This window comes from Nycticebus coucang, chromosome 3 (assembly GCF_027406575.1).
Source record: "Nycticebus coucang isolate mNycCou1 chromosome 3, mNycCou1.pri, whole genome shotgun sequence".
Taxonomy (NCBI): Eukaryota; Metazoa; Chordata; class Mammalia; order Primates; family Lorisidae; genus Nycticebus; species Nycticebus coucang.
In genome coordinates this window covers 62544014-62688192 of record NC_069782.1, presented here as the reverse complement: position 1 = coordinate 62688192, position 144179 = coordinate 62544014, and the positions used below count along the sequence as shown (strand labels likewise).

Below are 144179 nucleotides of genomic sequence, written 5' to 3'. Positions count from 1 at the left end.
CTTCTTTTTCCAATTCCGTAAGATCTCTTGTGAGATTGTTGATGTGCTCTCTTTCTGTTTTTTGAATGTAGGCATCTAAAGCAATGAGTTTTCCTCTCAAAACTGCTTTTGCAGTATCCCACAGGTTTTGGTAGCTTGTGTCTTCATTGTTGTTATGCTCAAGGAAGTTAATGATTTCCTGTTTTATTTCTTCCTACACCCATCTGTTATTCAACAGAAGATTGTTTAATTTCCATGCCTTTGGGTGGGGTCGAGCATTTTTGTTAGAGTTGAGTTCCACCTTTAGTGCCTTATGGTCTGAGAAGATACAAGGTAAAATTTCAATTCTTTTGATTCTGTTGATATTTGTTTTGTGTCCCAGGATATGATCAATTTTGGAGAATGTTCCATGGGGTGATGAGAAGAATGTATATTCTTTATCTTTGGGGTGGAGTGTTCTATATGCGTCTATCAAGCATAGTTGTTCTAGGGTCTCATTTAAATCTCTTACATCTTCGTTTAATTTCTGTTTAGAGGATCTGTCCAGCTCTGTAAGAGGATTGTTAATGTCCCCTGTTATTATGGTATTATCAGGTATCATATTGCTCAGACTGAGTAAGGTCTGTTTCAAGAATCTGGGAGCATTTAAATTGGGTGCATAAATATTTAGAATTGAAATGTCTTCTTGTTGTATTTTTCCCTTGACCAATATAAAGTGACCATCTTTGTCTTTTTTGACTTTAGTTGCTTTAAATCCACATGTATCTGAAAATAAGATTGCAACTCCTCTTTTCTTCTGAATTCCATTTGCCTGAAAAATTGTCTTCCAACCCTTGACTCGGAGCTTTAATTTGTCTTTTGAAGCCAGGTGTGTTTCTTGCAGACAGCAAATGGATTGCTTCTGTGTTTTAATCCAGTCAGCCAATCTATGTCTCTTCAGTGGGGAATTCAAGCCATTAACATTTATTGAGATAATTGATAAGTGTGGTTGTATTCTATTCGTCTTATTTTGTGAGAGTCCATTGCTTAGTTTTACCTTTTGCATCAGTGTGGAGGTTAGGTTCTGTCCTTTAATTTTTGAGTTCTTAGTTTGCTGCTGATCCATTGTGGTGGTCAGTGTGCAGGACAGGTTTAAGTATTTCCTGTAGAGCTGGTCTTGTTGTGGCGAATTTCCTCAATGTTTGTATATCCGTAAATGATTTGATTTCTCCATCAATTTTGAAGCTTAGCTTAGCAGGTTACAGAATTCTGGGCTGGAAATTGTTGTGTTTAAGTACATTAAAGGTAGATGACTATTGTCCTGTTGCTTGGAAAGTATCAATAGAGATGTCTGTGGTCACTCTGATGGATTTCCCCCTGTAGGTCAACTGGCGCTTACTCCTGGCAGCTTGCAGAATCTTTTCTTTTGTCTTGACTTTGGACAGGTTCATCACAATGTGTCTTGGAGAAGCTCGGTTAGAGTTGAGGGGACCTGGGGTCCGATATCCCTCTGAAAGCAGTGTGTTAGAATCTTTGGTGATATTTGGCAAATTTTCTTTTATAATATTCTCTAGTATGGCTTCCATTCCTCTGGGGCATTCTTCTTCCCCTTCTGGGATTCCTATAACTCGTATGTTGGAATGCTTCATAAAGTCCCATAATTCTGACAGTGAACGTTCTGCTTTCTCTCTCTTCTTTTCTGCCTCTTTTACTATCTAAGTTATCTCAAGAACTTTGTCTTCTACCTCTGAAATTCTTTCTTCTGCATGGTCTAACCTGTTGCTGATACTTTCCATTGCATCTTTAAGTTCCCTAATTGACTATTTCAGTTCCTTCATCTCTGCTATATCCTTTTTATATGCTTCATATCATTCATCTCTTATTTGATTCTGTTTTTGGATTTCCTTTTGGTTATTTTCTACTTTATTAGCTGTTTTCTTTATTGTTTCCATCATGTCTTTCATTGTTTTCAACATGTGTATTCTAAATTCCCTTTCTGTCATTCCTAACATTTCTTTATAGGTGGAATCATCTGCAGTAACTACCTCATGTTCCCTTGGCGGGGTTGTTCTGGACTGGTTCTTCATGTTGCCTGGAGTTTTCTGCTGATTCTTCCTCATGAGTGATTTCTTTTATCTGTTTCCTTGACCTAATTTTCCTTTCACTTCCTCTTGCTTTTTAAGTTCTCGTGCCTGTGCAAGTTGCGGGCGTGTTTAGACAGATTGAACACACACAACCACTTGCCATTTTTCTACTGTTTTAGTCCTCCTCTTGGGGTCCAGAAGTCTCTCGCTGACTCCCTGTATCCTCACAGGGGTGATGATAGGCAGATCCCACCAGCCAGAGATGCCTGGAGTCCTATCTCCCCAGACTCACGGTGCCCAGATGCAAGGAAGCTGTTACTCGGCCAACATCTTGCTCTGCCTCAGGAAGAGGCCAGGGCGCTGGCGCCCAGGGAGACCTGCAGCACCGCCCGGACACTTCCACTGTCAGTGCCACCGCCGAAGGCTACTGTGCTGTGCCAAGCTTCCGAAACGCGGGCACCGGGCACCGCCACCGACACCGCCTGCGCCGCTCGTGCTCCCTGCGCCGCGCTCCGGTCGCTGCACCCAGACTCGGCTGCCCGGTGACTGCCACTGTCCTTTCCCACACTCTTTACACTGATAGTTTCTCATCTACATGCCTTCTTTCATGATTTCGAAAGGAACTTGAAGAACTGAAGGCTTTCCCACACTCCTTACATTCCTAAGGTTTCTCCCCAGTGTGAGTCCTTTCATGCAATTGAAATGAATTGGAATAACTGAAGGATTTCCCACATTGCTTGCATTCATAGGGTTTTTCTCCAGTGTGGATTCGCATAAAGGTTAACACATGTGGGAAACTTGAAGGCTTTGCCACATTCCATACATGTGTGTGGCTTTTTAGCCCTGTGAGTCTGCATGTGATTATTAAGACTGGAGGAATGTGTAAATGCTTTCCCACTTTCTAGGCACTCAAAGGGGTTCTCTCCAGTGTGAATTCTCAAATGTCCACTAAGATTCGAGGAAACTGCAAATGCTTTCCCACATTTGACACATTCAAAAAGCTTCTCTCCAGTATGAGTTCTTATATGTTCACTAAGGCGAGAGGATATAGCAAAGGCTTTCCCACATTCCTTACATTCATAAGGCTTCTCTCCATTGTGAGTTAGTACATGTTTAGTAAGGTCTGAGTTCTGAGTGAAAGCTTTCCCACAGTCCTTACACTTACAGGGTTTTATTCCAGTGTGAATTCGATAGTGATCATTAAGGCATGAGAAATTTCTAAAGGATTTCCCACACACTTTACATTCAAAGGGATTCTCTGCAATATGAGTTTTTATATGTTCTGAAAGTTGAGAAGACTTAGTGAAAACTGTCCCACACTCCTTACATTCATATGGATTCTCCCACATGTGAATTATCATATGTTGACTTAAGCATGAGGAAACAGTGAAAGCTTTCCCACATTCCTCACATTTATAAGGCTTCTCTCCAGTGTGAGATTTTCTATGCTGAGTAAGTTGACAAGTCTTAGTGAAGGCTTTCCCACATTCCTCACATTCGTAGGAGTTGTCTCCAGTGTGAGCTCCCAGGTGAATACTAAGATATGCAAAATATCTAAAGCCTTTTCCACATTCCATACATTTGTAAGGTTTTTCTGAATTGTGATTTTGCATATGCACAGCAAAGTTTGTGGAGTAAATTCCACATTCCTTCCATTCATGAAATTTTTCTCCATTGTTAGTTCCCTTCTTTGCCTGAAGGTATGACTGATTAATAAAGGATTTCCCATAGTCACTGCATGCAAAAGATTTGTCTTGTGTGAAGACATTTGGGGTAAGGCTGAAGGCTTTTTCACTTTGATTCAACACAGAAAGTTTCTCTCCAGTAGAGGTTTTCTTATGCAGAGTAATTAAGTCTAATCCATACTTATTACATTCAGATGTATTTTCATTATTTTGAGTTCTTGTTTGTGTTTCAAGGCATGAGTGTTCACTGAAGATGTCTCTACATTGCTTAGAGTTGCTGAGCTCACCTCCATTGTGGCTTCCTGCCTATTGACAAAAGGATAAATAATAATTAAGGGTTGCTCAGATTCATGAACAGATTCTATTCATCTAAAGATAGAAACATTATAGTAATTATTTTCATTTTAACCAATTTCACTTTGTGCATATAATGATTTCTTTCCAATGGAATGATCAAAGGCTTCTGCCCAATGCTATACCATCTACTCTATCTTACAACCATTTCTATAGACATTCATGAAATTGTTTTAAAAACTCACTTTTAGGGGGCGGTACCTGTGGCTCAAGGGAATAGGGCGCTGGCCCCATATGCCGGAGGCGGCGGGTTCAAACCCAGCCCCAGCCAAAAACTGCAAATAAATAAATTAATTAATTAATTTAATTTTTTAAAAAACCTCACTTTTAGTTACAATTATGAAATGTATACTTGTGAGAACTCTGAAACAAGTGTCAAGCTAGGTTTCAAGCACTGCCAAATCATCATATTCTGACTATCTCTTCAGAGCCCTTATTCCTTCTTGGGTCAATGCTACTTTTCTTATTCTGTTCATTTTCTGTAACAGAATTTCCAATCATCCCTGAATGTAAAAACTAAGAAATACATCTTTATCTTACCACTAGTATCCCACTGGAGGCTGGTCCCCACAAAAAATCCTGCTGAGGTGCCAACTCTTTAGCTTTAAGTTGCCCTTTCCATTCTGAAGTTAAAAAGAAAAAAATGTAAGTTTGGAGACAGAAGTGGTTGACAGAGGCATTAAAAATGATAGAGATCATTTGTATTTGTTTTCAAATTAAACAGTAACAAAAAAAGAAAGCAAAGATCGATCTGAGGATTCTGAACATGTCAAGAATTTGGCAACAATATAGATATGGTGTCAAAAAATTTTTATATAGCTTATTACAGACTTATTTGATGAAAATCAAAAACTATTGGTGAACACAAAGATTATTATCAAAGGAAAGCAGAAGTATAGGACAAGAAGCATACATCAAATCAGTTAACATGAAGAAGACACATGTTTTATTGTTAGACCACAGGAAAGACCAAGTAGTCAGAGGGTAATACCCTGTTTCCCCAAAAATAAGACAGTGTTGAAAATAAGACAGTGTCTTATTTTAAGGTGTGCTCCCAAAGATGTGCTAGGTCTTATTTTCAGGGGACGTCTTATCTTTCCTGTAAGTAGGTCTTATTTTCGGAGGATGTCTTATTTTCGGGAAATAGGGTAATAGTGTGGAAAGTTGAAGATTTTGTAACTTCTGAGAAAAAAATGGTCTCAACCTTCAGAGATAAAGTGTAGATCTTTAAGGGTTTCCTCATTAAAAAAATAAATAAATAAAAATGTTTTCATTACACACCCAAACATACTGGACTCCACATTAAACAGGGTTATTCTTCACGAACACTCACCATGAAGAACTCTCTGTGCAGTCCTCAATTCTGCTTTTTCCAACCAAGAGATCAGACTGGGTTTGAAGAGCTGACATCTGTCTTTCTATGTACATTACCGTTCATCTATGTACATTACTGCATTTATCTGCAGAGTTTTTGCATCTCATGGGCAGCATTACATGTCCTTTGGATGCTAATATTCCCCTTTAACCTGGCACAGAGCCTGACTAAAGGCACCCAGTGACTTCTGTCAGACAACAAAGATCCTTCCAGGTAACACCTAAGAGTATACGTAAGTCCCTGTTTGTAACATAATATAAATCAGAATTTTCCAGAAATGTGCTAAATTACTCAAAGAATGCCTGGGCGAAAGGAACACTGTCTCCTTCCGAGCACTTGCCCCCACCAAAGCCTGTCTGCACATTGCAGACGGGTATCCTGTGGCCTCCTGAGGTGGACACTCAGTGCTCTCAGTCTTGTACCCTTACTAGGCCCCCCAATTCTCCCTGGTCATAAGCCCAATATCCAGGGCCTGTCTGCACCCCAAAGTGTTGCTCCCTGCTTTCCCAAAAACTAACTCTGACCCAGGCAACCCACTAGCTAGTGGGGTTGCAATTACACCATCTGAGCCCCAGTCTTGGGAACAGGGCCCCTCTATAAGGTTGGGGGTACTCTGTCAACTCTAGGATGTATGCTGGAGTTCACTTTACATCTGTGTATTACACTCATGTTAAATCAAGGTGAGATTTCTATCTTCTTTCTAGACCCAGCTTTATACAGAATTGAGAATGGACGGTGTTCTCTGGAGATGAACACACAAAGATCAGAATTTAGACCCAGTTTGCTCAAACTTCAGGGCCTAAGCATAGAGCTGAGATTCTTACCAACAGAAAAAACATTCAGCAGTGTAACAGTAATCTAGCTGGTATCTATGGCTGATTATGATGAAGGGCCTGTTTCAAAAGGGACCATGAGAATCTTACTTATACTACAGTTGGCATTTGCTGCAATATAAGCCTCTCAAGCATTTAATCCAAATGATCTAGCAGAAACAATGAAGTGATATCCAAAGTATCCATGGTAAATAAGATTCTGTCAGAAGCCTCTGGCAAGCACCATTAAGAGACTCACAGTATAGACCTCTAGTAGTTTGGAGCAAATCTACACCCTCTTCTGCAGGAAACTTCTGCAGTTAACATTTTGAGAAACTGTTTACCACTAGGTACGTGGTAGAGACAAGACAACCAACCACGGGACATCAATACACCAAGTGGCCTGAGCTTCCCATCATGAACTGGATATTGTCTGACCCAAATAATCTAAATTTTGGCATACACAGCTGTAAACAACCATCACTGGAGATGGCACATAAGACATTGAGCTCTGGTGAGTGTAAGTAAATTGTGTGAGCAAGGCTCAACACTGACTTTAGATGCACTACCTCCTCTCTTTCAATCCATGCTTATGGTTTCCTTCCACCCAGTGGACTAAGACAAAACCTTGTTTACGGGTGGACCTGCATGATATGTAAGTACTACCTAAAAGTGGAGAACTGCAGCCCCACTGTACACTGACCATAAAGGACAGAACTAATAAAAAGTCTTCCCAGTGGCAGAAAGAACTTCATGCTGTGTTATTTTGCTGTCCCTGGGGTGAAGGTTGGCCAGAACAATGCCACACATTCATCAATGTTGCCCATGGTTTGACTAGAGAGTCAAGGATGTGGGAGAAATGAGACTAATGACAAGGAAGTCTGGGAAAAGTTACACATACAGACCTCTCTGAAAGGACAGAGAAAGTACTATAAGAATGCCCACAAAAGGTGATCCCCTAGAAACAAGGTGGACAAAAACATGCACTCTGAAGATTACTTCCCCAACCACTTTAGGACTTGCACAATGGGCCCATGAACAAAATGGCTATCATGCCAGAGACAAAGGTTATGCATGGCTCAACAATACGAACTTCCCCTTAGCAAGGCTGAGCCCAGCAAACATTACTGCCATACCTAACCGTGTGAAAGCAGAAATCAACACCCAAGTACCCAACATGGCACCATTCCCTCCTTAGAGGTTACCAGCCAGCCACCAGGTAATAGGTCCTCCTCTATCAGAAGAGGTGATAAAGATTTATTTTCACTGAAATGTACTCATGCTCTGGATGTGGATTGGCCTTTTTACTATTACGTTACTGCTGGCAATGTCATCCATAGAACCCCAAAATTCTGTATCAGTGGTCATAGCCTTCACACACTTTGTTTCTAAACAAGGAATCTATTTTACTATAAAGAAAATACAACAATAGCACTATATCTGGGCAAACAACTGGTCTGATCACACAACTCATCCCTCTAAAGTAGCTAATCTAATAAATGAAGGGTAAAACAGTATATTGAAAACTCAGTCACAGGGCCAAATGGAAGACAATCCTCTGACTAAAAGGTATTCTGGACTGAGATGGTGGTTCCAATCTTAATCTCAGTGCTTTGGGAGACTGAGGCAGGAGGACCATTTGAGGCCAGGAGTTTGAGACCAGCCTGGACAACACAGCAAGACCCCATCCCTATAAAAAAATTTTAAAAATTAGCTGGGCATCATGGCACACAACTGTGGTCCCAGCTACTTAGGAAACCAAAGAAGTAATAGGATCACTTGAGCCCAGGAATTTGAGATTGCAATGAACTATGATAGTGCCACTGCACTCTAAGCCCAGGCAACAAAGCAAGACTCAGTCTCAAAAAAAAGGTAATTCTGTCTCTCATATAAGACAAGCATCTGTGGCAGCACAGGTGGGCAGCACCTTTGGCTCAGTGGGTAGGGTGCCGCCCCACATACAGAGGGTAGGGGGTTCAAACCCGGCCCCAGCCAAACTGCAACAAAAAAATAGCCAGGCATTGTGGTGAGCACCTGTAGTCCCAGCTACTCAGGAGGCTGAGGCAAGAGAATCGCCTAAGCCCAGGAGTTGGAGGTTACTGTGAGCTGCGATGCCATAGCACTTGACCAAGGGTGATAAAGTGAGACTCTTGTCTCTTAAGAAAAAAAAAAGACAAGATACATGCTTTGAAGCCAGAATATACACCTCTAGGAATAGATGGGTGAAGACAGAGTTAGCTCCACTGAGAGAATTTTTACTTCCATTCCCAACAATTTCAGAGTTTTAGAGATCTTCATCCTCAAAGGGGAAGATTTTCCCCACATATGGTCCCCAAAACATTGAAAGAAGGGACTGCAACCTGGCCATATGGGGCTTCATGTACCACTAAACCAAGAGGAAAAAAAAAAAAACTTACAAAAACCAGGGAGGTTAATCTACTGGCTGAGAGTAATCAATCCTAATTACCAAAGGAAAACTGGGGTACTGCTATAGAATTGAGGCAAGCAGGATGACATGTAGCACCTCCAAGTAGCTCTATGCTGCATAGAAAAGGTTAATGGACAATTACAACTGAAAAAAAAAGTACAATGGAGGACTTAGACATTTGTGGAATGAAGATTGGATCACTGCACCAGGTACAGAATCCAGAGCATCTGAGGTTCTGGTTAAAAGCCAGGAAAACATGAAAATGGTCATTGAAAAGGCCATGGATATCAACTCCAAGCTCAGACCAATGACAGAAACAAGAAATGTAGTAGTTTTACATACTTCTATTTGCTTGTTATAGATACATGTTTGTTTATATGCATGAGTTTATTAATATAAACTAATCATTCCTCACTTCTTATCTCCTTCCTGCTTTTATTTTATATGCTACTAGAGGTTAAATATGTAATTTAGTCATTAGACAACAGAATATCCGATGAGAATGTGACTACATCTGAGGAGTAATTAAGATGGCCTTGATGGGAAAGCAATGACTCTTGTCCCATTGTGGGGAAGAGTGAGAATTTCTTCCCTTATATGTTTAATTGTTATTAAGGAAACTCCCATGTGTCTATAAGGGTACATATGGATGGTGAGATGCCAAAGAGACTATGCCAGTTGAAAATTTATTTGTCTCATTCTAATTTTATCTTCAATACCTGCTATGGAATATAAGACTGTATTCTTTATCAATATTACACATATATTAACTATTAAGCTTTATAGGTAAAAATATGTCATATATTTAGTATAGGTACTACCTTAGCATCCATTTTTAGGCCTGACATACCTATCTGAAACCCACTTGTACTCTGTCACCTTTGGCCTAGTTAAAACTTCCCTCCCAGAGGACTGAAGCCAACATGGCCAACTGGAGCCAGCTTTCTACAGAGGCTCCTGTCCAGAAGCTGAGTTAAAGGACAGAAGTTTAGCAAGTAAGCTAATGGTCTGGAGCTGAGGCAAGAGAAGAGGTTGAAGAATGTACATCAACCATACTGAGGTGAGCTGTGACACCAAGGAAACAAACAATAGTTCTGTGCTGATTCTGTTACATGGGGGTAAAGAGAGGACTGTGGACCGACATGGAGAGGGAGAAGCGGTGCCCAATGGCACAGAGCAGCAGCAGCAGCGGTGGAAACAATAGGGTTCACACCCCTGGGGATATGTTGGCAACCCCTCCTCTTGGCAACCGGTGGCATCCACTGGCAGAACAGATCTGGGACAGAAACGCAGGCACCCTGAGATTTCAACCCAGAGTTACTGATTGACTAGGATTGGACACAGACCAGCTGAAAACAACACAGAGCCACTTAGCCCCACCACTCCAAGCAGGTCCCCAGTGTCTCAGACCATAGCACTGTACAAGTCCTTTGCAAAGCTCTAGGGGAAAATGTACAGATACCAGTCCCAGCTCTTGGGTAAAGGGCTGGTTAATCCCTACCAAGAGCCCCCAACACTTCACTTTATCTGCTCATCTAGGTAATGGTGTAAAATAATCATGGGGTGGAATCATCAGAAAAACTCTGGCAACATGAATAACCAGAGTAGATAAACTCCCCCAAGGAACAACATGATGGACACAATTGAAGATCACATTCATAAACAAATGGCTGATATGTCAGAAATTGAATTCAGAATTTGGATTGCAAATGAGATTAATAGAATGGAGGTAAATTTGGAATCAGAAATTCAGGGAGCATTTCAAAGTTGTCTTAAGAATTCAACGAAGTCTAAGACGAAAATCACCAAAGATTTTGACACATTGAGACAAGAACTTGCTGCCCTCAAAGATCTAGGAAATACAATAGAATCCCTCAGTAACAGAATGGAGCAGGCAGAAGAAAGGATTTCTGAAACTGAAAACAAAGCTTTTGAACACTCCCAAACACTCAAAGAGAAAGAGAAGGGGAGACCAAAAATGGATCATTCTCTCAGAGAGCTCGGGGATAATTCGAGGAAAACTAATATTCACCTTATAGGAATTCCTGAAGGCGACAAGGTGGCTTCAAATAGCAGATTCTCTAATTCATGAGATAATGAAGGAGAACTTCCCAGACATGCCAAGAGATTCTGAAATTCAGATACACAGTTTCAGAACCCGAGCACAACTCAACCTGAATGAGACGTCTCCTAGACACATTATAATTAACTTTGCCAAAGTTAATATGAAGAAGAAAATTGTGCAAGCTGCCAGATGTAAGAGAACCATAACCTACAAGGAGAAGAATATTAGAATCACTGCATATCTCTCTGCTGAAACCTTTCAAGGTAGAAAAGGGTGGTCATCGACTTTTAAACTCCTAAAACAAATTAACTTTCAACCCAAGATCCTGTATCCAGATAAACTGAGTTTCAGTTATGATGGAGAAATTAAATACTTTAATGACATACACATGCTGAAGAAATTTGCCATAACTAAGCCAGCTCCCCAGGATATTCTCAGACCTATCCTCCATAATGACCAGTGTAATCCTCTACTCCCAAAGTAAACACACTCAGAAACTTTTGATCAAATTCCAACCTCCACAGTGGCAAAAAATTTAAAAATATGTTCACTGGACTTTCAAAAAACTCGATACCCAAAATACTACCAGGTTTATCAATATTCTCAATTAATGTGAATGGCTTAAATTGTCCTCCAAAGAGGCACAGGTTGGCCAACTGCATACAAAAACTCAGGCCATATATCTGCTGCATACAAGAATCTCATCTTACATGAAAAGATAAATACAGCCTCAGGGTGAAGGGATGGTCATCTATATTTCAGGCAAATAGAAATCAGAAAGAAGCAGGTGTGGCAATTTTATTCACAGATACAATAGGCCATAAATTTTTAAAAATATGAAAAGATAAAGATGGTCACTTGATATTTCTTAAGGATAACACTCAAGATGATGAGGTTTCAATTATTAACATTTATGCACTCAACCAGAATGTGCCTCAATTTATAAGAGAGACTCTAACAGATAGGAGCAACTTGATTTCCTCCACCACCATAACAGTCAGAAATTTTAACACCCCTTTGGCAGTGTTGAATAGATCCTCCAATAAGAAACTCACCAAAGAAATTTTAGATTAAACTTAACCATTCAACAATTGGATTTAACAAAAATCTACAGAACGTTTCATCCTAACAAAACTGAATACACATTCTTCTCATCAGCCCATGGAACATCCTCCAAAATTGATCACATCTTAGGTCACAAGTCTATCCTCAGCAAATTTAAAAGAATACAAATTATTCCTTGTATCTTCCCAGATTATCATGGAATAAAAGTTGAACTCAGTAACAACAGTAATTTGCATACTCATACAAAAACATGGAAACTAAATAACCTTATGCTGAATGATAGCTGGGTCATAGACAAGATTAAGAAGGAAATTATCAAATTTTTGGAACAAAATGATAATGAAGACACGAATTACCAGAACCTCTGGGATACCACAAAGGCAGTCCTAAGAGGGAAATTTATAACACTGTAAGACTTACTCAAGAGAATAGAAAGAGAGGAGGTTAACAACTTAATGGGACATCTCAAGCAATTGGAAAAGGAAGAAAATTCCAATCCAAAATCCAGCAGAAGAAAAGAAATAACCAAAATTAAAGCAGAATTAAATGAAATTGAAAACAAAAGGATTATACAACAGATTAATAAATCTAAAAGTTGGTTTTTTGAAAAGGTCAATAAAATAGATAAAACTTTGGCTAACCTAACCAGGAAAAAAAGGGTAAAATATCTAATTTCATCAATCAGAAATGGCAGAGATGAAATAACAACAGAATCCTCAGAAATTCAAAAAATCCTTAATGAATATTACAAAATAATCTATTCTCAGAAATACGAAAATCTGAAGGAAATAGACCAATACTTGGAAGCACGCCACCTTCCTAGACTTAGCCAGAATGAAGTGGAAATGTTGAACAGTCCTATCATGTTCTGAAATAGCATCAACTATACAAAATCTCCCTAAAAAGAAAAGCCCAGGAGCAGATGGCTTCATAACATAATTCTACCAAAGTTTCAAAGAGGAAGTAGTACCTATATTACTTAACCTTTTCCAAAATACAGAAAAAGAAGGAATACTACGCAACACATTCTGTGAAGCAAAGATCACCTTGATCCCCAAACCAGGAAAAGACCCAACAATAAAGAAAATTATAGACCAATATCACTAATGAATATTGATTCAAAAATATTCAACAAGATCCTAGCAAACAGAATCTAGCAATATATCAAACAAATTATACACCATGACTGAGTGGGTTTTATCCCAGGGTCTCAAGGCTGGTTCAATATATGTAAATCTATAAATATAATTCATAACATAAACAAATTTAACAATAAAGACCATATGATTCTCTCAATTGATGCTGAAAAAGATTCTGACAATATCCAGCATTCTTTCATGATCAGAACACTTAAGAAAATTGGTATAGAAGGGACATTTCTTAAACTGATAGAGGCCATCTACAGCAAACCTACAGCAAATATTATATTGAATAGAGTAAAACTGAAAACATTTACACTCAGATCAGGGACCAGGCAAGGTTGCCTACTATCTCCACTGCTTTTTAACATGGTAATGAAAGTCTTAGCCATCACAATTAGGCAAGAAAAGGTGATTAAGGGTATCCATATAGGGTCAGAAGAGATCAAACTTTCAACTCTTCACAGATGATATGATTGTATATCTGGAAAACACCTGGGACTCTACTACAAAACTCTTAGAAGTGATCAAGGAATACAGCATCATCTCAGGTTACAAAATCAACACTGATAAATCTGAAGCCTTTATATATACCAACAATAGTCAACCTGAAAAAACAGTCAAGGACACTATTCCTTTGACACTAGTGCCAAAGAAGATGAACTATTTGGGAGTTTACTTAACAAAGGACATGAAAGATCTCTATAAAGAGAACTGTGAAACACTAAGAAAAGAAATAGCTGAAGATGTTAACAAATGGAAAAACATACCATGCTCATGACTGGGAAGAATCAACATTGTTAAAATGTCCATATTACCCAAAGCTACATATAACTTTAATGCAATCCCTATTAACGCTGCTGTCATACTTTAAAGATCTCGAAAAAATAATACTTCGTTTTAAATGGAATCAGAAAAAAACCTTCAATGGCCAAGACATTACTCAGAAATAAAAACAAAGCAGGAGGAATCATGCTACCAGAACCTCAGATTATACTATAAATCGATAGTGATCAAAATAGCATGGTACTGGCACAAAAACAGAGAGTTAGATGTATGGAACAGAATAGAGAACCAAGAGATGAGCCCAGCTACTTACCATTACTTGATCTTTGACAAGAATTAAAAACATTCATTGAGGAAAATGTTCCCTATTTAACAAATGGTGCTTGGGTGAACTGGCTGGTGACCTGTAGAAGATTGAAACTGGACCCACACCTTTCACCATTAACTAAGATAGACTCTCACTGGATTAAGATTTAAACTTAAGACATAAAAGGGAAACACTAGAAAAATCATCCTGGGCGAATATTTTATGAGGAAGCCCCCCCGGGCAATTAAAGCAACACCAAAAATACATTACCGGGACCTGATCAAACTAAAAAGCCTCTGCACAGCCAAAACACAGTAAGTAAAGCAAGCAGTCAGCCTCCAGACTGGGAGAAGACATTTGGAGGTTATGTCTCCAACAAAGGTTTAAAAACCAGAATCCACAGAGAACTCAAACATATTACCATGAAAAGAACAAGTGATCCCATCTCAGGGTGGGCAAGGGACTTGAAGAGAAACTTCTCTGAAGAAGACAGGCGCATGGCCTACAGACACATGAAAAAAATGCTCATCATCCTTAATCATCAGAGAAATGCAAATCAAAACTACTTTGAGATATCATCTAACCCCAGTAAGATTAGCCCACATCACAAAATCCCAAAACCAGAGATGTTGGAGTGGATGTGGAGAAAAGAGAACTGTTGTGCACTGCTGGTGGGAATGCAAACTAATACATTCCTTTTGGAAAGATGTTTGGAGATCACTTAGGGATCTAAAAATAGACCTGCCATTTGATCCTGCAATTCCTCTACTAGGTATATATCCAGAAGACCAAAAATCACTTTATAACAAAGATATTTGCACCAGAATGTTTATTGCAGCCCAATTCATAATTGCTAAGTCATGGAAGACCAAGTGCCCATCAACCCATGAATGGATTAATAAATTGTGGTATATGTACACTATGGAATATTATGCAGCCTTAAAAAAAGATGGAGACTTTACCTCTTTCGTATTTACATGGATGGAGCTGGAACATATTCTTCTTAGCAAAGTATCTCAAGAATGGAAGAAAAAGTATTCAATGTACTCAGCCCTATTATGAAACCAATTTATAGCTTTCATATGAAAGCTATAACCCAACTATAGCCCAGAAAGAAGGGGAAAGAGGAGAGGGAGGGGAAGAGAGGGGGGAGAACGGGTGGAGGGAGGGTGATTGGTAAGACTACACCTATGGTGCATTTTACAAGGGCACATGGTAAATTTACTAAATGTAGAGTATAAATGTCTGAACACAATAACTAAGAAAATGCCATGAAGGGTTATGTTAACCAGTTTGATGAAAATATTTCAAATGATATATAAAACCAGCACATTGTACCCCATGATTGCATTAATAACTTCCCTCCCCATGTAGTTGTTTGTCAGACAACCACTCACTCCTCCTGTCAGTGACCCCAAACTCAATAGGTCCCATAGCTGCTGACCACAATAAAACCTAATGGCCAATACCAAAGTCTTGTCAATAAGCTCCCCTCTCCATGTGTTTTTAACCTAGCCAATTCACAACCCCCATGGGAGAGCGGGGGGTGGGGGTGGGGGGTGTGACACCTGTGTACTTTCAATAAAGGCAGAGTCCCACAGGCCCCCCCACTCTCTCTTATTTCCTAGCCACAGGTGAGCCCCTGCTGTCTCTGGCCTCTTGTGGATTTATAAAAAAAAAAATGCTTTTGTTACATCCTGTGTTTTGTTGTGCTGCCTCCTCCATGTCTCACCGACCTACACACCAGAATGTCCTCTCCTCCAGGGCTGGATAGAAATAGAATGTATAGCCACTACTCAGAAAGAGCCCTCTAGACCAAAATAGAAGAAAATACAATTGGTGTAGGGAGCAGGGTATGTGGTCACAACTATGAAGGTCACCCCAAAATGCCTCAGAGTGCTTCAGCCCTCCCATGTGGGTAACACCATTTGGAAAGGCTCCATAGCTTGCTGGGTATGTCTGTGCTGTTGGGCATTGCTGCTTGTTTTCTTTATTGAGTGCTGCCAAAACTCCCTAAACTGGATGGGCTCTAGAAAGTCTAAGTGCTCCCTGGGACCCGCCAATTGTAAGCCTTAATAGGGCATGCAGGGCAACCACAGTGGCTATCCAGGCTGCTGTCATCCCTGAATGGGAACTACCAGGCTGGGTGAAACTGACTACATTTCAAAGGCCTGACTTGGGAGGCTTGTTGATGAGAAGCAGAAGTGGGTAAGGCAGACACTGGGCCAATATGAGGGTTAGCTGAGCGTGAGAGAGAGACTAGTAATATGACTGCCCTTTGAATTGGGGAGAGAGTCACAGACTTCTCAATCTGACATTTAACTGAGGAGATAATGGCTCCCCACCGGCAAGGGTGCCACTGACGTCAGCTATCCCTACATTGCTGCCTTCCATTGCATCTGTTTCTCTATGCCTCCCTGAACAAGTTTGACTGGGACCCCCTAAAAATGGAGGCAGTAAGAAGGGACTAACAGGAACCACAAATGGAGGCCAGACCTCCAACTAGGGCCATTTGGGACCACCAGGAGCTTGTCAGGTAAACATCTGAAGAAGGCGAAAGGGCCTCATTATCTTGCAGTCTGGCCATTCCAGTTCTTTAGTGTTGGAGGCTCCCAGCCCCTTAACATTCCCTCATCTGTTTTCTTTTTTTGCAGTTTTTGACCGGGACTGGGCTTGAACCCGCTACCTCCGGCATATGGGGCCAGCACCCCACTCCTTTGAGCCGCAGGCGCCACCCTTCCCTCTTTTCTTTTTAATCAATTAGAAACAGAACTAAGAAGTCTTCAGGCAGCTAAAAGCCTCAGACTACCAAAGGAAAAATAAAAGTAAAATAGTCTTGGACTTTAGATAGCTATAACTCAAAGGGGAAAAAAGGAACTTTAAATTTTTTAAACTTTATGTACTGAGCAAACAGAAAGTTTAAAAAACAATGCTACTACCCCCAGATTACTTAGTGATTTAAAAACAAACCATGATACCAAAGGAGAATAAATATAAGGTAATTAGATTTTAACTAATATTTGCTAAAATGTATTGATTAACAAAACCGAATAGGCTTATTCTGGGCTCAAATTAACTTACACCTGGGGATCCCACTAAATTGAAACATTGTGCCCTCTAAAATCTTAAACGGTAACTAAATACAGAAGAAAAAATAGGTGTGCCTTACTTTAATTGCAGCCTTGCTTAAATTTCCCATAGTTTTAGTACTCACTGTCCTAAACTATTCCATGAGGCATAAACACCCACGCATAGTAAATAATAAATTAAAATTGAAGTTAAGACTTTGACACTTACAAATTGGACTGACAAAACAGGACTCCATGGATTCTCAGTTAAAATAGTTAACATAGCCCAATGTAAATAGGGCCTCAAGGCTTAAAAACTTCTATAAAACCTAATCAAGCAATGGGTGATTACCTCTACTCCTCCACTGGACAGATCAATTTTGCCTATTCTTTTTTTTTTTGGGGGGGGGGGTCAGAGTCTCAAGCTCTCACCCTGGGTAGAGTGCCATGGCATCATAGCTCACAGCAACCTCAAACTCTCAGGCTTAAGCAATTCTCTTGCCTCAGCCTCTCAACTAACTGGGACTACAGGCGCCCGCCATAACGCCCGGCTATTTTTTGGTTGTAGCTGTCATTGTTGTTTGGCAGGCCCAGGCTGGATTCGAACCTGCCAGCTCTGGTGTATGTGGCTGGCACCCTAGCCACTGAGCTATAGGCACCGAGCCAATTTTGCCTATTCTTAAATATGAAAATAAACATACAAAATTAAAGGCACCTCATTATGAGCCCACATCCATCAAGGTACAGGGCCAATATTAGTAAAATTCTTGATTCTATTAAATAAACCACCAGTATTTCAATAGCCTCTCTGCTGAGTTTGTTCCACCTCAGACAAGACATGAAATACTTTTTCCAGGCTACCAACAGATCTGTCATCACACTCAATCTTTACAAACAAGATCTTAGACATCAGGCAGGGCACAGTGGCTCACACCTGTAATCCTAGCACTCCAGGAAACTAAGAAAGGTGAATTTCTTGAGCTCAGGAGTTCAAGACCAGCCTGAGCAATAGCAAGACCCTGTCTCAAACAAACAAACAAACAAACAAACAAAAGAATCTTGGTCATCTACCTCTCCCTAGGAACATAGGTATGACATTATACCGATAACATCCTTCTCCAAGGAGACTTGGTTGACACACTCACCAATGACAAACACAACCTTTTAGTACTCTGGGGGTTCTGGTGGCAACATATTCCTCATTCACAAATTTTACTTATCAACAGACACTGCTATTAGTGACTTAAATAAAAACACCCAGCCTAAGAAAGTGAGACCCCTGTCTCTACTTTAAAAAACAGAAAAACTAGCTGGTCACTGTGGTGGGTGTGTGTAGTCCTAGCTACTCAGGAGACTGAGGCAAGAGGATTACTTCAGCCCAAGAGTTTGCAATTGCTGTGAACTATGATGATGCCATGGCACTCTACCTGGGGTGACAGAGTGAGACTCTGTCTCAAAAAAAGAAAAAAACACGAAAAAAAAAGAAAAAACTCCTATATGACAGAGATTCTGACAACTTTTTAAATACCTCCTAGAGTCTCTGGATCACTTATGGTGACCTAAATTAGTTGCTCCAGGGCTTCTGATGCAAGAAATTGCCTTCTATTCACCATTAAAACAACACCACCTCCTACAGGACTTTCACTGACCCTGACCTGTTGTCTCTCCATCCCCAACCGCCCATTATACCTTTCATGTCATGGAAATATGGAAACAACCCCCCACAAGCTCCACACAGCTACCAAGGCCTCCTTAAGACAGGATGAAGCCTGGCCTTGTGGAATATTCCACTTGCAGGAGATGGTAGGCTTCAAGGGACAGATACCAAAGTGTTGGAGGAGGTCACTTTTCCCCCATGCCTCCAGACTACCTGCAAAGTCCTGTGGGATTAACTAAGCGAACAGAAGTGGGAGTTCGTGGATTCCTAAAGGCCACTGCTGACCATTATATGTGATGGAACTCAGCAGAATGTTGCTGCTTTCCATCCCTTTAGCTAGGATGTCCCTAACAAAGGACCGGACATAGCACACCTGGCTAAATTTTTCAGGCAGTCATCTTAGCACTGAATGCCTTTGCCAACAAATGGTCCCATCTTCACATCTTGGCCCATTCATTACCCAAAAGTTGTTGTCTTCAAGGTAGGGGAAAAAAAAAAAAACGAAACCAAAAAACTCCTCTGGAAGTTGCTTGCTGACAGACACTGAAAATATAAAGCAAAATTATACATCCAGCCACGCACAGGGGCTCACACCTGTAACCCTAGCACTCTGGGATATCAAGGACAATAGACTACTTGAGCTCAGGAGTTTGAGACCAGCCTGACCAAGAGACCCCATCTCTAAAAATAGCCAGGTGTTGTGGCAGGTGCTTGTAGTCTCAGCTACTCAGGAGGATGAGGCATGAAGATCACTTGAGCCCAAGAGTTTGAAGTTGCTGGGAGCTATGACACCACAGCACTCTACCAAGGGTGACAAAGTGAGACTCTGTCTCAAAAAAAAAAAATTACACATCTCCACATATACTAAGATCATAACAGAAGGCCTTCCCAGGACATTCCTTGTTCTCATCAGAGTTACGGACCTTATTAGTAGTAATTACACATCCCCACACATACTAAGATCATAACAGAAGGCCTTGCCAGGACACTCCTTGTTCTCATCAGAGTTAAGGACCTTATTAGTAGTAATTAAGACACATTTCAGTTCTTAAAATACACAATACTAGACTCTTGACAAAGGCATTCAATAGAACTTTTATTTCCCTACAACTCCCAAATGACTGGTTTCACTGAAAAACAAAATAGGGTCCTTAAATAACTATTTCTCAAATTCCTGTCCAATATATAAACCCCTAAATTTCTCTATCATGCCCTAGTACTTTATTTTCAATCTTGCCCCTAGCCTACAAAGGGTGAAGGCCAAATCAAGGATGCACACTGTTCTGGGACTCATAAACCAGAGAATGTTCCACAGGCAAGGCAGTTATTCACCTGATAGGGTACCCATTTGAACCTAAATTTCTATTAAAAATAAAAAACAAAAAAGTCCCTGTTAGGTGCAGATATACATCATTCTATTAACTATTAGTCTTATTGCCACTGACTTGGGTGCTTTCTTGGTTTACAACCTGGAAGGCCAACATTATCTCCAGTAGATATCCACTTAAAAAGGATACCCTAGTCCCACATTCTAGACGACTTTGCCCTGGCCCTAAAATCACCACTGGGATCACACTGCCTCAGACAACATACCCTCAATGCAAGACCTTGATGTTGGAGATGACATCACCCATTACACTAGGCCAAGGGTCCTCAAACTTTTTAAACAGGGTGCCAGTTCACTGTCCTTCAGATGGTTGGAGGGCTGGACTATAGTTAAAAAAAAAAAACAAAAAACTATGAACAAATTCCTATGCACACTGCACATATCTTATTTTGAATTAAAAAAAAAAAAAAAAACAGGAACAAATACAATCACACCGCTGCATGTGGCCCATGGGCTGTAGTTTGAGGACCCCTGCACTAGGCAATGCCCTCTGACTGCCTCTCCTAAGGCACTAGCAGGCAAAGAATATTTCTTGCTTTTCTTCCTGAATCCACTGCTTAGCTTGTGATCCTAACACAGTACTTGCTCACCACTCAAATATGCATCTCCACACATCCATACCTAAAGGAAAATCTGTTTCAGTCTTCTACAGGTTGCCAGCCAGTTCACCCAGCACCACTTGTTAAATAGGGAATCTTTTCCCCACTGAATGTTTTTAATTGGCTTGTCAAATGTCCAATAACAGTAAGTAGCTGGGTTCATCTCTTGGTTCTCTATTCTGTTCCAGACATCTACTTCTCTGTTTTTGTGCCAGTACCATGCTATTTTGATCACTATCGATTTATAGTATAGTCTGAGGTCTGATAGCGTGATTCCTCCTGCTTTGTTTTTATTTCTGAGTAATGTCTTGGCTATTCGAGGTTTTTTCTGATTCCATATAAAATGAAGTATTATTTTTTCAAGATCTTTAAAGTATGACAGTGGAGCTTTAATAGGGATTACATTAAAATTGTATATTGCTGTGGGTAGTATGGACATTTTAACAATGTTGATTCTTCCCAGCCATGAGCATGGTATGTTTTTCCATTTATAAACATTTTCAGCTATTTCTTTTCTTACATTTTCAGCTATTTCTTTTCTTAGAGTTTCATAGTTCTCTTTATAGAGCTCTTACACGACCTTTGTTAAACTCCCAAACTGGACCCACACCTTTCACCATTAACTAAGATAGACTCTTACTGGATTAAAGATTTAAACTTAAGACATGAAACTATAAAAATACTAGAAGAGAGTGCAGGGAAAACTCTTGAAGAAATCGGTCTGGGTGAGTATTTTATGAGGAGGACCCCCCAGGCAATTGAAGCAACTTCAAAAATACACTACTGGGACCTGATCAAACTAAAAATCTTCTGCACAGCCAAGAACACAGTAAGTAAAGCAAGCAAACAGCCATCAGAATGGGAGAAGATATTTGCAAGTTATGTCTCCGACAAAGGTTTAATAACCAGAATTCACAGAGAACTCAAACATATTAGCAAGAAAAGAACAAGTGATCCCATCACAGGCTGGGCAAGGGACTTGAAGAGAAACTTCTCTGAAGAAGACAGGCACACGGCCTATAGACATATGAAAAAATGCTCATCATCTTTAATCATCAGAGAAATGCAAATCAAAACTACTTTGAGATATCATCTAACTCCAGTAAGATTAGCCATATCACTCACCCGTGGATATGGAGAAAAGGGAATACTTCTACACTGCTGGTGGGAATGCAAATTAATACATTCCTTTTGGAAAGATGTTTGGAGAACACTTAGAGATCTAAAAATAGATCTGCCATTCAATCCTATAATTCCTCTACTAGGCCTATACCCAGAAGACCAAAAATCACATCATAACAAAGATATTTGTACCAATATGTTTATTGCAGCCCAATTCATAATTGCTAAGTCAATGAAAAAAGCCCAAGTGCCCATCGATCCACAAATGGATTAATAAATTGTGGTATATGTACACCATGGAATATTATGCGGCCTTAAAGGAAGACGGAGACTTTACCTCTTTCATGTTTACATGGATGGAGCTGGAACATATTCTTCTTAGCAAAGTATCTCAAGAATGGAAGAAAAGGTATCCAATGTACTCAGCCCTACTATGAAACTAATTTATGACTTTCACATGAAAGCTATAACCCAGTTATAATCTAAGAATAGGGGGAATGGAGAAAGGGAGGGGAGGGAGGGGGGAGGTGGGCAGAGGGAGGGTAATTTGTGGGATTACACCTGCGGTGCCTCTTACAAGGGTATATGTGAAACTTAGTAAATGTAGAATGTAAATGTCTTAACACAATGACTAAGAAAATGCCAGGAAGGCTATGTTAACCAATGTGATGAAAATGTGTCAAACAGTCTATAAAACCAGTGTACGGTGCCCCATGATCGCATTAATGTACACAGCTATGATTTAATAAAATAAATAAATAAAGGAAAATCTGGTATAGGACATAAAATTAATGGAGATTTCTGTTTACCACAAAAAGTACCTGCCTCGTATTAGTAAAACCTTAACTCCCTGGGTAGAGGACCACCTACTCTGTGGTGCCTCCTCCTTCTACTGTCCTCCCGCTTTCTACCCTTGACCTCCTGCCTCACTTTCCCAACCACAACCACTCCCTCCCCCTCGTCACTTGCAACACCACTAACCTTCATATGCCTACTACTAAATCATCACTTAACATCCTTCAACATAACTGCCCCTGCAGTGTCTCCAGCATTTCAAATTACAACTGTCTTACAGTTAATACTGAGGCACTAAGCGATGTATTGCTATAAATCTGTTCAATCTAGTTGCTACCCTGGAAATCATTTTTAGGCCTGACATACATTGTTAGAAATCTTTCATAACCCACCACTTTGACCTAGTTAAAACTTTTTCTCCCTGTGTGGTGGTTGGGATATAACCTGCTTGTTTCACATGTCATGTCCCCAAATCCAACACATCCCAGAGCTTCTGAGCATGATGAAACCTAACGGCCAACACCATCCCCTCTCTATATGGAAGCCTGAGGGATGATACCAAGAGAACTCAGTAAAGGCAGAATTACACAGGTCCTCTCTCTCTCATTCCCCAGCCACTGGTAAACATCCCATCTGTGGACTTCTGGCTGGCCCTTGAGGGCAGTTCTCAGTCTTGAGGATCTATGAGTAATAAGATGCTTCTGTTACTTCGTGTGTTTCATTGTGCTGCCTCCTCTGTGACTCACCTGACTAACGCACCAGAACATAAACCCTCCTCCTGGTCAGGTCAGAGTTAGAATGCATAGCCACTCTCCAGAGAGGTCTATGACCTAAGACCAAATTAAAGGAAAATACTAAAGGGAGGCATGAGATGGGATGGACTGCAAAAGGAAGGCAACCCTCACCTGCCAGATACAATTGCCACATGGTAGTCAGTGGTGTGGGTGTGAAGCGCACCTCATTTGCCTTTAGACTTTGCCTAAGCCACATCCCAGGACACAGTCCCCAGGCAATTAAGGAACTCTGGCCTAGTCACCACCATCCTGTGGCCCTTCTAACAACAACACCACCAATATCAATTCGTGATAATATACTTGTTTTTGGTTAGATGACAGCCTCCTCCACAAGTTCCCTAAGAAAAGGCCTAGCTTGAATTTCTTCACTGTGTCAGGCTTTCATCACATTAAAGAAATACAAGAAATGGAGAAACATTTAAACACATCACAAGAACACAACCAGAAATACCAAAAGGGGTGATTCTCTGAAAGAATGAGTGACTAGCAACAGCAATAGGTTCAAAGAGACTCAAACTGAAATATATAAAACTTTAATAGATAATAGACCCAAAGACAATCAAAAGCATATTTTGGAATAATGGAGAATTTTACATTCTTAAATAGGGTAGATATTATTTTTAATTTTCTTGGTTCACATACTAGTACTGAAGTTTTAATAGGACAATGTCTTTAGCTACAGAATATGTATTAACAACCATTTAAACCTAAGTGTTATTCCTGTAGTTTTCAACTTCAAGGCCTCTATCCTTCCTTCATATAAGCCCGTTTTAGGCTCTGTAAGGGAAGTATAAGCCTAAGAAGTTCATACGGAAAAAAAAAAAAAAGCTGAGTATGCTAGTTCTCTTCTCCTTCCTCCCTTCCTTCTCTCTCTCTCTTCTTTCTTTCCTTTCTTTCTTTCTCTCTATCTTTTTCTTTCTTATATTTCTTTAGCAAAAAGACTTTCGGGTCTACAAAAGTTTATATTTACATATAAAAATAAGCACTCCCCCGACACCTAAAACACTAAAGTAGCTTTCTACCTGACTGCAATGTATCAAAAGTAAAAACAGACTCGGAGCCCATAGTTCAGTGGTTAGGGCGCTGGCCACATACACCAGGGGAGGTGGTTCGAACCCCACCTGGGCCTGCTAAACAACAACTGCAACAAAAAAATAGCTGGGCTTTGTGGCAGGCGCCTGTAGTCCCAGCTACTTGGAAGGCTGAGGCAAGAGTTAGAGGTTGCTGTGAGCTTTGACACCACAGTACTCTACCGACGGCGACATAGTGAGACGTCTCAAAAATATATATATAAGTAAATACAGACCAGTCAAAAAGAATGCGAAATTGGCAGATGAAACGTTTGTTCGCAAAAACCGGAGGAAGCGATCCCTTGAACTAACTTTTACCCCGTGCTCACCAGGACTAGCCGGATTCGCTAGGTCCGTGAGGGGGGAAGACACAGAGCCACCATCAACCTGACTCTAACGGTGGTTATTCCTTGCCTGTTAAACAAAAAAATATTCACACAGACTGCTTTGGAGAATTTTGAAGAGGTAATCAGTGTGTTTGAAAAAAACCTCAGTTAAAGTCCAAAGGACTTACTTCAAAACCGCTCCTGGCCGGGCCGCTGGAACAACCACCCCAGCGGCCTCTCAGCCCTAAGCTGCGTTGGAAGGATTTGTGGGCCTGGCGGAAGTGATCACAGTGGGCCAAGCCTCCCTAAGTAGTCCCTTCAGCGACCTCAGGCAAAGCCGCGTTCCTTCCCTTTACCTGTCCTCACTGAAAGACGTGTTAAAGTCAACAACCGCAAAATAAAAACATAATTTACCCTCGCTGACAAGCGCCGGAAAAGACAGCGGCCCGCTGAACGTCACTTCCGCTTCCAGCCTCAGCCAGAAGACTGATGCTACACTATTCCTGGCCCAGCTACGCTGAACCCGCTCGGGACCCAGTCGAGCAGAGAAATTCTAGATTTGCCCCGCATCTGTGCGGATGGGCCTTGCATTCGGCTTCTCGCGGGGGCTGGAGAAAGAAACAGGCCCAGGACAAGGTTGAGGTTAGTGAGGGGAGCGGGCCCACATTCTGCGACGGTGAGACCAGGTCCAGGGCCCAGTTTCAATGATCAAATACGGCCCAAAGGCGAAACTAGAAGTGGACTTCCCCACACAATGCTCACAAAAGCTTTTCTACCTCCCTCTCTCTAGGTTTGCAGCGATTCTTCCATGGATAAACTTGCCAGTCCCTGGAAAGTTCTGTCTCCTAACAGTCAATCCAATCTTTAAGCTTGTATTTCCCCATTTTAATCTGTATGAACATGCTAAACTCTAATAATTGAGTGCCTTTTCAACGTATTGATACTTTTTGTATATACTGAATTTTTTTTCTTCTTCAAATAATTATTTCTAGTTTTATTTCTGGGATCTTACTACAAAGTTCCAAAGCCACGCATACTAGGTTGAAAATATCACTGATAACAGGCATGCTTCACTTACGCAGGAATGGTTCTAAAGTTTCTCCAGAAGTCAATTTTGTTGTGGCTTTTAGTGGACGGCCTTCATGCAATTAATAGTTATTTTGAACACTGACTTTTTGTTGTTGTTGTTTGAGACAGTCTCTGTTGCCCAGGCTACCGTGCTGTCATGTCAGTCTAATCTCACTACAACTCTTACTCCTGGGTTCAAGCAATCCTCCTGCCTCAGCCACCGAAGTAGCTGGGTCCAAAGGCGCCTGCTACAATGCCAGGCTAATTTTTTCCATTTTTTAGTAGAGATGGGTCTTGCTGGCTCTTGCTCCGGCTGGTCTCGAGTTCCTTAGCTCAAGGGATCCTCCCACCTCCGCCTCTTTAAGTGTTAGGATTGCACACATCCGACACTGCACCTAGCCTGAACACTGAGTTACTAACATTTTATCAAGATTTATTCATGCTCATTACCAAATGTTTTATGAATCTATTGACTTGTTAACTCTTGTTACTGATTTTTCATCTTTTCCTGCAGAAAATTTTTATGTAGCCAAAGGAGTTAATTATAAAAAATAATTTCTAGGTTTCCTGCTTTGCATTAAAGTCTCCATAAACTCTAGATCACATACAGATTTCCTGATGTTCTTCTGCAGTTTATTACTTTTCAATCTTTCACGCTCATTTTGGCATATGATGTGGGATAGTGGATCCATTCCCCCACCCATGGAAAAATGGCCAGTTATCGTAATAGCATGTATTAGTAAACTCTCCTTGACTTACTGGTTTGACATTCCATGTTTATTAAACAATAAATTCCTGGGTGTGTGATACATACATACCCTATATCTGATTCTAGATTCTGTATCAGTAATGTTTACTTATGCCAATATAATAATTTCATTCCAAAGATTTTTATTCTTCTTAGACATCTATATGAATCCAATAGCTTTATATCAATTTGTAATATTTAGTGGTAAGAAAGTAATGATAGCTGTTTGTTGTTTCTTCCCTTCCTGCTTCAGACATTAAATTTTTATTCTTAATCACTTGAGTCCAAGAGTTCATGGGTGTAGTTAATTATGGATCATGCCACTGCATTCTAGCCTGGATGAGACAGAGTGAGACCTTGTCTCAAAAAATTAATTTTTATGCTTCCAGTGATGTAGCTACTGCCATGATTTACAGTTTTAGTATGTGGATCAGCTTTATTTAGATGTAGTTCACATATGACAAATCATTTATTTAAAAGTATACAATTAAATGTTTTGAGTACATTCACAGTGTTGTGCAACCATCATAATCTTAGGACCTTTTCATTACCCTGAAAGAACTCTGTGGATGTCAAAACCCATTTACTTTCTCCTGAAGCTCCAGGTAACCACAAACTTAGTCTCTGCAGACTTTTGGGGACATTTTGTATGAATAAAATCATGCAACTTTTTGTGAATAGTTTTTTTCACTTAGTATGCTTTTTGTTTGTTCATCTGTGTTGTAATATAGATCAATTTTATTACTGAGTACTATTCCATTCCATTTACTAAATATCATATTTTGTTCATCAGTTAATGGACATTTGGGTCATTTCCACTTTGGGGGTATTAGGAATAATGCTACCAGGAAAATTCACATGTATTTTTTGTGCACGTACATTTTTCTCTTGGAATTGCTGGGTTCTACAGTAACTATAAATTTAAGAATTTGAAGAACTACCAGAAAGTGTGTAAGGGTTCCAATTTTTCCACATCCTTGTTAACATTTGCTATAGTTTTTCTCAATTTAACCATCCTGGTAAAGTGATACCTCATTATGATTTTCACTTATTATTTCCCTAAGACTAGTTAAACATGTTTTCATGTGCTTTTTAGCCATTTGTATTCTTTGGAGAAATGTTCACATCTTTTATCCCTTTTGCAATTGATTGTCTTTTCATTATTGAGTTGTAAGAGTTCTTTGTTCTGTATTGAAATTCACTATCACAGATAAGATTTGCTAATATTTTCTCCCATTCATTGGGTTGTCTTTCATTTTCTTGCTGGAACATTTTAGAACACAAAAGCATGTAATATTGATGGGTGTCCTCTGAAATACAAGAGTTTAATGTTGATAAATTTATTTTTTCTTTGTTTCTAATGTGCTTTGGGATCATACCTAAGAGAACATTGCTAAAGCCAATGTCATGACACTTTTCCTCTATACTTTTTTCTTCTAGGAATTTTACATTTGTAGGTCTTATACATTTATGTCACTGATCAATTTTGAGTTAACTTTTGTGAATAATAAGGACCCAAATTCATTCAGTTGCGGTATTCATTTGTGGTATACATTTCTCTCAGAACCATTTGTTGAGAACGTTTTCATTCTCCATTGAATTACACAGGCACCCTGGGAGATCGGTTGACCACATAAGTGTGAGCCTATTTCTGGACTTTCAATTCTATTCCCCTAATTTATAACTTTATCCTTAAACCAATACCACACTGTTTTCCACACTACAAAATTTTGTAGCACTTTTTAAAATCTGAAAGTGTAAGTCATTCAACTCTTTGGTATTTAGTGTTCTATTTCTATGTAAAGTTTAGGATTCGCTTGTCAATTTCTGTAAGAAGGCAGTCCTAAAGAAAAAAAATTCATCAATGGCACTATTAAAGCATGCTAATGCAGACTTTATTCGGTATCATTGTTTTAGATATAGGAACCACTGCAATGGGCTTTTATAGTAGAGAAGAGAGATTGGGCTAAACTCTGAATATAAGATTAGCAAGTGGGAGGGAGGGGAGACAAGATGGCGGACCGAAGCCAGCTTTCAACAAAGGCTCCTGTCCAGAAGGAGAGTTAAGGGACAGGAATTTAGTAAGTATCCTGGTGGACTTGAGCCTCACCAAGAGAGAAGGCTGAAGAACGCACATCAACACCGCTGAGGCAAGTTGTGATCACAAGGACGCAAACAAAAGGTACAAAATCCACCACCAAGCGGACGGGAGTCCCCCTCCCCCATGAGACCGGCTCTAGAGCCCCACAATTGAACAAGCGGGCAGAAATTAAAGGCCCTCCCACTACACTCCATGGGAGAGACCTTCTAAAAACTGGACCTACCTCCCCTACTGGGGTGCCGTGGCGTTCTCCTGCCGGACATAGGGCTGAATAAAACTTTGGGAATCCTTTGCCGGCAACCCTGAATCCCCTGCGCTCCCCTCCCGCCCACTGAGGTCTGGAGGCCTGTCCCCCAGGACTTCGGATCCTTGGGTGATTTCTCAAGGGGAGTGGACAGTCCCCGAGTTGCGACTGGTCAGCATTGACTCTGAGGCGCGCCGAGTGAGGAGAGGGCACCGGGCTCAGGGGGAGTCACGCCTCGCGGCACTTCCCTGCGGTGCAGTGCAGCAACCATCCCCAGGCACACGGGGCCCAAGACTGAATCAGACTCTGGCCTCCCCACTGAGAGCTGAGAACCCCTACTCTCACTCGGGGTCTGAGGGCCTATCCCCCAGGAGTTCGGCTCCTTGGGTGATTTCTCGAGGGGAGTGCACAGTGCCTGAGCTGCGTCAGGTCAGCGCTGACTCTGGGACACATGAGCAAGGAGAGGGCACTCTGCTGAGGGGAAATCAAGCCTTGGCGGCACTTCCCTGCGGTGCAGTGCAGGAGCCCTCCCCGGACCGTAGCATTGCGTGAAACTGAATGAAACTCTAGCTTCCCCCCACCCCACTCCCAATCGGGGTCTGGGGGCCCATACCCCAAGAGTTTTAATTCTTGGGGGATCTCTTAAGGGGTGTGGACCCAGCACAAACTGCGGCCGCTCAGTGCTGACTCTGGGGCGCGGGACAGAGGAGAAAAGGGTCGCCTGAGTGCCCACACCAGAGCAGCAGTTCGCTGGAGGTAGATCAACAGCCGTTTTTTCTTTAACGGCAGAACGCTCACTTCTGGATATTCTGAGGCCACACCCCCTGTCTCCCTGGGCAACCAGAGGAGGCCACCGGTGACACAGCTCACAAACCCGGAAGCCTCCAGGGCGGGGCCGACCCAGAGAGGTGTTCAGACGCAATTCTCCAGCAGCAAAGACGTTTGAACTCAAAACAGCCCGTCTCCTGTAGGCGACGACAGGAACAGAGACAAAACCTCACAAAGTTGTCTGTTCTGTTCGGTTCTGTTAGCAGCATCCATCAGGGACGGGGCTAAGCCTGAGTGAACACCTCCTTCCCATGACCTGCATCAAACACTCAAAGATGTCAGGCCCCATCTCCTCCTGCTAGATAGCGGCAGTCTGCGGGGGCCTGGCAGACTTCCTTGCGATTCAGGCAGGTGCAAACCCCTGGAGTGTCTGTTCACTGCAGGCAACTGGGTTAGCCATCTGCAGAGATACCAGTGACTGGGTCCGACGGAGGGGCAAAGTGGGGAAGGAGACGTCAACCTTCCCAGCCTGCTCTGTTTGCTGGGTGGCTCCTCCTGACTCCACGCTGCACTGGGGTGAGCTGTGTCAGAGGAGTCACCAGGCCCCTGTGATCCAGTTCCCAGAGACCTCTTGAACCCTTCCACCCGAGACAAGTGCCGATTGAGACAGTTGATTCGGACCTTTTGAACTGGGCTAATAGACTGAGGACTCTTCAGGCGGTGCCCTGGGTGTGCGATTGTAGGAAGGTTTGATTCTCCTTTTCCAACTGGGGCCAGAGGTGGGCAGGCGGGGTGACTTAATTGCTGATTTTTCCACACAGCTGAGACTTCAAGCCAGAGTAGAAGTTGCAATAGGATCGAACAGAAACCAGCTGAAAACAAGACAGAACCACTTTGCTCCACCACACCAGACAGGGCCCCAGTTTCTCAGGCCACAACACTGTACGGGCCCTCGATAAAACCCCAGGGGAAAAACCAAAGGGAGTAAACCATGGGGCGGAATCAGCGGAAAAACTCTGGTAACATGAATAACCAGAATAGATCAACCCCCCCAAGAAAAGATACGGCAGATGTGATTGAAGATCCCATTCATAAACAACTGGCTGAGATGTCAGAAGTCGAATTCAGAATTTGGTTTGCAGACAAGATTAATAAAATGGAATTAGGAATTCGAGGAGAAATTCAAAAATTGTCTCAAGAATTTAACGAATTGAAAGACAAAACCACCAAAGACTTAGACACACTGAAACAAGAACTTACAGCCCTCAAAGATATGAAAAATACAGTAGAATCCCTCAGTAACAGAATGGAGCAAGCAGAAGAAAGGATTTCTGACATTGAAGATAAAGTCTTCGAACGCTCCCAATCTCTCAAAGAGGAAGAGAAATGGAGAGCAAAAACGGATCACTCACTCAGAGAGCTCTCAGATAATTCGAAAAAAAACAACTTAAGGGTTATAGGAATTTCAGAGAATGATGAAGTGGCTGCCAAGGACACAGAGGCCCTTCTACAGGAAATTATGAAAGAAAATTTTCCAGACATGCCTAGAGAATCTAAAATTCAGATAGCAGACAGCTACAGAACCCCAGCACGATTCAACCCCAATAAGCCATCTCCCAGACATATCATAATTAGCTTCACTAAAGTTAACATGAAAGAGAAGATTCTCAAAGCAGCCCGGCGAAAGAAAACTATAACGTACAAAGGTAAGAATATTAGAATAACTGCAGATCTCTCTGCTGAAACTTTTCAAGCAAGAAGAGGCTGGTCATCAACTTTTAATCTCCTAAAGCAAAAAAACTTTCAACCCAGGATCTTCTATCCAGCTAAACTGAGTTTCATCTATGATGGAGAAATTAAATACTTCAATGACATTCATATGTTGAAAAAATTTGCCATAAGTAAACCAGCTCTTCAGGACGTTCTCAGACCTATCCTCCACAATGACCAACCCAATCCTATACCACAAAAGTAAACTCACTCAGAAACTTCGGATCAAACTCCAACTTCCACACTGGCGAAAGGATTAAAAATGTCCACTGGACCTTTCAAAAACTCGATACCCAAAATTCCACCAGACTTATCAATACTCTCCATCAATGTGAATGGCTTAAACTGTCCTCTAAACAGGCATAGGTTAGCTGACTGGATACAAAAACTCAAGCCAGATATTTGTTGCATACAAGAGTCACATCTCAACTTAAAAGACAAATACAGACTCAGGGTGAAAGGATGGTCATCCATATTTCAGGCAAATGGTAATCAGAAAAAAGCAGGTGTTGCAATTTTATTTGCAGATACACTAGGCTTTAAACCATCAAATTAAGGAAGGACAAGAATGGTCACTTCATATTTGTTAAGGGTAATACTCAATATGACGAGATCTCAATTATTAATATCTATGCACCCAACCAGAATGCACCTCAATTTATAAGAGAAACTCTAATACACATGAGTAACTTGATTTCCTCCAGCTCCATAATCGTTGGAGCTTTCAACACTCCCTTGGCAGTGTTGGATCGATCCTCCAGAAAGAAGCTGAGCAAAGAAATCTTAGATTTAAACCTAACCATCCAATATTTAGATTTAGCAGACATCTACAGAACATTTCATCCCAACAAAACTGAATACACATACTTCTCATCAGCCCACGGAACTTACTCCAAAATTGACCACATTTTAGGTCACAAGTCTAACCTCAGTAAATTTAAAGGAATAGAAATTATTCCATGCATCTACTCGGACCATCATGGAATAAAACTTGAATTGAGTAACAACAGGAATCTGCATACCCATACAAAAACATGGAAGTTAAATAACCTTATGCTGAATGATAGCTGGGTCAGAGATGAGATTAAGAAAGAAATCACCAATTTTTTGGAACAAAATGACAATGAAGACACAACCTATCAGAACCTCTGGGACACTGCAAAGGCAGTTCTAAGAGGGAAATTTATAGCACTGCAAGCCTTCCTCAAGAGAACGGAAAGAGAGGAAGTTAACAACTTAATGGGACATCTCACGCAACTGGAAAAGGAAGAACATTCCAACCCCAAACCCAGTAGAAGAAAAGAAATAACCAAAATTAGAGCAGAATTAAATGAAATTGAAAACAAAAGAATAATACAACAGATCAATAAATCAAAAAGCTGTTTTTCTGAAAAGGTCAATTAAATAGATAAACCTCTGGCCAACCTAATCAGGAAAAAAAGAGTAAAATCTCTAATATCAATCAGAAACAACAAAGACGAAATAACAACAGACTCATCAGAAATCCAAAAAATCCTTAATGAATATTACAAGAAACTTTATTCTCAGAAATATGAAAATCTGAAGGAAATAGACCGATACTTGGAAGCACGCCACCTTCCAAGACTTAACCAGAATCAAGTGGAAATGTTGAACAGACCCATATCAAGTTCAGAAATAGCATCAACTATACAAAACCTCCCTAAAAAGAAAAGCCCGGGACCAGATGGTTTCACGTCAGAATTCTACCAAACCTTTAGAGAGGAATTAGTACCTATATTACTCAACCTGTTCCAAAATGTAGAAAAAGAAGGAAGACTACCCAACACGTTCTATGAAGCAAATATCACCCTGATCCCCAAACCAGGAAAAGACCCAACAAGAAAAGAAAATTATAGACCAATATCACTAATGAATATAGATGCAAAAATATTCAACAAGATCCTAACAAACAGAATCCAACAACACATCAAACAAATTATACATCATGACCAAGATGGTTTTATCCCAGGGTCTCAAGGCTGGTTCAATATACGTAAATCTATAAATGTAATTCAGCACATAAACAAATTAAAAAACAAAGACCATATGATTCTCTCAATTGATGCAGAAAAAGCTTTTGATAATATCCAGCATCCCTTCATGATCAGAACACTCAAGAAAATTGGTCTAGAAGGGACTTTTCTTAAACTGATAGAGGCTATCTACAGCAAACCCACAGCCAATATCATATTGAATGGAGTTAAATTGGAATCATTTCCACTCAGATCAGGAACCAGACAAGGCTGCCCATTGTCTCCATTGCTTTTCAACATTGTAATGGAAGTTTTAGCCACCGCAATTAGGGAAGAAAAGGCGATCAAGGGTATCCATATAGGGTCAGAAGAGATCAAACTCTCGCTCTTCGCAGATGATATGATTGTGTATCTGGAAAACACTAGGGACTCTACTACAAAACTCCTAGAAGTGATCAAGGAATACAGCAGCGTCTCAGGTTACAAAATCAACATTCATAAATCGGTAGCCTTTATATACACCAACAACAGTCAAATTGAAAAAGCAGTTAAGGACTCTATCCCATTCACAGTAGCGCCAAAGAAGATGAAATATTTGGGAATTTACCTAACAAAAGACGTGAAAGATCTCTATAAAGAGAACTATGAAACTCTAAGAAAAGAAATAGCTGAAAATGTTAACAAATGGAAAAACATACCATGCTCATGGCTAGCAAGAATCAACATTATCAAAATGTCCATACTACCCAAAGCAATATATAATTTCAACGCACTCCCTATTAAAGCTCCACTGTCATATTTTAAAGATCTTGAAAAAACATTACTTCGTTTTATATGGAATCAGAAAAAACCTCGAATAGCCAAGACATTACTCAGAAATAAAAACAATACAGGAGGAATCACACTACCAGACCTCAGACTTTACTACAAATCGATAGTGATCAAAACAGCATGGTATTGGCACAAAAACAGAGAAGTAGATATCTGGAATAGAATAGAGAACCAAGAGGTGAATCCAGCTACTTACCGCTATTTGATTTTTGACAAGCCAATTAAAAACATTCAGTGGGGAAAAGATTCCCTATTTAACAAATGGTGCTGGGTGAACTGGCTGGCAACCTGCAGAAGACTGAAATTGGACCCACACCTTTCACGATTAACTAAGATAGACTCTCATTGGATTAAAGATTTAAACTTAAGACATGAAACTATAAAAATACTAGAGGAGAATGCAGGGAAAACCCTTGAAGAAATTGGTCTGGGTGAGTATTTCATGAGGAGAACCCCCCGGGCAATTGAAGCAGCTTCAAAAATACACTATTGGGACTTGATCAAACTAAAAAGCTTCTGCACAGCTAAGAACACAGTAAGCAGAGCAAGCAGACAGCCCTCAGAATGGGAGAAGATATTTGCAGGGTATAACTCTGACAAAGGTTTAATAACCAGAATCCACAGAGAACTCGAACGCATCAGCAAGAAAAAAACAAGGGATCTCATCGCAGGCTGGGCAAGGGATTTGAAGAGAAACTTCTCTGAAGAAGACAGGCGCACGGCCTTCAGACATATCAAAAAATGCTCATCATCTTTAATCATCAGAGAAATGGAAATCAAAACTACTTTGAGATATCATCTAACTCCAATGAGACTAGCCTATATCACAAAATCTCAAGACCAGAGATGTTGGCGTGGATGCGGAGAAAAGGGAACACTTCTGCACTGCTGGTGGGAATGCAAATTAATACATTCCTTTTGGAAAGATATATGGAGAACACTCAGAGATCTAAAAATAGATCTGCCATTCAATCCTGTAATTCCTCTGCTGGGCATATACCCAGAAGACCAAAAATCACAGCATAACAAAGATATTTGTACCAGAATGTTTATTGCAGCCCAATTCATAATAGCTAAGTCATGGAAAAAGCCCAAGTGCCCATCGATCCACGAATGGATTAATAAATTGTGGTATATGTATACCATGGAATACTATGCAGCCTTAAAGAAAGATGGAGACTTTACCTCTTTCATGTTTACATGGATGGAGCTGGAACATATTCTTCTTAGTAAAGTATCCCAAGAATGGAAGTAAAAATACCCAATGTACACAGCCCTACTATGAAACTAATTTGGGACTCTCACATGAAAGCTATAACCCAGCTACAACTTAACAATAGGGGGAAGTGGGAAAGGGGGGGGTGGGTAGAGGGAGGGGAATCGGTGAGATCACACCTGTGGTGCATATTACAGGGGTATTTGCGAAACTTGGTAAATGTAGAATGTAAATGTTTTGGCACAGTAACTGAGATAACGCCGGAAAGGCTATGTTAACCACTGTGATAAAAATGTGTCAAATGGTTTATGAAGTGAGTGTATGATGCCCCATAATCATATCATTGTATACAGTTATGATTTAATAAAAAAATTTTAAAAAAAAAGATTAGCAAGTGGGGATTTATGGCTAAGTTAAAGAGTGCAGGTCATTGGATGGAAAATTACTAAGGGGAAATATCAAGTGTATAGGGGATTGTGGATAAACCAACCTAACAAGATTCTTGTTCAAGTCAGGCCAAAGTAATCAAACGTCAAAAGGGGGATTGTAGAGGATGAGGAACCAAAAACAGATATCCAGGGTTATCTGATACCAAGGGTACTAGATTCTTGCTAAACTGACTTAGCAAGGTTCTGGCTAAAACTGGATTTCCAAAGAAATTTAGATCTGTAGATAAGCCTAAGAGAAGTTTGAGGAGCCAGATTATAGTTTGGTAAAACAAAGACTCTTCATCACCATCTGGAATTTTGATAGGGATTATGTTTAATCTATAGACCAATTTGGGGAGTATTGCCATCTTTTTTTTTAGAAACAGAGTCTCACTTTGTCGTCCTTTGGTAGAGTGCTGTGGCATCATAGCTCACAGCAACCTCCAGCTCCTGGGTTTAGGCAATTCTCTTGCCTCAGCCTCCCGAGTAGCTGGGTCTACAGGCACCCAAAGCCCAGCTATTTGTTGCAGTTTGGCCGGGGCCAGGTTCAAACCCGCCACCCTCGGTATATGGGGCCGGCACGCTACTCATTGAGCCACAGGCGCCGCCTGAGTATTGCCATTTTAATATTAAATATTCTAATGACTGAACATGGTGTGACTTTCCATTGCTTTTGGTGTTTTCTTTTTTTTTTTTGAGACAGAGTCTCACTGTGTAGCCCAGGATAGAGTGTCATGGCATCACAGCTTACAGCAACCTCCAACTCCTGGGCTTAAGCAATTCTCTTGCCTCAGCCTCCCAAATAGCTGGGAGTACAGGCGCCTGCCACAATGCCCAGCCACTTTTTTTTTGCATTTGTTGTTTGGCTGACCTGGGCTGGGTTCGAACCCGCCACTCTGGGTTTATGTGGCTGGTGTCGTAACCACTGTGCTATGGGCACAGAGCCTGCTTTTGTTTTTTATCAATGTAAGTCTTGCACATCTTTTATTAAATTTATTCCAAAGCATTATTTTATGTTATTATAAATGGAAATTTATATTTAATTTATATAATTTATATAATTAATTTATTATTATTTATTTATTTATTATAATTTATTAATTCCAATTTGGATTATACAATGATGGTAGATAGAAAAATAGCTGACTTTTCTATGTTGCTTTCTTTTTTTTTTTTTTTGAGATGGAGTCTCACTGAGCCACCCTGGGATTGAGTGCTTTGACATCAACCTCAGTTTTGGGGTCAAGTGATCCTCTTGCCTCAGCCTCCCAAGTAGCTGGGACTACAGGTGCCCACCACAATGCCCGGCTATTTTTAGAAACGGGGTCTCACTCTTGCTCAAGCTGTCCTCAAATTCCTGAGCTCAAGCAATCCACCCGCCTTGACCTCCCAGGCATGAGCCACCATTCCCGGCCCTCTATGTTGCTCTTGTTACCTGTAACACCTTACTGAACTTGTAAGTTCTAATAGTTTTTGGTGTATTCCTTAGGATTACCTAGATAAAAAAATCATATCATATCATTAGTAGACATATTCTTTCCGATCTACTTTTTGTTCATTTACTTTTAAAAATTCCCAATGGATGCATAATTTTATGAGATGCTTTTTCTTCTTCCCTTATAATACATTTTTTCCTTTCTTCTACAGTGTAGTCATCAATTGTGCTGAGAATGTATTTGATAATAAGCCTGTCTTGTAATCCTGGAGTACAACTGGTCATAGTACACTGTTCTTTTTGTTATTACTGAATTTATTTTACTAATATTTTATTTAGAATATTTACATACAAATTAATTTTCTTTAAAATATCATTACCAGGCTGAGCATGATGCCTCGTACTTGTAATCCTAGCATTCTGAAAGGCCCAGGTAGGTAGACTGCTTGAACTCAAGAGTTTGAGACCAGCCTGAACAACAGAAAGACCCCTTCTCTAAAAAAAATAGCCGGGTGTTGTATCTGGTACCTGTAGTCCCAGCAACTTGGGAGGCTGAGGCAAAAGGATCCCTTGCACCCAAGAGTCTGAGGTTGCTGTGAGCTAACATGCCATAGCTCTGTATACCAAGGGTGACAAAGTGAGACTCTGTCTCAAAAATTAACATAAAATATCATTACCTAAGATTAATTTAATTCTAAGCTTTCTCTTATTTGAGTGGATGCATTCACTTATTTGATTCTTACGATACAAAATCAGGTGGTTATTATTATGAAATTCATCCCCAGTATACAAAAAAGCAGATGGAATGAGAGGCCATCTTTTTTCTCCAAAATTACACAGCCCACAAGAGACAGAGTCAAGACAAGTACTCTAACAGTCTGACTCTTGATTCTGTACCTCTCATCTCTTGACTCTATGACCAGTACAGATTTAAAAGTTTCCTCTCATTTCCAAAGGTACTGATCCTCTCTGTGAAATGCTGAGATCTTCACTTTCATGTCCACTAGTTGAGATAATTTAGAAGACCAGTTCCCTATGTATTTAAAATTAGTTCATTCACATCTCAACCATGATCCTTTTCCCCATCATGTAGACAGAAGCACCCAAAGGAGACCATCAAGAGAAGAGGCGTGTAAATGCAAACCTACACACACAGTTTTGCCCCAGTACATTCATGGAAGCCATCTCACATTAAATTTGAGTCACCTTACATGCAACATACACAGAGAAACACACAACAATACTCCAGGCAGAAGTCTGGAAAGTCTCATAGCCAGCAAAAAAAAAAAAATTAAGGTTGTTGCTCTTCTCTCAGCCCTTAAAAAATGTTTAATTTTGTTTTTTCCCTTTATGCTTTCTGGTAAGAAATCCACAGCCAATTGAATTGTTCTCTTATAAGTAGTTCTCAGTCTCATGTCAAGATTTTTCTCTTTAGTTTTCAGCACTTTATGTTTGGGTTTAGAATTTTGGGGAGTTACTATGTTTTGGGTTCACTGAATTTTTCAGTCTGAACATTTTATGTCTTTCACCAAATTTGAGAAGTTTTTCACCATTACTTCTTCAAAAATTTTTACATCACACTTTCTCTCTTCTTCTTCAGGAACTCTGATATCATGAATGTTAGCCCCTGAAGCTCTGCTATAAGTCTGTTGAATACTTTTGGATTTTATTCCGGGCTTTTTGATCATTATGCTATGATACTCTGGACTTTTAAGTTCTATGGACAATATAGAATTATTTTTTAATCAATTACTCTATTGGGTTCAGCTTGCAAGTTTTAGTCAGCACTTTGTAGGTTATGATTTCAGTGTGAGTTTTGTTTTCAGACTTTGTAGTACTACATGTGTTTCTGCCTAGAAGCTAGACTAACATAGAAGGTCATCTATCTCACAGTTCAGTTTGCAAGGTTTATGGTTTGTCTCACTGCCACAAGATTGCTTGGAGGCTGGGGACAAGTAAAGGCAGAAAGTATACTGTGGTATTTATCTCCCTCTTTCTCACTAATCATTAAGAAACCCCCTTCCCATCAATATACTGCCATAACCAAAAGGCTTCTTCTGGAACGCCTCATGCTGGTACTGATTTCTACCTCCCGGTTTTCAGCCACACTGGGTGACACCAGGAAAAAAACTGGTAAACTTACTGCCTGTTTGAAATCTGATATTTTTTCCCATCCATCTGCTATTTACTTTTCAGATTCCTCCAATAGTAGCTCCATACATTCTGTCCACATCTTACATCTCCTTTCAGTGAGACAGACAGAATAATTATGTGTACTCCATCTTTCTCTAAACTAAAACTAATTTTGCCTAGCTTTTTTAAATTTTCTCTATACATGCATGTACATGTCTTTTTTAGAGACAGTCTCACTTTATCGCCCTCTGTAGAATGCGTGGCGTCACAGCTCATAGCAACCTCCAACTCCTGGGCTTAGGTGATTCTCTTCTTCAGCCTACCGATTAGCTGGGACTACAGGTGCCTGCCACGAGGCCTGACTATTTTTTTTGTTGCAGTTTGGCCGGAGCTGGGTTTTAATCCCCCACCCTCGGTATATGAGGCCGGCGCCCTACCCACTGAGCCACAGGCGCCGCCCAAGTTTGCCTGGTTTTATATACATAACAACATAGTATGCATTTTTTTACATCTGCTTTCTTTCACCACATTATGTTTGTGAGATTTCTTTTTTTTTTGGCCGGGGCTGGGTTTGAACCCGCCACCTCTGGCATATGGGACCGGCGCCCTACTCCTTGAGCCACAGGCACCGCCCTGTTTGTGAGATTTCATTCAAGTTAGTGAGTGTACCTGTACAGTAGGCAGAATTCTCAGATGGTACTTGTAACACCTTGGTATAATCCTATTGAATGCTGTTGGGATAAACAGCTTCCTTCTAATTAAGAAAATATGGCAAAAGTGATGGGACGTCAGTGCGATTGCATTGTGTGGCAACAATGAAGGAATTTTGCAGACATAATAATTCAAGTCCCTAATTCAGCTGATTATGTGTTATACAAAAGAAGTAATCTAGAATATCTCCAGGACTTCATTTACTTATGTCTAGAGATGCCTAGAGATACACACCTGACTAAATCAGGTGTGACCCTTCAAAGGGGTTCTAGATATTAGAAACTAAAGATAGCAGACACGCTCTTACCTATGTTGCTGGCATTGACAACATAAGACATCTGAAAAAAAAATTCTGCCAATAATCTGACACAGATTAGAAACACGTCCTTTAATATTTTAGCCTATACATAAGAAAATGCAATGTAGATGACACCCTATTTTAGTCTTAGGGGATCATTAGTAGAATCCCAGGCTAAGACACTTAATATGTATGGCTAACAGAAACTATGAGATAATATACATGTATCCGTGTTGTTTTGATCCATTGGTCATACCAAGTATGGAAAGCTATTACAATTTATCATTGTTGCTTTCCTTTGTAGAAGAGTATTCCACTAAATAAGCATGCCATAATGTGTTTTTCCTTTTAATTATTTAGACAAATTTGGCGATTTTTTCCCCTAACAGTATTTAAAATCTAGCTGCTAAGAATAATCTTTGACATTTGTCTTTATGAGCATGCATTTTGTTGACTATAGTATAGTATGTTCGAGTTCAGTAGAAAATGCCGAATGTTTTTTCAAAATATATTATTCTTTTTAAAAAAATCACAAAACCAACCAAAAATCAAAGGGACAGGAAACACAAACTTTACCTCAATGGGAAGACCTGCAAGGAATTTGGAACTATTCCCCTTCTATCCCAGTGTATCTCTGAGATAGAAGGTTTCAATGTCTGGGTCTTGGGACTGGTCCTGTTCATTTGTGTGCTTGTGTTAGCCTGTGTGCTAGAGGCTGTGTCCACTGGTTTTGGGCTTAGCACTTTCACCTTGTATGACTCTGGAGCAGTCTTTAAGTTTCTTAGCTGGTGTATAAGCCACCAGGTAACTCATAGAAATAACTGTGTTCAAAATTCTTTGTATATTTTATGAGAAAGCAGAAAGATTTTAGGGTAATGGAACACATAAATTCCAGACATCAAAAGGAAAAATTAAAGTATAGGAGGAATAAATTCTGGTGTTCTGTAGTACTACAGAGTGAATGTAATTAACAATTTCTTACATATTTTCAAATAGCTAGAAGACTCGATTTTGAATGTTTGAAACACAAATGATAAATGTTCTAGCTGACAAATATGTACGTTATGCTGATTTGACATTACATATTGTAAACATGTATTGAACTAGTACTGTCACTCTTAAATATGTATAATTAGGTATAAATTAAAATAAGAAAAAGAATTTAACGAAAAAAAGGATTAAAGAAAAAAATGAGGAAAATGTTAAGTATAAAATCAGACAACTGAATTAAAATTCAAATATATGTAATTACATTATATAGAAATGGATGATATACTTCCATTTGAAGTATTGGGTGGACTGTTCCATAGGTCACGTATTTAGTCTAGTTTAAGTCCAATATTTCCTTACTGATTCTCAGTCTAGATAATTTATCCATTGTTGAAATTAGAGTAATGGACCCCCCTACAATTGTTACAATATTGTCTGCTCGGACCCCATAATATTGGCCTTAGATATTATATTTGAATGCTCTACTGTTTGGTACATATATATTTATAATTGTTATAACTGACCATTTTATTATTATATGACCTCCTTTTCTCATTAAAATTTTTCATATGAAGTATATTTTTTCTGACCTAAGTATATTCCTGCTCCTTTTTTGTTTCTGTTTGTAAGGAGCATCCCTGTCCATCCCTTTAGTCTACTTGTGTCGTTAAAGATGAGTCTCTCAACAACAACATATACAGTTATGTGTCATTTATAATGCAGTCAGGCACCCTGTCTTTTGATGGGCAAATTTAATCCAATCACATTTAAAATAATTATTGGGGCAGTGCCCATAGCTCAGTGGGTAGGGCACCAGCCACATACACACAGGCTGGTGGCTTTGAACCTGGCCTGGGGCCAGCTAAAACAATCATAACTGCAACAACAACAAAAAAAAAACAGCTGGGTGTTGTAGCAGGTGCCTGTAGTCCCAGCTACTTGGGAGGCTGAGACAAGAGAATTGCTTAAGCCCAAGAGTTTGAAGTTGCTGTTAGCTGCGACACCACAGCACTCTACCAATGACAACAGCTTGAAATAAATAAATAAATAAAAAATAAATAAATAAAATAATTATTGGAAGGATAACACAGCATGATCAAGTAGGAATTATTTCTAGTTGGCAATGATGTTTGAACATATATAAATCAATAAATGTGATGTAAAGAAAGAAAAAAATCATTATTATTACAATCAATGCAGAAAAAGCATTTAATGAAATTCATCATTTCATGATATCAACTCCCAAACAAATTAGGTATACAAGGAATGCTTCTCAACATAATGGCCATACATATGATCTGACAATTAAGTTCACAAACGCATCCTAGAAAAAGTGCTACATCTTCATTGCTGACCATCACTACAGTTATCATCCAAGTACTTCCCTTAGGAAGCTATGCACCATCACCAGTACCTAGTCTACCTTTCAAAGCAATTTTGGAACTCTTTTTTTCTGGAATGGCTATCACAGCTGTCATCATATTACCCTTCATGTCTTAAATGTCTTTAAAATGTCTTCCTTTCAATATTTCCTTTATCTTTCGGTAAAGAAAAAAGTCACTGGGGGCCAGATCAGGTGAGTAGGGAGGGTGTTTCAGTACAGTCTTTTGTTTACTAGCTAAAAACTCCCTCACAGACAGTGCTATGTAAGTGACTGCATTGCCATGATGCAAGAGCCATTAAGTTGTCAGCAAATATTTTGGTCGTTTTTGTGTTAACTTTTTCATGTTTCAAAGCTTTTCCTTTCATGCAGCCTTTTCACATTTCCAAATAGTTATATGTCATAAACTTGGTTAACTGTCCAGTTGATACCAACTGATAATGAACAATCCCTCCAAAAGAGATTAGCAACATTCTTTTGACTGTTAATGTGGACAGAATGTTTTAGTTATGGAGAATTAGCTGGCTTCCATTGTGCACTTTGATACTTTGTTTCAGGGTCATATTGGTATACTCATGTTTCATCACCAGTGAACATGGCCCCAAACATAGTCTGACCTCTACAAAACGTCTTGGCAAACTCTCCTTTGCTTTTTGTTCATCAGTGAGCTCTTTCAGGACCATTTTTGCACATACCTTTCTCATGCCAAGATTTTCAGTTATTTTCCTATTTCTCTATTGATGTTTTATTTGCTTGATCTGCTGTGCTTCTCACAGCCAGCCAATAATTTTAACACACAATTTGACAAATTTTTGCAATGTTTTCTCAGTTCTGCTTGTTATTAGCCACCCTGATCTCTCTTCATCAGTGATACTTTCTCTCCTCTTAGAAAAACATTTAACTGGGGGGCAAGACATGATTGCAAGAGGGACATTGCCTAACAATTGCAATCAATGTAACCTGGCTTATTGTACCCTCAATGAATCTCCAACAATAAAAAAAAAAGAATAAAAAAAAAAAGAAAAACATTTAATTGACTTGTACACTGCCATTTGCTTCACAACATAAATCCCATCAACTTGGACTAACATGTCCTTGATTTCACTTCCACTCCTGCCAAGTTTAACAAGAAATTTAATGTTTGTTCACTGCTATAATTCAAGCTCTTATGTTCCCATGACAGCAAATTAAAAAATAATAATGATAATGATAATGAACTACACTCAGCAAGACACTGCCATTATGTTAAACACAACAGTGAGACACTGATATGCCAAGGTTATGAAACCTTACCAAGCTGTTTTTACAGTGCTGCCGATGTAAGTGCATGGTAGCAAGTTAGTGAATTTAATTGTCAGACCTTTTATGACAAGCCACAGTTATCTTCATACTTAACAGTGAAAACTTCAAAGCTTTTCCTTTAAGAACAAGATCAAGCCAGGCATGGTGGCTCATACCCAGAGGATGGCTTGAGGTCAGGAGCTTGTGACTAGGCTGGGCAACATAGCAAAACCCTATCTCTTAAAAAATTTTTTTGAAAAAATGCCCAGCCTTGGTGGCATGTACTTGTACTCCCAGCTACTCTGGAAGATGAGGCAGGAGGATCACTTGAGTCTAAGAATTCAGGTAGCTATGATTGAGGCAGTACATTCCAGCCTGAGCAATAGAGCAAGACCTGGTTTCTTGAGGGGGAAAAAAAAAAATAAACTCTTTAAATCAAGACTAGAGGGCCCACACTTGCTGTTACTATTCAACGTAAAACTGCAAATCCTAGCAAGTCCTAGTAAGCAAGAAAAAGACATAAAAGGTATCCAAATGGTAAAGGAAGTAAAATTATTTCGGTTTACAACAATGATCTTAAATGTAGAAAGCCCTAAAGACTCTATCTTACACAAAAATCCATTCAAATTGGATTAAAGACTTAAACCTAAGACTATGTGACCATAAAGCTACTACAAGAAAACACAGAAAAAAAGATTCATTTTTTTTTTTAAATTTTTTTATTATTGCAGTTTGGCCGGGGCTGGGCTCGAACCCACCACCCTCAGTATATAGGGCCAGCATCCCACTCACTGAGCCACAGGCACCACCCCTGTTCTTGCCAATGATTTTTAGGCGTTGACACCAACAGCACAGGCAACAAAAGCAAGTTATAGTCAAGTAAGACCATATCAAACTAAAAAAGATTCTACATAGAAAATGAAACAAAATGTGGTTTGGCACCCATAGCTCAGTGGTTAGGGTGCTGGCCACATGCACCAGGGCTGGCAGGTTCAAACACAGCCCAGGCCTGCTAAACAAAGACCACAATAAAAAAATAGCCGGGTGTTGTGGCAGGCACCTATAGTCCCAGCTACTTGGGAGGCTTGAGCCCTAGAGTTTGAGGTTGCTGTGAGCTGTGACACCGTGGCACTCTTAACGAGGGCAACAAATGAGACTGTCTCAAAAAAAAAAGAAAAAATACCCTATAAAGAAGAGACAAAAGACAGCTTGCTCTCTCTCAGCCAGAGGAAAGGAGACACACAATAAGAACACATTATACAAGCCAAGAAGAGGCCCTCACCAAAAAGCAACCATGCTGGTACCCTGAAGATATACTTCCAGCATTCACAATACAGAAAATTTCTCATGTCAGCCACCTTGTCTGTGGTTATTTGTTGCAGCAACACAACTTGACTACTACAGAAAACAAACCAAATACACACCACAGTAATCAAAGCTATTTTCTTTGAAAGGAATTAACAAAAACAAGTAAATTCTGGCAATATTAATTTTTTTTTTTTTTTGAGGCAGAGTCTCACTTTCTCACCCTCAGTAGAGTGCTGTCGCGTCATAGCTCACAGCAACCTCAAACTTTTGGGCTCAAGTGATTCTCTTGCCTCAGCCTTCCGAGTAGCTGGGAATACAGGCACCTGCCCACAATGCCCAGCTATTTTTAGAGACAGGGCGTTGCTCTTGCTCAGGCTGGTCTCAAACACGGAAGATCAAGCAATCCACCCGCCTTTGCCCCCCAGAGTGCTAGGAATACAGGCATGAGCCACTGCGTCTGGCCAATATTAATGTTTTTATAAAGACACAAAGAAGTGGTATTAGGAATGAAAAGGGGGTACAAAAAGTACATAATGGCTGGAGCCACAAATAAAACACCAGAAAATATAAACTTTGACTATAAAACTTAAAGATACAAAAACGCCTGTAAAAACAACTCTTGCTGAAACGAAACTTGTCAAAACTGATTTAAGATGAAATTGGAAACCTTTCTAATCCCTACAGTATAAAAACAACTTAATCCATGCTTTGAAATCATTCCAAAACATGAGTAAAATCCAGTAACAATGATAACAATCTAGATTTAGATGACTTTGCCAGTGAATTCCGACTGACATAAAAAACATATATATATAAATACCGTATGAGTTTACAAAAGGAGTAAATACTCCTATTTCATATAAAAGACAAAGCATAGAGCAACAAAAGAATGTTTCGTACCAATTTACTTATAATACTTAGTTTAGAAATATGTCTACACTATAGGTATATAGAATACATTCAGGTATAAATCATGCAATCACATATTAGGTACCTATAATAGGCAGGTGTAGTTCTAGGTACTTGAATTTTCTTAGTGAGAAAATTATCACCTGAAAGGAATCAGGCGGCTGGGCACCACTACCTCAGTCGTTAGGGCACTGGCCATAATGCTCCAGGGCTGGGAGCCCAGCCCAAGCCAGCTAAACAAACAAAACAATAGCCAGGTGTTGTGGCAGACCCCTGTAGTCCCAGATACTCAGGAGGCCGAGGTAAGAAAGAGAATAGCTTGAACCCAAGAGTTTGAAGTTGCTGTGAGTTACGACACCACAGCACTCTACCAAGAGTGACAAAGTGAAACTCTGTCTCAATTTTAAATAAATAAATAAATAAATAAAAAGAATTGGGGGAAAGCATTTAATAAATTCTTTTTCTTCTGAGGCACGTTATTGAGCCATGCATGAGAAAGCCTCCCCCAAACAATAAAAAGTAGACAAAAGCTTTGATCTAGTAATAATATCTGTAGCCAATACAGTAATGGGTAAAGACAGAAAGTATATGCTATTAGGATTAACAAAAGTATGCTTGTTTTACTACTTATAAATGTGGTCTTGTTCAGGCAGAAAATTAAGAAAAAGTCATAAATGATCTAAGATTAGAAATTAAAATAAAACTGTCAATTACAGATGATATGGCTATCTATGTATGTGAAAAATACAAAATAATACATAAAAGCTAGACTTTTAAAGAATGGCTGGTAGAGCTTCTAGTAAAATTCAGCATATAAGTATCAACTGCATCTTATATATTGACAATCAGAAAAGTTTCTATACTCTTCATCCATTTAAGAAAAAGCACTTGTACTCCCTAAATCTTTTAAAAGTAAAAAGAGAGAAAGGAAAGAGAGAGAAAAGAAAGGAAAGAAAGAAAATAAATCAGCTTATGAAGCCAGACATGTCCAGGCTATAAGATTTCCATGATACTATCACTGAGTCTAAGCACTAAGATGAATCCAGTATTTACCTCTCCTATTACCTACAAAGGCAACTGTGAGCAAGTTTCAGGGAGACCTGTGGCAACTGAAAAAGGTCAATGAGCTGATACAGTCCACACAAGGCAGTTCAGACTAATCTGATGATGATTTGTGTCACAAATAACTGGTGACAGTTAAAGCTGACAGGAGATGGGCTAAACAGAAGCACTCCACAAGAGAACCACTCCACAACCCACTCCTCTCCATAAAAAAAAAACATAACACAAAAATGTGCCCTGGGCGGTGCCTGTGGCTCAAGGAGTAGGGCACCAGCCCCATATACCAGAGGTGGCAGGTTCAAACCCTGCCCTGGCCAAAAAAAAAAGTACCCATCTCTTCTATTTAGGACTTTTAAAATTCATTTGATAATCATTACATTGGTTGGATTAAGCACTATAGAGAGTCATTAAACAGCAGCAGCCTCAGTGGCCATACATGACATAATCCAAGATTGCTGGAGCATCAGAAATACTTAGACTTGTACCAATCAGACTGAAACCTGGTCATGCTGGTCTGTATGACCAAAGGGCCAATAATGGTGTCAAATAGAGCAGAGTATCAGGACAGCCACATTTAGCAGAGATTCTGTTTGTTTTCATTGTACAAGGATGCACTCAAAACCCAGAAACTAGTCATATTGCCAATCATAGCAATACTCAGGTATGTAATATGATTGCTAAACTGTGGCCATAGATATATGGTCAAAGGGAATGAACATTTATGGTTCCCACCACATCCCTGCACTGCTTGATACTACAGTAAGTCTGACCTCCCCAGGTGTAGGTTAAGCAATGGCTCTCCCTGCAGGGTCACAGTATCTCAGACTACTACCTATTACCTCACTCTTTCTCCATTCAGCTCCTTCTTTTAACTTAGTATCTTACCTGAAATGATCAGGTGGTGAAAGATGAAGAAGAGCATTTATTTTACATTTAGAGCTGTATTATATCTTGTACATCAGCCAGTGTGGACCACTGTAGGTAGACCATGTGTGAGACCATGACAACCCACAAAGAGAATCTGCACTTCTGTCTGATTCCTGAAGGCCTACTTTGTAACCTAGAAGGTACAGGAACTAGACTACAATAGCACTGCTGTAGAATAAAGACATTTCATATCAGGAATTTGCAGGGCAGTATCACAAATTTTCAAAATTGTTCCATAGAACTACACAGAAAGCCACATCTCTGTCAGATGTCAGGCAGTTCACCTATTCCATACATCCAAAGTTTGAATGTGAATCACTTCATGTGTAATGAAGGTTGAAGAACAAGGCAATCAATGTAAAAAATTACTTTCCAACATTTCTTACCTTCGTGAAGTTTTTCTCTACTATGAGATTATAGGCGAACATCAAAGTACTTAGTAGGCCTAGAATCTTTCCACAGAATTACATCACTGGGGTTTATCTCCATTGCAAGATCTCACACCCAAGGGTACAGGGAAAACCTTTCATGATTTGAACATTGTACAAATTGATTCTTATGTGCTGCGTTGTTAGCAGATTTTGCATATTTTATTTATTTAAGACACAGTGTCACTATGTTGCCTTGGTTTGAGTACCATGGCATCACAGCTCACAGCAGTCTCATACTTTTGGGCTTGAGCAATTCTCTTGCCTCAGCCTCCCAAGTAGCTGGGACTACAGATGCCTGCCACAATGCCCGGCTATTTTTTGTTATAGTTTGGCTGGGACCAGGTTCGAACCCTCCACCCTTGGTATATGGAGCCAGCACCCTACCCACTGAGCCACTGGCACCACCCTGTTAGCAGATTTTGATGGCTCTCCTACATGCCTTAACTTCATGGAGTATCTTCAGAGTGAGGTCTTTCATATCTTTAAAGTGAACAGGGACAACAGAACATGTTCACAAATTGGTTACATTAGTAATGTTTCTCATCGGTGTGGGTAAGACTGTGATTATTAAGGCATATGAACTGTCAAAAGGATTTTCATCATTCCTTACATAAAAAGGGTTTCTCTGTAGTGTGTTTTTATACAGTCAGTTAAGATAAGAAAACCAGTGAATGCTTTTCTGTTTTCCTTACATTTATAAGATTATTCTCCAGTGTTGAGTTTGTACCTGGCTAGAAAGTTTCAAGTGTTAAGACTCTCCCACATTCCTTACATTTATAGGGTTACTCTCCACTATGAATTCTTTTTTTTTTTTTGCAGTTTTTGGCTGAGGCTAGGTTTGAACCCGCCACCTCCAGCATATGGGGCCGGCGCCCTACCCCTTTGAGCCAATTCTTACATATTCAGTTAAGCTTGAGGAAACAGTGATGGTTTTACCACATTCCTTACATACATAGGGCGTTTCTCCAGTGTGAGTTCTCAAATGCGCAATATGACATGAAAAGGAAGCAAAGCCTTTCCCACATTGGTCACATTCAAAGCAATTTTTTCCTGTGTGACTTCTCATATGCTGAATACATCCTGAGAATGTATGGAAGAGTTTCCCACATTCCCCACATCATAAGGCTTCTCGCTATTGTGCGTACGTACATGTTTAGTAAGGCTTGAGCGCCAAGTGAATGTTTTTCCACATTCCTTACATTCATAGGGTTTCATTTCAGTGTGAATTCGGAAGTGATCATTAAGGCATGAAGAATTTCTAAAGGATTTTCCACATGCCTTACATTCAAAGGTCTTCTCTGTGGTGTGGGTTTTTGAATGTTGAGTTAGTAGACCACACCTATTATAGGCTTTTCCACATTCATCACATTTATAGGGTTTCTCTCCAGTGTGAATTCTTACATGATCAGTTAGGCTTGAGGAAACAGCAAAGGCTTTCCCACATTCCTTACATTCATAGGGCTTCTCTCCAGTGTGTGTTCGTATATGTCTAGTAAGGTATGAACGCTCAATAAAGGCTTTCCCACATTTCTGACATTCATAGGGTTTCTCTCCAGTGTGTATTCGTAAATGCTTAGTGAGGTATGAGCTTTTAGTGAAGGCTTTCCCACACTCTTTGCATCTATACGGTCTTTCTCCTGTGTGAGTTCGCATATGAACTCGAAGATAAGAAGAAGAGGTAAATAGTTTTCCACACATGTAACACTCGAAGAACTTCTCTCCAGCATGAGTTCTCAGATGTGCAAAAAGAGATGATAAAGAAACAAAAGCTTTCTCACACTGGTCACACTTAAAGGGTCTCTCTCCTGTATGACACCTTATATGTTCAATAAGGCCTGAGGATGTACGGAAGGCTTTGCCACATTCCTTACACTCATAGGGCTTCTCTCCAGTGTGAGTTTGTATGTGTTTAGTTAGGTCTGAGTGCACAGTGAAGGCTTTCCCACAGTCCTTGCACTTATATGGTTTCATTCCGGTGTGGGTTAGCATGTGATTATCAAGATAGGTAGTGTTTCTAAAGCCTTTTCCACACTCCTTACATTCATAAGTATTTTTTACAATGTGTGTTTCAACATGCACAGCACAGGTCACGGAGTCAGGAAAAACTTTCCCACAGTGCTCACAATCATAGAGTTTTTCTCCATTGTGAGTTTTCCTGTGTGCCTGAATGTGTGACTGATTAACAAAAGTTTTCCCACAGTCATTGCATTCAAAAAATTTATCCTGTGTGCACTTCCTCTGGAAATCAACATTTAAAGTCAGGCTGAAGGATTTTCCACACCCATCAAACACAGAAAGTTTCCCTCCAGTAGAGGTTTCCTTGTGCAAAGACAGGAAGTCTTCTCCATACTGACTATATTCAGAAATGTTCTTTTCATTTTGAGTACTCATGTGTGTCTTAAGGCATAAGTGTTCACTGACAACATTTCCACGTTGTTTACAGTCATACAGTTCCCCTCCATTGTGGTTTCTTGCCTGTTGATTAAGGAATGAATGATGAATAAAAAGCATTTTATCAAACAGATTAACAGATTCCACCCAACAAATACAGAAACATGATGATTATGATTTGCCATTTTCATAACACATAGTTCCTGCCCTCTGAATTTCTTTCAACTCAAAGAAAGGAACTCTACTACAAAAATCCTGTACCATCTATTCTAATCTTGAAAAAAGTCCTATAGATTTTCATGAAATTATTTTAAAAGTTGAATGTCTAGTTATATATGTTGAAAACTATGTTTGTGGGAACAATGAAATATTCAGGTTTATGCTAGGTATGGGGTCTCTCTCTGGAGAAATTTCTCACTCTAGGGTGAATTTGTGCTGATTTCTGCAGAGCACTACCAATCTACTCTGAATGTGGAAAATAAGAAATTTCTTTTGTTAATCTTACCGGTTGTATCCCATTTGATGTTTTTAAACAAAAAATATCTTGCCGAAGGGGAGACCCATTGGTTTTAAGACACATTTTCCATTCTGATGTAAAATAGAAAAACATTTATGAGGGTTTACACAACAAAATGGTAGGTTAAAAAACTTAAAAATAATAAAGCTCATTTGTGTTTGTTTTCAAACTAAATGCTAAAGAGTAAAGCAAAGATAAATTCAAGCAGTTTAGCTATGTCTAAAATTTGGCAGTCATAAATACTCAGGGTCAAAATTAAGTTAATTTTTTAAACAATTTATCCTAAGAAAATCAAACATGATGGTGAACAGAAACTATTATCAGGAAAGGAAAGGAAAAAAAAAAATGGGACAAAGTATGCATTAAAACTATAAACTCAAAGAAGAGCAGATCATTTGTGAGATCACCAGAAATTCTGCATGGACACAAAGTAATGGAATATGAAAACCTAAAAATTTCCCAAAGCATTTGAGTCCAAAGGACACAGTCTTCTGATTCAAAGTGCATCTTAAAAATTCCTTATTACACTTCTAAACATACTGAACTTAACATTGTACAAATACTTACCTTGAAAAACACTTTTCTGTACTGTCCTAAACTCTTCTTCCAACTGAGAGATCAGACTGGGTTTAAAAAGTTGGTAACCTGCACCCAGGGAAAGATACATCAATGGAAGAGCCTCATGCAAGAGATGGCAAACTTTCCCATGAAAGGGGGACTCAAAATGCAAACATTCCTTCTTTCTGAATTCAAAAGGGATCTGTTATCTCTGACCCCAGAAGCCCACACGCAAGCTTAAATGCACATTTTTTAAAAGCCTAAGACTTTTACTCAAATAGAAAATAATGGTATTGCAAAAAGAAATCTTGATTCTGAGAAAACTACCACATCAGTGATTCTCAGCTTTGGGGTGGATCAGAGTTATATGGAGGGCTTGTTACAACACAGTTATTAAGACCCAAAAAGCAGACATCAAATATAGACTCTGAGAACACACATTTCTAATAAAGTAATGATGATGCTATTGATCCTAGGGTCACATTAGAAAACTATCATGCCAGATTAAAATGCACTAATACAGGGACTATGCCTCTGTTATTTTCCCACTGTATTCATCCCTAATCCTGAAACACAGTTAAATACATAATACATATCCATTCCATAGGCAGCTACAAGCAATGATGCCAGTCTTACCTACTGAGGATAGGTTCTTGTAGTTCTCTAACATCACATCTCTGTATAGGTTTCTCTGAGTTGTGTCCAATAAAGTCCACTCTTCCTGGGTGAACTCCACAGCCACACTGTCAAAGGTTAACAGGTCCTAAACCATAATACGTATCCTAGTTTGAGCCAAGTAATATCACCAGTGTTCACCAGAGAATGAGGAATGGGGACCAGAGCCTATACAGGGTACTGAAGGGCAGTGCTTACATATTAATAATAATTAAAACAGTGAAAAGTGCTCAAAATGCAAATCTGGATTATCTCTCATCATCTAATCCCAGGCTCCCTGGTATTACCAACTCTTCTATCTATATTCACTCACTGTCAGTGTCTGTCAATAACATGGCTATAATAGCTTCTCTTACACATGAACTAATCTCACCACAACTGGACTGGGAGCTTGTCTCGTTTTAATCCTCACTACTGCAACACACTACAGCAGCATATAACAAATATCTGATGAATGCTCTGAAGTTCTTTAAGAAAAGAATACTTTTATATTCCTTACCAACTGTCATGGCACCCAGAAAAATAACTATAGTCCACACAAAGAAAGTAAGACTAATTCATATCTACTAAAATATTGAGATAATTTTCAGAAAAATTCCTCACAAATACAAGAGGTATTACTTTAGGGCAGCGGTTCTCAACTGGTGGGTCGCAACCCCTTTGGACTGTTAAAGAGCTGCAGCATTAGGAAGGTTGAGAACCACTGCTTTGGGGGAAATTTAATCAGGGTCTTTATTTGCTTTAAGGGACTCTGGAAACAGATCTACCTACAAGAAAATGTACTTGACCATTTTTATTTATTTATTTTTTGAGATAGAGTCTCACTCTGATGCCCTGAGTAGACAATGCTATGGCGTCATCACTCACAGCAACCTCAAGGTCTTAGGCTCAAGTGATCCTCTTGCCTCAGTTTTTCTATTTTTAGAAAGTAGAGGCAGGGTCTTGCTATGCTGGGGCTAGTCTCAAACTCCTGAGCTCAAGCAATCCACTAGCCTCGGCCTCCCAGAGTGCTAGGATTACGGGTATAAGCCACTATGTCTGGCCTATACCATTTTTTAGAAGGATGCAAGTTTCACACTAAGTTTGGATATTCCTAAATTCACTACTATCAGAGGAACTCTCCACAGACATTGCTCCCTGTTGTGTGAATGCTGTTTCTGTCAAATATGTCTTCTGTGCTTATTTTCAATAGTGGAAGTCCTAATACATGTGAATTCTATAGTAAGAAATATCCTTTGTATCTTACTGTTTGTATCCCATTAGATGTTTGTACCATCCAAAAATCCTGCTGTAGTGCCGAAACATTGGTTTTAAGTAGTATTTCCAAGTCTGAAATTAAACCCCAAAAAAAAAAACTTAGGTTTGTAGAAAGAAATGTTAACTCTCATTTGTATTTGTTTTTTAAATAAATGGGGAAAAAAGCTAAGCTTGAAGATTTAGTATGTCAAAAAATTGGCAATGGTAAGGATAAAGGGTCAAAATTTTAGATAATTTGTTACAAATTCATTTTCTGAAATTTAAAATTGATTGTAAACAGAAAGAATATTATCAGAAGAGGAAAGTAAGAAAGATCTGTACCAAGAGCACAGTTCAAAACAACGAACTTGAAAACAAAGTATGTCATTTAATGAAATCAAAGAACGTTGGAACAGATGAAAATTTAAAGAGTATCAGAAATTAAACATATCCTAACTTCTGAAAAACATGGCTTCAACCTTCCAAAATGAAGTGAATCTAAAAGAATTCCTCATTATGCTTCCAAACATACTTAATTTCTCAATGACCAGGGTTATTGTTTATGAACAATCACCTTGGAGATCTCCTCCCTGCACTGTCCTCAACTCTTCTTCTTGTTCCAACCAAGAGATGAGACTGGGTTTGATGAGTTGATATCCTTTACACAAAGAAGAACAGATTAATGGAAGAGGCTCAAGCAAGAGAAGATAAACCTTCCTATGATTCAGGAATGAATCTAATTATTATCTAATAATTCTAATGAAAGCAGTAAAATTATCAGTAAAATAAGCAGCAAATAACAAGTGTGTGCACCCACACAAAACTGGTTATCTCTGACCCCTGACATTCAAATTGATGGTTATGTACACGTTTACCAAGCCCTAACATTTTAAACACATAAGAGATAAAGTTAAGTGAAACAAAGAGATCTTTGTTCACATGAGGAAACAACTATACCAAAGATTGGTATATATTATCATGTATCAGTGCTTGTGCAGAGAGTTAAAACACAGAAGAAAGGGTCCAATTGGAGAAGTTCTGATTCAGTAAGTCACAGGGGAAGACTAAGGAATGTACATTTCTTTTTTTTTTTGAGACAGAGTCTTATTACTCTGTTGCCCCGGGCTGGAGTGCCATGGCACATCTTAGTTCACTACAACCTCGAACTCCTGGGTTCAAGCAATCCTCTTGCCTCAGCCTCCTGTGTAGCTAGGACCCCAGGCACCCGCCACAATGCCCAGCTAATTTTTCTATTTTTAGTAGAAATGGGGTCTCACTCTTGCTCAGGCTGGTCTTAAACTCTTGAGCTCAAGCAATCCATCTCCTTGGCCTCCCAGAGTGCTAGGATTACAGGCATGAGCCACAGTGCCCAGCTAAGGAATGTACATTTCTAAAACGGTAAGAGTGATACTATCAATATGGGACCATATTTTGAGGATCATAACAGTAATTAAAACCTATTAGGGCAGGGACTATACTATGTGTTATTTCCCATTGCATTCAAAATTGATATCACTGATCCATACTGTAAATATGTAAAATAATCAGTTCTGTAGCAGACTACATACAAAGAATTATATCAGTCTTACCTACTGTGGCCAGGTTCTTGTAGTTCTCCAGCATCACATCTCTGTGTAGGATTTTCTGAGTTTGAGCCAATAAAACCCACTCTTCTTGGGTAAAGTCCACAGCCACATCATTAAAGGTCACTGAGTCCTAAATCATCACATACATGACTGCTTGGGTCAAGTAATATCAAGCACTATTCAATGGAGAATGAGGTAATAGAACCCAGTGTGTCAATACATAGTCTTAAGGTTTCTCCTTATCTATCAAAGGTTTACCAGTCTCAGGCATTCTCCTCTTTATCCTCACTCATTCACTATTCACCAACTCCAATCTCAAACATAAATTTATCTCACCATAGCCAGACTCCAAGCACTTTCTTGTCTTATTTTCCTCTATTAAAAGCATGCTCCAGAGTATACTCCATACAGTTGGTAAATGGTGATTAATGATTAAAGCCTCTGAGTAAAAGATACTTTCAACTTTCTTATCCTCTGACATAGCACTCAGCATAGTAAGAAACATACATTGAGCAGCATGAGTGACGATGTGAATTAGTAATGTGCAATACTGAAATGTCTTTCAGGTAATCCTTCTCCAGTATGAGAGCTTCCACTCTCTGGGAAAATTCAGTGAGTGACTCAGCCCTTGAGTGAGTCTATTTACTTTATGAAGCTTTGGAAACAAGTCTGCCTAGAAGGAAATGCGTCTACCTGGTGATGCAATGATGTGATTTTCTCTAAGAATAATCTTTCTGCATACCTGATAACAATTTGTCAGGCAATCGACCATCTTCCTTTCTGCCTCTGTCTTTTCTTCAAGAAGACAGACTGGGTCCCTGGAAAGATCTCCTGAAAAAGAAAGAAGGCATGAAAAGCCAGAGTTGACCATAACCCCCACATTCACATGCATGGAATTCATTCCACCCTGGTTTGAAATTCTCATATAAATCTAGCACATTTACAAACACACACCTCCACACAATATCATTACAGTTGTTTCACCCTAAATCAGAACAAGGGATTGTGAACCAAGCTGCCCATAAAGAAGAGTATAATATTCTCATTGTAAAAGTAAGGAAACTTAAGGCCTAAAAAAATGTGGTTCTTATTTTGCTGGTGGTGACAGAACTCATGGATGAGATTATGCAGCAACTCTTGCCAGAGCACACATATCAGGGAAATGCCTTACAAAAAAGCCGCCTTTGGCACACTTCAGCACCTCAGAAAGGAACTAGAAGGATGACTATTCAGACATAGATCATTGGACTCTAGATTGTGCAGGGGAGATCTAATACAGATTTTTGAAAATCAGGATCAACAGGACTTACTATAGGACAAATCGATGATTTCCTTAAACACATTTATGTGATTCCAAGGATGTGCCAAGGTAGCTTATAAATCTAAGTGGATACTGGTGCTCTCTGTTGCTATTTCTACAGTTATTTGAACTTTGTACACATCAATCATTAATCAACAACCATTACTTACCAGTCCATTACTTACATTATCTCTCAGTGCTGTTGATACATATGAAACCAACTAAAAAAGGTACACATACACTATAATGCATATTAATGCCATCAACTACCATTTACTGGATATTTTAATGTGTTAAAAATTATACTAGGAACTTTGTATGCATATCAGCTCACTTAATTATCCTAACAGCCCTTCATAGAAGGTGATTATCCCTATTTAACGGTGAAAAAGCCTAAATTCAGAAAACACAAGTGACAGTCACAAAACCATCTACTTAAGTGGTACACCAGTACTTGAAAGTAGTCACATCTGTCTCTATGTCTGAGCCTCTATGATGGTTGTTACTCTCTAAGATCACATATAAAGGACTCTGGAAATTGTTACCTGGCTTATTTAAAATGTGATATTCTACTTCTGACTACAAAAGCTTTAGAATCTAGCCAGGCATTGGGGTGAGTGCCTGAAGTCCCAGCTACTTGGGAAGCTGAGGCAAGAAAACACTTAAGCCCAAGAGTTTAAGGTTGCTGTGAGCTGTGACACCACAGCACTCTACCAAGGGTGACATAGTGAGACTCTGTCTCAAAAAAAAAAATAAAAATAAAAAATAATAAAATATTTAAAAAGCTTTAGAATCAGAATTTCATGGTTTCATAAACAAGTCAGAACTTATTTCAAATCTTGGTTAGCCTCAACAGGGTTCCAGAGTAGAAACAATGAGAAGTGAGTGTTCTGAGCTCAATACCATTTGTTCCCAATAGAGGGCATAAAACATGTGCAGAAGCTGTGCCAAATCAAACTCTGCTCTACATCTGACTATTTGCGGGGGTCTCTTTCCTAAAAGTTCTGATTATATTGATTCCTACCTTTAACTTTCTTATGAATAAAATGAAAAAAATGTAACTGAGAGCATCAACAGCACACTGACCAAGAAGAAACAATCTTCTGAACCGGAAAACAAATTATTTGGAGATACACAGTCAGAGGAGAAAAACCAAAAATGAATGAAGAAGGATTATGGGATTCATGAGACAGCATCAAAAGAGCAAATTTTTAAGTTATAAGAATTGAAGGTGATAACAAGGAAGAAAGCCAATAAAGAAATAATAAAAGAAGTTTCCACACTGAGGAAAAAATATAATTATCCATATAAAGGAAGGTAAAACATCTACAATCAGATTCAATCCAAAAAGGGCTATACTAAAACATATCATAACAAAATAGTAAAAAAAATCACAAAAAAAAGGAATAAAAGAATATCACTAGAGAAAATTATCAAATCACAGGGAAAAATATAAAGGAAAAACAAATAATAATTTAATACCAGAAAACAGTAATTAATGAAATGGCAGTAGTAGATTTTACCTATCATAATTACCCTCAACGCACATGGATTAAATTATCTTCCAAAGACATAGGTTGCCGGTGAGGAGGCACAATGACATGCTGCCAAGGGGGATGCACATCACTTTTAAAAGTAAAAAGAAGTAAAAATATTCCATGCAAATACAAACTGAAATAGAGCTAGGTTAGCTATATACTTCTATTAGACAAACTTTTTTTTTTTTTTTTGTAGAGACAGAGTCTCACTGTACCGCCCTTGGTAGAGTGCCGTGGCATCACATGGCTCACAGCAACCTCTAACTCTTGGGCTTACGCGATTCTCTTGCCTCAGCCTCCCGAGTAGCTGGGACTACAGGCACCTGCCACAACGCCCGGCTATTTTTTTGTTGCAGTTTGGCGAGGGCTGGGTTTGAACCCACCACCCTCAGCATATGGGGCCGGAGCCCTACTCACTGAGCCACAGGCACCGCCCAATATTAGACAAACTTTAAGTCAAAAACTGTCACAGGAGACAAAGAAGGTCATTATATAATAATAAACAGATCTATTCATTAAGAAGACAATTTAACAGTTATCTTAAGAACAATTAGATAAATTTAACAATTAAATTAAGAACAATTTTAATATACAGCTCACCCCTCACCCCCGTCTCCAAAGGTACTGTAACCATGCATTCAGCCACTCAAGAACTGAAAACATTTGAAATGTATCCATGCATTCAGCCACTCAAGGACTGAAAACATTTGAAAAAAATTGATGGCTGCATCTGTACTGTATGTACAGACATTTTTCCTTGTTGGTACTCCCTAAATGATACCATATAACAACCATTTACATAGCATTTACTTTATGTAAGGTATTATAGTAATCTAGAGAAGATTTAAAGTATAAGGGAAGGTGTGCATAAGTTATATGCACATACTACACCATTTTAAGGGACTTGAACATCCATGGATTTGGTTATCCATGGGAGATCCTGGAACCAATCCCTCATGCAAACAATTTAAGAGCACAGAAATACAGGAAGCAAATTATTAACATTAATAGATCTGAGGATAAAGTCTGTAATACAGTAACAATTCACTACCCTACTTTCAACAATGGAGAGATCATTCAGACAGAAAATTAAGATACCAGGTGCAGTGGCTCACTTCAGTAACCCTAGCATTCTAGGAGGCCAAAGTGGGTGGATTGCTTTAGCTCAGGAGTTCAAGACCAGCCTGAGAAAGAGTGAGGATCCCCCCCCATGTCTACTAAAAATAGAAAAGCTAGCTGGACGAAATGATGTATGCCTGTAGTCCCAGCTACTTGGGAGCTAAAGCAAGAAGATTGCTGAGCCCACGAGTTTGAGGTTGCTGTGAACTGTGATACCATGCCACTCTAACCAGAGAAACACGGTGAGACTACGACTCAAAAAAAAAAAAAAAGAAGAAGAAGAAGACAATCAATAAAGAAACATTGGAACTTTCACTCAAAATGGCCTTTGGGGGGAGGAGTGACAAGATGTAGAGCCAGTTTTCCACAGAGGCTCCCATCCAGAAGGGGAGTTAAAGGATAGAAGTTTCTCAAGTAAGCTGATGTTTTGGAGCTGAGCCAAGAGAGAAAATTGAAGAGTGCACATCACCCCTGCTGAGGCGAGCTGCGACACCAAAGAAACAAAGGTACAAACCCCATCTCCAAGCAGACGGGAGTCCCCTCCCACACGAGAACAACTCGCAGTGTACTTTCTACAAATAACCAAGCAGAGTTCAGATCTCCTCTTATTTTACCCCACAGGAGAGACCCACTAAAGACCAGAACTCCTTCCCAGAGAGAACACATTTGTGTGCCTTGGCATTTTCCCACAATGCATAAAACTGAACATATAATCTACCCACAATTCTGAACTCCCACCACTTCCCTCCACTCCCACCCCGAGGTCTGGAAGCCAGCCTGCGGTAGAGTCCAGACTCTTGGGCAATTTCCCAAGAGGTGCGAGCAAGCCGTGGGCTGCTATAAGTCTGTGCTGAATCAGCAGCATGGGAGTAAACCAGGAACTGTGCAGCATGGGAGTAAAGGGGAGAGGAAGAAACAGTGCCCCAGGGCAGTGGCAGCGGAAACAATAGGGCTCACAACCCTGGTAGTATTCTGGAGAAACACTCCCATCTCTCTTAGCAACCACAGGGAAGCAGGCCTCTACTCAGGGGGCAGCCATGGGTGGAGCAGATGGGGGATGGAAACACAGGCCCCGCAAGCAAAGGGTATGCCTGCAGCAACCTGCCACAGTAGGGCACAGCAGGGACTGAGATTAGAATACGTACTTGTGCACAGAGGCAGCAAACTCCCAGGGCAGGGCTGAGTCAGAAGTGCTGCTTTTGTGAGCCCAAGATGCATCCTGCACCCAGTGGAGCATAGCCAGCACAAGAGCAAGTGCATGGTAGCAGCATCAGCCTAGGGCGGGATAGGAACTGAGAGCCCTTTGTGAGTTCTGATCTCACCCACTCCAACAAAGAGTGCAACAGAGACAGACGCCAGCTCTGCAAGAACTGGAGCAGCGGTGGCGGCACAGGGCAGGGGTAAGTCACAGCTTCTAGGAACTCAAAGAGTGCCTGGCCCATGGTGGAACTCAGCTGGGATTCCATGAGAATATAAGCAGCATCAACCCGGGGTGGGACTAGAACTGAGTGACACTCCACAGCTTTGACTGAGCACCTGAGATAGTCAGGCTTCAGATCCCCCTGCCGGCTGGTGGCAGTGTGTGGCTACCTAGCCGAGGAGACACTGATCTCCCTGTGACTCTAGCAGGTGCAAACCCCTAGATTTGCTCATTGGAGGGAACTGGGCCACAGCCCCACGGGGTTACCAGTGACTGGGTGTGATGGAGGTGAAGGGTACAGACGGAGGCATCAACCTGCCTAGACTAACTCACTGGCTGGGTGGATCCTTCTGACTCCACAGGGCACCAGAGCAAACCACACTGCCAGTAGACCCTGCTATCTAGTTGCTGGAGATGTTTTGCACTCTCCCACTAGAGAGTTGGTACAGACTGGGACAGCTGGTTTGGAACTCTTGACCTGGGCCCATCACCTGAGGACCCTCCAAGGTGCTACCCTGGTTGTGTTGTAGTGGGAAGGTTTGATTTTCCTCTTCCAGTTGTTGCCCTTGTGGGGTGGGATGTCGTACTTGCTTGTATTTCTCCACAGCTGAGACTTCAACCCAGAGTCACAGATTCAATAAGACTGGACAGAGACCAGCTGAATACAAGACAGAGCCACCTAGCCCCACCACACCAAGCAGGTCTCCAGAGTCTCAGGCTGTGGTACTGTATGGGACCTTTGCAAAGCTGTAGGGAGAAAGATGCAATCAGCAGTGCCAGCTCTTTGGCAAAGGGCTGATTAATCACAAATCCAGGAGCCCCCAATCCAATTTCACCTTCCCTGCTCATCTAGCCAAACAATGAAAAATGATTATAGGGGGGGAATCAGCAGAAAAACTCTAGCAACATGAATAATCAGACTACATTAACTCCCCCAAGGAACAACAAAGTGGACACACCAGAAGATCCCATTCATAAACAAATGGCTGAAATGTCAGAAATCTAGTTTAGAATGTATATGACAAATAAGATTAATAGAAGGGAAGTAAAGTTGGAATTAGAAATTCTAGGAATAATTCAAAACTTGTGTCAAGAATTCAATGAAACAAAGACAAAAATCACTAAAGATTTTGACACATTGAGAAAATAAGTTGCAGCCCTCTAAGATATGACAAATACAGTTGGATCCCTTAGTAACAGAATGGAACAGGAAGAAGAAAGGATTTCTGACATTGAAGACAAAGCTTTTGAACACTCCCAAACGCCCAAAGAAGAGAAGTGGAGAGTGAAAACGGATCATTCTCTCAGAGAGCTGTAGGAGAACTCAAAAAAGGAAAACATTTGCTTTATACGAATTTCTGAAGGTGATGAGGTTGTTCCAAAAAGCACAGATGCTCAGAAGCACAAAAAGCACAGATACTACAAGAGATAATTGAGGAGAACTTCCCAAACATGGGAAGAGATTCTGAAATTCAGATAGCAGACAGTTTCAGAACTCCACAGCACTACTCAATTCAAATAAAGCATCTCCCAGACACAATATAACTAACTTCGCCAATGTTAATATGAAGGAGAAAATACTGCAAGCAGCCAGATGTAAGAAAACTGTAACTTACAAGGGGAAGAATATTAGAATGACTGCAGATCTCTCTGTTGAAACTTTCTGAGCCAGAAGAGGGTGGTCATTGACCTTCAACCTCATAAAACAAAACAACTTTCAACCAGGATCCTGTACCCAGCTAAACTGAGTTTCATCTATGATGGAGAAATTAAATACCTTAATGACATTCACACGTTGAAGAAATTTGCCATAACTAAAGCAGCTCTTCAGGATATTCTCAGACCAATTCTCCTCAATGACCAGCACAAGGCTCCACCACCAAAGTAAACTCACTCAGAAATTTTTCATCAAATCCCAACATCCACAATGACAAAAGGACTAAAAATGTCCACTGGACTTTCGAAAAACTGACCCCCCAAAAAACCACCGGGCTTACCAATACTCTCAATTAATGTGAATGGCTTAAACTGTCCTCTAAAGAGGCACAGGTTGGCTTACAAAAACCCAGGCCACATATCTGCTGCATACAAGAATCTCATGTTAATTAAAAAGATAAATATACACTCAGAGTAAAGGGTTGGACATCTATAATTCAGGCAAATGGAAATCAGAAGAAAGCAGGTGTTGCAATTTTTTTTTTTTTTTTTTTTTGCAGTTTTCGAGCGGAGCTGGGTTTAAACCCGACAACTCCGGTATATAGGGCTGGTGTCTTACTCCTTTGAGCCACAGGCGCCACCCAACAGGTATTGCAATTTTATTCGCAGATACAATAGGCTTTAAACCAACAAAAGTAAGGAAAGATAAGAATGGTCACTTCTTATTTGTTAAGGGCAACACTCAACATGATGAGATGTCAATTATGAATATTTATGCACCCAACCAGAATGCCCCTCAATTTATAAGAGAGACCCTAACAGACATGAGCAACTTGATATCCTCCAGCACCATAATAGTTGGAGATTTTAACACCCCTTTGCCAGTGTTGGATAGATCCTCCAATAAGAAACTAAGAAAAGAAATTTTTAGACTTAAAATTAACTATTCAACAATTGGATTTAACAGATATCTACAGAACATTTCATCCTAACAAAACTGAATGCATACTCTTCTCATCAGCCCATGGAACATCCTCCAAAACTAATCACATCTTAGGTCACAAGTCTAACCTCAGCAAATTTAAAAGAATACAAATTATTCCTGTATCTTCTTGGACCATTAAGGAATAAAAGTTGAACTCAGTAACAACAGGAATCTCTATACTCACACAAAAACTAGATAAGCTTATGCTGAATGATAAGCTTATCATTCACAGATGAGATTAAGAAGGAAATTAACAAATAATTGGAACAAAACGATAATGAAGACACAAATTACAAGAACCTGTGGGATACTGCAAAGGCAGTGCTAAGAGGGAAATTTACAGTGTTAGAAGCCTTCCTCAAGAGAACGGAAAGACAGGATGTCAACAACTTAATGGGACATCTCAAGCAACTGGAAAAGAACATTCCAATCTCAAACCCAGCACAAGAAAGGAAATAACCAAAATTAAAGCAGAATTAAATGAAATTCAAAACAAAAGAATTATACGATAGATCCATAAATCTAAAAATTGGTTTTTGGAAAATGTCAATAAAATAGATAAACTTTTGGCTAACCTAACTAGGAAAAAAAGATCTTAATTTCATCAATCAGAAATGACAAAGGCGAAATTACAACACACTCCTCAGACAAAAAATTCTTAATGAATATTACAAAAAACTATTCTCAGAAATATGAGAATCTGAAAGAAATAGACCAATACTTGAAAGCACGCCACCTTCCTACACTTACACAGAAAGAAGTGGTAATGTTGAACAGGCCTATATCAAGTTCTGAAATAGCATCAACTATAAGAAATCTCCCCAGAAGGAAAAGCTTGGGACCAGATGGCTTCACATCAGAATTCTACCAAACCTTTAAAGAGGAACTAGTACCTATATTACTTAAACTTTTCCAAAACATAGAAAATGAAGGATTACTTCCCAACACATTCTATAAAGCAAATGTCATCCTGATCCCCAAACCAGGAAAAGACCCAACAAGAAATGAAAATTATAGACCAATATCTCTAATGAATATTGATGCAAAAATATTCAGTAAGATCCTAGCAAACAGAATTCAGCAACACATCAAACAAATTATACATCATGACCAGGTGGGTTTCATCCCAGAGTATCAAGGATGGTTCAATATACACAAATCTATAAATATAATACATCACATAAACAAAATAAAAAATAAAGACCATATGATTCTCTTGGTGAATTGATGTGGAAGAAGCTGTGATAATATCCAGCATCCTTTCTTGATCAAAACACTTGATAAAATAGATATAGAATGAACATTTCTTAAATTGATAGAGACCATCCACAGCAAACCCACAGCCAATATTGAATAGAGTAAAACTGAAATCATTTCCATTCAGATCAGGAACCAGGGAAGGTTGCCCATTGTCTTCACTGCTTTTTAACATTGTGATGGAAGTCTTTGCCATCGCAATCAGGCATGAGAAGGCAATCAAGGGTACCCAAATAGGATCAGAGGAGATCAAACTGTCACTCTTCGCAGATGATATGATTGTATATCTGGAAAACCCCATGGACTCAACTACAAAACTCCTAGAAGTGATCAAGGAATACAGCAGGGTCTCAGGATACAAAATCAATACTCACAAATCTGTAGCCTTTATAAATATTCAAGGTGAAAATCAAAAAAACAGTCAAGGACTCTATTCCTTTTACAGTAGTGCCAAAGAAGATGAAATATTTGGGAGTTTACCTAATATAAGAGGTGAAAGATCTCTATAAAGTGAAGAAATAGCTGAAGATGTTAACAAATAGAAAAATATACCATGCTCATGGCTGGGAAGAATCAACATTGTTAAAATGTCTTCTTTTCCCAAAGCGATCTACAGAATTAATGCAATCCCTCTGTCATACTTTAGTGCAGTACCTCTGTCATACTTTAAAGATATGGAAAAATTAGTACTTTGTTTTATATGGAATCAGATAAAACCTCGAATAGCCAAACATTACTCAGAAATAAAAACAAATCAGGAGGTATCATGCTACCAGACTTCAGATTATACTATAAATCTATAATGATCAAAACAGAATGTTACTGGCACAAAAATACAGAGGTAGATGTACGGAACAGAATTGAAAAGCAAGAGATGAACCCAGACACTTATTATCATTTGATCTTTGATAAGCCTATCAGAAATATAAATTGGGGTAAAGATTCCCTATTTAACAAATGGTGCTGGGTGAATTGGCTGGCGACTTGTAGAAGACTGAAACTGGACCCACACCTTTCTCCTCTAACAAAAATTAACTCTCTCTGGTTAAAGAACTTGAACTTAAGACATGAAACTATAAAAATTCTTAGAGAGAGTGTAGGGGAAACACTTGAAAAAATTGACCTGGGAGAATACTTTATGAGGAGGACACCCAGAGCAATTGAAGCAACATCAAAAATACATTACTAGGATCTGATCAAACTAAAAAGCTTCTGCATTGCCAAGAACACAGTAAGTAAAGCAAGTAGACAGCCCTCACAATGGGAGAGGATTTTTGCAGGTTCTATTTCTGACAAAAGTCTAATAACCAGAATCCACAGAGAATTCAAACTTATTAATAAGAAAAGAACAAATGATCTCATTTCATCGTGGGCAAGAGACATGAACAGAAGCTTCTCTGAAGAAGACAGGTGCATGGTCTACAGACACATGAAAAAATGCTCATCATCTTCAATCATCAGAGAAATACAAACCAAAACCACTTTGAGATATCATCTAACTCCAGTAAGAGTAGCCCACATCACAAAATCCCAGAACTACAGATGTTGGCGTGGATGTGGAGAAAAGGAACACTTCTGCACTGCTGGTGGGAATGCAAGCCAGTATGTTCCTTTAAGAAAGAAGTTTGGAGAACACTCAGGGATCTAAATGTAGACCTGTCGTTTGATCCTGTAATTCCTCTACTAGGTGTATATCCAAAAGACCAAAAATCAGTTGGCAACAAAGATTTATGCACCAGATTGTTCACTGCAGCTCAATTCATAATTGTTGAGTCTTAGAAGAAGCCCAAGTGCCCATCGACCCATGAATGGATCAATAAATTGTGGTGTATGTATATCATGGAATACTATGCAGCCTTAAAAAAAAAAGACAGAGACTTTACCTCTTTTATGTTTACATGGATGGAACTGGAAAATATTCTTCTCAGTAAAGTATCTCAGGAATGGAAAAATATATATCCATGTACTCAGTACTACTATAAAACCAATTTATAATCACTCACACTTTCATCTGAGAGATGAATCACAACTATAGCCCAGGATGAAGGTGGGAAGGGGTGGGGGGATAGAAAGGGAGGGGTGGTTCGATAGAGAGAGGGTTAATGGTGGGACTTCACTTATGAAGCATATTGCAAGGGTACAAGTCAAATATTGAACACAAGTGTCTTAACACTGTGATTAAGTAAATGAGGTGAAAGCTATGTTAATTAGTAGGATGTAAGCACTCCAATTTGTATAAATAATCAACACACTGAATCCCACAAAGGCATAAATGTATTCATGATCTATGTATATATGTACTCAGTACTTTTATGAAACCAGTTTAGAATTACTCACACTTTCTTATGAAAGGATAGATCACAACTATAACCCAGGATAAAGGAGAGAAGCAGAGGGGGATGGGAGAGAGGTTTGATACAGGGAGGGTAAATGGTAGGACCACACCTATGGAGCATATTGCAAGGGTACTAGTCAAATCTATAAATGAGGTGAAAGCTATATTAATTAGTTTGATGTAAACATTCCAAATTGTATAAAAAAATCAACACACTGTACCCCACAAATCCATAAAAGTAATAAAAGGAAAAAGAAAAAAAAAAAGAAATATTGGACTATACTTCAGACCAAAAAAAATCTAAGACACGTATACAAAATGTATCATTCAACAGCAATACAACACAAATTCTTCTCAATTATACAGAGAACATTCTCCATGACAGATCGTATGTCAGGCCACAAAAAAAAAAAAAAAAAACTCAAGAAATTTAAGAAGATAAAACTCATATCAAGTATGTTTTCTGACAAGTATATGAAATTAGGAATCAGTAACAGGAATAAACCTGGAAAGTACACAAATATGTGGAAATTAAATAACACCAACCTGAAAAAGCAATGGATCAAAGAGTAAAGTTAATAGTAATAAATGCACATATCATCAAAGAAAGATAACAAGTAAGCAACCTAACATCATGCCTCAAAGACTTGGACAAATAACAAACTAACCCCAACATTAATTGAAGAAAGGAAATAATAAAGATTAAAGATCTGAGCTACAATAAACAAGAGCTCAGAAAGTCAACAGAAAAGATTAAGAAAACTAAAAGTGGGGTTTCTAAAAAGATAAACCAAACTGACAAAACTTTAAATAGCCTAAGAAAAAGAGAGATCACTCAAATAAAATCAGAAATAAGAGAGGAGACGTTACAACTGATACCACAAAATATATAGAATGATACGTGGAACTATTATATACCAACTATTTAACCTATAAGAAATACAGAAATTCCTAGACACACACAATCTACCAAAACCAAATCTACCCTTTCTGATCCTACATCGGACCTCGTCTGACATACTGATTTACCTGTTCTGCTCCGATGTCAGAAGACATCCCACATTTTTTTTTTTTTGGTTGTGTTTGTTTTCCCATTCTGCTGTCAGAGCCTGACTGATGCACTTCCTCAAATAGTACGGACTCTAGTCAGCAAATGCACAGGTTGTACTTTGTTTCTCAGCAGCCCATGTGTTTTAATGTGATCGTGTGTTGTATCTGTGTGGTTGTGCTTGTAGGAAAATGGCAGACAGAAGTGATGATTGCAACATGGATTTCTGAAGACAGGAAAGTTTAATGATGAAAGTGAGCATGAAGAAACTCTTCTTTTATGCAGTGATATTTGTTCCAGTGAATCTGAAACTAGTGATAAAGAAGAAAGTGACAATAATATGCAACCTGTAAGAAATAGCTGGAAGGTTTTTCAGGATAGGTGATGGTGATCTCATAAAGTTCCTACACTCTGTTACACAATAGGAATTCACCCTTCCTCAAAAAGCTTGGCCAAAAACTGAACTTGAATATTTCTAGCTCTTTTTCTCAGATGATCTTGGTGAAAATGTGACTGCAACACATGTGACTGCAACAGAAAAAATACAGAATGTGACTCCACTAACAAAATACTCAATGGGGCATTCATGGAAGGATGTTTTGTCAGAAGAAATAAAGGCATTCTTTGGTGTAATACTAAACAGGGCTGTGAATTTGAAGACACAATCAGTTGACTATTTTACCAAAGATTGGCTAGACCAAACCTCATTCTTCAAGGATGTTTTCTCTCATCTCTGTTTTTTCCAAATATTTTGGATGTTGTACTTAGTTACCTTCTGTCACAGCTCAAAGGGGTGTTGTGTACCTGAGGGAGTAAGGTGAAGACTGTTTGTGAGTATATTGACAATAAATGCAAAGAATTTTATGTACCAGAAAGAAATGTAGCTACAGGTGAGAGCTCAGTAGGTTTCAAATGAAGGATTCAATTCAAAAATTGAATTCAAGTGCTACAATCCAAAGAAGCCAACAAAGTGAGTTCTATGAATTTTTTGCCTGTGTGATTCAGAAAATGGTTATTTTTCTCTCCCATTTCCTATTATCGACTAGACAACAACAGAAACTATTATTTATCTTGATTTGCAATTTACATCTCAAACAGTGATTCATTGGGCACAAGTTTTGCAAGCATATTCAAGTGGTTCAGGTTATCACATCTATACTGACAGGTTTTACACCACCCTGCAACTTGCTCAGGAATTGCATAAAATGAAAATACATATAACAGAAATAGTTATGGCTTCTAGGAATGATTTCCGAGTGATCTGAAAAAGAAACATTAGGAATATGAATTATGTGCCTATGAATGTGATATGAAAATGATGTGCCTCTCATTCCATAGAAGTAACAATGCTAACTACCTTCTTCAGCCCTCATACACAGTTTATCACTGGTTATAGGAAGAAACAGCCTGTTCAATTTGAAAACCTGACAGTAATTGCAGAACACACAAAGTTTATGGAAAGAGTGGACAGAGCTGATCAGTATCGTGGATGTTACAGATTTACAAGGAGGTCCTACAAATGGTTGAAAAAATTATTCTTCTGGCTGATGGAACTTACAGTTGTGAACAGCTACATCCTTTATTCATTAGATAAAAGAGTGGAGAAAGAATGAAGGCACACCTTTCTTACAGGAGAAATTGCATCGCTCAGCTTCTGAGAAACTGAATTCAAGAAAGAGGGGAAGACCATCATCTTCTGAGGTAATGCTAAAGGGGAAGGTGTATTTTATATGAAAAATAAAAAAAATCAACATAGGATTGCATGATTTGCAGCAGAAGAAATGAGAAAGGTGAAAGGAGAGAAACTATTTTCCTCTGTGAGACATCCTGGAGATTACTTCACTAAGTATCGTGCTCAAAAAAATTATAAATAAAAACACTTTAATTATTTTATGTAATCTAAAATAGATAATAAAATCATCAGATGAGTTCATATTTCTGTTTTTCTCTTTTAAAACCATAGAATAATAACAAGTAATCCATTAACCTCTTTCCTGCCCAAGATAAATAAGAGTTCAGGAGTATGCGGGTGGCAGAAAAATTAAATTTGAAAAGATTAATTAAGGAAACAGAAAATATGAACTGAGCAATAAGGAAGGAAGACTGAATCACTAATCAGAACTCTCCCGTCAAACAGAAGCCCTGGACCTAATGGATTCATAGATGAATTCTATAAAACATCTAAAAAATAACTAACTCTTCTGAAACTCTTCCAAAAAAACAGAAAAGAAGAATAGTATTCAATGCAACCAAAGCCCAAAAAGGATACCATGAAAAAAGAAAATTACAGGCCAATATCCATGATTAACAAATCCTCAACAAAATACTAGCAAACTGAATCTAACAGCCCATTTATCCCTGAAATGCAAGGATGGTTTGACATGAAAATCAATGTAATACACCACATTAACAGAATTGAGGATAAAAACCATACGATCATATCAATAGATGCAGATTAAGCATTTAAGAAATTCAACCTTTCATGATAAAAGTTCTCAATAAATTGGGTATAGAAGGACTGTACCCCAACACAATAAAGGCCCTACACAAGCCCACAGCTAACATCATCCTCCTCAAACTCCTGGGCTCAACTCTGATTTAGCCCCTCTGTCAATGCAGATGAGGAGGGCAGATCTGGTTTTTTAAAAATTTCATTTTAGGTGGGTGATGCCTGTGGCTCAAAGGAGTAGGGTACCGGCCCCATATACCGGAGATGGTGGGTACAAACCCAGCCCTGGCCAGAAACTACAAAAAAATAAATAAAAATTTTCATTTTAGGGTGGCACCCATAGCTCAGTGGGTAGGGCACCGGCCACATACGCCCAGGCTGGTGGGTTTGAGCCCAGCCCAGGCCAGGTAAACAACAATGACAACTACAACAAAAAAAGAGCTGGGCATTGTGGTGGGAGCCTATAGTCCCAGCTACCTGGGAGGCTGAGGCAAAAGAATCGCTTAAGCCCAAGAGTTTGAGGTTGCTGTGAACTGTGACAAAACAACCCTCTACCGAGGGCAACATAGTGAGACTCTGTCTCAAAAAAAAAAAAAATTCATTTTAACTAACAAGTAAAAATTGTGTATGTGTGTGTGATTTGCAGTTTTGGCCAGGACCGGGCTTGAACCCTCCACCCCCAGTATATGGGGCCCACGCTCTACTCCTTGAGCCACAGGCACCACCCCAAAATTGTGTATATTTATCACATAGAACATGATGTCTGCATTGTTAAGTGGTCAAACTATTCAATATATGCATTACCTCACATACTTAAACCTCTGTTTAGAACTCTTATATTCCTATTTATGGTAGTCACTATGATGTATAATAGATCTCTTGAATTTACTTCTCCTAACTGAAATTTTGTATTTTTTGACTAACATCTTCTCAATCCTCACCCCCAGGTAACCACCATTTTACTATTTCTATGTGTTTGACTTTTTCACACTCCACATATGATATTTGTGGCTTTTTGCTTTGTTTCATTTCATTTTGCTTTGTTTTTGAGACAGAGTCTGGCTCTGTCATAGGATTATAAGCGTGAGCCACCACACCCAGCTTTGGTGTGTGAAGTGGGCATTTTTGTACCTGGCTCATTTCACTTAACATAATGTCTTTCAGGTTCATCTGTCTTATCATAATGACAGGATTTCCTTCTTTTAAAAGGCTGAATAGTATTCCATTGTGTATATATACATTTTCTTTCTTTTTTTACAAGCTTGAAAAGTTTATTGAGGAAGAGAAAGATACAGAGGTACAGAGCAAGATCCATAGAGCTCATAGACAATGAATGAGCCTCCTCTGTCACAACAAAAAGGCCTGTTTTCTTTAGTCATTTATCTGTTGATGGACACTTCAATATTTAAATATCTTGCCTATTGTGAATAATCTTGCTATGAAGATAGAAATGCAGATATGTTTTTGACATTCTGCTTTCATATTCTTTGGATATATACCCAGAAGTGGAATTACTGGATCATATGGTAGTTCTATTTTGGAACCTCTGTAGTGTTTCCCACAATGGCTATATAAATTCAGATTCCCACTTCCTTTTACACATAATAGGGAGAGGAATCAAAGTATTTTTTCCATCTTTTTTTTTTTTAACACTGACGTGCTATTCGCCATGAATGACATCTGCCATAACCCATGCCACTGGGTGTGTGGGTGGTGACAGCGATCAGCAGCAGCAAGGAATATGGCAGAGAAAAGTCCACTGCCAGGACAGAAACGTGCCATAGGAGTCATCCTGAAGGACTCCTTAAGGGAGGGGTGACCCACGATGCCTAGAAGAAGAATGACTTACTTCTTTTTCCTACGTGCCATCCAATGACACAATGAACAATACAAATGCTGTCACCTATGACCCCCCCCAGACTGTGACTTAGTGAGATATGGCTGGTGCAGTAGCGGTTCTCAACATGCGGGTCACAACCCCTTTGTTCCATTTGTAACAATGTAGCGATTAGGAAGGTTGAGAACCACTGAGTTATACAATAGGGGAATCCCACTTCTAGTTGCAGGGATCCTTCTGCAAATCACAATCACTCAAATATGCACTGAGAAATGCCTACTTCACACAAACCATGACTCTTAGATCCTAAGGGGGCAATAGGATAATTACCCTCTCTTCCACAGGATCACAGCTGGTAAGCAGTCTCCTGGGGTGCATACTGGGACTGGCACAGGATCTGAACTTTAGCCTCAAGACTCTTGGTGACACTCAGAATGGAGTGTGGCACAGCAGTGTGCATAAACAACAAGACAGCCTTCCCAAATGGAAGAGCCCAACAGAGTAGCCAACCACTAAGCCACGAGTAGTCAAAGGATATTTCCAAGAGACTTTCCTCCCCAATTGAGAATGATCTCACTCTCTTCATCAACTGTGTCACAGTGGCGCAGTAAGTCCCTCTCATGAGGCTGTAATCACTCCAGAGAGCTTGAGGAACTTATACTTGAAGAGACCACAGAACTTAAAGGATCTGTGAACTCACAGGTCCTAGAGAGGGAGGCACAACATGCCATGTAGGGGATCACACTGGAGAAGGACCAAGGTAGAGCCTATCAAGCAGGTAGGAGCTGAGAGTGAGGCACCCCTGGGCAAGAGCCTTTCTGGGGTTCCTGGCCTAGTACAATAACAAAAGGCACGAGGAGATTTCATTGGTACATTTGAATGTCAGATTATGGTCAGGGGAGGGCAAGGATGAGAATCTATAATAGGGACTGCCTTTTCACACTAATACAACTGATCACATTACAATGCAATCAGGGAAAAATGAGTGTGGAATCTGGAATATCTGATTAGACCCAGATGAAAGTCAATCTTACACCCTGCTGGGTTTTGGGTGTGGCTTGTCCCCACCAAAAACTCATGTTGAGGCTTGGCCTTCATTGTGGCAGTATGTGAGGAGGGGCCTACTAGGAGGTGTGTGGGTCACTTGGGCAGATCTCTCATGAATAGATTAATAATGCCAGCAGGTAGAAATGAGTTTTAGCTCATGGATAACTAGATTAGTTTCCTTGAGAACTAGAAAGTAAGGTTACTGCGCATGTTTTACCCTTTTTGCACAAGCCCACTCCCTGCCCTTTTTATTTCTCTGCCATGTTTTGACACAGCATGTGAGCCTCACCAGAAGCCATGCAGATGCCAGTGGCACTCTTGAACTTTCCAGCCACCAGAATCCTGGTCAAAGAAAACTTCTTTATAAATTATGCAACCTCAGGGATTATGTCACAGCAATAGTAACCAGACTAATACAACCCCCAAGATACTCTAAGCCCTCCTTCCCAGGGATATAGTTTACTTTGGCTTCTGGAGTGAAAAGTTTTCTGTTTGGCCAAGCACAGTGGCTCACACTTATAATCCTAGCACTCTGAGAGGTCAAGGCAGATGGATTGCTTGAGCTCAGGAGTTCCAGACCAGCTCAAGCAAGAGTGAGACGCCCATCTCTACCCAAAAAAAAAAAAAAAAAGTGTATATATATATATATATATATTTAGAGAGAGAGAGAGTTTTGCTTGTGAGATATATTTATATTTATATATATACACACACACACACACAAAAGCAGGGTGTAGTGGCATGTGCCTATAGTTCCAGCTACTTGGGAGGCTGAGGCAAGAGATCACTTGAGCCCAAGAGACTGAAGTTCTTGTGAGCTCAGAAGACAGCATGGCACTCTACCTAGATCAGTGGTTCTCAACCTTCCTAATGCCTCAACCCTTTAAAACAGTTCTTGTGGGTCGTGACCCACAGGTTGAGAACCACTGACCTAGGGTAACAGGGTAAGACTGTCTGAAAAAAAAAAAAAAAAGAAAAGAAAGAAAAAGAAAAGCCTTCTGCTTGAAAACTGTGTAATAATCTCACTTGGACCAGATACCTTGGAAGGTGATGCATATCTCAAGACCTACCACAATCACCTGCTGTTACCACTAGAGTTCATAACTAGGGCAAAATTCAAGGGCAAAAGTATACAACATAAAGCAAGAAAATAAAGCTCACACAACAAAATAATTTCAACTCTGATCAACATGTGTCAGAAGAAACTAGAGAACATGTATGGGCATGGGTGTTAAATCAAGAAGGGTAAACTATGACACTATTTATGGGGACACTTATTAGACATCTGGGATTTTACATGTTCCTGAATATGACTCTAACAGCTAAAATGGTTGGATGGGTGAAACTTGTACTTATTCTGACCTGCATGGAGTTGATATGCCAGTTTCCCTGGTTAATGAGGAGGAAATCCTAGACATATAGACATGTTGCACTGACAATGAATCCCCAACAATAAAAAAAAAAAAAGAAATGTTGCACTGAATTTATTATGTGATCCTCACACCCTGCCTCCCCCAACCTAGGCTGAGAGCCCAGAAAAGAGTATCTTTGAAGAGAGTGCTTCTTCAAAGGAAACAAGAAAAACGAACAAATAGATAACTTTGAAAACTTCTTTGAAAATTTCTGTGATTATTCTCCTTCATACACCTGTTACAACTACAGGGGATACAATCATTCAGATAAGTTCCTGGACTTCAATGAGGATCACAAGAACCCCGAGGACCAAAAATCAAATGCACTTAACCATCAAAGACAATGATGTTACATCAGCTATCCAGGGCACATTTCACCAGTAATCAAAATACTTTGGCTTAAATAAATTATCAGTGATGGCAAACTGATCACAGTGTCTTTAGAATGAAACAGATACGTAGTCTACTAGCAGAGGGATTAGCAAATCTTGCTGTAAATGATATATAATAAATATTACGCTTTAGGGGCCACAGTTTCTGCTGCAAATACTCAGCTCTGCCCCTATAGTATGAAAGAAGCCATAGAAGATATGTAAACAAGTAAACATGGGCATGATCCAGTAATAGTTATTTACAAAAATAAATTTAGAACTAGATGTGTCCCATGGGTCTGGAATATTACCTGATCTATGTAACAAGAATTCTCAAGTCTGGTGACCAAAAACTTGGTAAGTCCCCACTGAAGGGACTGACAGCCTCTCACTCAATTTCCAAATCACTTAGGATTGTACAGAAGTCATGGATCTTGGAGAATTACTGTGGGCTACTACAAACTTATATCAATTCTCCTGTTCTCTGTTCATCAAAACAGTCTTCGAAGGTTGTGATATTGTACAAAACATCACAACAGTCCACCAGATTAATAATATGCACACTGGAACCCATAAAAAGGAAATAGTAAATGGTTTGAATACCTTTATAAGACACATACAAAGTAGAGGATGGGAGATTTAAGGGCCAGCCGTATCAATAAAGTTTCTGGGGGTCCAGTGGCCTAGACCATATAAAGATATCCCCTCCAAAGTGTCACTCCTCGCCACTCACCTCACACCACCTGTTTCCAAAATGAAGCAAACACTTGGCAGACCTATATGATTCCTTAGGCAATATATACATTTCAATCTACTTTAACTCATCTACAGAGATACTTGTAATGGTCCCCAGTGAGTGGACACCAAGTGAGTGCAATATACCAAGCTCAAGCTGCAGCAGAAGCTTCTTGAGCATTTTAAATTGAATCAACCAGCAGACACAATGATATTCAAAGTATCTGTGATAAATAGGATGTTGCTGAAAGCCTCGGCCAAACACCAACAGAAGAATCATAGTACATACCTCTAGTAGACTAGAGTAAATCTATGCTTTCTGTAGGAAACTATTCTCCTTTTGAGTGGAAAGTTACCACTGATACTATCATAGAGACTGAACAACTAAACATGGGATATCAAGTTTAAAGTGGCCACATGGATTGAGCTCTCTACCATGAACTTGATATTGTTTGGCTGTGTAGCAACAATGTATCATCAGATGGAAATGACACAAAAGACACTGAACTTCTGTAGAAGCTCTAGTGAGTACAAGTTAACTGTGTAAGCAGATGGCAAAGACTCAACACAAGCTCCATTCACACTGCATCCTCTCCCTCAACCCAAGCCTACAGCTTCCTGGGGTATGCCTTATGCCCATCGGAGGCAAAGCCTGGTTTTATAGATGTGTTTCTGTAACATGCTAGAACCACTCAAAAGTGGAGAGCAGAAACACAACAGCCCCACTGAACAATGACCCCAAAGGCTGCAATCACAAAAAGTTTTTCCCAGTGGCAGAATTTCAAGCAGTGTACTTGACTGTCCTCCGGTCTAGACTGAGGAATGGCCAAAAAGGTGCATAAATACCATCCATGAATAGTTACCAATGGTTTCACTAGATGATCAAGATGTGGAATAAAGAAGACTGGTACAAGGAAGTCTAGAAAAACACATTTGGATAGATGTCACTGATAGAACATAAGCTGTGAAGGTATTTGTCTCCCATGTATTTAATAAATGGCCACCAAAGACAATCCATTGGAAAGGAAACTTTAAAAATCAGATGGACAAAAATGATGCATACAGAAGTCAATTACTTTCCCCAGGCCCTTGAATGAAATAGCCATAATGACAGAGACAAAAGCTATTCATGATTCAACAACATGGACTTCCACTTACCAAAGCCAACAAGCAAACAGTACAGATGGGTGCCTGGACTGATAAAAGCAGAAACCAACAATGCATACCCAAGGGCACCACTTTTTAGAGCAGTGGTTCTCAACCTTCCTAATGCCACGAATCTTTAATACAGTCCAAAGGGGTCACAACCCACAGGTTGAGAACCGCTATTTTAGAGTGTCAGGGAAAGCCATTTGGTAGCAGACCAATTACACTGAGCCACTCCTATTATAAAGGTGACGGAGATTTATCCTGACTGAAAGAGGCTCATGTTCTAGATGTGCATCTACTTTTCTCCCAGTTATGCTTCTGCTGGCACCACCATCTATACACTCACAACATGCTTTAACTGTAGTCACAGCACTCTACACAGCAGTCTTTTCTATCAAGAAACCCTTTATACTGCAAAAGGAAGTCCAACACTGAGAACTCATCCCTGCAGTTGACTGGTTTTATCACATTTTCCCATCACTCAGAAAAAACTGTAGAATACCTTCCTGAAAACTCAGTTATAGGGCCAGTTAGGAGACAACCCTATGAAACTTCTCCACCATGCAGTGGGCTACAGCTACACAGTGTGGCTAACTGATCCTAATATGATCTCCACCTTCTGGAGGGGGGAGAAGAGCCTCTCACCCTGTTGCCCCAGGCTAGAGTACTGTGGTGTCATCATAGCCCACAGCAACCTCAAACTCCTGGGTTCAAGCTATTGTTCTGCTTCAGCCTCCCAAGTAGCTGGGACTACTGGCACCCATTACAACGCCCAGCTAGTTTTTCTAATTTTCGTAAAGAAGGGGTTTCACTTTTGCTCAGGCTGGTCTCAAACTCCTGCACTCCCAAGCAATCCTCCTGCTTTGGCCTCCCAGGAGCTAGGATTACAGTCATGAGCCACTATGCCCAGGTATTCACACTCTTGGGTGATAACCACCCCTTGAGTGTATACAAGGCATGTAACTTATTTCAACCCAATGGAACATGGTAAATATGAAGGGATTTTGTGATTGCAATTAGGGTTCCAAATCAGTTGTTTTGAGTTCATCAATATGAAAATTATCATGATGTCATGGTGGGTCTGACTTAATCAGGTGGAAGTCTTTTAAAGAGGGACTTGGCCTCCCCAAAGTTCAGATACTCCTCTAGCAGGCTTACTGAAGCCTGTGGCACAACAACCTCAAGTTGCTGAATCAGCCTCCAACGAATAGCCAGTGACAAGTCCTATTGCTGCAAGGGAATGAATTTTGCCAACTACCCGAGTGTAGAAATACATTCTTCCCTAGTTAAGCCAGATGAGAATGAAACCAACCAACACCTTGATTGCAAGCAGGTGAGACCCTAAACAAAGAACCTACATAAAGCCATATCTGGACTCATGGTCCAAAGAAACGGTTGAGTATGTGTTGTTTGAAGTCACTAAATTTGTTCTAACTTGTCACATGACAATAGATACAGAAAGCACAAGTATTCTTTAATAAGAGGAGCAGGCAGTGGGTCACAGGTAGGCATTCTTTTTTGGGGAGGTTGGGGGGAGTAGACAGTCTCAAGCTGTCACCCTGGATAGAGTGCCGTGGCATCACAGCTCACAGCAACCTTCAACTCTTGGGCTTAAGCAATTCTCTTGCCTCAGCCTCCCAAGTAGCTGGGACTACGGGCATCCGTCACAACACCTGGCTATTTTTTGGTTATAGTTGTCATTGTTGTTTGGCCTGCCAGCTCTGGTGTATGTGGCTGGCACCCTAGCCGCTGAGCTACAGGTGCCGAGCCAGACATTCTTTTTTGTTTGGCTTCTTTCACTCTAAATTGCTAATTAAATTCATCCATACTGTTGCATCTACCTTTGACTTACTCCTTTCATTTCTTATACAATAATCCAGTCTAATATATATATTACAATTCACCCATTCTTCTGTTGATTCACATTTGGGTTCTTTGCAATTTACAGCTATTTCAAATAATACTGGTATGAAAAATATTTACTTTCATCTAAATACACATAAGCATACATTTCTGTTCTATTATAGAGCATGCATACACGCCTAGCAAACACTACCAAGTGTTTGAAATTTTGTTTCTCCAAGAATCTCAGCAACCAGAAGTATATACATATTCTCACCAACTTCGTCTTCAGAATCCTAATCAACTGTTTCACTCTGTCCAGTCAGCTAGCTGACTAAGAGTAGAGAAAGTAACTTGAATATGTCCAAGCCACATGGCACCTTCAGAGTTTTCTGGCAGCCCACACTGACAGGGGAATTTTCTGGTCATTTACTTATGGACTGATTCCAATCCCTAACATGTGAGTGCTAAAAGAAATCACACATGACGGATGATTCTGGATGTTTCCTTTCAGGAAATAAAGGACTTGCCCCAAGTAGGCTTGCAGAACAATTCAAAGAGATTTGACTATGAATCCAAATATTGGCCAAGATAGACAACTAGTTTTTCAATGCTGAGCACTAATTCTCATTAAATCCCTGAAATAATTTCCTATTAATAAAATTTAAACACACTCATGCTTTCTTCTACATCTTCTTGATTTCTACCACTTGAATACAGCACTTATTTTTCCTGAGTTATTCAATGAAGATCACAGAATCCTCCCTCAGCTGTTTCCCACCCAAAGAAAGTAACTCCAGGGGCTTACTGGGCGCCATCTGCTGGTCATTTGGACACACGGTAAGGTTCTCTTTAATATTCACTTAAAAGTATTTGAAAAAAACAACACTATTCTAATGACAACTACTACCAAAAAATAGCCAGGCGCCTGTAGTCCCAGCTACTTGAGAGGTGGAGGCAAGAGAATAGCTTAAGCCCAAGAGCTGGAGGTTGTTGTGAGCTGTTATGCCACAGCACTTTACCCAGGGTGACAGCTTGAGGCTCTCTCTAAATAAATAAATAAATAAATAAATAAGAATATCTTAATACCATGAGGGCTGAAATTAAGAATCTCATTTGAGGTATGTGGAGAGCAAGATGGCGGCCAAGTAACAGCTTCCATGCAGCTCGGCATGGAGAGTCTAGGGAGATAAGACTCCAGGAATCTCTTGCTGGTGGGATCTGCCTATAATTATCCCTTTGAGGATACAGTGAGTTAGCGAGAGACTTCTAAACCCCAAGAGGAGGACAAACACAGTGGAAAACTGGCAGGGGAAAATAAAGAGCAAGAGGAAGTGAAAGGAAAATTAGGGCAAGGAAACAGATAAAAGAAATCACTCATGAGGAAGAATCAGCAGAAAACACCAGGCAACATGAAGAACCAGTCCAGAACCACCCCTCCAAGGGACCATGAGGTAGCTACTGCAGAGGATTCCACCAATAAAGACATGTTAGGAATGACAGAAAGGAAATTTAGAATACCCATGAAGAAAACAATGAAGGAAATGATGGAAACAATGAAGGAAACTGCTAATAAAGTGAAAAATAACCAAAAGGAAATCCAAAAACAGAATCAAATAAGAGATGAACGATATGAAGAATATATAAAGGATATAGCAGAGCTGAAGGAACTGAAGCAGTCAATTGGGGAATTTAAAGATGCAATGGAAGTATCAGCAACAGGTTAGACCATGCAGAAGAAAGAATTTCAGAGGTAGAAGACAAAGTTCTTGAGATAACTCAGATAGTAAAAGAGGCAGAAAAGAAGAGAGAGAAAGCAGAACATTCACTGCCAGAATTATGGGACCTTATGAAGCGTTCCAACATATGAGTTATAGGAATCCCAGAAGGGGAAGAAGAATGCCCCCGAAGAATGGAAGCCATACTAGAGAATATTATAAATGAAAATTTCCCAAATATCACCAAAGATTCTGACACACTGCTTTCAGAGGGATATCGGACCCCAGGTCCCCTCAACTCTAACCGAGCATCTCCAAGACACATTGTGATGAACCTGTCCAAAGTCAAGACAAAAGAAAAGATTCTGCAAGCTGCAAGAAGTAAGTGCCATGTTGACCTACAGGGGAAAATCCATCAGAGTGACTGCAGACTTCTCTAATGAAACTTTCTAAGCAAGAAGACAATGGTCATCTACCTTTAATCTACTTAAACAGAACAATTTCCAGCCCAGAATTCTGTAACCTGCTAAGCTAAGCTTTAAAATTGATGGAGAAATCAAATCATTTACACATATACAAACATTGAGGAAATTCGCCACAACAAGACCAGCTCTACAGGAAATACTTCAACTTGTTCTATAAACTGACCATCACAATGGATCAGCAGCAAAGTAAAAACTCGGAAATTAAAGGACAGAACCTAACCTCCACACTGATGCAAAAGATAAAACTAAGCAATGGACTCTCAGAAAATAAGATGACTAGAACACTACCACACTTATCAATTATCTCAATAAATGTTAATGGCTTGAATTCCCCACTGAAGAGACATAGATTGGCTGACTGGATTAAAAAACACAAGCCATCCATTTGCTGTCTGCAAGAAACACACCTGACTTCAAAAGATAAATTAAAGCTCCGAGTCAAGGTTGGAAGACAATTTTTCAGGCAAATGGAATTCAGAAGAAAAGAGGAGTTGCAATCTTATTTTCAGATACATGTGGATTTAAAGCAACTACAGTCAAAAAAGACAAAGATGGTCACTTTATATTGGTCAAGGGAAAAATACAACAAGAAGACATTTCAATTCTAAATATTTATGCACCCAATTTAAATGCTCCCAGATTCCTGAAACAGACCTTACTCAGTCTGAGCAATATGATATCCGATAATACCATAATAACAGGGGACTTTAACACTCCTCTTACAGAGCTGGACAGATCCTCTAAACAGAAATTAAACAAAGATATAAGAGATTTAAATGAGACCCTAGAACAACTGTGCTTGATAGACGCATATAGAACACTCCATCCCAAAGATAAAGAATACACATTCTTCTCATCACCCCATGGAACATTCTCCAAAATTGATCATATTCTGGGACAAGAAACAAATATCAACAGAATCAAAAGAACTGAAATCTTACCTTGTATCTTCTCAGACCATAAGGCACTAAAGGTGGAACTCAACTCTAACAAAAACGTTTGACACCACACAAAGACATGGAAATTAAAAAATCTTCTATTGAATAACAGATGGGTGCAGGAAGAAATAAAACAGGAAATTATTAAATTCCTTGAGCATAACAACAATGAACACACAAGCTACCAAAACCTGTGGGACACTGCAAAAGCAGTTTTGAGAAGTAAATTTATCGCTTTAGATGCCTATATTCGAAAAACAGAAAGAGAGTGCATCAACAAACTCACAAGCCATCTTACGGAGTTGGAAAAAGAAGAACAATCTAAGCCTAATGTCAGTAGAAGAAAAGAAACCTCCAAAATCAAATCAGAGATCAATGAAATTGAAAACAAAAGAATCAATCAGAAAATTAATGAAACAAAGAGTTGGTTTTTTGAAAAAATTAATAAAATAGATGAACCATTGGCGAGACTAACAAGAAACAGAAAAGTAAAATCTCTAGTAACCTCAATCAGAAATGATAAAGGAGAAATAACAACTGATCCCACAGAGATACAAGAGATCATCTCTGAATACTACCAGAAACTCTATACCCAGAAATTTGACAATGTGAAGGAAATAGATAAATATTTGGAATCACACCCTCTCCCTAGACTTAGCCAGGAAGAAATAGAGCTCCTGAACAGACCGATTTCAAGCACTGAGATTAAAGAAACAATAAAAAATCTTCCAACCAAAAAATGTCCTGGTCCAGATGGCTTCACACCAGAATTCTATCAAACCTTCAAGGAAGAGCTTATTCCTGTACGGCAGAAATTCTTCCAAAAAATTGAGGAAGAAGGAATCTTCCCCAACACATTCTATGAAGCAAACATCACCCTGATACCAAAACCAGAAAAAGACCCAAACAAAAAGGAGAATTTCAGACCAATCGCACTCATGAATACAGATGCAAAAATTCTCAACAAAATCCCAGCCAATAGATTACAGCTTATCATCAAAAAAGTCATACATCATGATCAAGTAGGTTTCATCCCAGGGATGCAAGGCTGGTTTAACATACGCAAGTCCATAAACGTTATCCACCATATTATCAGAGGCAAAAGTAAAGATCATATGATCCTCTCAATAGATGCAGAAAAAGCATTTGATAAAATCCAGCGTCCTTTTCTAATTAGAACACTGAAGAGTATAGGCATAGGTGGCACATTTCTAAAACTGATTGAAGCTATCTATGACAAACCCACAGCTAATATTTTACTGAATGGAGTAAAACTCAAAGCTTTTCCTCTTAGAACTGGAACCAGACAAGGTTGTCCTCTGTCACCTTTACTATTTAACATAGTGCTGAAAGTTCTAGCCAATACAATTAGGCAAGACGAGGAAATAAAGGGAATCCAAATGGGAGCAGAGAAGGTCAAACTCTCCCTCTTTGCTGATGACATGATCTTGTACTTAGAGAATCCCAAAGACTCAACCACAAGACTCCTAGAAGTCATCAAAAAATACAGTAATGTTTCAGGATATAAAATCAATGTCCACAAGTCAGTAGCCTTTGTATACGCCAATAAAAGTCAAGATGAATAGCTAATACGCCAATAACAGTCAAGATGAAAAGCTAATTAAGGACACAACTCCCTTCACCATAGTTTCAAAGAAAATGAAATACCTAGGAATATACGGAACGAAGCAGGTGAAGGACCTCTATAAAGAAAATTATGAAATCCTCAGAAAGGAAATAGAAGAGGATTTTAACAAATGGAAGAACACACCATGCTCATGGATGGGTAGAATCAACATTGTTAAAATGTCTATGTCTTCCCAAAGCAATCTACCTATTCAATGCCATTCCTATCAAAATACCAACATTTCAAGATTTGGAAAAAATGATTCTACGTTTTGTATGGAATCAGAAAAAAACCCGTATAGCGAAGGCAGTTCTTAGTAATAAAAATAAAGGTGGGGGGGCATTACCATACCAGATTTTAGGCTGTACTACAAAGCCATAGTGGTCAAGACAGCAGCATGGTACTGGCACAAAAACAGAGACATAGACACTTGGAATCGAATAGAAAACCAAGAAATGAAACTAACATTTTACAACCACCTAATCCTCGATAAAACAAACAAGAACATACCTTGGGGGAAAGACTCCCTATTCAATAAATGGTGTTGGGAGAACTGGATATCCACATGTAAAAGACTGAAACTGGACCCACACCTTTCTCCACTCACAAAAATTCATTCAAAATGGATAAAGGACTTAAATTTAAGGCATGAAACAATAAAAATCCTCAAAGAAAGCATAGGAAAAACACTGGAAGATATTGGCCTGGGGAAAGACTTCATGAAGAAGACTGCCATCGCAATTGCAACAGCAACAAAAACAAACAAATGGGACTTCATTAAACTGAAAAGCTTCTGTACAGCCAAGGAGACAACAACCAAAGCAAAGAGACAACCTACACAATGGGAAAGGATATTTGCATATTTTCAATCAGATAAAAGCTTGATAACTAGGATCTATAGAGAACTCAAATTAATCCACATGAAAAAAGCCAACAATCTCACAAATCAATGGGCAAGAGACATGAATAGAACTTTCTCTAAAGAAGACAGATGAATGGCTAACAAACACATGAAAAAATGTTCATCATCCCTATATATTAGAGAAATGCAAATCAAAACCACCCTGAGATACCATCTAACCCCAGTGAGAATGGCCCACATCACAAAATCTCAAAACTGCAGATGCTGGCGTGGATGTGGAGAGAAGGGAACACTGTTAACACTGCTGGTGGGACTGCAAACTAGTATAACCTTTCTGGAAGGAAGTATGGAGAAACCTCAAAGCACTCAAGCTAGACCTCCCATTTGATCCTGCAAACCCATTACTGGGCATCTACCCAGAAGGAAAGAAATCCTTTTATCATAAGGACACTTGTACTAGACTGTTTATTGCAGCTCAATTTACAATCGCCAAAATGTGGAAACAGCCTAAATGCCCACCAACCCAGGAATGGATTAACAAGCTGTGGTATATGTATACCATGGAATACTATTCAGCCATTAAAAAAAATGGAGACTTTACATCCTTCGTAGGTTACTGGATGGACGTGGAAGACATTATTCTTAGTAAAGCATCACAAGAATGGAGAAGCATGAATCCTATGTACTCAATTTTGATATGAGGACAATTATGGTTATGGGGGGGGAAGAAAGAGGGAAGGAGGGAGGTGGGTGGGGCCTTGGTGTGTGTCACACTTTATGGGGGCAAGACATGATTGCAAGAGGGACTTTACCTAACAATTGCAATCAGTGTAACCTGGCTTATTGTACCCTCAATGAATCCCCAACAATAAATAAATAAATCAATAAAATCCTTTTATCATAAGGACACTTGTACTAGACTGTTTATTGCAGCTCAATTTACAATCGCCAAAATGTGGAAACAGCCTAAATGCCCACCAACCCAGGAATGGATTAACAAGCTGTGGTATATGTATACCATGGAATACTATTCAGCTATTAAAAAAAATGGAGACTTTACATCCTTCGTATTAACCTGGATGGAAGTGGAAGACATTATTCTTAGTAAAGCATCACAAAAATGGAGAAGCATGAATCCTATGTACTCCATTTTGATATGAGGACAATTAATGACAATTAAGGTCGGAGGGGGGAAGGAAAAGCAGAGAGAGGGAAGGAGGGAGAGGGGTGGGGCCTTGGTGTGTGCCACACCTTCTTGGGGGCAAGACATGATTGCAAGAGGGACTTTACCTAACAAATACATGCAATCAGTGTAATCTGGCCTATTGTACCCTCAATGAATCCCCAACAATAAAAAAATAATAATAATAACAAAAAAAAAAAAGAAAGAAAGTAACTCCAATGTCAAACCTGGGAATAATCCTAGCACTCTGGGAGGCCAAGGTGGGAGCATCACTTTAAACCAGTAGTTTGAGAACACACTAGGCAACATAGTGAGGCACTGTGTCTACAAAAAATAGAAAAATTAGCCAGGCTTTGTTATGAGTGCCTGCAGTCCCAACTATTTGGAAAGTTAAGGCAAGAAGGTCACTTAAACCCAGGAGTTTGGGGTTGCAGTGCACTCTAGCCCACGCGACAGAGCAAGACCCTGCCTCAAATAAAGAACTTATTTGTTATGTGCTTTTATCTTGACCCCATGCCTCACTCTCATGTTTCCTGAACTATGGTCTCAAACTAGGAGTTAGTGGATTCCATTTAAGTTGTAAATAGATTCAAGTCACTCCCCTGCTTTAAACATTTCAAGAGGTTCTCATGGTCTTAGAATATAACCCAGTGTTATTTCCATGGTTCTGCCCCTCTCCAGTCTACTTTCTACCACTCCCTCTGCTCTTCTTCAGCCAACCTCCTTTCCTCTATGCAAAAAAATACAGTAAGCTCAAATTGCAAATGATGTAAACAAATGGAAAAACATAACATGCTCATGCAGCATCAGAATCAACATTGTAAAAATGCCCAAACTACCCAAAGTGACTTACAGATTGAATGTAATCCCCATCAAAATGCCAACATCATTTTTTGCAGAGCTAGAAAAAAATAATTCTACATTTTGTTTGGGATCTGAAAAGAGCCCAAGTAGCCAAAGCAACCTTAAGCAAAAAGAACAAATCCAGAGGTGTTACTTTACCGGAGTTTAAGGTATACTACAAGGCTATAGTAACCAAAATAGCATGGTACTGGCACTAAAAGAGAGACACAAACCAATGAAACAGAATTCAGATATAAAACCATCCATGTACTGCCATCTCATTTTTTACAAATCAGACTACAATATATGCTGGGGAAAGAATCTCTATTCAATAAATGCTTCTGGGAAAACTGGAAAGCCACATGTAGAAGACTGAAATAGGATCCATAGCTCTCACCAATCACAAAAATTAATTCAAGATAGATAATACACTTAAACCTAAGATATGAAACCATTAGAATTCTAAGAGAAAATGTTGGAAAAACTCTTACAGATGTTGGCCTAGGCAAAGAATTTATGAAGACCCAATGACAATCACAGCAACAACAAAAATAAATAAATGGTACTTGATGAAATTAAAAATCTTCTGTACAGTCAAGGAAACAATCAACAGAGTGAATATGCTACCTACAGAATGCAGAGAAAATATTCGCATGCTATATACCTGATAAAGGGCTGATCACCAGAATCTACAAAGAACTGGAGCAAATTAGCAAGAAAAAAATTCAAACAACCCCATTAAAAAGTGGGCAAAAGAGGTGCAGTGGCTCATGCCTGAAATCCTAGCATTCTGAGAGGCCAAGGCAGGTGGATTGCTTGAGCTCAGGAGTTCAAGACCAGACTGAGCAAGAGTGAGACCCTGTCTCTACTAAAAATAGAAAAACTAGCTGGGCATTATGGTGAGTGCCTATGGCCTAGCTACTCAGAAGGCTAGGCAGGAGGCTAGGCAGGATGATCGCTTGAGCCTGAGTTTGAGGTTGCTATGGCCTTTGATGATGCCATCCTAGGACAATAGCATAAGACTGTCTCAAAAAAAAAAAAAAAAATAGTGAGCAAAAGACATGAACAGAAGCTTTTCAAAAGAAGATAGATTAATAGACAAATGAAAATATGCTCAACATCACTAATCATTAGGGAAATGCAAATCAAACCCACACTGAAATAGCATCTTACCCCAGTGAAAATGGCTTTTTTCAAAAAATCCCGAACAGATGCTGGCATGGATGCAGTGAGAAAGGAACACTTACTTTGCTGGTGAGACTGCAAACTAGTACAAACTTAATAGAAAATAGTATGGAAATTCCTTAAAGTAGACCTACCATTTGATCCAAAAGTCCCACTATTTGGCATTTACCCAAAGAAAAAAAAGCCATTTTATCAAAAGACACTTGCATCAAATATTTATTGCAGCACAATTGACAATTGCATTGATGTGCAATCAGCCCAAGTGGCCCATCAATTCACAAGAGTATTACTAAAATGTGGTATATGGACTTCTACTCAGCTATTAAAAAAAATGAATTAATTCCTTTTGTAACAATCTGGATGGAACTGGAGACCATTCTCCTTAGTGAAGTGTCACAAGAATGGAAAAACAAATACCACATGTACTCAGTACTGAAGTGGAACTAACTGAACCGTGCACATGTGCACAGATGGAAGTAAAACTCAGTGGAAATCAAGGAAGGGAAGAATTAAAATCATACCTAGTAGGTACAGCGTAAGGCACACTTATAAACCATGTCTCAGACAGTACAAAAGCAATCTGTGTAACCAAAACATTCATACCCCCTGAAATATTAAAAAAAAAGAAGAAAGAAAGATATTAAGCTCTCTATTGCTGTGAGATTTTGCTGAGAAAGTTCTGGCACCTAAAATGTTCTCACCTACAGTATACCTCCTCATCCTAGCCAAAGATACAGCTAGCTAAATCCTGCTTGGCTTTCAAATTTTCCCATTATGTCTTCCCCCCCTTAGTAATCCACTTTTATGTTCACACAGCAAACTTGCCATTAAATGCAATTAAAATCCACCTTCCTTTATAAGGAAAGTATATGTAAGTCCCAGGGTGGCACTACTATGCCCATTTTGATGGTGATTATTAACCTGTCTCTGGCAAAAAGTCTAGTTCACATTAACCCTTTGACTGCAGAGGGCTCAGAAACAAAATGTGCCAATTGAGACCTGCAGTGATCCCAACAACCATTAGGACACTCAGAGCACAGCACTAGTGGATGTTCTTTGGTTTCTTACTAAGTGGTTTTTTTTGTTTGTTTGTTTGTTTGTTTTGAGTCAAAGTCTCACTTGGTTGCCCTGGGGTTGAGTGCCATGGTGTTATTGCTCACAGCAACCTCAAACTCTTGGGCTCAAGTGATCCTCTTACCTCAGCCTCCTAAGTATCTGGGACTACAAGCACCTGCCACAATGCTAGTTATGTTTATAGACAGGGTCCCGCTCTTGCTCAGAGCTAGTCTCCAACTCATGAACTCAAGTGAGCCGCCCACCTTGGCCTCCCAGAGTATAGGCATGAGCCACCTGGCTGGCTAAGTCAAGACTTGGTTTGCAAAATGAATAATGCCTACAGGTGTTGTTTCACACCAAACAGCTTGCTCAAACACCTAGAGGCATTGTTCCCAGTAAAAAGGTTAATGGACTGGAAAGCTCTTTGTGGACTGTCAGAAAACTTACGTTACCACAAAAATGTAATAGTATATACAAGCACAAATAGAAGGCACACAGAAAGAGAATTTACAATGCAATTAAAAACACTTATATATGGGCGGCGCCTGTGGCTCAGTGAGTAGGGCACTGGTCCCTATGCCGAGGGTCATATAAAAAAGCTTATTCACCAAAGATTACTCACAGATGCTACACAACTTGTAGAAAGGTCGCTGGGGATGGTTTCCAAAATACCAACCACATACTTTTTTTTATTCACATCAGATAGATAATGTGCAGAAGTTTTAAGAAGGTTTAAGGGTGGGCAGCGCCTGCGGCTCAGTGAGTAGGGCGCCAGCCCCATATACCGAAGGTGGCGGGTTCAAACCCAGCCCCAGCCAAACGGCAACAAAAAAAGAGCCAGGCGTTGTGGCAGGCGCCTGTAGTCCCAGCTACTCGGGAGGCTAAAGCACAAGAATCGTCTAAGCCCAGGAGTTGGAAGTTGCTGTGAGCTATGTGACACCATGGTACTCTACTCTACCAAGGGCCATAAAGTGAGACTCTGTCTTTTTTAAAAAAAAAAAAAAAAAGGAAGGTCTAAGGGAGGCCCATCTCCCACACAAGCATGAAAACCTAACCATCATCCTTGTTTGTACAGTGGTTTGGGAAAGGAAAAAAAATCCCAATCATCACACTTACAAAGCACAAAAGGATATCATATGTTACCTTCTTATTCAAAAGGAAAAGGCTATCTTTAAAATAAGAGTGCTGATGATCCCTACCCTAATTAAGCATGTACCAAACTTTTGGAAATGATCTCTTGAAGCCTCTGGTTCAGGGACTTGCACACTATGGCTCCCAGGACAGTTTTGGTAACGTTTTACAGAAACAAAGCCATGCCCATCTATTTACTATGATCTATGACTGCCTGCCTACTACAAAGACACAGGTGAGTATTTCAAGCCCTTACCACCAGTACAGAATAAAGTACTTGCTATCTAACAACCCTTTCCAAAGAGTTTTCCAACCTCTGATCTGGACCTACTTACCAGTTTATAGGAAATGAAGGAAACTTTTTAAATTATATGAGAGGCCAGGCCTTGAAACTCCTAAGCACTTTGGAAGACTAAGGCAGGAGGATCCCTTGAGGCCAGGAATTCAGTCTGGGCAACACCGCGGAACCTCCTCCTCACAAAAAATCTTTTTAAAAAGTAATCAGGAGTGGCCAGTGTGCAGTCCCAGCTACTAAGAAGCCTGAGGCAGGAGGATTGCTTGAGCCCAGGAGTTCAAGGCTGCAACCAACCCACTATACCCCAGCATGGGCCACAGAGTGAGATGCTACATCTAGAAAACAAAATAAAATAACAAATAAGAAATACCACAATATGTGCCTTTTTATTTTTCATCATTAAGGACGAAGTCTCATCCTGTCACCCAGGCTGGAGTACAATAACTCTTCAAACTCCTTGGCTCAAGTCATCTTCCCACTGCGGCTTCCCAAGTTACTGCTGAGACTACAGGAGCAAACCACAATCCTCAGCTGCAACGGGTACTTTTCTCAGCTGCAACAGGTACTTTTCTAAGAGAACATGACTTTTGAAAAAAAATCAATATAATGGAGAAACAACAGCGTCTATTCTAGATTAAGAGACTAAAACAACTGCAATACAAAAAGCTCGAATAGGCTCAGCGCCTATAGCTCAAGTGGCTAGGGCACCAGCCACATACACCAAAGCTGGCCGGTTCCAATCCATCCCGGGCCTGCCAAACAATGACAACTACAACCAAAACATAGCCGGGCATTGTGGTGGGCGCCTGTAGTCTCAGCTACTTGGGAGGCCAAGGCAAGAGAATCGCCTAAGCCCAGGAGTTGGAGGTTTCTGTGAGCTGTGATGCAACGGCACTCTACCCAGGGCGACAGCTTAAGGCTCTGTCTCAAAAAAAAAAAAAAAAAAAAAAAAAAGCCAGGCGTTGTGGTGGGCGCCTCTAGTCCCAGCTAGTTGGGAGGCTGAGGCAAGAGAATCGCTTAATCCCAAGAGTTGGAGGTTGCTGTGACCTGTGACACCACAGCACTCTACCGCGGGCTACAAAATGAGAATGTCTCAGGGAAAAAAAAAAAAAAGCTTGAATAGATCTCAGACCCAAATACACCCAAAGGCATATTTTAGTACAATCTAAGTGTCCTCCTGGGCCAACAATAAATACACAAACACTAAGAAAAGCTGATGAGCAAAAAAAGGTTCATGCAAATTTTCTTGATAGCCACCACAGCTGGCAGACGTTGTACACCCCTGACAGATACTAGACGACATTATTATTATTATTATTTTGACAGAGTTCGCACTCTTTGCCCCAAGGTAGAGTAACCTGTCCTCAGTCTAGCTTACAGCAACTTGAAACCCCCGGGTTCAAGGAATTTTCCGTCTCCATCTCCCAGACTGCCAGGATTAGAGGCGTGAGCCTCCACGCCGGGCCTAGATGATATTATTTTTAATTTCCTTGGTTCAAATAAGCATACCGTGGTTTTAGTAAAACAGTGCCCTCATCTTTGGGTTACGCATTACCAACTACTTAAGTGTCAAGCTTCATCTCTCCAAAGAATTTCCAGTTTCCTATCAGATAACTCACAACAAATATATTTATCTGGGGAGAGAGCAAACACCAAAATAGTAAAAAATAGGTTAATCTACTAAAACAGAAATTATCGTACCAGATGGTCAGAATATCTAAGCTTTTGATTTTTTCAAAAGAAAAACAAGCGAAAAACACACTTAGTACAACCATCCTGTTAACCGAAAATTCGATTATTCTAGTAGTAGCGTATAAACCCTCCATCCTTCATTCCTGTAGACTTGGTTATGAAGCTTCACGAGGATGTACAGACCTAGGAACTTCAGATAAAGACAGTGAGCATTCTTACTTTTCTGTAGAAGACTCGCCGTCTACAGATGTTTATGTTCACGTACAGAAATATGCCCGCCTTAGACATCAAACATAAGGTTTATTTCTGCTGAACGTAACGCGCCAATAATATAGAAGTGTACTGCGTCAAAAGTACAGGACACGCAAAGGCAAAACCAAAATCTCACGAGCAGCTTTCTTCTGCGTAAGGAAGGGACGCCCTCGCGCCAACTTTCTCCCGGTGCTCACCCGAACACAGCGGAATCGCCAGGTCCATGGGATGCGAGGACCCTGGGGACCGACTCAACCAAACTCGAATAGAGAAAAATTCTTTTCTTCTGAAAAACAATCCACAAAGGTTGCCTTGAGGCCTCTGAATAGGGAAGCGAGGCAGATGAAAACCCTCGCGGACGCGCCACCGCCGCTTTCCCGCCCCAGCTCCCGCGGGGACCCACGACCCGAACAGCCTCTCGGACCTGCCCGCGCCCTGAGGCTCCGTGGCCCCAGCGGACGCAAGCGGAGAAAGCCAGGCTCTCCGAAGGACCTTCTCGGTCGTCCTGGTCTGACCACGACCTCTGCGGCCCCTCAAGAACACCGCCAAACCCTCTAGTTCCCACGCGCCTCACCGAAGCTACGACCCACCGGACCACACAAAGGAAAAAAAAAACAACTACGGATGCTTGATGTGATGTCACTTCCGCCGTGAGCTTGGGGCGGGGCTTGGTGCGCGAGCCTTGGCCCAAGACCCAACTAACCCTGCGGAGGAATTCTGGGTTCCTCCTGCGCGGATTTGGGTGCGCGGTGGGGATGGGCTCTGTTGGGGGGAGGAGTACCTGGAAGGAGAAACAGATTCGAAAGTCAAGGTTGAGGTTAGAACCCGATCTATTAGCGGGCCCAAGTGCGGGGACGGTGGACCCAGGCTCAGCTATGGCTTTGATAATGGATTAGACCAGAAGGACAAACGGAGGACTGGGACTCGCACCTCAGGATGCTCACTGAAACTTGATTTCCATCAGCGTTCCTAGAGCCTTTCAAAATTCTCTCCAGCTAATAAACCTGCCAACACATGAAATGGTCTGTGTCGTCCATTCCATCATGTCTTTAGGCTGTTATCCTCCCTTATTTCTCTTCATTTAACCGGACACTGTGCTGAAAACTCTAAATGCTGAATCCCTTTGAGTTATCAGTATACTGATAGTTCTTGTAAAGAGTGAATGTTTTCCGTTTCGAATATGTATTTCTGTTTCCATTTCTTAAGTCTTTAATGTGAGCGGAGAAACAACCTCAAACCCCTCCTTTTTGCTGGAAGAGTTACCTAACGATCTAAGTAGTTATCGATCAGTCAAGTCCACCGGTCCTCCCGTGGTTCTAGCGCCATGAAGGCCAGAGAAACAATAGCTGGACTGAAGAAAACAACAGATGAAACATGTACATATTAGAAATGTGGCAGAGTCCTGCAGGTAGAGATTAGAGGGCTGGATGAAGTGTAGCTAAAAATAGTAACTCTGGGTGAAGGAATAAGAACTTTGTGAAGTTCTCTCAATATAAGGAAGGTTTTTAAAACAATGTCTTCTTGGGATTCTGAATGAATCATGGTAAATAAAGGACTTTAACCCAAATGAGTGTTTGACTCCTGGATCCCTCCTCGTTTACAGGTGGAAATTATTCAAGGCCTCCCATACTATATTGTAAAATGTCACTGACACGAAGCATTCTTCTGTTATTCAGCAAAATAAAAAAAAATGGTGTTGGAATTTTGATGGAGATTGAGTCGAATCTGTACATCTGTTTGGATAATATTGCTATTTTGATGATATTAAATCTTCTTGGGTATGAGTATAGAATATCTCCATTTATTTAGGTTTTCTTTAAGTCCTTTAAGTAATGCTTTTAAATTTCCAGTGTGCATATTTTTTAACTCTTTGAGTAAAGTTAACCCATATAATTTACTCCTTCACATGCTTTTGTAAATGGGATCACATTCATAGTTTTCCTTTTCTGATTGTTCATTGTTGGTGTATAGATAAACAACTGACTTTTATCTGTTGATGTTGTACCATGCACCTTTGGTGAATTCATTATAAGGTCTACCAGTTTTCTTAAAGCATCTTTAGAATTTTCTGTATGTCAGATATCACCTGCAAATATACCTATTTTCATCCAATCTTTTTCTTCTCTAATTGGTTAAAATTTCTTGTAGGAGGTGTTGAATAGCAATAGTGAAATTAGGCATCCTTCTCTCCTTTCTGGTCTTAGGGGAAAAGTTCAGGCTTTCACCACTGAGTTTAATGTAAGCTGTGTCTTTCTCATCCAATGCCCTTTATCATAGAGGAAATTCCTTTCTATTCCTACTTTTCTAAAATTTTATCATGGAAGAGTGTCAAATGCCTTTCCTGCAGGAGATGAGATAATCATGTGGGGTTTTTATTCTTTTGTTCAAGCAATGTGGATTTAACGTTAAATTTCTTTTTGTTAAACAACCTGAAATAAATCTTACTGGACAAGCTGTAGAATGCTTTTAATGTGCTCTTGGATTTGGTTTGCTATTCTGTTTTCTTTCTTTTTGTTTTTTGTTTTTTGTTTTTTTTTGAGACAGAGCCTCATTATGTCACCCTTGGTAAAGTGTCGTGGCGTCACAGCTCACAGCAACCTCAAATCTTGGGCTTAAGCCATTTTCTTGCCTCAGCCTCTAAAGTAGTTAGGACTAAAGGCGCCCGACACAATGCCTTGCTATTTTTCTAGAGATGAGGTTTCCCATTGGCTCAGACTGGTCTCCAACCTGTTTAGAGCAATCCACCTGCCTCAGCCTCCCAAGTGCTGAGATTACAGAAGTGAGCCACCGTGCCTGGCTGCTAATATATTCTGAATAATTTTTGCATCTATATTCATGAAAAAGTCTGTATTTTCTTTTATGATGTTTTCATCTGGCTTTGGTATCACCATAATGCTGGCCTGAGAATGATTTAGGAAGTGTTCCTTCCTCTTCTACTTTTTGGAATACTTTGAGAAACAATGGTATTGGTTCTTAAATATTTGGTAAAATTCATTAATGAAGCCATCTATAGAGTTCTTGAAAATTCTTTGTTGGGAGATTTTGAACTACTGATTCAATTACTTTTCTCATTACAGGTCTATTGAGATTTCGCATTTCTTCTTAATTCTGTTAATTTGCATGTTTCTAGGAATTTGTCCACTTAATCTATGTTATCTAACTTGTGCAATTTTTCATAGTATTCTCTTCCAATTATTTCTCAATGGTTTGTCATAATATACCACAATTTCATTTCCAATTTTAATTATTTTCTTCTATTTTCCTTGTCATTCTAAGCAAAGTTTGTTAATTTTGTTTTTTTCAAATAAACAACTTTTATTTTTTTTTTGAGACAGAATCATACTTCATCACCATTGGTAGAGTGTTGTGGTGTCATAGCTCACAGCCACCTCAAACTCTTGGACTCAAATGATTCTCTTCCCTCAGCCTCCCAAGTAACTGGGACTACAGGTACCTGACACAACACCTGACTACTTTTTTTTTTTTAAGAGATAAGGTTTCACTCTGGCTCAGGCTGGTCTCAAACCTGTGAGCTCAGGCAATCCACCTGCCTCAGCCTCTCACAGTGCTAGGATTACAGGCGTGTCAAATAGACAACCTTTAGTTTCATTGATTCTCATTAAATATTTTCACCTATTTTCCATTTCATGTATTTCCAGTCTTGTCTAGTTTCTGTTAGAACTGTGTGTTTAATTTCCTCTTCTTTTGGTAGTTCTTCTTATTTGTTTGGGACTTTTTTAATGTAGGTATTTACAGCTCTAAATTTCCTGAGCACTCTCTTCATTGCATTGCATAAGTTTTAATCTGTTCTGTTTCATTTTTCTGTCTCTATATATTCTTTAGTTTCTCGTCATTATTTTCTTTTCTTTCTTTCTTTGTTTATTTGTTTTTAATGAGCCACAGAAACTTATTTCTTACAGTTCTAGAGACTGAAAAGTCCAAAACCAAAGTACTAGGAAATTCAGTGTCTGGTGAGGGCTCACTTCCTGGTTCATAAATAGCATCTTCTCACTGTGTCTTCTGACTAGGAAGTTCTCTTGGGCCTTTTTTTAATTTCTTAAATTGAAAAACTGTTCATATATTTATGGGATACAAAGTGATCCAATGATTTATGAATACAATGTGAAGTAATTAAGTCAGCTAATTAAAATATCTACACCTGTTTTTGTTTTTTTTTGAGACAGAGTCTCACTATGTCACCTTCAGGGGAGTGCCATTGCATCACAGCTCACAGCAATCTCAAACCCTTGAGCTTAAGCAATTCTCTTGCCTCAGCCTCCCAAGTAGCTGGGACTATAGGCGCCCGCCACAACACCCGGCTATTTTTGGTTGCAGCTGTCATTGTTTAGCAGGTCCAGGCCGGGCTCAAACCTGCCAGTATATGTGGCTAGTGCCCTACTCACTCAGCTACAAGCACCAAGCCACCTCAGTTATTTTTTGTGATGAAATCATTTGCTTTGTGATTTATTCTTGATCTTGTTTTTTAAATATGTATTGTTTCGTTTGTACATATTTGTATATCCTTACATTTTTGTTATTATAGATTCATTCAATTTATGCTCTGAGAAGGCACTCTGCATGTATGTGGTTTACCTTATGGTATATCTGTGTTCTACATGCACTTGAAAAGAATGTGTACTCTTGTAATATTGGATGGACTGTTCTACAAATGTCTCTGGGGTGGAGTTGGCATATAGTGTTGTTCAGACCCTCTATATCCTTGTTGATCTACCTAAATTTTCTTTCATTATTGAAAATGAGGGATTTAGTGCTCCAATTATAGGTTATTATGTAAGAAATGTCTGATTTCCTCAAGCATTAAGTTTGACAGTTAATATTTCTAACATTTCACTTTGACACTTCTTGATTTTTTGTTTTTCGTGAAGGTACATTCTCATTCTTTCAACTGCATGTTTGGGCTTGTGATAATCTTCCAATTTTTTAGAACAATTTTTGTGAAAGCATGAAAAGTCAAAAATTTGAGTTATTTTTGAAGGTGAGTTCCATCATAGAACTAATATAGTACAGACAGCTCAAAATATCAACAAAGTTTTGAGAAAGAAGTGACTAATGAATGCATGGTATGTCAATGGTTTAAGAAGTTCCATTCTTAAAAATGAGCAATATGGGTGAAATGAAGCAAAAGTCAATAATGATAAGCTGAAAGCTGTAATGGAAGCTTGTTACTCCATCTCAACCTGTATATGAATTAACAGCAAGGACTGACATTACTATTCCAATAATTTTGGATCACTTAAAGCGAAACTGGATAAATGGCTTCCATATGAATTAAACAAGTATCAGGAGAGAAATTATGTCAAGACCTCCCTTTCACTGCTGTCATGACATAAAAGCAAACCATTTCCACTCTGTACTGTTATGTGTGATGAAAAATGGATTCTTTTTCATAATCACAAGCATTCAATACAATGGTTGATAAAGATGAAGTACCAAAACACAGTCCAAAACCCAATATACATCAAGAAAAAGTTAATGGTGTCTTTTTGTGGTCCAGTGCTGGTATTATCCACTACAGCTTTGTGAAACCTGGTCAATTGATTATAGCAGATATCTATTGCATCCAAATGGACAGAATGCTTGTGATTACAAGCACCTGAGATTGGTCAACAGAGACAGGACAATCCTCTTGCAAGGCAATGCTCAACCATGTCACACAAAAAAACACTGCATGTCACTACAAAAAAACACTGCACCAACTCACTATGACTTCTTTCAGGCTTTTGACCACTTCTTAGAAGAAAAAATATTCAATTCCCAACAAGCTGTGGAAATGCCTTTCATGATTTCATTGTCACTCGCTCTCCAGGCTTGTTCGTTGCTGGCATACATAAGCTACGGTTAAGATGAGAGAGCTGTGTCAATAGTTTAGGTGGACAGTTTTAATTATACTTCTTGAGATATAATAAACTCCTGATTCAAAATTGGACATTTCATATTTAATGACCTAATATTATTGTAGAGGCATTGATTTCTCCCTTGAGTTTTGTCATATATTTAGGGCTCTGTACAAGTATTTATGACTCTTACATCTTTTTTTTAAATTTCAGATTAATAGGAGGGTTCAAATGGTTAAGTTACATTGTTTGCCTTAGGTAAAGTCCAAGTTGTAGTTGAGCCCCTTCACCCAGGAGGTGGCCATATACCCTTAAATTGTGCCCATTAGATAAGAGTGCACCAATCCCCCTCCTGTCTCCTCTCTCCCCATTTCTTCTCCCCCCTTGGATTTTTATCTTGTGTGGTCTTATATTGGTCATCTATTGCTTTCATGATAGTACTGAGCACACTAGATACTTGCTTTTCCCTTGTTGTGATACTTTAACTAAAAGGGTGTTTCAACTCCATCCAAGTTAATACAAAAGAGGCAAAGTCTCCATCTTTTTATGGCTGTGTAGTATTCCATGGTATACACATACTACAGTTTATGAATCCATGCATGGGTTGATGGGCACTTGGGTTGATTCCACATCTTGGCAACTGTGAATTGAGCTGCAACAAACAATATAATGCAAAAGTCCTTGTAGTAATTTTTTTTTTCTTCTGGGTAGATGCCTTGTCAACTTTTAGCTCTTTGAAGATCCTCCATACTTCTTTCCAAAGAGGCTGTATTACTATGCTGTTTCCCCAAAAATAAGTCTTATTTTAAGGTGTGCTCCCAAAGATGCACTAGGTCTTATTTTCAGGGGACGTCTTATCTTTCCTGTAAGTAGGTCTTATTTTCAGAGCATGTCTTATTTTCGGGGAAGCAGGGTATTGAGTTTGCAATCCCACCAACAGTATAGAAGTGTGCCCTTCTCTCCACAACCATGCCAGCATTCTGCAGCTTTGGGACTTTGTGATATGATATATTATCACTGGGATTAGGTGCTATTGCAAGATGGTTTTGATTTGCATTTCTCTGATGATTAGGGATGATGATCTCTCATGTGCTTTTTGGCCACTCATCTGTTTTCTTTGGAGTAGGTTCTGTTCACATCTCTTGCCCAACAATAAATGAAATTATTTGCTCTTTTTGTTATTGTTGTTCCTGATTTGAGTTCTCTGTAGATTCTGGCTATCTCCCCCTTGTCTGATTCATAATATGTAAATATTTTTTCCCATTCTGAACGTTGTCTGTTTTCCTTAATTGCTGAGTCCTTAGATGTGCAGAAGATTCTAGTTTAAGTACCATTTATTTATTTTTGTTGTTGTAATTACCTTCATAAAATCTTTCCCCAGACTGATATTATCTAGAGATTTTTCCCATGCTTTCCTCTAGGATTTTTATTATTTCATGTCTTAGATTTCAATCTTTAATGCATCATGAGTCAATTTTTGTTAAGTGGTGAGAGAGGTTGTAGGTTCAGTTTCAGTCTTTTGCATGTGGATACCCAGTTATTGAATAGAGATTCTTTTCCCAAATGTATACTTTTGTTTAGTTTACTGAAGATCAGTATGAGGCTAGTTTCATCTCTAGGTTTTCTATTCTGTTCCATAGATTTATGTCTCTATTTTTGTGTCAATACCATGCTGTTTTGATCACTATAGACTTATAGTAGAACTCGAGTCCGGTCAAGTGATGCCTCTGGACTTGTTTTTATTACTAAGAATTGTGTTGGCTTTGTGGTTTTTTTTTTTTTTTTTTCTGATACCACACAAAATGAAAAACTATTTTTTTTTAAGTTCTTTGACCCAGCCCGCGGGTCAGTCGACAAGGATACCTGGAGGAGGGGGTGAGAATGAAAAAGGGACAAGGGGCGCGAAGAATGGAGACAGACAGCAGTCTGATCAAGTCTCGTTTATTGCAAAGTTCTTCCAGGGTATATAAGGGTAGGTGAAGGAGAGATTTACGTCACCAGGTATAGAAGCAACCTGGCCTTGGTATAGATAAGTTCCTGGCCTTGGTGGAGATAAGTTCCAATGGCAAGCTTCAAAGTTTCGCTCGCGTGATTTATGAGAAGAGGCCTAGCGTTAGCAGGGAAATAGAAACTTAGGCCTAGCATTTGCAGGAAAATAGAAACTTAAGTCTGTTAGTACTGGAAATAGTATTTGGCCTACAAAATAGATGCTGTGGTGTCAGCCTTCCACAGGTCCCCCTTTTTATAATATTTTTAAATGTACATTTTACTTTTAAAGTTTTGCCAGCTCTCAACCGAGAGGGCAGGGTGACTGTGTCTGTCTTAGGTTGGGACCGCCTTACCATCTCAGCTGATCCTCCTTACCCGTCATGGGATACACGGTAGCTATCTGACCGGGCTCCTGTCTTAGGTTGGTAGGATAAGCAAAGTCTTGAGATGAGGGTCCTTGTTACCCGTCCTTGACTAGCCAGTCCCCTAAGTAGTTATGGTTATGTGTTCATCTTCCATAGCAAGTCTGTGATAATGAACCTGGAGGGGCTGCATTTTAATAGCATCAATTTGTTGTTTTATAAAGGCCATGACTTTATTAAAAAGAAAAGGTCCTAGCGACAGTAATATTAGTAAGCCAAAGAAGGGCCCTAAAAATGGAAAGAGATAAGGTAGAAAGCCATTTAGTCCGCTCCAAAATGGGTTGTCCATAATTTTTCTGATCAAGATTGCTGTAAAATAGGTATTATTATCTGTGCCAGTACATAGTTGAACCTGCTCATAACAGGTATTATGTACAGATGGATGGAATTCTATTCAAGGACATGGTCCAGGCTTGTTATTAAAGGTGGGGATAATTTTAGCCTTTTTGCTACAGACCCATGCCTGTGCTCCATGAATATTTTGTCTCATTACTAAGTATGCTGTTTTATCACCACAATCTACATTTAGGAGAGGGGTTGTTTTACCATTCCAGGTGCCATCACGGCACTCACAAGGAGTACCAGTTAATTTTTGTAAGAGTGCCCGAGCCTCATGGGGATTACCGAAACCACCTTCATTTTTTCGTATCAGGAGAGAGATTCCCATCAGTAGCCATATCCAGGTGCTCATAGTTACCTGCAAAGAAAAGAAAAGAAAGCCTTCTCAGGGGGCCTCTTGCTCCCTGGATTTAGAGGTGATGATGTTATCTACTTGTTTGACTAATCGTTCAGGTAACCATCGTGCTGCTTCCATCTTCTGTGAATATATGCATACTGCACCTCTACCCCAAATTAAAACTGGATCGGGGCCGTGCCATTTATTATCTAATGGATCTTTCCATAGGGCAGTGGCAAAATCCCGTTTAGTATCTGGGTGCCAGAAGCGGTCTGCTGCAGACCGGCCATCTTGGTCCAGTGTGAAAAAATTTAAAATGAGTAATGAATGGGATAAGAGATTTCTTGGGGACCCCTTAACAGGGTACTATTCCCCCTTCTTTATTTTTTCCAGAGTGTTTTTAAGAGATAAGTGGGCACGTTCTACTATGCCTTGCCCCTGGGGGTTGAACGGTATACCATTACTGGTATACCAGTAATGTGTTTGATACCAAAGTGTTTACAGAAGGTGTTAAATGCATGTCCTGTGTATCCTGGACCATTATCAGTTTTAATTTGTTTAGGGGTGCCTAGTACAGCCATGGTGGCTAGTACATGGGCAATGACATGTTTGCCAGCCTCCCCTGACTGGCCAGTGGCATAAATAAATCCACTGAAGGTATCTATGGTTACATGAACATACTTGAGTTTTCCAAATTCAGGTAGATGAGTAACATCCATTTGCCAGATGGCATTGGGTATGAGACCTCGAGGATTTACTCCTAGATGGGGAGTAGGGAGTAGAATTACACAAGAAGGGCATTGCTTTACAATGTGGCGGGCTTGTTCCCGGGTAATTTGAAACATGAGTCTAAGGGTGTGAGCGTTTAGATGATGTAATTGGTGAGCAGTGGAGGCTAATGCGATCCAATCAGGTTCTGTGGTGGTTTGGGCAGTACAGACTAAGTGAGTGGCTTTGTCTGCTCTGCGGTTACGATCAGTTAGGGGGCCAGGTAAATTGGAATGAGCCCTAAGGTGTCCAATGAAAAAGGGGGAGGGTCCTTTGGTGTATAAGATTTTAGAGTTGCAAGAAAAAGGTAGCAGTTTCTGATACATGTTTGATTTGCGCTGCTGTCTCTAATAAGGGAACTGAATGAGCTAAATAAGCACTATCAGTATAAATATTCAAAGTTCGATTGGGAAATGCGGAGAAAACTGCGATAACTGCTTGAAGTTCTACAATTTGTGCAGAATTTGATTTTACCTGAAATTGCACAATCTCTGTATTAAAGGTGTAAGCTGCATGACCAGAAGAGGAGCCATCTGTGAAAACTAATAAGGCATTGGGCAATGGGGAATTGGAGGTTCTTGTGGGAAATACAAAGTCATGTGTACTAATAAATTGTAATAATTTATTGGGTGGATAATGATTGTCAAGTTTACCTGAATAAGAAGCACAAGCAATAGGCCAATGTTCTGTAGTTTGAAATAACCAATTAATTTGTGCCTGAGAATAAGGCTGTATAATCATATCTGGTTCTTTACCAAAGTATTTTTTACTATTTTCCCTTCCCATAATGATGATATCTGCGACAGCCTGATAATAGGGATAAATAACTTTCGTGGGAGAAGCAGGTAAGTGGATCCACATTATGGGGGCAGTTTGCCAAAATACTGCTGTGGGTGTAAGAGAAGTTTTACAAATGATGTAACTCAGGGGCTGAGTGTAATCTATGCTTGTAACAAATTGTGAATGAATAGCTTGTTGTACTAATGCTAAAGCCTGACGGCCTTCTTCTGTTAATGTTCTAGGAGAACTGGGGTTGCTGTCGCCTTGTAAAATAGCAAATAAAGGTTTTAAATCCCCTGTAGTTAGTTTTAAGTAAAGTCTAAGACAGTTAATATCTCCTAAGAGCTTTTGAAAATCATTTAGTGTTTTTAATTTGTCTAATCTGAGGGCAGCTTGAGTATTAGTAATTCTGGGTCCAGTTACGTGGAAACCAAGATAAAGGTAGGGATCTTTTAGCTGAACTTTTTCCGGGGCTATTTGAAGTCCCTGGTTTGTGAGGCAGGATGATAAATCACTGTAACATAGTAAAATCTGCTGAGCATTCTGTCCAGCAATAAGAATATCATCCATATAATGAATGATGTACATGGAGTTCCAGCGAAGCCTAGTTTCCTGAATAGCAGCGGCAACAAATTTTTGGCATAAGGTGGGGCTGTTGGCCATGCCCTGTGGTAAAACTTTCCATTGGAATCTTTTCATAGGTTCCTTGAAGTTAATAGAGGGCAGACTGAATGCAAATCTTTTTTGATCTAATGGATGGAGTGGTATAGTGAAAAAACAGTCTTTAAGATCAATGATAATTTTATAGTAACCAAGAGGGATGGCCACAGGAGTAGGTAAACCTGGTTGCAACGCCCCCATGTGGACCATACTGGAGTTTACAGCTCTTAAATCTTGTAATAGTCTCCATCGCCCTGATTTCTTTTTTATGACAAAGATTGGAGTGTTCCATGGGGAGTTGCTTTCCTCTATATGCCCAGTTTTTAGTTGTTCCTGCACTAACTGCTAAGCGGCTTCTAATTTTTCTTTTGAGAGGGGCCATTGATCAACCCATACAGGCTCGTCACTTTTCCAAGTGATCTTATCTGCATGGCGTGCAGGAATGTCAATAGCCCTTAAGATAAATTTCCTAGGCCTTTTTTGTCTGTTTTTCCAGTAATTTGTAAAGGGCTGGGAATGCCTGATTCCTCTTTTCCTAATCCTTTTCCTGGTCGAAAACCTTGGGCAAGCATTTGCGCTGTCACTACATCATTAGGGCTACACATTATGAGTTCCATTTGGGACAAGAGATCTCGTCCCCAAAGGTTGACAGGGATGCTAGGTATGACAAAAGGCTGTATGGTTCCCTGATTGCCATCTTCATCTTTCCAAGTAAGTATCTTGGTGCTTTTTTCAGGGTTTTGGCTTTGACCAATTCCTGTTAAATGAGTTAAGGTTGGGGAAAGAGGCCACTGGCTGGGCCATTGCTCCTTACGGTCCAAATTGCCTGTTTTAAGCCTCTCTAATTCACTGATTAGCTCCTGATGTTCCCTCTCAAGTTTTATTTGTTCTTGTAAATGTGCAATTTTGTTCTCTAGATCCCTTTTTGGGTCTATAGCAGCCATTGCCATGGACGGCACGGAGGACGCTGCGCTGTACGGGGGAAGCCGTTTTTCAAGTAGGGGCCCATCTGGATTATGATACTTGGCCACCTCCTCCTCTAACTCATTCCATTCCTCATCTGAAAGCTTATCATCAGGGTTTATTTTGAAAATTTTCAAGTCTGGGTAGAGCCTACGCTTTGGCTCTGAGACCTTGACCTTGCGCTGCTTTGCTCTCAGTTTGTTCTCAGGCTGAGCTTTCTGCCGAACAGTAGGGGCCTTTTGCTCCTCCCTGTTGGGTTCCTCATCACTCTCAAGTGAGATAAGATCCTCTTGCTCATTAAGCTGACTGCTAGGAGGAGTGCCTCCAGCAGCCCTAAAATCCTGGGACAGATCTTGGTATTTAATATCCCTTTCTTTGTCATGATGTAACAGTTCTTCTCCCTTTTTTATGACATCCGCAACCGCGGGACAAACACTACGATAACTAATAATATCATTAATGAGATTCCAGTACGAGAAAGCAGTAACTGGTATCTTTTCAGGTCCAAATACCTGATAAAAATTATTTAAAGCATCACCTACTCTTTTCCATCTTTTCTCATCTATGGTTCCTTCTTGAGGAAACCAACGACAGACTTCTTTTAAGAAGTCAAAAAATTGAAATAGCTGTTTAATTTTGACCTTTACTCCTCGCGTCCTGAGTGCATCTCTTAACTGTTTCACAAATAACTCATGCTGACTGAATTCTTGCCCCATGATCGCTACTACTCACGGAGATCCTCGTTCCAGTGCAGCAGGCTACTGCGTGGCCAGGTCCCCATGTTTCTCTGAGCCGGCCGGCTGCCTCCAATAGCTTCTTCACCATTTTCCCTCGTATCCAGGTCCCTGGTGGGGCGCCACGTGACCCGGCCCGCGGGTCAGTCGACAAGGATACCTGGAGGAGGGGGTGAGAATGAAAAAGGGACAAGGGGCGCGAAGAATGGAGACAAGACAGGAGTCTGATCAAGTCTCGTTTATTGCAAAGTTCTTCCAGGGTATATAAGGGTAGGTGAAGGAGAGGTTTATGTCACCAGGTATAGAAGCAACCTGGCCTTGGTATAGATAAGTTCCTGGCCTTGGTGGAGATAAGTTCCAACGGCAAGCTTCAAAGTTTCGCTCGCGTGATTTATGAGAAGAGGCCTGGCGTTAGCAGGGAAATAGAAACTTAGGCCTAGCATTTGCAGGGAAATAGAAACTTAAGTCTGTTAGTACTGGAAATAGCACTTGGCCTACAAAATAGATGCTGTGGTGTCAGCCTTCCACAGTTCTTCAAGGCATGATACTTGTATTTTAAGGGGATTACATTAAATCTGCAGATTGCTTTGGGTACTATAGACATTTTAACAATGTTGACTCTTTCTAGTCAAGAGCGCGGTATGTTCTTCTAGTTGTTAATGTCTTCTGATAGTTCTTTTCTCAGGGTTCATAATTCTTTCTGTAGAGATCCTTCACCTACTTTGTTGGATTTATTCCCAGGTATTTCATTTACTTTGAAGCTACTGTGATGGTATTGCATTCTTGATTTCCTTCTCAGCTTGTTGCTGTCATATATGAAGGCAACTGATTTGTGGACATTGATTTTATATCCCGAGATGCTACTGTATTTCTTGATCACTTCCAGGAATCTTGTGGTTCAGTCTCTGGAATTTTTCCTCTCACTTTCTTCTCCTTAAATTTCCTTGTCTCTGTGCTTGGGCGTTGAAGTGGCCATTTCTCAGCCCATTTGTCCTCTCATCCTCCTTACAGATATTGGCATATATAGAGGCTGCAGCAGAGACACTTGGACCATCCAAAGCAAAGAGGAGCAATGAACACATATGGAGCTTGGTAAGCTGAGGCAAGAGACCTCTTACATCTTTCTGATTAACTGAAACTTTTATCAATATATTGCCATCCTTTTTCTACTTTAACAGTTTAGACTTCAAGTCCATTGTGTCCAAGTATTAGTATAGCCATTCAGTTTTCCTTTGGTTATTATTTGTAAGAAGTATCTTTTCTCAATCCTTTCACTTTCAATGAATTTGAGCCTTTGGACCAGGCACAGTGGCTCATGCCTATAATCCTAGCACTCTGGGAGCCTGAGGTAAGAGGATCACTTGCAAGAGCAAGAACCTGTCTCTACCAAAAAATAGAAAAATTACCTGCACTGTGTGGCAGGCACCTGTAGTCTCAGCTACTCAGGAAGCTGAAACAGGAGGAATGCTTGAACCTAGGAGTTTGAGGTTGCTGTGAGCAAGGATGATGCCACAGCACTCTAATGGGGGCAACAGAGTGAAACTCTTGTCTCAAAAAAAAAAAAATTGTGGCTTTGTAACTATTGTATTTGATTCTTGTAGACAGAATAAAATTTGGTCATGAGTTTTACTTTTTTATCCATTCTGCAACTGACTTTTGAAGAGTTTAATCCATTTAAATTTAAAGATAAGAACTTACTACCTGTTATTTTGCTGTTTCTAAATGTATTATACTGCTTAGTTCCTTATTTCCTCCATTACTGATTTTTTGTTAACATACTTTCTAGAATCAATCTTCTTAATACCCTAATTGCCATTTGTGTATACTGCATTCATATTTTCTTAATAGCCCCCCAAAATATTTATCATTCTGATATTATAGTATTATTTAACCAACTTAACTTCAATAGCATAAAAAAACTCCGCCACACAACTACACACTTTTATTAATGTTTTGGTTGCGAAATATAACGTTACATGGCTTGGCATCTATAGCACAGTGCTTACAGTGCCAGCCACATAAACCCAGGCTGGCAGGTTCAAACCCAGTCCAACCAGCTAAACAATGACAAATGCCACAAAAAATAGCTGAGCATTGTGGTAGTTGCGTGTAGTCCCATACTTGGGAGGCTGATGCAAGAGAATTGCTTGAGCCCAAGAGTTTGAGGTTGCTGTGAGCTGTTGACACCATGACACTCTACTGAGGACGACATGAGACTCTGTCTCAAAAAGAAAATATATATATATATGTATGTATATGTGTGTGTGTATATACACACACACAGATGATTTTTATTTTTATTTTTTTATTTTTTGCAGTTTTTGGCCAGGGCTGGGTTTGAACCTGCCACCTCTGGCATATGGGGCTAGCGCCTTACTAGGTTGAGCCACAGGCGCCGCCCTATACACACGATTTTTACACATTGTATGCCTAAAACATAGACTTATATTGTTAAGCATTTCTCTTTTAAATTGGTAGAAAATATAAACTAATATATAGGAATACTATCATGTGTGGTTTTATAATTTCCCATGTATATCCCTTTACTTGATATCTTTATTTCTTTACATAGCTTAAGTTACTCTCCGGCATTCTTTTATATCACTCTGAAAACTTCCTTTAGCATTTCCTGTATGGCAGGTATAGCAGTAAGCTTCCTTACCTTTAGTTTTTCTAGAAAAGTCTTAAATTCGCCTTCGCTTTTGAAAGACATTGCTAATAAACACAAAATTATTGACTGATAGTGTTTCTTTTTCAGCAACTTAAATATGTCATCCCATTACCTTACGTCTCCATAGTTTCTGATGATAAATCAGTTGTTAATATTGAAGATCCTTTTATGTGAGGAACCACTTCTTTCAATATTCCTCATCTTCAGATTTGACATTTTGATGATAATGTGATACAGTGTGGGTCTCTTTGAGTTTATCTTACTTGGAGTTTGTTGAGCCTCGTGAATTTGAAGGTTCATGTCTTACATCAAATTTGGGAAATGTTGGCCTTTATTTCTTCACATACTACTTTTTTTTTTTTTTTGGAGACAGTCTTACTGTCACCCTGAGTAGAGTACCATGATGTCATATCTCATTGCAACCTCAAACTCATGGGCTCAAGTGACCCTTTGGCCTCAGCCTCCCAAGTAGCTGGGACTATATGTGTGTACTATCATACCTGGCTAACTATTTTCTATTTTTAGTAGAGACAGGATCTTGCTCTTGCTCAAGCTAAAACTCTTGAGCTCAAGTGATCTTCCCGCCTCAGCCTCCCAGTGTGTTAGGATTACAGGTGTGAGACCACACCCAGCCATATTTCTTCACATACTTCTTATCTTTTCTATCTCATCTCTTTCTCCATCTTCCATAATATGTATGTTGGTCTAAATAATGGTGTCCTACAAGTCCCTTAATAGTAACTACAAGTCCCTAAATAGATTCTATTTGCTATCTTCAAATTCATGGGTTCTCTCTTTTGCCTGCTCAAATCAGCTGGGGTTAGAAGATGCAAACAGTGACTAAAGAGATAATGCTTAGAATCTGGCTCTTGTAAGAATATAGCTCCATTGTATTTTATTTAGAATTGGGAGGTATTTTACTTGGAAAATATTCTTACAGTATTAAGAAAAATAAAGGACATAATGAGGAAAGCAAAGTACAGAAAATGCTACAAATAGAAATATTTAAATACATTTATTTATTTAAAGACAGGATCTCTCTCTGGCACTCACGCTGGAGTCTTGTGGCATGATCATAGCTCACTATAGCCCCAAATTCCTTTGCTCAAGTGATCCTTCTGCCTCAGCTGCCTCACAATTGCTAAGGTCCCAGGCATGAAACACCTGGCTGAAACACTGAAATTTGAAGAGGAATTAAATAGAGTTCTCAAAAACCAAATGAAAATGTAAATTAATGGATAGATGGTGAAAAGAAGAGAAAGCTCACATAGTAGTACCATTTACCTCCGCTAACATTCCCAAATATACCAGTTCTCATGAAGCATGGCTGCTCCCTACAATGAATCTATTCTGCCTAGAAGGATTCCTTCCTCTCCCATCTTCACCTCTTTGTGATCCATCTCTCTGTGTGTGTTTCATCTTTTTGATCCTCCTGTGTTTGTACAGCTAATATAATACTCGTGGGGTAAAATACACAGTGTGAGAGAGCTAGATAGGAGACAAAAATTTTTTTCACAAAATGGGTTCCAGTATTGTCAGATATGTCCAACATTTTTTCTTCTCTCCCACACACTGGAAGAAAAGGAGTTGTCTTGGGCCACACATTAAATACACAAACACTTATAAAAAATGATGAGCAATAAGAAAAGGTCCATATTTTCATGATATCCAACACCACAGATAAGCAAAACTCCTCACAGAATCCACACATATCCCAGAGGGCACAAGCTGAATAACAATGATACATAAAAGGATTCTGAAGATACAGGTGCAAATTTACAAATAGCAAAACAACTAAAGCAGAGCTCTTTCACAAGAACCCAAAGATAAACACTCTCACTCCATGTCCCAGATGGAATTAACCTCTGAAAACCCTGACAGAGGTTCAGTGCCTGAAGCTCAAGCGGCTAAGGCGCTAGCCACATACACCTGAGCTGGTGGGTTTGAATCCAGCCAGGGCCCACCAAACAATGATGGCTGCAACCAAATTATAGCCAGGCATTGTGGCAGGTGCCTGTAGTCCCAGCTACTTGAGAGGCAGAGTCAGGAGAATCGCTTGAGCCCAGGAGTTGGAGGTTGCTGTGAGCTGTGATGCCATGGCACTCTACCCAGGACAAAAGCTTGAGGCCCTGTAGGAAAGGAAGAAAGAAAGAAAAGAAAGCCCTGACAGAAAAAATAAAATCAGTGCAATGAACAGAATTTTATATTCCCATGAAACCACTAGACCAGTAATTTTCAAACAGTGTGCCATGAGAGGATTTTGGGTGTGCTGTGAAAATTTTAAAGAACATTAATTATTTTCAGAAGAAGTTCAAAGCACAGTAAGTATATTCCTTTTTTCACTCTTTTTTGTTTTTGAGCAAAATAATTTAAGTGTGCCACAGAAGTTTAACTATAGGTTCAAGTGTGCTGTGAGATAGAAAAGGTTGAAAAACATTGCACTAGACTGCCACACAAGGGCAGCAGCCATTCACTTTGTATTTATCACTAACTGGCCATTGTTTGTACAAATCTTGGAACACAAGAGGAGCCTGAGAACAAACTATTTGCTGCATAACAAATGATGAAAGAATGGAGCCAGCCAGATCCATGGAGGTTAAGTTCCTAAAGTTCTCCAGGAAACACATCTCTGTACAGCTTTTTTCTGAACAGGGTCCAGCAATACCCAGTCTTCCATGGAAAAGTCTATTGCCATTCACTTGAAGATGAATGAATTTTAAAACATCACACACATACTGTGGCCAAGCAATGAAAATCTTCAACAATGTATCAGAAGGATGACTAACAGAATTAGGGAAAGAGATATGAAAGTATATGAAGTTCAGACATGCTCTTGAAGCCTCTTCTTAACTGCTTCATGACTCATTTCTCTCCTCTTTCATTCCTGAGCCATATTCTAGGTTTATGACTTCAGTGGCTTCACTAGCATATTGTCTCCATGATCTTTTCCACTATGTGGTAAGGACTCTTCCAGTTTTCTTATTCAAGATCTAGAAAAGACTGGATATACTACAGGAATTGGAGAAATACAAAAAATACATGAATGATTTTCCTAGTGAAAATCTGTTTTTCATTCCAGCACACAAAAGAACTCAGAACTCATAGTTAAACAGAAGAAAAATCTGAAAAACAATTAACAAATGTTGTGGTAAAAGAATCCTTTTGTGGGCATTCTCTTTCTCGTCCTAGGAAGCCCAGAGAACTAGAGAAGCCTGAGGCCAGCTCAGGTAGGTCTGTAAAGAAATACATCATGGACAAAAGAGGATCTTTTGGGAACAGCAATATCTATTAATTTAAAGACAGGAATAAAAAACAAAAATACAGAAAAAGATGTTCACTTCAATTAGTAATAAAGGAAAGAAATTGAAATCACAATGAGATAACATATCATAGTCACTTGGAAAAAGATTTCCATTGACTAATAAAGTTAAACATGAACGGGGGAATGAAAAAAATTACAGAGAAATGCATCTATAATAACAGTATTCATAAATGATTAAAAATGACCAAAGTTAGGAAAGAACTCACCAAATGTAATTAAATATGTAGGTAGTAAACCTGAGAAAAGCAAGGGAATGCTTAACACAAAGGAGAAAATTAACCATGGTTAAGGTAATCTATTTCTTTTCTTTTTCTTTATTAAATCATGACCATGAACATTAATGCATTTGTGTGTACAGTGTGCTGAATTGATAAATGGTGTGGAATGCATCAAACAGATTAATGTAACCATCGCCTCACTTGCTTATTTGTTGTGGTAAGACATTTACACTCTATTCTTAATAGTTTTGAAATGTACCATTGTATTATGCACCTTAGGTGAGGTCCCACCAAATACCCTCCCTCCTCCAGACCTCTCTCTCTTCTTTCTGGTCAATATATTTTAACTATGTATTTTATCACTCATATGAATGTATAGCTGATTATATGTTGATTTCATAGTAGTAATGAGTACATTGGACACATTTTCTTCCATTCTTGAGATACTTTACTAAGAAGACTATATTCCAGCTTCATTCAGATAAGCATAAAAGATGTAAAGTCTCCATCCTTTTCATGACTGCATAGTATTCCATGGTATACATATACCAGAATTTGTTAATCCATTCATGTGTCAATGGGCACTTAGGCTGCTTCCACGTCTTGGCAATTCTGAACTGGGCTGCAATAAACATTCTGGTACAAATGTCTTTGTTGTAAAATGATTTTTGATAATCTGGGTACAAACCTAGTTAGTAAAGACATTGCAGAATCAAATGGTAGGTCTATTTTTAGTTCCTTGAGCATTCTCCAAACATCTTTACAAAAGGGGCATATTAATTTGCATTCCCACCAGCAGTGCAGAAGTGTTACCTTCTCTCCTCATCCATGCCAACATTTGTAGTTTGGGGATTTTGTGATGTGGGCTACTCTTACTGGAGTTAGATGATATCTCAAAGTGGTTCTGATTTGCATTTCTCTAATAATTAAAGACGATAAGCACTTTTTCATGTGTTTGTAGGTCATGCACCTGTCGTCTTCAGAGAAGCTTCTGCTCAAGTCTCTTGCCCACAAAGAAATGGGGTCATTTGTTCTTTTCTTATTGATTAGTTTGAGTTCTCTGTGGATTCTGGTTATCAGACCTTTGTCAGAAACATAACCTGCAAAAATCTTCTCCAATTCTGAAGGCTGTCTGTTGCTTTACTTACTGTGGTGCTCTTGGCTGTGCAAAAGCTTCTTAATTTGATCAGATCAAATTAAGTAATATATTTTTAGTGTTGGTTCGATTGCTGGTGGGGTCCTCCTCATAAAATATTCTTGAAGTCCAATTTCTTTAAGTGTTTTCTTTGCATTCTCTTCTAGTATTTTTACAGTTTCATGTCTTAAGTTTAAATCTTCTATCCAGTGAGAATAATTTTTTTAATGGTGAAAGGCGAGGGTCTAGTTTCACTCTTCTACAAGTCTCCAGGTAATTCACCCAGCACCATTTGTTAAATAGGGAATCTTTCCCCCAATTTATGTTTTTGATAGGCTTATCAAATATCAAATAACAATAAGTGGCTGGATTCATCACTTGGTTCTCTATTCTGTTTTTGTGCCAGTACCATGCTGTTTTGATATACAGATTTATAGTATAGCCTGAAGTATGATAAGGTGATACAGCCTGATTTGTTTTTTGTTTTGTTTTGTTTTTTTAGAGACAGTCTCATTTTGTCACCTTCAGTAGAATGCCATGGTGTCACAGCTCACAGCAACCACCAGCTCTTGGGCTTAAGTGATTCTCATCCACCCAAGTAGCTAGGACCACAGGCACCTGCCACAACACCCAGCTATTTTTTTGGTGCAATTTGACCAAGGCCAAGTTTGAACCCACCACCCTCGGTATATGGGGCCAACGCCCTACTCACTGAGCCACAGGTGCTGCCCCATCCTGATTTGTTTTTATTACTAAGTAATTTATTGGCTATTTGAGGTTTATTTCAGATTCCATATAAAACAAAGTACTATTTTTTCAAGCTCTGTAAAGTATGACATTGGTGCTTTGATAGGGATTGCATTAAGTCTGTAAAGTGCTTTGGGTAGTATAGGCATTTTAACAATGTTGATTCTTCCCAGCCATGAGCATGGTATGTTTTTGCATTTGTTAACGTCCTCACCTATTTCTTTTCTCAGAGCTTCATAGTTTTCTTTATAGAGATCTTTCACATCCTTTGTTAGAGAAGTTCCCAGGTATTTCATCTTTCTTGGTACTACTGCAATAAAAGGAATAGAGTCCTTGACTATACTTTCAGCTTGACTATTACTAGTATATATAAAAGCTACTTATTTGTAAATATTAATTTTGTATCCTGAGACCCTGCTGTATTCCTTGATCACTTTTGTTTTTTTAAACAGATCCTCAACCTTTTGCCCTGGGTAGAATGCCATGGCATCACAGCTCACAGCAACCTCCAACTCCTGGGCTGAAGTGATGTTCTTGCCTCAGCCTCCCAAATAGCTGGGACTACAGGCACTCACCACAATGCCTGGCTATTTTTTGGTTGTAGCTCCCATTGTTGTTTAGCAGGCCTGGGCTAGATTCAAACCCACCAGCTCTGGTGTATGTGGCTGGCGCCTTAGCCTGCTTGAGCTACATGCACCAAGCCTCCTTGATCACTTCTAGGAGTTTTGTAGTCAAGTCCCTGGGATTTTCCAGGTATAAGATCATATCATCTGCACAAAGTCAGAGCTCGATCTCCTCTGACCCCATTTAGATACCCTTGATTGCCTTCTCTTGCCTGATTGCGACAACTATAACTTCCATCACTATGTTGAATAGCAGTGGAGACAGTGGGAATCATTGCCTACTTCCAGATCTGAGTGGAAATATTTTCAATTTTACTCCATTCAGTATGATATTGGCTGTGGGTTTACTGTATGTGGCCTCTATCAGATTAAGAAATGACCCATCTAAGCCTATTTTAAGCGTTCTGATCATGAAAGGATGCTAGATATTATCAAAAGCTTTTTCTGCATCCAGAGAATCATATGGTCTTTGTTTTTAATTTTATTTATGTAATGTACTTATGAATTTACATATGTTGAACCAACATTGTAACACTGTAATACAACAACTTGATCATAGTGTATTGTTTTGACGTGTTGTTGAATCCTGTTTGCTAGGATCTTATGGAATATTTTTGCATTGATATTAATGAAATTTAATACCCGGGCGCCTGTAGTCCCAGCTACTCAGGAGGCTGAGTCAAGAGAATCACTTAAGCCCAAGAGCTGAAGGTTGCTGTGAACTGTGATGCCACAGCACTGTACTGAGGGTGACAAAGTGAGACTCTCAACCAAAAAATAGCCAGGCGTTGTGGCGGGCACCTGTAGTCCCAGCTACTTGGGAGGCTGAGGCAAGAGAATCGCTTAAGCCCAGGAGTTGGAGGTTGCTGTGAGCTGTGTGATGCCATGGCACTCTACCGAGGGCCATAAAGTGAGACTCTGTCTCTACAAATAAATAAATAAATAATAAGATATTAAGGAAATTTGTCTATACATTTCTTTCTTTGTTGGGTCCTTTCCTGGTTTGGGAATTAAGGTGATATTTGCTTCATAGAATGTGTTGGGAAGTATCCTACTTTTCCTATATTATGGAAAAGGCTGTATAATAATAGGTACTAGCTCCTCTTTTAAGGTTTGGTAGAATTCTGATGTGAAGCCATCTTGTTCCAGACTTTTCTTTTGGAGATTTTGTATAGTTGATGCTATTTCAATGATTGATATAGGTCTATTCAAAATGTCTAATTACTTCTGATTGAGTCTAGGAAGGTGGTATGCTTCCAAGTATTGGTCCATTTCCTTCAGATTTTCATATTGCTGAAAATAGAGTTTTTTGACAGTAATCATTGAGGATTTTTTGAGTTTCTAAGGTACCGGTTGTTATTTCTCCTTTATCATTTCTTATTACAGATGTTAGAGATTCTACTTGTCTGCTTCTGGTTAGGTTAGTCAAAGGTTTATCTATTTTATTACTCTTTTCAAAAAACCAACTTTTTGATTCATTGATCTTCTGAAGAGTTCTTTTGCTTTGAATTTCATTTAATTCTGCCATAATTTCTCACTTTCTACCGAGCTTGGGGTTGGAATGTTCTTCCTTTTCCAGTTGCTTGAGATGACCCATAAAGTCACTGGCTTTTTTTTTTAGCCAGAGTCTCACTATCACCCTTGGTAGAGTGCTATGGTGTCACAGCTCACAGCAACCTGTAAATCTTGGGCTTAAGTGATTCTCTTGCCTCAGCCTCCCACATAGTTGACACTACAAGCATCCGCCACAATACCTGGCTATTTTTTTTGTTGCAGTTGTCATTGTTTAGCAGGCCCAGTACAGGTTCAAACCCGCCTGCCTCAGTATATGTGGCTGGCACACTAACCACTGAGGATTGGGCACCAAGCCACTTTCTGTTTTCTTTTTTTTTTAATTAAATCATAGCTGTGGGGGGGAGAGAAGATGGCGGACTGAACCCAGCTTTTAACAGAGGCTCCCGTCCAGAAGGAGAGTTAAGGGACAGGAATTTAGTAAGTATCCTGGTGGACTTGAGCCTCACCAAGAGAGAAGGTTGAAGAACGCACATCAACACCGCTGAGGAAAGCTGTGATCACAAGGACGCAAACAAAAGGTACAAAATCCACCACCAAGCGGACAGGAGTCCCCCTCCCCCATGGGAACGGCTCAAGAGCCCCACAATTAAACAAGTGGGCAGAAATTAAAGGCCTTCCCACTACACTCCACAGGAGAGACCTTCTAAAAACTGGACCTACCTCCCCTACTGGGGTGCCGTGGCATTCTCCTGCCGGGCATAAAACTGAATAAAACTTTAAAAATCCTTTGCCGGCAACCCTGAATCCCCAACACTCCCCTCCCGCCCACTGAGGTCTGGAGGCCAGTCCCCCAGGAGTTCGGATCCTTGAGTGACTTCTCAAGGGGAGTGGACAGTCCCTGAGTTGCGACTGGTCAGCATTGACTCTGAGGCACGCGAGTGAGGAGAGGGCACCGGGCTGAGGGGGAGTCACGCCTTGGGGGCACGTCCCTGTGGTGCGGTGCAACAGCCCTCCCCGTGCATCAATACAGCCAGACATAAAACTGAATGAAACTCTAGCTTCCCCCCCTACTCTCACTCGGGGTCTGGGAACCTGTCCCCCAGGAGTTCTGATCCTTGGGTGATTTCTCAAGGGGAGCGCACAGTGCCCGAGCCGCGAATGGTCAGCGCTGACTCTGAGACACGCGGGCGAGGAGAAAGCACTCTACTGAGGGGGAGTCACGCCTCGGCAGCATTTCCCTGCAGATTAGGTGCAGCAGCCCACCCCAGGCAACATTACGGGGCCGGGCACAAAACTGAATAAAACTCTAGCTTCCCCACTGAGAGCAGAGAGCCCCTACGCTCACTCGGGGTCTGGAGGCCTATCCCCCAGGAGTTGGGATCCTTGGGTGATTTCTCGAGGGGAGTGCACAGTGTCCGAGCTGCGTCAGCTCAGCACTGACTCTGAGACACGTGAACAAGGAGAGGGCACTCTCCTGAGGGGAAATCAAGCCTTGGCGGCACTTCCCTGTGGTGCGGTGGAACAGCCCTCCTCGGGCGGGTGTAAAACTGAATGAAACTCTAGCTTCCCCCCCCACTCCCAATCGGGGTCTGGGGGCCTATCCCCCAAGAGTTCGGATTCTTGGGGGATCTCTTGAGGGGTGTGGACCCAGCATAAACTGCGGCCGCTCAGTGCTGACTCTGGGGCGCGAGACAGAGGAGAAAAGGATCGGCTGAGTGCCCACACCAGAGCAGCAGTTCCCGGGAGGTAGATCAACAGCCGTCTTTTCTTTAACGGAAGAACGCTCACTTCTGGATATTCTGAGGCCACACCCCCTGTCTCCCTGGGCAACCAGAGGAGGCCACCCGTAAGCGGGGGATTTCCTGACACTGCTCATAAACCTGGGAAGCTTCCAGGGTGGGGCCGACCCAGAGAGGTGATCGGACGCAAACCTCCAGCAGCAAAGACGTTTGAACTCAGAACAGCCCGTCTTCTGTAGGCGATTTCGGCAGGAACAGAGACAGAACCCCGCAAAGTAGTCTGTTCTGTTCTGTTCTGTTAGCAGCACCCATCAGGGACGGGGCTAAGCCTGAGTGAACACCTCCTTCCCATCACCTGCATCAAACACTCAAAGATGTCAGGCCCCATCTCCTCCTGCTAGATAGCGGCAGTCTGCGGGGGCCTGGCAGACTTCCTTGTGATTCAGGCAGGTGCAAACCCCTGGAATGTCTGTTCACTGCAGGCAACTGGGTTAGCCATCTGCAGAGATACCAGTGACTGGGTCCAACGGAGCGGCAAAGTGGGGAAGGAGACGTCAACCTTCCCAGACTGCTCTGTTTGCTGGGTGGCTCCGCCTGACTCCACGCTGCAATGGGGTGAGCCATGTCAGAGGAGTCACCAGGCTCCTGTGATCCAGTTCCCAGAGACCTCTTGAACTCTCCCACCCGAGACAGGTGCCGATTGAGACAGTTGATTTGGACCTTTTGAACTGGGCTAATAGACTAAGGACTTTTCAGGCGGTACCCTGGGTGTGTGGTTGCAGGAAGGTTTGATTCTCCTTTTCCAACTGGGGCCAGAGGTGGGCGGGCAGGGTGACTTAATTGCTGATTTTTCCACACAGCTGAGACTTCAAGCCAGAGTACAAGTTGCAATAGGATCGAACAGAAACCAGCTGAAAACAAGACAGAACCACTTTGCTCCGCCACACCAGACAGGGCCCCAGTTTCTCAGGCCACAACACTGTACAGCCCCTCGATAAAGCCCCAGGGGAAAAACCAAAGGGAGTAAAATAACCATGGGGCGAAATCAGCGGAAAAACTCTGGTAACATGAATAACCAGAATAGATCAACCACCCCAAGAAAAGATACGGCAGATGTGATTGAAGATCCCATTCATAAACAACTGGCTGAGATGTCAGAATTCGAATTCAGAATTTGGACTGCAGACAAGATTAATAAAATGGAATTAGGAATTCGAGGAGAAATTCAAAAGTTGTCTCAAGAATTTAACGAATTTAAAGACAAAACACCAAAGACTTAGACACACTGAAGCAAGAATTTACAGCCCTCAAAGATATGAAAAATACAGTAGAATCCCTCAGCAACAGAATGCAGGAAGCAGAAGAAAGGATTTCTGACATTGAAGATAAAGTATTTGAACGCTCCCAGTCTCTCAAAGAGAAAGAGAAATGGAGAGCAAAAATGGATCACTCACTCAGAGAGCTCTCAGACAATTGGGAAAAAAGCAATTTATGAATTATTGGGATTTCTGAGAATGATGAAGTGGCCTCCAAGGGCACAGAGGCCCTTCTGCATGAAATTATGAAAGAAAATTTTCCAGACATGCCTAGAGAATCTGAAATTCAAATAGCAGACAGCTTCAGAACCCCAGTACGATTCAACCCAATAACTCATCCCCCAGACATATCATAATTAGCTTCACTAAAGTTAACATGAAAGAGAAGATTCTAAAAGCAGTCCGGCGAAAGAAAACTATTACGTACAAAGGTAAGAATATTAGAATAACTGCAGATCTCTCTGCTGAAACTTTTCAAGCCAGAAGAGGGTGGTCATCAACTTTTAATCTCCTAAAGCAAAAAAACTTTCAACCCACGATCTTGTATCCAGCCAAACTGAGTTTCATCTACGATGGAGAAATTAAATACTTCAATGACATTCATATGTTGAAAAAATTTGCCATAAGTAAACCAGCTCTTCAGGATATTCTCAGACCTATCCTCCACAATGACCAACCCAATCCTATACCACAAAAGTAAACTCACTCAGAAACTTCGGATCAAACTCCAACTTCCACACTGGCGAAAGGATTAAAAATGTCCACTGGACCTTTCAAAAACTCGATACCCAAAATTCCACCAGACTTATCAATACTCTCCATCAATGTGAATGGCTTAAACTGTCCTCTAAAGAGGCATAGGTTAGCTGACTGGATACAAAAACTCAAGCCAAATATTTGTTCCATACAAGAGTCACATCTCAACTTAAAAGACAAATACAGACTCAGGGTGAAAGGATGGTCATCCATATTTCAGGCAAATGGTAATCAGAAAAAAGCAGGTGTTGCAATTTTATTTGCAGATACAGTAGACTTTAAACCATCAAAAGTAAGGAAGGACAAGAATGGTCACTTCATATTTGTTAAGGGTAATACTCAATATGATGAGATCTCAATTATTAATATCTATGCACCCAACCAGAATGCACCTCAATTTATAAGACAAACTCTAACAGACATGAGTAACTTGACTTCCTCCAGCTCCATAATCGTCGGAGATTTCAACACTCCTTTGGCAGTGTTGGATCGATCCTCCAGCAAGAAGCTGAGCAAAGAAATCTTAGATTTAAACCTAACCATCCAATATTTAGATTTAGCAGACATCTACAGAACATTGCATCCCAACAAAACTGAATACACATACTTCTCACCAGCCCACGGAACTTACTCCAAAATTGACCACATTTTAGGTCACAAGTCTAACCTCAGTAAATTTAAAGGAATAGAAATTATTCCATACATCTTCTCGGACCATCATGGAATAAAATTTGAATTGAGTAACAACAGTAATCTGTATACTCATACAAAAACATGGAAGTTAAATAACCTTATGCTGAATGATAGCTGGGTCAGAGATGAGAATAAGAAAGAAATCGCCAATTTTATGGAATAAAACGACAATGAAGACACAAACTATCAGAACCTCTGGGACACAGCAAAGGCAGCTCTAAGAGGGAAATTTATACCACTGCAAGCCTTCCTCAAGAGAACGGAAAGAGAGGAAGTTAACAACTTAATGGGACATCTCAAGCAACTGGAAAAGGAAGAACAGTCCAACCCCAAACCCAGTAGAAGAAAAGAAATAACCAAAATTAGAGCAGAATTAAATGAAATTGAAAACAAAAGAATAATACAGCATATCAATAAATCAAAAAGTTGGTTTTTTGAAAAGGTCAATACAATAGATAAACCTCTGGCCAACCTAATCAGGAAAAAAAGAGTAAAATCTCTAATATCATCAATCAGAAACAACAAAGACGAAATAACAACAAACTCATCAGAAATCCAAAAAATCCTTAATGAATATTACAAGAAACTTTATTCTCAGAAATATGAAAATCTGAACGAAATTAACCGATACTTGGAAGCACGCCACCTTCCAAGACTTAACCAGAATCAAGTGGAAATGTTGAACAGACCCATATCAAGTTTAGAAATAGCATCAACTATACAAAACCTCCCTAAAGAGAAAAGCCCGGGACCAGATGGTTTCACGTCAGAATTCTACCAAACCTTTAAAGAGGAATTAGTACCTATATTACTCAACCTGTTCCAAAATGTAGAAAGAGAAGGAAGACTACCCAACACGGTCTATGAAGCAAACATCACCCTGATCCCCAAACCAGGAAAAGACCCAACAAGAAAAGAAAATTATAGACCAATATCACTAATGAATATAGATGCAAAAATATTCAACAAGATCCTAACAAACAGAATCCAGCAACACATCAAACAAATTATACATCATGACCAAGTTGGTTTTATCCCAGGGTGTCAAGGCTGGTTCAATATACGTAAATCTATAAATGTAATTCAGCACATAAACAAATTAAAAAACAAAGACCACATGATTCTCTCAATTGATGCAGAAAAAGCTTTTGATAATATCCAGCATCCCTTCATGATCAGAACACTCAAGAAAATTGGTCTAGAAGGGACTTTCCTTAAACTGATAGAGGCCATCTACAGCAAACCCACAGCCAATATCATATTGAATGGAGTTAAATTGGAATCATTTCCACTCAGATCAGGAACCAGATAAGGCTGCCCATTGTCTCCATTGCTTTTCAATATTGTAATGGAAGTTTTAACCTCCGCAATTAGGGAAAAAAAGGCGATCAAGGGTATCCATATAGGGTCAGAAGAGATCAAACTTTCGCTCTTCGCAGATGATATGATTGTGTATCTGGAAAACACTAGGGACTCTACTACAAAACTCCTAGAAGTGATCAAGGAATACAGCAGCGTCTCAGGTTACAAAATCAACATCCATAAATTGGTAGCCTTTATATACACCAACAACAGTCAAGTTGAAAAAGCAGTTAAGGACTCTATCCCATTCACAGTAGTGCCAAAGAAGATGAAATATTTGGGAATTTACCTAACAAAAGACATGAAAGATCTCTATAAAGAGAACTATGAAACTCTAAGAAAAGAAATAGCTGAAAATGTTAACAAATGGAAAAACATACCATGCTCATGGCTGGGAAGAATCAACATTATCAAAATGTCCATACTACCCAAAGCAATATATAATTTCAACGCATTCCCTATAAAAGCTCCACTGTCGTATTTTAAAGATCTTGAAAAAACAATACTTCGTTTTATATGGAATCAGAAAAAACTTTAAATAGCCAAGACATTACTCAGAAATAAAAACAAAACAGGAGGAATCACACTACCAGACTTCAGACTTTACTACAAATCGATGGTGATCAAAACAGCATGGTATTGGCACAAAAACAGAGAAGTAGATATCTGGAACAGAATAGAGAACCAAGAGATGAATCCAGCTACTTACCGCTATTTGATTTTTGACAAGCCAATTAAAAACATTCAATGGGGAAAAGATTCCCTATTTAACAAATGGTGCTGGGTGAACTGGCTGGCAACCTGCAGAAGACTGAAATTGGACTCACACCTTTCACCATTAACTAAGATAGACTCTCATTGGATTAAAGATTTAAATTTAAAACATGAAACTATAAAAATACTAGAGGAGAATGCAGGGAAAACCCTTGAAGAAATTGGTCTGGGTGAGTATTTCATGAGGAGAACCCCCCGGGCAATTGAAACAGCTTCAAAAATACACTACTGGGACTTGATCAAACTAAAAAGCTTCTGCACAGCTAAGAACACAGTAAGCAGAGCAAGCAGACAGCCCTCAGAATGGGAAAAGATATTTGCAGGGTATATCTCTGACAAAGGTTTAATGACCAGAATCCACAGAGAACTCAAACGCATCAGCAAGAAAAAAAATAAGGGATCCCATCGCAGGCTGGGCAAGGGATTTGAAGAGAAACTTCTCTGAAGAAGACAGGCGCACGGCCTTCAGACATATCAAAAAATGCTCATCATCTTTAATCATCAGAGAAATGCAAATCAAAACTACTTTGAGATATCATCTAACTCCAATAAGACTAGTATATATCACAAAATCTCAAGACCAGAGATGTTGGCGTGGATGCGGAGAAAAGGGAACACTTCTGCACTGCTGGTGGGAATGCAAATTAATACATTCCTTTTGGAAAGATATATGGAGAACACTCAGAGATCTAAAAATAGATCTGCCATTCAATCCTGTAATTCCTCTGCTGGGCATATACCCAGAAGACCAAAAATCACAACATAACAAAGATATTTGTACCAGAATGTTTATTGCAGCCCAATTCATAATAGCTAAGTCATGGAAAAAGCCCAAGTGCCCATCGATCCACGAATGGATTAATAAATTGTGGTATATGTATACCATGGAATACTATGCAGCCTTAAAGAAAGATGGAGACTTTACCTCTTTCATGTTTACATGGATGGAGCTGGAACATATTCTTCTCAGTAAAGTATCTCAAGAATGGAAGAAAAAGTACCCAATGTACTCAGCCCTACTATGAAACTAATTTGGGGCTCTCACATGAAAGCTATAACCCAGTTACAACTTAACAATAGGGGGAAGTGGGAAGGGGGGGGTGGGTAGAGGGAGGGGAATCGGTGGGATCACACCTGTGGTGCATCTTACAGGGGTATTTGCGATACTTGGTAAATGTAGAATGTAAATGTTTTGGCACAGTAACTGAGATAACGCCGGAAAGGCTATGTTAACCACTGTGATAAAAATGTGTCAAATGGTCTATGAAGCGAGTGTATGATGCCCCATGATCATATCAATGTATAGAGTTATGATTTAATAAAAAAAACCACACACACACAAAAAAAAATCATAGCTGTGTACATTAATGTGATCATGGGGCACGATACACTAGTTTCATAGACCATTTGACACATTTTCATCACACTGGTTAACACAGCATTCCTGGCATTTTCCTAGTTATTGTGCTAAGACATTTACATTCCACATTTACTAAGTTTCACATATACCCTTGTAAGATGCAATGCACCGCAGGTGTAATCCCACTACCCCCCTTCCCTCTGCCTGTCTCCCCCCTCCCTCCCCTATCTTTCCCCTATTCTTAGGTTGTAACTGGGTTATAGCTTTCATGTGAAAGCCATAAATTAGTTTCATAGTGCGGCTGAGTACATTGGATAATTTTTCTTCCATTCCTGAGATACTTTACTTAGAAGAATATGTTCCAACTCCATCCACATAAACATGAAAGAGGTAAAGTCTCCATCTTTCTTTAAGGCTGCATAATATTCCATTGTGTACATATACCACAATTTATTAGTCCATCAGTGGATCAATGGGCACTTGAGCTTTTTCCATGATTTAGCAATTATGAATAGGGCTTCAATAAATATTCTGGTACAAATATCTTTGTTATAATGTGATTTTTGGTCTTCTGGGTATATGCCTAGTAGAGGAATTATAGGATTGAATGGTAGATCTATTTTTAGATCTCTGAGTGTTCTCCATATGTCTTTCCAAAAGGAATGTATAAATTTGCATTCCCACCAGTAGTGTAGAAATGTTCCCTTTTCTCCACATCCACGCCATCTCTGGTCTTGGGATTTTGTGATATGGGCTAATCTTATGGGAGTTAGATGATATCTCAAAGTAGTTTTGATTTGCATTTCTCTGATGATTAAAGATGATGAGCATTTTTTCATATGTCTGTAGGCCGCGCAAGTGTCTTCTTCAGAGAAGTTTCTAGTCAAATCCCTGTCCCAGCCTGCGATGGGATCACTTGTTCTTTTCTTCCTTATACGTTTGAGTTCTCTGTGGATTCTGGTTATTAAACCTTTGTTGGACACATACCCTGCAAATATCTTCTCCCATTCTGAGGGCTGTTTGCTTGCTTTACTTACTGTAAAGCAGTAAGTTGGAATGTTCTTCCTTTTGGAATGTTCCTTCCTTCTTGGCTGTGCAGAAGCTTTTTAGTTTGATCAGGTCCCAGTAGTGTATTTTTTAAGCTGCTTTAATTGCCTGGGGGGGTTCCTCCTCATAAAATACTCACCCAGGCCGATTTCTTCAAAGGTTTTCCCTAAACTCTCTTCTAGTGCTTTTATAGTTTCATGTCTTAAGTTTAAATCTTTAATCCAGTGAGAGTCTTAGTTAATGGTGAAAGGTGTGGGTCCAGTTTCAGTCTTCTGCAGCTTGCCAGCCAATTCACCCAGCACCATTTGTTAAATAGGGAATCTTTTCCCCACTGAATGTTTTTAATTGGCTTGTCAAAGGTCAAATAACGGTAAGTAGCTGGATTCATCTCTTGGTTCTCTATTCTGTTCCAGACATCTACTTCTCTGTTTTTGTGCCAGTACCATTTGGTTTTGATCACTACCGATTTGTAGTATAGTCTGAGGTCTGGTAGTGTGACTTCTCCTGCTTTGTTTTTATTTCTCAGTAATGTCTTGACTATTCAAGGTCTTTTCTGATTCCATATAAAATGAAATATTGTTTTTTCAAGATCTTTAAAGTATGACAGTGGATCTTTAATAGTGATTCTGTTAAAATTATTGCTTTGGTAGTATGGACATTTTAATGATGTTGATTCTTCCCAGCCATGAGCATGGTATGTTTTTCCATTTGTTAACATTTTCAGCTATTTCTTTTCTTAGAGTTTCATAGTTCTCTTTATAGAGATCTTTCACATCTTTGTTAGTTAAACTCCCAAATATTTCATCTTCTTTGGCACTACTGTGAATGGGATAGAGTCCTTAACTGTTTTTTCAACTTGACTATTGTTGGTATAGATAAAGGCTACCAATTTATGAATGTTGATTTTGTAATCTGAGATGCTGCTGTATTCCTTGATCACTTCTAAGAGTTTTGTAGTAGAATCCCTAGTGTTTTCCAGATATACAATCATATCGTTTGCAAAGAGCGAAAGTTTGATCTCTTCTGACCCTACATGGACACCTTTGATCGCCTGGCAGGCCTCCAGACCTCAGAGTGAGAGTGGAGGGGAATGCTGCAAGCTCAGAGTTGCAGGTCATAACACCAAGCTCATTGAGAGCAAATGAGCAAATAAACAGATACAAAGGCTACCAGACGCACAAGCCCATAGATACAGAAACAGAGGGAGACACATAGACATACAGACAACACCCACGACAACAGCAAAATAAAAACATCTGTAATAAAAATAGTGATAATCGTAAAATAATTGAAAAGAAAAAAAGTGGTGTTCATAAAAGAAAGGATAAATTAAAAATACAAAAAATAGAAATAAAAAATATATCTATATAAAAAGTAATAATAAAAAATTAACAGAAGCTCCTCCAAGAAAATGGTGAGGAAAAAACAGAACAAAAAAAAGAGAGAGAGAGAGAAAGAGAAAAGAAAAAAAAAGGCACCAACCACAAAAATATTATTCTTGTATGTAGAAATATCCATCTAAATGTATGATGTAGGGATCAACTTTCGTAGGAATATATTCACACTGCAATATGCTTTCTGGACACCAGGTGTTGCTGTGCGTGGTTTCCAGGCTTATACATGATTCAGTTTATACTATTACTGTGGTAACCACATTCCATGGCCAATCGCCATTTTAAAGTTTCTGTAAAAGTTTGTCACCTAAGTATTGTGTAACCTCGGCTGTTCTGCTCCAGAGAGCACTCACGACCGACCTTCCCACTCAGTGCAGGAGTCCACGCTTCTCAAATCTTTCCACTCTGCTCCCAGGTTCTCCTGCAAACTGGCGACGGCAATCGGCTGTGGGGGAGGGTCCTTCTGGGTTCGCACGGTTGCTGGCGGGTTCCGCAGCTGTAGTCAGTTCCTGCAGCTGGAGCAGTCGGGGACCTTATTCTGAGTTTTATGGTTCAGAGTTTCCCTTTTGGATCAGGACCCGCCAGTTCGCCGCGCAGCCTGAACCCCCAGCCCCCTCCAACATTCTCCACCAGGAATGCTATTCAATCACTCCTGGACTGAAGGAAGGTGCCCGCCCTTTTTGGGTAATTCAAAATGTCTGTTTCCCGGGTGGGATTGCTTCCCTTCAATTTTCCATCAGGTTGCCCAGCTCCCCGTGGTTTTGTGTGGCTCTCCTTTCCGATGCCTCCCTCAGTTCAGGAATGAATATTCGTCAATTCGGTTTTGTCAGCATTTGCAAGCTGCTGTTCTCCGTAAGGGAGGGGCCTGCTGGCCAGCACGGCCAACCAGGGAAGAATCTCTACAACAGAGTCTGTGGTTTTAAATTACCCCTCATATATAGTAATCCGCCAATTGGCTGAGCATCTCCAGCTGTCCGTCCACAACAATAATTCACACACGGGGAGGGTCTAGACCCCCTTTCCTCTCACCTGATGGCTTGGGAGAGGTGGGCTACATGTCCGTCCTGTCCACCATCATGCTCCGCCCCCCCACTTTCTGTTTTCTTTTTTTTATTTTTCTTAATATAATAATATATATGATTTTTTTTTTATTGTTGGGGATTCATTAAGGATACAATAAGCCAGGTTACACTGATTGCAATTGTTAGGTAAAGTCCCTCTTGCAATCATGTCTTGCCCCCATAAAGTGTGACACACACCCAGGCCCCACCCCCTTCCCTCCTTCCCTCTTTGTTTCCCCCCCATAACCATAATTATCATTAATTGTCCTCATATCAAAATTCAGTACATAGGATTCATGCTTCTCCATTCTTGTGATGCTTTACTAAGAATAATGTCTTCCACATCCATCCAGGTTAATACAAAGGATGTAAAGTCTCCATTTTTTTTAATGGCTGAATAGTATTCCATGGTATACATACACCACAGCTTGTTAATCTATTCCTGGGTTGGTGGGCATTTAGGCTGTTTCCACATTTTGGCGATTGTAAATTGAGCTGCAATAAACAGTCTAGTACAAGTGTCCTTATGATAAAAGGATTTCTTTCCTTCTGGGTAGATGCCCAGTAATGGGATTGCAGGATCAAATGGGAGTTCTAGGTTGAGTGCTTTGAGGTTTCTCCATACTTCCTTCCAGAAAGGTTGTACTAGTTTGCAGTCCCACCAGCAGTGTTAACAGTGTTCCCTTCTCTCCACATCCACACCAGCATCTGCAGTTTTGAGATTTTGTGATGTGGGCCATTCTCACTGGGGTTAGATGATATTTCAGGGTTGTTTTGATTTGCATTTCTCTAATATATAAAGATGATGAACATTTTTTCATGTGTTTGTCAGCCATTCGTCTGTCGTCTTTAGAGAAAGTTCTATTCATGTCTCTTGCCCATTGATATATGGGATTGTTGGCTTTTTTCATGTGGATTAATTTGAGTTCTCTATAGATCCTAGTTATCAAGCTTTTGTCTGATTCAAAATATGCAAATATCCTTTCCCATTGTGTAGGTTGTCTCTTTGCTTTGGTTATTGTCTCCTTAGCTGTACAGAAGCTTTTCAGTTTAATGAAGTCCCATTTGTTTATTTTTGTTGTTGTTGCAATTGCCATGGCAGTCTTCTTCATGAAGTCTTTCCCCAGGCCAATATCTGCCAGTGTTTTTCCTATGCTTTCTTGGAGGATTTTTATTGTTTCATGCCTTAAATTTAAGTCCTTTATCCATCTTGAATCAATTTTTGTGAGTGGGGAAAGGTGTGGGTCCAGTTTCAGTCTTTTACATGTAGACATCCAGTTCTCCCAACACCATTTATTGAATAGGGAGTCTTTCCCCCAAGGTATGTTCTTGTTTGGTTTATCAAAGATTAGGTGGTTGTAAAATGTTAGTTTCATTTCTTGGTTTTCAATTCGATTCCAAGTGTCTATGTCTCTGTTTTTGTGCCAGTACCATGCTGTCTTGAGCACTATGGCTTTGTGGTACAGATTAAAATCTGGTATGCTGATGCCCCCAGCTTTATTTTTGTTACAGAGAACTGCCTTAGCTATACGGGGTTTTTTCCGGTTCCATACAAAACGCAAAATCATTTTTTCCAAATCTTGAAAGTACGATGTTGTTATTTTGATAGGAATGGCATTGAATAGGTAGATTGCTTTGGGAAGTATGGACATTTTAACAATGTTGATTCTTCCCATCCATGAGCATGGTATGTTCTTCCATTTGTTAATATCCTCTGCTATTTCCTTTCTGAGGATTTCATAGTTTTCTTTATAGAGGTCCTTCACCTCCTTCGTTAGGTATATTCCTAGGTATTTCATTTTCTTTGAAACTATGGTGAAGGGACTTGTGTCCTTAATTAGCTTCTCATCTTGACTGTTATTGGTGTACACAAAGGCTACTGACTTGTGGACATTGATTTTATATCCTGAAACATTACTGTATTTTTTGATGACTTCTAGGAGTCTTGTGGTTGAGTCTTTGGGGTTCTCTAAGTATAAGATCATGTCGTCAGCAAAGAGGGAGAGTTTGACCTCCTCTGCTCCCATTTGGATTCCCTTTATTTCCTTGTCTGGCCTAATTGTATTGGCTAGAACTTCCAGCACTACGTTGAATAGTAAAGGTGACAGAGGACAACCTTGTCTGGTTCCAGTTCTAAGAGGAAAAGCTTTCAGTTTTACTCCATTCAGTAAAATATTGGCTGTGGGTTTGTCATAGATAGCTTCAATCAGTTTTAGAAATGTGCCACACATGCCTATACTCTTCAGTGTTCTAATTAGAAAAGGATGCTGGATTTTATCAAATGCTTTTTCTGCATCTATTGAGAGGATCATGTGATCTTTCTTTTTGCCTCTGTTAATATGGTGGATAACGTTTATAGACTTGCGTATGTTAAACCAGCCTTGCATCCCTGACTTTCTGTTTTCTTTTTTTTTTTTTTTTTTTTTTTTTTGTAGAGACAGAGTTTCACTTCCTTGCCCTCAGTAGAGTGCCATGGCGTCACACAGCTCACAGCAACCTCCAACTCCTGGGCTTAGGCGATTCTCCTGCCTCAGCCTCCCGAGTAGCTGGGACTACAGGCGCCCGCCACAACGCCCGGCTATTTTTCTGTTGCAGTTTGGCCAGGGCTGGGTTTGAACCCGCCACCCTCGGTATATGGGGCCGGCGCCCTGCTCACTGAGCCACAGGTGCCGCCCACTTTCTGTTTTCTTGATGAAGGCTTCCAACACCATAAATTTCCCTCTTAGAACTGCCTTTGCAATAAACTATAGGTTTTGATAATTTGTGTCTTCATTATCATTTTGTCTACAAATCTGGGGATTTGCATTTTAACCTCATCTTTGACGCAGCTACTGTTCAGCATACAGTTATTTAGTTTCCATGACTTAGTGTGAGTATGAAGACTGCTGTTGCTGTTCAGTTCAACTTTTATTATATGTTGTCTGAGAAGATACATGGAATAATTGCTATTCTTTTCAATTTGCTGGGCTTAGATTTGTATCCTAAGATATGATTAGTTTTGGAGGATAATCCATAGGCTGATGAGAAGAATGTATATTCAGTTTTATTAAAACAAAATGTTCTCTGGAAGTCTGTTAATTACATTTGTTCTAAGCTCGAGTTTAAGTCTAATATTTCTTTGTTTAGTTTCTTTTTATTCCATTAAATCATAGCAGTGTACATTAATGCAATCATGGGGTACAATGTACTCATTTTATATACAATTTGAAATATATTCATCAAACTGGTTAACATATCCTTCACGGCATTTTCTTAGTTATTGTGTTAAGACATTTATATTCTACACCTAGTCAATTTCACCTATACCCTTGTAAGATGCACCATAGGTATAGTCATACCAATTACCCTCCATCCACCCATCCTCCCCTCTCCCCTTCCCTATCTCTCCCTATCACCTTCTTCTTGGGCTATATAATGGGGTTATACCTTTCATAAGAAAGCTATAAATTTGTTTCATAGTAGGGCTGAATATATTGGATACTTTTTCTTCCATTCTTGAGGTCCTTTGCTAAAACGAATATGTTCCAGCTCCATCCATGTAAACATGTAAAAGGTAAAGTCTCCATCTTTCTTTAAGGCTGTATAATATTCCATGGTATACATATACCACAATTTATTAATCCATTCATGGATCGATGGGCATTTGAGCTTCTTCCAGGACTTAGCAATTATGAATTGGGCTGCAATAAGCATTCTGGTACAAATATCTTTGTTCTAATGTGATTTTTGGTATTCTGGGTCTATACCTAGTACAGGAATTGTAGGATCAAATGGCAGGTCTATTATTAGATCTCTAAGTGTTCTCCACACATCTTTCCAAAAGGAATATATTGGTTTGCATTCCCACCTGCAGTGTAGAAGTGTTCCCTTTTCTCCACATCCACGCCAAAATCTCTGGTTTTGAGATTTTATGATGAAGGCTAATCTTACTGAAGTTAGAAGATATCTCAAAGTAGTTTTGATTTGCATTTCTCTGATATGTCTGTAGGCCGTGCACCTATTTTCTTCAGAGAAGATTCTCTTCAAGTCCCTTGCCCACCCTGAGATGGGATCACTTGTTCTTTTCTTGCTTATATGTTTGAGTTCTCTGTGGATTCTGGTTATTAAAATTGTGTAGAAGACATAACCTGCAAATATCATCTCCAATGCTGAGGGCTCTCTGCTTGCTTTACTTACTGTGTTCTTGGCTGTGCAGAAACTTTTTAGTTTGATCAGGTCCCACTAGTGTATTTTTGATGCTGCTTCAATTGCCTGGGGGATCCTCCGCATAAAATATTTGCCCAGGCAATTTCTTCAAGAGTTTTCCCCGCACTTTCTTCTACTATTTTTATAGTTCCATGTCTTAAGTTTAAATCATTAATCCAGTGAGAGTCTATCTTAGTTAATGGTGAAAGGTGTGGGTCCAGTTTCAGTCTTCTACATGTCACCAGCCAGTTCACCCAGCACCATTTGTTAAATAGGGAATCTTTTCCCCACTGAATGTTTTTAATTGGCTTGTCAACATCAAATGATGGTAAAGTAACTGGGTTCATCTCTTGGTTCTCTATTCTGTTCCATACATCTACCTCTCTGTTTTTGTGCCAGTACCATGCTGTTTTGATCACTGTTGATTTATAGTATAGTCTGAGGTCCGGTAGCGTGATTACTCCTGCTTTCTTTTTATTTCTGAGTAATGTCTTGGATATTCAAGGTTTTTTCTGATTCCTCATAAAACAAAGTATTATTTTTTTTGAGATCTTTAAAGTATGACAGAGGAGCTTTAATAGGGATTGCATTATAATTGTATATTGCTTTGGGTAGTATGGACATTTTAACAATGTTGATTCTTCCCAGCCATGAGCAAGGTATGTTTTTCCATTTGTTAACATCTTCAGCTATTTCCTTTCTTAGAGTTTCATAGTTCATAGTTCTCTTTATAGAGATCTTTCATGTCCTTTGTTAGGTAAACTTCCAAATTTCATCTTCTTTGGCACTACTGTGAATGAAATAGAGTCCTTGCCTGTTTTTTCAGCTTGACTACTGTTGGTATATATAAAGGCTATAGATTTATCAGTGTTGATTTTGTAACCTAAAATGATGCTGTATTCCTTGATCATTTCTAAGAGTTTTGTAATAGAATCCCTGGTGTTTTCTAGATATACAATCATATCATCTGTGAAGAGTAAAAGTTTGATCTCTTCTGACCCTATATGGATACACTTGATCACTTTTTCTTCCCTAATTGTGATGGCTAAGATTTCCATTGCAATCTTAAAAAGCAGTGGAGACAATGGGCAACCTTGCCTGGTTCTGGATCTGAGTGGAAATGATTTCAATTTAACTCTATTCAATATGATATTGGCTGTGGGTTTGCTGTAGATGACCTCTATCAGTTTAAGAAATGTCCCTTCTATACCAATTTTCTTAAGTGTTCTGATCATGAAAGGATGCTGGATACCTTGTTTCCCGAAAATAAGACAGTGTCTTATTTTAAGGTGTGCTCCCAAAGATGCGCTAGGTCTTATTTTCAGGGGACGTCTTATCTTTCCTGTAAGTAGGTCTTATTTTCACAGGATGTCTTATTTTCGGGGAAACAGGGTATTATCAGAAGCTTTTTCTGCATCAATTGAGAGAATCATATGGACTTTGTTTTTTAATTTGTTTATGTGCTGAATTATATTTATAGATTTATGTATATTGAACCAGACTTGAGACCCTGGGATAAAACCCACTTGGTCATGGTGTGTAATTTCATTGATGTGTTGCTGGATTCTGTTTGTTAGGATCTTGTTGAATATTTTTGCATCTATATTCATTAGTGATATTGGTGTATAATTTTCTTTCCTTGTTGAATCTTTTCCTGGTTTGGGGATCAAGGTGATATTTGCTTCGTATAATGTTCCTTCATATAATGCTTCCTTCTTTTTCTATATTTTGGAAAAGATTAAGTAATACAGGTACTCGTTCCTCTTTAAAGGTTTGGTAGAATTCTGACGTTAACCCAGCTGGTCCCAGGCTTTTCTTTTTAGGGAGATTTTGTATAGCTGATGTTATTTCAGAACTTGATATAGGCCTATTCAACATTTCCACTTCATTCTGGCTAAGTCTAGGAAGGTGGCATGCCTCCAAGTATTGGTCTATTTCCTTCAGATTTTCCTATTTCTGGGTATAAAGTTACTTGTAATATTCATTAAGGACTTTTTTAATTTCTGAGGAGTCTGTTCTTTTTTAGTCTTTACCATTTCTGATTGATGAAAGTGCAGATTTTACTCTTTTTCCTGGTTAGTTTAGCCAAACATTTATCTATTTTATTGACTTTTTCAAAAAACCAACTTTTTGATTTATTGATCTGTTGTATAATCCTTTTGTTTTCAATTTCATTTAATTCTCCTCTAATTTTGGTTATTACTTTTCTGGGTTTTGGATTGGAATGTTCTTCCTTTTCCCATTGCTTGAGATGTCCCATTAAGTCGTTAATTTCTTCTCTTTCCATTCTCTTGAAGAAGGCTAGCAGTGCTATAAATTTCCCTTTTAGGACTGCCTTTACAGTATCCCAGAGGTTCTGATAATTCATGTCTTCATTATCATTCTGTTCCAATAATTTGCTAATTTCCTTCCTCATCTCATCTATGACCCAGCTATCATTCAGCATAAGGTTATTTAGCTTCCATGTTTTTGTAGGAGTATGCAGATTCCTGTTATTACTGAGTTCAATTTTTATTCCAAGATGGTCTGAGAAGATGCAAGGAATAATTTCTATTCTTTTAAAATTGCTGAGGTTAGACTTGTGACCTAAGATGTGATCAGTTTTAGAGGATGTTCCGTGGGCTGATGAGACTGTGTATTCAATTTTGTTAGGATGAAATGTTCTATAGATGTCTGTTAAATCCAAATGTTGAATGGTTAAGTTTAAGTCTAAAATTTCTTTGCTTAGCTTCTTGTTGGAGGAGTTATCTAACCATGTCAAAGGTGCGTTAAAATCTCCATATTATCGTGCTAGAGGAAATCAAGTTGCTCCTGTCTGTTTAGGGTCTCTCTTATAAATTGAGGCACATTCTGGTTGCGTGCATAAATATTAATAATTGAAATCTCATCGTCTTGAGTGTTACCCTTAACAAATATGAAATGACCACTCTTATTTTTGCTTACTTTTGTCAGTTTAAAGCCTATTGTATCTGCAAATAAAATTGCAACACCTGCTTTGTTCTGCTTTTTTTACCCAAAATACAGATGACTATCCCTTCACCCTGAGTCTGTATCTTTTAAGGTACGATGAGATTCTTGTATGTAGCCAATATCTGGCCTGAGTTTTTGTATCCAGTCAGCAAGGCTGTGTCTTTTTAGAGGACAATTTAAGCCATACACATCAATGGAGAATATTGATAAGCCTGGTAGAATTTTGGGTATCAAGTTTTTTGCAAGTCCAGTGGACATTTTTTAATCCTTTCGCCACTGTGGAACTTGGAGTTTGATCAAAAGTTTCTGAGTGAGTTTACTTTTGTGGTGGAGTATTGCACTGGTCATTATGAAAGATAGGTCTGAGAATATCCTGGGGAGCTGGTTTAGTTATGGCAAATTTCTTCAACATGTGAATGTCATTAAAGTATTTAATTTCTCCATCACAAACAAAACTCACGTGTACCCTACTCCTTGCCTTCTGAGGGATTCATAGTTTTTGATAGATTAAACAAGCTTTGTGGAATATACAAAGTTCCTGCACTTGCCTTATCAGCAGAAGGCTTCTTTCCAGTCTAAGTGCCCACACCTTCCGTAAAGCATGAAGAGTTAAGGAAAGCCCTGCCATGTTCCTTATGATGGGGTTTCAACCCACTCTAAGTTCCTACATGTTGTGTAAGATCACATTCTTTAAATAAATACTAAAAGAAACCTATTACTTCGTTATGGTCTTTCATGTTTCCTGCTTGATTTATAAGTTCTTTTATCAGATGAGTTTGGATGCATTAAGGTCTAATGTTCTAATAAACACAAAAATGCCTTTTGTGCATGCCTTAAATTGACTGAAATTATCTCTTGTATGTTCAGTATGCCAAAGACTGAAAACACTTTCCCTAATTCCTTACACCACAGAGTTGCTAAAGTGTTTCCCACATTGCTTTTTTTGTTGTTTTTGTTTTGTTTGTTTGAGACAGGGTTTTGCTCTGTCACCCAGACTAGAGTGTAGTGGCAGCACTGTATCTCACTACAGTCTCAAACTACTGGCCTCCAATAATCCTCCTGCCTCAGCCTGTCCCACCATACCAAACTAAATTTGGGCATGCCCAACTGAATTTTCTATTTTTGTTGAGATGGGGTCTGCTGTAGCTCAGGCTTATTCCAAACTCCTGGCTTGAAGCAATCCTTTCACCTCAGCCTCCCAAACTACTAGGATGACAGGCATGAGCCACCACACCTGGCCTTCCCACATTATTAGCTGTACTGTTTTGCTACAGTGGCCATAACAAAATACCATGTACTGGATGGATTAAACAGAAACGTATTTGCTCATAGTTTGGGGGGCTAGATCAATGAGCTAATAGGGACTGTGAAGAGTGGCTCATACCTAGAAGTCTCAGCACTGTAAGAAGCATGCAGACTGCTTGAGGCCAGATCAAGACCAGCCTGGCAACACAGTAAGACCCCTTCTCTACAAGAAATAAAAAATTAACTGGAAATGGTGCACATCCCTATTGTCCCAGTTACTCAGAAGCCTGAGGCAGGATTGCTTGAAGCCAAGCGCTCAAGGTTACACTGCTGCACCCTAGGGATGGTTTCCTTTAGAAGCCTTCTATAAGAAGGATCTCCCTCCTTGACTTGCAGGTGACTATTTGTGGTCACTTCACATAGAATTCTGTTCCTGTTCCCCTGGAAATCTCTTTCACCTGTTACAAGGAAACCACCCATGCTGAATTAGAACTCTATTTTAAATGCTTCATTTTAAATGAATCACCACTTTTAAAACCTTATCTATTAGCTGGTTTGAGTACAGTGATGTTTACAACTAATAGATCACAACTAGTTACAGATTCCTTTGTTCCTTTCCCATTACCTCTACTTTAGTTGACTAAAAAAGAATTTAAAACCATATCTGTAAAATATCATTACATCTTGAAGTTTCAGGGGTTAAAGCCTTACTAGATGAATTGGGGGGGAGGACATAACCTAGGCCATTCCATTTATATTCACAAAGTTATTGACCAACATGAGCTGGCATGTAGATATATACATATGTGTGTGTGTATGTGTGTGTATATATATATATATATATATATATACACACACACACATACATATACACACACACACATATATATATGCATTTTATTTTTAAATAGGCTCTGGTTTTGTCACCTGGGCTAGAATACAGTAGTATTAGCATAGCTCTCTGCAATTTCAAATTCCTGGGCTCAAGCAATTCTCTTGCCTTAGCTTCCCAAGTAGCATATGCCACCACGCCCAGCTTATTTTTCTATTTTTTTGTAGAGACCAGATCTCAACTCTTGCTTAGGTAGCTCTCCAGCTCCTGACCTTAAGCAATCCTCTTGCCTCAGCCTCCAGAGTGCTAGGATTATAGGCATAAGCCACGGCACCCAGTGCAGCATGTAGATATTAAAGTCTGTGGAATGAGGAAGGGTTTTCTCACACTGCTTATAATCACAGTAAGTAATTAATTGAGTTATTAAATCTTTATTAAAGACTGAGTACTTCCCATATTCCTTACATCAATATGACATCTCTCCACTGAGAATCCTTACATATACATTAAAGCTTGAGGAGTAAGTGAAGGCTTTCCCACATTCCTTAAAATCATAGGGTTTCTCTCCAGTAAATGTTCTGCTATTTAAATCCTAAGGATTTAATAAAGGCTTTCCCATATTCCTCATAAATATAGGATTTCCTATCACTGTAAATTCTTACATGTTCATTAAGATCTAAGATAATATACATTCCTAACTCTAATAGGATTTCTCTACAATGTGAGTTTGTTCACATCTTTCAAATAAATGGGAAGACAGAGCTTTCCCACAATCCTAACAGTGATAAAGTTTCTCTTCATTCTGAGTTTTTAAATACTATCGAAAGGGACTATAAGATTTGAAGGATTTATTACACTCCTTATATCCTTATATAGATTTCTTTACAGTGTATGAATTCATATACTTGAAACGAATTAGAGTAACTGAAGGCTTTCCACATTGTTTACACTTGTGGGGTTCTTCTCCAGTGTCAGTTCATACATGAATATTAAGGCTTGTAAAATATGTAAAAACCTCCTTGCATTCCTTACATGTGTATGCTTTTCTGCAATGTGAGTTCATGTGAACTTTTTGTTTCCTTTGAGATAGAGTCTTGCTCTGTTGTCCTGACTAGAGTGCAGTGAGTATCATCATAGCTCACTGCAATCTTTAACTCCTGGGCTCAAGCAATCTTCCTGCCTCAGCCTCTCTTCCCCTTGTTCCTATATACACAATAGATTTTTTTCCTCCTGGCTGTTTTGAGGATTTTTAAAATTATCTTTGATATTCTCTAATTTAAAAATTATATGCTTTATTTTGTGCTTGTCCTGCTTAGTGTTCTCTGAGCCTCCTGGATTTGTGCTTTGGTGTCTGAGATTAATTATGAGAAATTCTTAGTCATCGTTTGAGAAATTCTTCTATTCCTTTCTTTCCTGCTGGTATTCCCATTATGCATTTGTTACAACTTTTTTAAGTGTCCTGTAGTTCTTATATCGTCTGTTTCTTTTTATTTTTATTTCTCTTTGCTTTTCAGTCGTGGATCCTTTTTTTTTTTTTTTTTTTTTGAGACTGAGCTTCATTATGTCACCCTGGGTAGAGTTCCAGGGCATCACAGCTCACAGCAACCTCAAACTCTTGGGCTTAAGCGATTCTCTTGCCTCAGCCTCCCAAGTAGTTGGGACTACAGGCACCCGCCACACACCTGGCTCTTTTTTGGTTGCAGTTGTCATTATTGTTTAGCAGGCCCAGGCCTGGCTCCAACCTCCAGCATAAGTATATATGGCTGGTGCCATACTCACCGAGCTATGGGTGCTGAGCCCGGCTATTTTTTGTTGTAGTTGTCATTGTTGTTTAGCTTGCCCCGGCTATGCTCTAACCTGCCAACTTCTCTAAGGTAGAAATTATTAACATAAGCTCTTCAACAATCCTGATGGGGTTTTGGTCCACTTACTTTCACAGTAAAAGAAAAGTTCTTCTTGTTCTTTTTTTCCTTTATTTTCATATGGTCTGTTACCAGATACCCTGGCTATGAATATTAAGACATGGTGGACACTGGTAGGCTTTTTTCACATGCCTGTCATTCATAGAACTTCTCTCCTGTGTGATTAGAATGGGCCGAAGACTGAATGAAGGCTTTTCACATTTCTTACACTCATATGATTTATCTCCAGTGTGGCTGCCCATATGAATATTAAAGCTTTTGGACAATCTACATGGTTTTTGCATACTGCTTACTGTACCCTTTACTAGAGCTGCCATCACAAAATACCAGTCTGGGTGCCTTAAACAAGAAAAATTTATTTGCTCGCAGTTCTGGATACAAGAAGTCAAAGATCAGGGATGCCAGTAGGGTTGATTTCCTGTGAAGACCTTAATAGAAGGATCTATTCCAGTCCTGCCTTTGGCTTGCAGATTGCCATCTTTGGATCACTTCATGTGATCTTCTGTGTGTGTGTCCCTGACACATCTATCTCTTCTCATAGACACCAATCATACTAGACTGGGGGTCTACCCTAACAGACTCATTTGTATTGAGTAATCTTCTAGAGTTTCTGTCCAGTGTGAGTTCATTCATGTCTTCAAAGTGAACTGGGACAAACTGAGGGCTTATCCACATTATTTATAATAAGAATTTCTCACTAGTGAGTTCTTCAAAGTGATCGAGGATGACTGTAAGCTCTCCCACATTGTTGACATTTGTAAGGTTTCTCTTCAGCGTGAGTTGTTTCATGAATTCTAAAGGAACTGAAACACATGAAGGCTTACCTCTTTACATTCATAGGGTTTCTCTCCAGTGTGCGTTCTTTCATGTATTTGAAATGAACTAGAAAAACTGAAGGCCTTCACACATTATTTACACTAATAGGGTTTCTATCCAGTGTGGATTCACATGTGAATGTTAAGGTGGGTGGAACAGTTAAAAGCCTTCCCACACTCCTTACATGTGTATGGTTTTGGGGAACAGTGAGTCCTCATGTGATATATTAAAACATGATGTATACCCAAATACTTTCCCACATATTTTAAACTCACAAGCCTTCTCTCCAGTGTGAGTTCTTATATGCTGAATAAGGCATGAGGATGTAAGGAAGGATTTCCCACATGCCTTACATTCATAGGGCTTATCCCCACTGTCAGATCATACATGAAGGGCGGCGCCTGTTGCTCAAGGAGTAGGGCGCTGGTCCCATATGCTGGAGATGGCAGGTTCAAACCCAGCCCTGGCCAAAACACACACACACACACACACACACACATACACACATACACACACACACACAAAAGATCGTACATGAATACTAAGGCCTGAGTACTGAGTGAAGGCTTTTCCACACTCCTTGCAAATATAGAGCTTCGGTCCAGAATGAGTTCTTTCATGAATTTGAAATAAATTGGAATAATTAAAGGCTTTCCCACATTCCTTAGATTCATAGGGTTTCTCTCCAGTGTGGGTTCGCATGTGAATATTGAGGTATGCAGGATATCTGTAGCACACATTTCCACATTCCTTACATTTGTAAGGCTTCTTTGCATTGAGGGTTTCTATTAGCACAGAAAGGCTTGTGGAGTGAATAAAGTCTGCCCCATCTTCCTTCTGTTCATGGAGTTTTTCCCCATTGTGAGTTTTCATATGCACCTGAAGGTATGACTAATTTATAAAGGATTTTCCACAGTTACTGCATCCAAAGGATTTCTCTTCTGTGCTAGTTCTTTAGTACACAATATTTGGTATCAGGTTGAAGATTTTTACATGCTGAGTAAACTCAGAAAGTTTCTAACCAGCAAAGCTTTTCTTATGCAAGATGAGAAAGTCTTTTCCATACTGATTATAGTTGTAAGTGTTCCCCATACAGTGAGTTATCATGTGTGTCTCATGGAATGAGCATTCACTCAAGACTTCAATGTTGCTTACAATCACAGAGTTCTCCTGCATTGTGACTTCCTTCCTGTTGATGAAGGGATGACAATTCAAGGATTTTTTTCAAACACATTAATAGTTCCATCCATCTGAAGATATAAACATTATTATGATGAAGATTACAATTTTTGCCATTTATTACATACTGTATATACAATTCCAACCTTGCTAATTTATTTCTTTTCTTTTTGCAGTTTTTGGCCAGGGCTGGGTTTGAACCCACCACCTCCGGCATATGGGGTTGGCACCCTACTCCTTTGAGCCACAGGCGCCACCCGCTGATTTCTTCCCAATAGTATACTGAATGCTTATTCCAGAGGTTGTACCACCTACTCTAATCTTAAATGGATTGCAGAATTCCAAAAAACTGTTTTAAAAACTCATTGTCTAGTTACATACATGGAAAAAAAACAAAACTCTGGTAGCCGTAAGCCCTCCGGAGCCCTCCCTGCCTCTGCACAGAGCCCTTCTCCTGGCCAGAGACTGCTGGAGCCTTGGGCTATCTGTGCCAAAGTCACTGGGCGCCAGGCACTCACAGAACCGTGCGCACCACCTCCTGCCCTGTTGCTAGATCCGGGTGTGTCAAACTCTGGAGCTGCTTCCACAACCAGAACTCCGTGGCTCTGGCAGCCCCAGAGGAACTACACAGGGTCACTCCCTACAAAGATCCAGCAACAATAGAGTGATCATCCTAGGATCTAATCTTGGAGAGACACCTCCCTAACTCTGAGGACAGCCAGAGGCAACGGTGAAAAACAATCATGAGGCGAAATCAACAGAAAAACTCTGGCAATATGAACAATCAGACTAGATCAACTCCCCAAGGATCAATGGAGCAGACACAACACAAGATCCCATGCACAAACAAATAGCTGAGATGTCAGAAATCGAATTCAGAATCTGGATAGCAAGTAAGATCGAATTAAAATTCTAAGCAGTAACCCAAAAGATATTTCAAGAATTCAATGAATTCAAAGACCAAATGACCAAAGATTTTGACACATTAAGACAAGAAGTTGCAGACCTCAAAGATCTGAAAAACACAGTAGAATCCCTCAGTAACAGAATGGAGCAAGCAGAAGAAAGATTTCTGACATTGAAGACAAAGCTTTCGAACGCTCCCAAACTCTCAAAGAGGAAGAGAAATGGAGGGCAAAAACAGATCACTCTCTCAGAGAGCTATGGGATAATTCGAAGAAAACCAATATTCGTCTTATAGGGATCCCTGAAAGTGACAAAGTGGCTTCACAAGGCACAGAGTCCCTTCTCCATGAGATTATGAAAAAGAACTTTCCAGATATGCCAAGAGATTCTGAAATTCAGATAGCAGACAGTTTCAGAACTCCAGCACAACTCGACCCAAATAAGATATCCCCCAGACACATCATAATCAATTTCACTAAAGTTAATATGAAGGAGAAAATTCTGAAAGCAGCTAGACAAAAGAAAACCATCACCTACAAGGGGAAGAATATCAGAATAACTGCAGATCTCACTGCTGAAACCTTTCAAGCTAGAAGAGGATGCTCATCGACTTTTAATCCCCTAAAACAAAATAACTTTCAACCCAGGATCCTGTACCCAGCTAAACTCAGTTTCATTTATGACGGAGAAATTAAATACTTCAATGACATTCACATGTTGAAGAAATTTGCCACAACTAAACCAGCTCTCCAGGATATTCTCAGACCTATCCTCCATAAAGACCAGCGTAATCCTCCACCACAAAAGTAAACCCACCCAGAAAATTTTGATCAAATTCCAACTTCCACGGTGGCAAAAGGACTAAAAATGTCCACCGGACTCTCGAAAGGCTTAACAATATTCTCAATTAATGTGAATGGTTTAAACTGTCCTCTAAAGAGGCACGGGTTGGCTGACCGTATACAAAAACTCAAGCCAGATATCTGCTGCATACAAGAATCGCATCTTACATAAAAAGACAAATACAGACTCAAGGTGAAGGGATGGTCACCTATATTCCAGGCAAATGGAAAGCAGAAAAAAGCAGGCGTTGCAATCCTGTTGGCAGATGCAATAGGCTTTAAACCAACCAAAATAAGGAAAGATAAGGATGGACTCTTCATATTTGTTAAAGGTAATGCTAAATATGAGATCTCTATTATTAATATTTATGCACCCAACCAGAACACACCTCAATTTATAAGAGAAACTCTAACGAATGTGAGCAACTCAATTTCCTCCAGTTCCATAGTAGTTGGAGATTTTAACACCCATTTAGCAGTGCTGGATAGATCCTCCAAAAAGAAACAAAGCAAAGAAATTTTAGATTTAAACTCAACCATTCAAAATCTGGACTTAACAGACATCTACAGAACATTTCATCCAAACAAACCTGAATACACATTCTTCTCATCAGCCCACGGAACATAATCCAAAATCGACCACATCCTAGGACACAAATCTAACCTCAGCAAACTAAAAAAAATAGAAATTATTCCTTGCATCCTCTCAGACCATCATGGAATAAAAGTTGAACTCAATAATAACAGGAACCTGCATACCCATACGAAAACATGGAAGCTAAACAACCTTATGTTGAAGGATAGATGGGTTATAGACGAGACTAAGAAGAAAATCACCAAATTTTTGGAACAAAACAACAATCAAGAGACGAATTACCGGAACCTCTGGGATACTGCAAAGGCAGGCCTAAGAGGGAAATTTATAGCACTGCAAGCCTTCCTCAAGAAAACGGAAAGAGAGGAAGTTAATAACTTAATGGGACATCACAAGCAACTGGAGAAGGAAGAACATTCCAACCCCAAACCCAGCAGAAGAAAAGAAATAACTAAAATCAGAGCAGAACTAAACGAAATTGAAAACAAAAGAACTACACTACAGATCAATAAATCCAAAAGTTGGTTTTTCGAAAAGATCAATAAAATAGATAAACCTTTGGCCAAACTAACCAGGAAAAAAAAGAGTAAAATCTCTAATTTCATCAATCAGAAATCGTAACGATGAAATAACAACAGACCCCTCAGAAATTCAAAAAATCCTTAACGAATACTACAAGAAACTCTACTCTCAGAAATATGAAAATCTGAAAAAGATCGACCAATACCTGGAAGTACACCACCTACCAAGACAGCCAGAATGAAGTGGAAATGTTGAATAGGCCTATATCAAGTTCTGAAATAGCATCAACTATACAAAATCTCCCTAAAAAGAAAAGCCCAGGACCAAATGGCTTTAAGTCAGAATTCTACCAAACCTTTAAAGAAGAATTAGTACCTACACTAATAAACCTCTTCCAAAATATAGAAAAAGAAGGAATATTACCCACCACATTCTACGAAGCAAACATCACCTTAATCCCCAAACCAGGGAAAGACCCAACAAGAAAAGAAAATTATAGACCAATATCACTAATGAATATGGATGCTAAAAGACTCAATAAGATCCTAACAAACAGAATCCAACAACACATCAAAAAAATTATACACCACAACCAAGTGGAATTTATCCCAGGGTCTCAAGGCTGGTTCGATATACATAAATCTATAAATGTAATTCAGCACATAAACAAACTAAAAAATAAGGACCATATGATTCTCTCAATTGATGCAGAAAAAGCTTTTGATAATATCCAGCATCCCTTCATGATCAGAACACTTAAGAAAATTGGTATAGAAGGGACATTTCTTAAACTAATAGAGGCCATCTACAGCAAACCCACAACCAATGTCGTATTGAATGGAGTTAAACTGAAATCATTTCCACTTAGATCAGGAACCAGGCAAGGTTGCCATTGTCTCCATTGCTCTTTAACATTGTAATGGAAGTTTTAGCCATTGCAATTAG

General features: G+C 39.6%; 3 protein-coding genes across 3 annotated transcripts in view; all 3 read right to left on the bottom strand.

Annotated features, from left to right (window-relative positions):
* Window positions 1-2449: 2449 nt before the first annotated feature.
* On the bottom strand, window positions 2450-7636 carry LOC128580974 (zinc finger protein 266-like). The gene is given in 5 exon segments (XM_053583434.1): window positions 2450-2818; window positions 2820-4033; window positions 4622-4718; window positions 5411-5499; window positions 7583-7636. Coding segments are annotated over 5 exon segments (1659 nt in total). The 3' UTR covers window positions 2450-2613.
* A 39095-nt stretch (window positions 7637-46731) lies between these two features.
* Window positions 46732-93183, bottom strand: LOC128581619 (zinc finger protein 560-like). The gene is given in 10 exon segments (XM_053584684.1): window positions 46732-50029; window positions 50032-51385; window positions 51807-51889; window positions 52386-52463; window positions 53013-53139; window positions 54298-54380; window positions 54862-54945; window positions 55877-56003; window positions 56616-56704; window positions 92838-93183. Coding segments are annotated over 10 exon segments (2298 nt in total). The 5' UTR covers window positions 92866-93183; the 3' UTR covers window positions 46732-49784.
* Window positions 93184-140347: 47164 nt separating this feature from the next.
* The window catches only part of LOC128580973 (zinc finger protein 426-like), a 10206-nt gene continuing 6374 nt past the window's right edge, over window positions 140348-144179 (bottom strand). Inside the window, exon 4 of the mRNA XM_053583433.1 lies at window positions 140348-140379. Within this exon, the coding sequence (XP_053439408.1) occupies window positions 140348-140379 (32 nt within the window). The remainder of the gene's footprint in view (window positions 140380-144179) is intronic.